Source organism: Triturus cristatus, unplaced genomic scaffold (assembly GCF_964204655.1).
Source record: "Triturus cristatus unplaced genomic scaffold, aTriCri1.1 SCAFFOLD_230, whole genome shotgun sequence".
In the NCBI taxonomy this organism is placed as follows: Eukaryota; Metazoa; Chordata; class Amphibia; order Caudata; family Salamandridae; genus Triturus; species Triturus cristatus.
In genome coordinates this window covers 927660-1071838 of record NW_028187659.1, presented here as the reverse complement: position 1 = coordinate 1071838, position 144179 = coordinate 927660, and the positions used below count along the sequence as shown (strand labels likewise).

At 46.8% G+C, this 144179-nt stretch overlaps 1 protein-coding gene and 1 pseudogene across 2 annotated transcripts; both read left to right on the top strand.

Moving 5' to 3' along the window:
* The first annotated feature begins 63917 nt into the window (after positions 1-63917).
* On the top strand, positions 63918-133752 carry LOC146770977 (uncharacterized). 2 transcript variants are annotated; one of them, XM_085640380.1, is made up of 4 exons: positions 63918-64099; positions 130053-130160; positions 131137-131197; positions 131916-133752. In XM_085640380.1, the coding sequence occupies exons 1-4, from the start codon at positions 64091-64093 to the stop codon at positions 132278-132280; spliced, it is 543 nt and encodes a 180-aa protein (XP_085496506.1). In that variant the 5' UTR covers positions 63918-64090; the 3' UTR covers positions 132281-133752. The 2 variants fall into 2 exon arrangements, with proteins under 2 accessions (XP_085496506.1, XP_085496505.1); XM_085640379.1 differs by having other exon boundaries at positions 63918-64371.
* Positions 66079-68734, top strand: LOC146770978 (uncharacterized; annotated as a pseudogene).
* Positions 133753-144179: the final 10427 nt, after the last annotated feature.

Sequence of the window (144179 nt, the reverse complement as noted above, 5' to 3'; positions counted from 1 at the left end):
GCTTCAGAGTTTCCGACTGGACAGTTGCTTCTTTGGTGCCTGCCAAGCAGTGGAGTCACTCCTTGACCCCAAGGGAGATTTCTTCCATCTTCTAGTTGAAATAGAAAGTCGAAGGTCCAGGACATATGTTGCAGAGTTTCGTCCAGGGTAATCTGAAGTCTCAAGGACTGGGTTCCTATACTTATACTAAGATAGGGGGTTGGACATGCTCTGGGGACCCACCTATGGGAGGGTTTGGAAAGAGGGGTGGTTACACCCATTTCCATTGTCCAGGTTCGCGCCAGAGCAGGGGCAGGCCGTCCCTGCAGCTGGTTTGAACTGGATTATGCACAGGGACACCAAGTGTGCCCCCTGTGCAGGACTTCAAAGCACCAGAGTATGCTCCCGCCCAGCCCCAATACCCATCTGCCTGTCTGGGGAGGTGGTTACACCTCCCTGGGACAGGAAACCTATTGTCCAGGCCTCTCCTGCTGCAGTTTCGGCAGCAGCAGGAGGCCAGACCGGTGTCTGTGGCAGTGGCATCCATTTTGTGATGCCAGGGCTTTAGAAAGTCTTTACCGTGTAGACCAGTGTGAACATGTCTCTCCGTCTAGAAGGGTGGAATGCTACCCCCGCCACCAGAACTGGGGGGGAAGGGGGTAGTATTCCAAAGTGTTTAACAGCAAACACGACATGTTTCCGTGCAGCCAGTCCAAAGTTAGCATTTACCGCGAGGTTATAATGCACTTAAGAGTATATGGTATGGCTATATCACAGAACAGCCATAAGGAAGTATTTCCGAAAGCTACAGAGGGGCTCAGCTCATGCTTGGGCACCCTCTCACATAAAACCAAGCACTCTGCCTTCAGGATTGTTAAGGCCTGTCATAGGAGTGACTTATAGGTTTTATATGTGTGTGCAATGGTAGTGATATAGGTAGCCTATACCACAGTAAGGGGTGCATGCACCACCTTACCCAGGCTGCAGTAGCAGACCTGTGGTGTCATTTTAGAGTGCTTCCCAGGGGTGGCATAACACATGCTGCAGCCCCTGGTAGGCCTCTGAGGTACCTATGCCCTGGGTACATAGTATACCATATCCTAGGGACTTATAAGGCACTACAGAATCCAATTAGAGATGTACCTAATGTACATGGAAACCATTTTAGAGAGGAAGCAGCTAGGCGGGGGTCCTGCTTAGCAGGGCCACAGCCAGACTAAGGTAAAAAAACAGTGAAACACCAGCAAAAAGTGGGGGGTACCCATGTGAAGCAGATCCTACTCTCCTACCTCTCAGACCACACAGCGCTATAGACTCCCGGCATTATTGGCAGTGCTTTGTTTGTACTAACTTTTATTTTATAGCAGATTACAGTATTTTCAGATTTTTTATATCAATCCCACAAGATTTTACATCGGGTTCCCTAAGGGGATTCAATATATAATAGCCCGTACCGGCTATACTATCTGGTATTCCCTGTGTTTCTGCTGTTAGAACTTACCAGTATTCAAATTTACATGGTCTTATGTTGGATGGGTGAACACAGTATTTCTATGCCAAATAGCAACCTTCCTTTTGCTTTCCAACATCGTTTACTATAGGGATACCAAATATTTGCTGTGATATCTCATATCTCCTATGTTTTATGGGTTACACTTTAGCCATTGACCACTTGAAGTTGTCTTTCATTCGATAGCAGATTACGCTATCTTTTCACATTTTTTACATAACATGCCACAAGATTGTACGTCCTGTTCCCTTAGGGGATACCATATATAATGGCCTTTACCGGCTATAATATTTGGTATCTCCTGTGTTTCTTGGGTTAGAACTCAGCAGGATTAAATTTGACATGGTATTATGTTGGATGGGTGAGCACAGTATTTCTATGCTGATTTTAACCCTTCCTTTTGCTTTCAAACATTTGGGGATACCAAATATTATGGCTCACACATTGCTGTAAAATCTCCTATCCCCTATGTTTCATAGGTTACCCTTAAGCCATTCACTATTTGCAGTTACCTTTTATTATATAGCAGGTTACAGTATCTTTTCAGATTTTAAACATCAATCCCACAAGATTTTACAGCTGGTACCCTTAAGGGATACCCCATATAATGGCCTATACAGGCTATAATATCTGGTATCCCCTGTGTTTCTGGGGTTATAATTTACCAGTATTCAATTTCACATAGGCTTATCTTCAATGGATTAGCACGGTATTCCCACGGCAAATAGCACCCTTCCTTTTGGTTTCCAACATCACTTACAATGGAGATACCAAATATTATGGCTCACGCATTGCTGTAATATTTAATGGGTACCCTTTAGCCATTGACCACTTGAGGTTGTGTTTTACTTAATAGCAGACTACAGTAACTTTTCACATTTTTTACACCATTCCTGAAGATTTTATTTCTGGTTCCCTTAGGGGATACCATATATAATGGCCTGTACCAGATATATTATCAGATATCCCCTGTGTTTCGTGGTTAGAAATTACCAGTATTCAATTTGACATGGCCTTATGTTGGATGGATGAACACAGTATTTCTATGCCAAATAACACCCTTCCTTTTTTTTTCTAACATCGTTTAGCATGGGAATACCATATTGTATGACTCATGCATTGCAGTAATATCCCGTATCCCCTATGTTTCATGAGTTACACTTTAGCCATTGACCAATGGGAGTTGTCTTTTATTTGATAGCAGACAACAGTATCTTTTCATATTTTGTACATCATTCAACAAGATTGTGCGTACGGTTCCCTTAGATGATATCATCTCTTGTGGCCTATACCGGCTATTATATTTGGTATCCCCTGTGTTTCTTGGGTTAGAACATACCAGTATTCAATTTGACATGGTCTTATGTTGGATGGGTGAGCACAGTATTTCTATGCCAAAAATGACCCTTCCTTCTGCTTTCCAACATCGTTTAGTATGGGGATACCAAATATTATGGCTCACGCATTGCTGTAATATCTCGTATCCTCATACATTTCATGGGTTACGCTTTAGCCATTGACCACCTGAAGTTGTCTTTTATTTGATAGCAGGCTACAGTATCTTTTCAGATGTTTTACATCATTCCACAAGAATTTATATCTGGTTACCTTAGGGCAGTGCTTTCCAAACGGTGTGTTGAAACACGTTAGTGTGTCGGCTGTTGGTAGCGAGCCACAATTGGAGTCGGAGCATCGCTGCTGCTCGCTGCCACCCTCCAGCAGACCCGTTAAAGCATCCAGCAGTGGCGGTGAGAAGACTCCCGGTGGCTCCGGAAGTACAGTGCTCTCCGCCACCCCCATAGTCCTGTTCAATCTAGGCCAGGGGGAGGCCAGCAGCACCATCGCCAGCAGCCATCCGGCACTCACTGCTGCTGCCCTCGCGCAGACCTGTGGAACCTCTGGCGGTGAGTAAAGACGCGGTGGCTCTCGCTGCTGCCACCCCTGTAGACTCCTGTCCCTGCAGACCCTTCCAAGCATACGCAGGGAGGGACAAAGCAGCATCACCAGTGACGAAGCTTCACATGCTTGGGGATCCTGCAGCGCTCGCTGTTGCCGCCTCCCGCAGACCTATTCAAGCTTACACAGGGGGGAGGTGACAGCAGCAGTGCCAGTGACGTGGCTCCTGCAGCTCCACATTCTCACTATCAACCTCATACTTCTCATTAAAATAGTGAGTGCTGCTGGTTATATTAAAACATTTTTAATTCTTGCACATATTTACATATTGTTACTCCTAAATGCCAGCAGTCTTGGAAATATATATATGTTTTTATTTTACAAATCATATATTTTGCTAGTAAAACTCAATTACCGTGTCGCGAAATGATGCATGTCTAAAAAGTATGTCACCAACATGAAAAGTTTGGAAAGCACTGCCTTAGGGGATACTAAATATTAGGGCTCACACATTGCTGTAATATCTTGTATCCCCTATGTTTCATGGGTTACCCTTTAGCCATTGACCACTTGAAGTCGCCTTTTGCTTGATAGTAGACTACAGTAACTTTTCACATCTTTCACATTGTTCCACAAGATTGTATGTCCGATTCCCTTAGAGGATACCATATATAATGGCCTATACCGGCTCTAATATCTGGTATCCCCTGTGTTTCTGGGGTTAGAACTTACCAGTATTCAAACTGATATGGTCTTATGTTGGGTGGGTGAGCACAGTACTTCTATGCCAAATAGCGGCCTTTCTTTTGCTTTCCAACATCGTTTACTAAGGGGATACCAAATATTATGGCTCATGCATTGCTGTAATAACTCGTATCCCCTACATTTCATGGGAAATCCTTTAGCCATTGGCCACTTGAAGTTGTTTTTTATTTGATAGCAGACTACAGCATCTTTTCACATTTTTTACATCATTTCACAAGATTTTACATCCTGTTCCCTTAAGGGGATACTAAAAATTATGGCTCAAGCATTGCTTTAATATCTTGTATCCCCTACATTTCATGGGTTACCCTTTAGCCAATGACCACTTGAAGTCGCCTTTCACTAGATAGCAGATTACAGTAACTTTTCACATCTTTCACATTTTTCCACACAATTGTATGTTAGGTTCCCTTAGAGGATACCATATATAATTGCCTATACCGGCTATAATATCTGGTATCCCTTGTGTTTCTGGGGTTACATCTTACCAGTACACAAATTGATATGGTCTTATGCTGGGTGGGTGAGCACAGTACTTCTATGCCAAATAGCGGCCTTCATTTTGTTTTCCAAAATCGTTTACTATGGGGATACCAAATATTATGGCTCAAGCATTGTTCTAATACCTCGTACCCCCCACGTTTCATGGTGTGCCCTTTAGCCATTGGCAACTTGAAGTTGTCTTTTATTTGATGGCAGACTACAGTATCTTTTCACATTTTGTACATCATTCCACAAGATTATATGTCCAGTTCCCTTAGGGCATACCATATATAATGGCTTATACCGCCTATTTTATTTGGTATACCCTGTGTCTCTTGGGTTAGAACTTAACAGGACTCAATTTGACATGCCCTTATGTTGGATGGGTGAGCACAGTATTTCTGTGCTGATTATAACTCTTCCTTTTGTTTTCCAACATCGTTTACTATGGGGATACCAAATATTATGGCTCACCCATTGCTGTAATATCTCGTATCCCCTACGTTTCATGGGATACCCTTTAGCCATTGGCCACTTGAAGTTGTTTTTTATTTGATAGCAGACGACAGCATCTTTTCACATTTTTTACATCATTTCACAAGATTTTACATCCGGTTCCCTTAGGGGATATTAAATATTATGGCTCACGCATTGCTGTAATATCTTGTACCCCCTACATTTCATGGGTTACCCTTTAGCCATTGACCACTTGAAGCCGCCTTTCACTAGATAGCAGACTACAGTAACTTTTCACATCTTTCACATTTTTCCACATGATTGTATGTCAGGTTCCCTTAGAGGATACCATATATAATGGCCTATACCGGCTGTAATATCTGGTATCCCTTGTGTTTCTGGGGTTAGAAATTACCAGTATTCAAATTGATATGGTCTTATGTTGGGTGGGTGAGCACAGTACTTCTATGCCAAATAGCTGCCTTCCTTTTGTTTTCCAACATCGTTTACTATGGGGATACTAAATATTATGGCTCAAGCATTGTTCTAATACCTCGTACCCCCCACGTTTCATGGTGTGCCCTTTAGCCATTGGCAACTTGAAGTTGTCTTTTATTTGATGGCAGACTACAGTATCTTTTCAAATTTTTTACATCATTCCACAAGATTGTACGTCCGGTTCCCTTAGGGGATACAATATAAAATGGCCCATACCGCCTATAATATTTGGTATCCCCTGTGTTTCTTGGGTTAGAACTTACCAGTATTCAAATTGACATGGTCTCATGTTGGATGGGTGAGCACAGTACTTCTGTGCCGAACAGCAGCCTTCCTTTTGCTTTCCAACATCGTTTACTATGTGGATACCAAATATTATGGCTCACTCATTGCTGTAATAACTCGTATCCCCTACGGTTCATGGGTTACCCTTTAGCCATTGACCACTTCAAGTCACCTTTCATTTGCTAGCAGACTACAGTAACTTTTCACATCTTTTTCATTCTTCCACAAGATTGTAAGTCCGGTTCCCTTAGAGGATACCATATATAATGGCCTATACCGGCTATAATATCTGGTATCCCCTGTGTTTCTGGGGTTAGAACTTAACAGGACTCAATTTGACATGCCCAAATGTTGGATGGGCGAGCACAGTATTTCTGTGCTGATTATAACTCTTCCTTTTGTTTTCCAACATCGTTTACTATGGGGATACCAAATATTATTGCTCACCCATTGCTGCAATATCTCGTATCCCCTACGTTTCATGGGATACCCTTTAGCCATTGGCCACTTGAAGTTGTTTTTTATTTGATAGCAGACGACAGCATCTTTTCACATTTTTTACATCATTTCACAAGATTTTACATCCGGTTCCCTTAGGGGATATTAAATATTATGGCTCACGCATTGCTGTAATATCTTGTACCCCCTACATTTCATGGGTTACCCTTTAGCCATTGACCACTTGAAGCCGCCTTTCACTAGATAGCAGACTACAGTAACTTTTCACATCTTTCACATTTTTCCACATGATTGTATGTCAGGTTCCCTTAGAGGATACCATATATAATGGCCTATACCGGCTGTAATATCTGGTATCCCTTGTGTTTCTGGGGTCAAATTACCAGTATTCAAATTGATATGGTCTTATGTTGGGTGGGTGAGCACAGTACTTCTTTGCCAAATAGCGGCCTTCCTTTTGTTTTCCAACATCGTTTACTATGGGGATACCAAATATTATGGCTCAAGCATTGCTCTAATACCTCGTACCCCCCACGTGTCATGGTGGGCCCTTTAGCCATCGGCCACTTGAAGTTGTCTCTTATTTGATAGCAGACAACAGTATCTTTTCAATTTGTTTACATCATTCCACAAGATTGTACGTCCGGTTCCCTTAGGGGATACCATATATAATGGCCCATACCGCCTATAATATTTGGTATCCCCTGTGTTTCTTGGGTTAGAACTTACCAGTATTCAAATTGACATGGTCTTATGTTGGATGGGTGAGCACAGTACTTCTGTGCCGAACAGCAGCCTTCCTTTTGCTTTCCAACATCGTTTACTATGTGGATACCAAATATTATGGCTCACCCATTGCTGTAATAACTCGTATCCCCTACGGTTCAAGGGTTACCCTTTAGCCATTGACCACTTCAAGTCACCTTTCATTTGCTAGCAGACTACAGTAACTTTTCACATCTTTTTCATTCTTCCACAAGATTGTATGTCCGGTTCCCTTAGAGGATACCATATATAATGGCCTATACCGGCTATAATATCTGGTATCCCCTGTGTTTCTGGGGTTAGAACTTACCAGTATTCAAACTGATATTGTAAGGAATCTGAGGTCTTTCTGCAGGAGCGTCAGGAATCAGTAGAGTATGCCACAATCTTCCCCTGTGGTTCTCCGACTCTATCAAACACTAGAGTAGCGGATGACTCAACAGGGGAAAACAGGGAAACAAAACAAGGGAAGGAGGGGGGTCCGGTTTATGGATGGGTGAAGAGGTCTTCGAGACTTGGCAACACTCTTGAAGAGGTCTGCGAGACTTGGCAACACTCTGCTGTAACATAAAGAATGGGTTAACAAAAACAACATACAGCCCCCTTATCTTTTCAGGAAATATTGTCTGTATATTTGCCTACCAAGCACAGCTACTTCTGATATGAATCAGGATGGGGCATCACTCTGTAAGGCTTAGGCACAGCGAATGTTGACCAGGATTAAACGATGACTTCACTCTGGAACAGTCTATTGCACACACAGTAGACAGTTAATACTACTTCTACCCCAATGCATGTATGTCCCTCTTCCCAGTTTGATAAACTTACATGTTCTACGTAAAGTGTCTCCTAAGAAGAACGGAGTTGGTGTGTGGTGAATGTTGCAGTAATCCTAAGAAAGAAACATAACAATTCACTTCCCACTCTCTGCAATAACCCACTGAGAGCAAATGAAAGCAGCGCCTCGCGCTGTTACCGTTCTTTGTTCTGAAGGTGTTGACCAGACTGAGGCACGGTGGTTCACGCTAGCTATCCCTTCTTCTCTGGGGGACGACAGAACCAAGCTAGCAGTAGATTGCCAGAAGACAGCGAGGATAAAAAGGGCTGATTCTGCTCTACTTCAACCTCCAACCAACTGGACAATTGAGCGTAGGAACGACTAAAGACAAATTATGTCAAAACCATACTATAGGAGAAATAGGGGTACTGCCTACAATCAGGTAAGCGAAACACAACAAACGGGGAACCAAACAAGGACGGGGGAAATCTGCCTCGGTGTAAAGGCGCAGATACACTCACTCAGATGATGAAGACGTGAGTGGCTTCACGATGCTGCAGGCAATTCGTAACCACGGCGAAACCCAGAGAAGACAGACTGGAGACACCGGTGAAACTCTGCCGCTCAATGCTCAAGAGCAACGACCAGAAACGGCGTCACAAACAACACAATAACGCCGGAGAACTTGTGCTCTCTACTCGTTAGGGAAACAATCCAAGGCAACCACGACTACGGAACGGGAACAGGAACAGGAAGTCACGAGACGGAAGTCAGGCAAACGAAGTCAAGGACGGAAACAGGGCTCGGAGCTAGAACGCTAAGCGCGTTCGTTCTAGTCTCGAGTCCTTATATACTGGCCCTGCGCACCCGTCCGTCCAGCAGGCATGACAGCACACTCCCCCCACAACGGCCTCCCACCCGTTTGGGTTTGTCCGGATGTTGCAAGTGGAAGAGCCGAATCAATTTAGGTGCATGAACAGCACTGGCAGGTTCCCAAGTACGTTCCTCTACCCCATATCCCTTCCAATGCAGTAAATATTGGAGTACGTTCCGCACTACACGAGAGTCCACTATTGCCTCAACTTCATACTCTTCCGTATCCTGTACCTGAATCGGAGCCGGTCGCTTCGGGAGTCGAGTACCAGGTTCTACCGGTTTAACCAGGGAGATATGGAACACTGGGTGAATTTTAAAGGAAGCAGGCAGTTCAAGTCGTAGTGCCACGGGGTTGATCACTTTCAGTACCCTATACGGGCCAATGTATTTGGGATGAAACTTGCGTGAACCACTCAATGCCAGATGTTTAGTTGAAAGCCACACCTTATCCCCCGGTTCATAAATGGGTTCTAGTTGTCGATGGAGATCCGCCCCTTCTTTGTACCGCACCTTAGCTGCATCCAATGCGTCAAGGGTACTCTTGTGTATCTCCAACAACTTTATTACCAGGTCATTAGCTGCAGGGATAGGGCTTTCTTGGGAAACCCCTGCAGGTAACAACTTGGGCTGAACTCCACTAGAACAATAGAATGGTGAATGGCCAGTGGATGTGTGTGGACTGTTGTTATATGCAATCTCCGCTAACCACACCCATTTATCCCAATCCCCTGGAGAGTGTAATATTTGTGTTCGGATGTACTGTTCGAAGCATTGATTGACTCTCTCAGTCTGGCCATCGGATTGAGGGTGATGACTGGAGGATAGTCTAACATCTATCCCAATCAGGGAACATAAGCACCTCCAGAAGCGAGACACGAACTGAGTAGCCCTATCTGAAATTAGGACAGAAGGGAACCCATGGAGACGCACCACCTCCCGTAAGAACACTGAAGCTAGTACTACTGCAGTAGGTAAACCCCTCAAAGGGATGAAGTGGGCGGTTTTTGTGAATAAATCCACCACCACCAGCAAGGTGTCGTTCTCATTCTTAGTGACTGGTAAGTCACAACAAAATCAAGGGACACGGTATGCCAAGGACCAGGTGGCGAGGGAAGAGGCAAAAGTAGGCCTACTGGATTGTGACGAGGGACTTTGGTCTGCGCACAAACGTGACAAGTTTTGACATAGGTTGTGATGTCGCGAATCATATTAGGCCACCAGAACCTGGCTCGTATGGTTTGTATGGTTTTCTTAATCCCAGGGTGCCCCGCTACAGCATGGGAATGGTACCACTCTAATACTCGAGTCTGCAAGTCCTTGTTGGGTACTACCACACCTCCCTGCACACAAACCAACCCTTCCTGTACCGTGGTCACTTGGGAACCCACTACCTGATGCATCTCAACTGAAGCCTGACTCTGTCCGACCTGAGTAAGTAATTCTGCTTCCGTAAGCACCCCACCTATGAAGGCATCTCCCGAAACTATGTTAGGGGATTCCCGGGGACCCTCGGGTGGTTGAAAACCGAAACGAGAGAGAGTATCTGCCTTACCGTTCCTTCTTCCAGGACGGTATTGGATAGTAAAATCATATTCACAGAAGAATTGTGACCATCGCAATTGTCGCATGGATAAAGCTTTGGCAGATTTCAAATATTGCAGGTTACGGTGGTCGGTATAGACCGTTGTTTGATGTCGCGCACCCAATAGATACTGCCGCCATTCCTCAAATGCTTTTTTTATGGCAAGAAGTTCTTTTTCTCCTACAGCGTAATTATATTCCGCTGGAGTGAATTTGTGGGAGAAGTAAGCTACCGGATGACTTAACCCGCTAACAGAATCTGTTTGACTGAGGACACCTCCCACTGCCACTTGAGAGGCATCCACCTCCACGACAAAGGGTAAAGCAGGATCAGGATGGCTAAGGACAGGGGCTCGGGTGAAGGCAAGTCGCAGTTTCTGAAATGCATCTTCTGCCTCTCGAGACCAGATATACATGATTCCCTTCTTCAACAGGGCAGTGAGGGGCGAAACCAAATCTGAAAAATTCATAATAAACCGCCGATAAAAATTGGCGAACCCCAAAAAACTTTGTAATTCCTTAACTGTGCTGGGCGCGGGCCAGGAAAGAACTGCTGCCACCTTACCGGGATCCATCGCCAATCCCCATGGTGACACAACAAAGCCCAGAAAGGGTACTTTCTGTGTGTGGAAGGTGCATTTGTCCAACTTACAGTATAACCTATTAGCGTGAAGGCGTTCTAACACACTGCGTACATGGACGGTATGTTCCGTCATAGAAGGAGAAAATATCAAAAGATCGTCAATATATGCTATGACGTAGTCGTCAAGCATGTCCCTCAGTATCTCGTTAATAAAGAACTGAAATGCTGCAGGAGCATTACAAAGGCCGAAGGGCATTACGAGATATTCATAGAGCCCGTATTTGGTGCAAAAAGCCGTCTTCCACTCGTCTCCCTCCTTGACTCGTACTAAATGGTAGGCGCCCCGAAGGTCTAACTTAGTGAAATACTGCGCTCCACGCACTCTGTCAAGGAGGGAGGCGATGAGAGGTAACGGGTACCTATTCTTGATTGTCACTTGGTTTAGTTTCCTGTAATCAATACAACACCGTAGCCCTCCTTCGCGCTTCGGTATAAAAAATAACGAAGAGGAGGCTGGGGAACGTGAAGGTCTAATAAATCCTTTGTCCAGCATGTCATCAAGATATTCCCTCAGGTAGGTGTTTTCTTTTTCGGTAAGAGAGTATACTCTACTACACGGAATCTTAGCTCCTGCCTCTAGGTCTATACGGCAGTCGTATACTCTATGCGGTGGTAGAGATTCCGCTTCTCTGGGATCAAAAACCGCCTTTAGATCCATGTAACAATCGGGCAGCTCGGGTTCGGTCTTTTGTGAGTTGGATATAGGGCTCTCTTGTAAACTTGCTATCGTGGTTTCTTGTGTCTTTGCCGACCGGAATTCCAAGGTGGACTTCTCCCAGTCAATTAAAGGGTTATGCAGTTTCAACCATGGGATCCCTAACAGGACTGGTATTTGAGGAGAGTGAATTAGATCGAAAGATAATTCTTCCTGATGCTGGGGTTCAATCTTCAAATGGAGTGGCGAGGTGTGATGCGTGACGGGCCCTGAAATAAGAGGACGGCCGTCAATGGTGGTCACCCTATTACTTGACTCCTTTTCTTTCACGGGGATTAGATTGTTTTTGGCCCATTCGGAATCCATAAAATTCCCAGACGCCCCGGAATCAATCATGATGTTAACATGAAGTCCATGGTGAGCTAAAGTAATATAGGCAGGGACATAGAGATGTGAGGTGGGAATAGTTTCTGGTGTCACAGCAGAGACCGTGCATCCTGAACAGCCCGAAAGTCCGGTCTCGGAAGACCTCGAGCTTTCTAGTTTCCCTGCTTAGAGCCTTGAACAGGTTTGACAGGACATGATCTCAGGAAGTGGCCTGCCTTACCACAATACATACATAGTCTCTCTGTCCTTCTTCTCTGTCTTTCTTCCGGGGTTAGTGGGCCTCTCACTACTCCTATTTGCATAGGCTCGCTTTCATCTAATGTCTTTGGAGGTTCACTTTTCTTTTCCTTGGGAAACACATATCTGGGTTCCAATTTTCCTCTTTCATGTTTTCTCTCTCGGATACGGTGTTCAATCTGTACTACCAAATCTATGAGATCAGAGCAGGATGTAGGTAAATCTACAATATGGGAGAGCTCGTCTTTCAAATCGTCCCTCAATCCCCTATAGAAAAGCGTGCTGCGCTTTTCTTCTGGCCAATTGGCTTCTACTACTAACCTCCTAAAAGAGGTAATATACTGTACCAAATCATGGTTGCCTTGTTTTAATGACAATAACTCGGTATCAGCTGCAGTCGTGTAAACATGCCTGTCAAAAAGTTTACGAAATTCTGTTTTAAAGGCCTCATACCTGTATAACAAGGGGTCATCCCTATCCACCAAGGGTATGGCCCAGTCTGCCGCAGAACCACCCAGATAGGAAATAACAAAGGCCACCCGGGACTGCTCAGAAGGGAAACACTGTGCCTTGCACGAAAAATGTAACTGGCATTGACTTAGGAATGCAGCGCATCTAGCTGCGTCACCAGTAAATCGCTCAGGTGGAGCAAGGGGAATGGAAGGAGGTGTCGTGACCTGTATCACTGCTGACTGACTTTCACCACTTCCTCCCATGGCTGACGCCCCCTGTCTAATTTGCAGGGCGTCTACTCGAGCTGCTAAGGCTTGAGTTTCAGCTTGTATGTTGCCTAACATACCAGCGAGATCTGCTAAAGTGACTGTACCTAATTCCATGACGCTCGGGCAGAATACACCACTTGGGCTTAGCGTTCTGTAAGGAATCTGAGGTCTTTCTGCAGGAGCGTCAGGAATCAGTAGAGTATGCCACAATCCTCCCCTGTGGTTCTCCGACTCTATCAAACACTAGAGTAGCGGATGACTCAACAGGGGAAAACAGGGAAACAAAACAAGGGAAGGAGGGGGGTCCGGTTTATGGATGGGTGAAGAGGTCTTCGAGACTTGGCAACACTCTTGAAGAGGTCTGCGAGACTTGGCAACACTCTGCTGTAACATAAAGAATGGGTTAACAAAAACAACATACAGCCCCCTTATCTTTTCAGGAAATATTGTCTGTATATTTGCCTACCAAGCACAGCTACTTCTGATATGAATCAGGATGGGGCATCACTCTGTAAGGCTTAGGCACAGCGAATGTTGACCAGGATTAAACGATGACTTCACTCTGGAACAGTCTATTGCACACACAGTAGACAGTTAATACTACTTCTACCCCAATGCATGTATGTCCCTCTTCCCAGTTTGATAAACTTACATGTTCTACGTAAAGTGTCTCCTAAGAAGAACGGAGTTGGTGTGTGGTGAATGTTGCAGTAATCCTAAGAAAGAAACATAACAATTCACTTCCCACTCTCTGCAATAACCCACTGAGAGCAAATGAAAGCAGCGCCTCACGCTGTTACCGTTCTTTGTTCTGAAGGCGTTGACCAGACTGAGGCACGGTGGTTCACGCTAGCTATCCCTTCTTCTCTGGGGGACGACAGAACCAAGCTAGCAGTAGATTGCCAGAAGACAGCGAGGATAAAAAGGGCTGATTCTGCTCTACTTCAACCTCCAACCAACTGGACAATTGAGCGTAGGAACGACTAAAGACAAATTATGTCAAAACCATACTATAGGAGAAATAGGGGTACTGCCTACAATCAGGTAAGCGAAACACAACAAACGGGGAACCAAACAAGGACGGGGGAAATCTGCCTCGGTGTAAAGGCGCAGATACACTCACTCAGATGATGAAGACGTGAGTGGCTTCACGATGCTGCAGGCAATTCGTAACCACGGCGAAACCCAGAGAAGACAGACTGGAGACACCGGTGAAACTCTGCCGCTCAATGCTCAAGAGCAACGACCAGAAACGGCGTCACAAACAACACAATAACGCCGGAGAACTTGTGCTCTCTACTCGTTAGGGAAACAATCCAAGGCAACCACGACTACGGAACGGGAACAGGAACAGGAAGTCACGAGACGGAAGTCAGGCAAACGAAGTCAAGGACGGAAACAGGGCTCGGAGCTAGAACGCTAAGCGCGTTCGTTCTAGTCTCGAGTCCTTATATACTGGCCCTGCGCACCCGTCCGTCCAGCAGGCATGACAGATATGGTCTTATGTTGGGTGGGTGAGCACAGTACTTCTATGCCAAATAGCGGCCTTCCTTTTGCTTTCCTACATCGTTTACGAAGGGGATACCAAATATTATGGCTCATGCATTGCTGTAATAACTTGTATCCCCTACATTTCATGGGAAATCCTTTAGCCATTGGCCACTTGAAGTTGTTTTTTATTTGATAGCAGACTACAGCATCTTTTCACATTATTTACATCATTTCATAAGATTTTACATCCTGTTCCCTTAGGGGATACTAAATATTATGGCTCACTCATCGCTGTAATATCTTGTATCCCCTACATTTCATGGGTTACCCTTTAGCCATTGACCACTTGAAGTCGCCTTTCACTAGATAGCAGATTACAGTAACTTTTCAAATCTTTCACATTTTTCCACACAATTGTATGTTAGGTTCCCTTAGAGGATACCATATATAATTGCCTATACCGGCTATAATATCTGGTATCCCTTGTGTTTCTGGGGTTACATCTTACCAGTACTCAAATTCATATGGTCTTATGTTGGGTGGGTGAGCACAGTACTTCTATGCCAAATAGCGGCCTTCATTTTGTTTTCCAACATCGTTTACTATGGGGATACCAAATATTATGGCTCAAGCATTGTTCTAATACCTCGTACCCCCCTACGTTTCATGGGATGCCCTTTTGCCATTGGCAACTTGAAGTTGTCTTTTATTTGATGGCAGACTACAGTATCTTTTTACATCATTCCACAAGATTGTATGTCCAGTTCCCTTAGGGCATACCATATATAATGGCTTATACCGCCTATTTTATTTGGTATACCCTCTGTCTCTTGGGTTAGAACTTAACAGGACTCAATTTGACATGCCCTTATGTTGGATGGGTGAGCACAGTATTTCTGTGCTGATTATAACTCTTCCTTTTGTTTTCCAACATCGTTTACTATGGGGATACCAAATATTATGGCTAACCCATTGCTGTAATATCTCGTATCCCCTACGTTTCATGGGATACCCTTTAGCCATTGGCCACTTGAAGTTGTTTTTTATTTGATAGCAGACTACAGCATCTTTTCACATTTTTTACATCATTTCACAAGATTTTACATGCGGTTCACTTAGGGGATATTAAATATTATGGCTCACACATTGCTGTAATATCTTGTACCCCCTACATTTCATGGGTTACCCTTTAGCCATTGACCACTTGAAGTCGCCTTTCACTAGATAGCAGACTACAGTAACTTTTCACATCTTTCACATTTTTCCACATGATTGTATGTCAGGTTCCCTTAGAGGATACCATATATAATGGCCTACACCGGCTGTAATATCTGGTATCCCTTGTGTTTCTGGGGTTAGAAATTACCAGTGTTCAAATTGATATGGTCTCATGTTGGGTGGGTGAGCACAGTATTTCTGTGCTGATTATAACTCTTCCTTTTGTTTTCCAACATCGTTTACTATGGGGATACCAAATATTATGGCTCAAGCATTGCTCTAATACCTCGCACCCCCCACGTGTCATGGTATGCCCTTTAGCCATTGGCAACTTGAAGTTGTCTTTTATTTGATGGCAGACCACAGTATCTTTTCAAATTTTTTACTTCATTCCACAAGATTGTATGTCTAGTTCCCTTAGGGGATACCATATATAATGGCTTATACCGCCTATTTTATTTGGTATCCCCTGTGTATCTTGGGTTAGACCTTAACAGGACTCACTTTGACATGCCCTTATGTTGGATGGGTGAGCACAGTATTTCTGTGCTGATTATAACCCTTCCTTTTGTTTTCCAACATCGCTTACTATGGGGGTACCAAATATTATGGCTCAAGCATTGCTGTACTATCTAGTATCCCCTACGTTTCATGGGTTACCCTTTAGCCATTGGCCACTTGAAGTTGTCTTTTATTTGATAGCAGACTACAGTAACTTTTCACATCTTTCACATTGTTCCACAAGATTGTATGTCCGGTTCCCTTAGAGGATACCACATATAATCGCCTATACCGGCTATAATATCTGGTATCCCCTGTGTTTCTGGGGTTAGAACTTACCAGTATTCAAATTGATATGGTATTATGTTGGGTGGGTGAGCACAGTGCTTTTGTGCCAACTAGCGGCCTTCTTTTTGCTTTCCAACATCGTTTACTAAGGGGATACCAAATATTATGGCTCACGCATTGCTGTAATAACTCGTATCCCCTACGGTTCATGGGTTACCCTTTAGCCATTGACCACTTGAAGTCACCTTTCATTTGCTAGCAGACTACAGTAACTTTTCACATCTTTTTCATTCTTCCACAAGATTGTAAGTCCGGTTCCCTTAGAGGATACCATATATAATGGCCTATACCGGCTATAATATCTGGTATCCCCTGTGTTTCTTGGGTTAGAACTTACCAGTATTCAAATTGACATGGTCTTATGTTGGATGGGTGAGCACAGTACTTCTGTGCCGAACAGCAGCCTTCCTTTTGCTTTCCAACATCGTTTACTGTGTGGATACCAAATATTATGGCTCACCCATTGCTGTAATAACTCGTATCCCCTACGGTTCATGGGTTACCCTTTAGCCATTGACCACTTGAAGTCACCTTTCATTTGCTAGCAGACTACAGTAACTTTTCACATCTTTTTCATTCTTCCACAAGATTGTATGTCCGGTTCCCTTAGAGGATACCATATATAATGGCCTATACCGGCTATAATATCTGGTATCCCCTGTGTTTCTGGGGTTAGAACTTACCAGTATTCAAACTGATATGGTCTTATGTTGGGTGGGTGAGCACAGTACTTCTATGCCAAATAGCGGCCTTTCTTTTGCTTTCCAACATCGTTTACTAAGGGGATACCAAATATTATGGCTCATGCATTGCTGTAATAACTTGTATCCCCTACATTTCATGGGAAATCCTTTAGCCATTGGCCACTTGAAGTTGTTTTTTATTTGATAGCAGACTACAGCATCTTTTCACATTTTTTACATCATTTCACAAGATTTTACATCCTGTTCCCTTAGGGGATACTAAAAATTATGGCTCAAGCATTGCTTTAATATCTTTTATCCCCTACATTTCATGGGTTACCCTTTAGCCATTGACCACTTGAACACTATATATAAATATATTTGTATATAAAAACACACATACATATGTGTGGATGTTAAAGAAATAGACTGGATTACACTAGTGTACAGTGGAATGTGCATAGTCAGCTTCTGCATCTTGGCACTTAGCACAGGCATCAGATCTGATATAGTCAAACTTAGCAATATCGGATGGGGATATATAATATCGATGTAAAAATGTAAAGTGTAACAATTTGCGGCGTTGACAGATAGAAATGCGCTGCATCTGTGTGCAGCAGTATGCCCACATTTTGTCATTGATTTTCATCCAGAGTTCTGTCGCCCAAACCTTACGCACTCTATTGGTAGTGTCGGGTTTTAGTTCAAGACTAGATCTATATAGTCTAATAATCATGCGTCCTCCCTCTGTAGTCAAGATTGTCAGTGGGGCAAAATCGTCGGGAGGGAGTGGATTGGAAGGGTGGAGCGATCGTAACTTGTTGCGCAGTCTCCTGAAAATAAATTGGTCCATGTATGGACTATCCCTATCCCATGGTCCCTCCAAAAGGGGAGTAACATGCCCATCAGGGTACAAGTCCCCCATAGTGGGGAGGTCATACCTATGAAGGGTGCCTTGGACTATTTTCTCCCTAGCGAAAGGGAGCCAAGGGTTGTCATGCAGCGGGATGGCGTTGGAATGGAGGGGGCCACCTTCCAATGTGCCGCTCATACGGCACCATGGCCAACAGGTAAAGGACACCGTTTGTATGTCCATATCGTCGAGTGGGATTCCCTTGGGTAGAATCTGAGTGTGCCTGATTCTTTCAAGAACCACTTTTTCAGGGCGTCAATAGGGTATTCGAGTGTCAGGATGGTTTTAACGGTATGTGTAATGGCACTGAGCTGCTAACATAATATAAATGTAGGTCAGGGGCACATAGGCCCCCGCGCTCATAAGGGAAGTGTAAGTGTATCCCAACAAATACGGGGACAGGTTCCCACTCATATCAATAGCAAAAGGGTTCCTCTTAGTGTGTTGAAAAAGTACTGTATTAAGGGAATAGGGATGTTAGTGAAGAGCTATAGAAAGCAAGGCAGGACGACTATTTTTATAATTGCAACTCGCCCAGCTATTGACAAAGGGAGTTTTATCCAATGCTCCACCTGTGCATTGAGCTCTGACAGAGCTGGCCTGTAATGTCGTTGAAGTACCTGCTCCTTTTCTCTATGGATGTGGATGACCGAGTATTTAGTTCCATCAGGTGCCCATTTAATGGGGAGCTCAGCCTGGGTAGGAGCTGATGCGTCCGTTAACGGGAACAGCTCTGATTTTGCCCAATTTATACGGAGGCCTGAGAAGACACTGAATCTGACTATCTCCTGCTTAAGAAGGGGGAGATTGAGGTGGGGGTTGCAGATGAACAGTAAAATGCCGTCTGCATACAGTGATATTAGTAAAGGCCCGTGGGTGAGTTGGAACCTGCGATGCAAGTGGCGCTCCTGCATCACCTGGACTACAGGATCCATTGCCATTATAAATAAAAGGGGGATAATGAGCACCCTTGCCGAGTACAACGCAGAATCAGGAACGCATCTGATATAGCACGTTCACTCTAATGTGGGCCGTCGGATTGGAATATAGTAGCATAATTAGTGATATGAACTGGGGGTAAAGTTTGCCTTGCACGGCCCAGAGAAAAGGCCACTCGAGGGAGTCGAAGGCCTTCTCTGCATCGAGAAATGCCACTACAGCGGGCATGGCGGGAGAAATTTTATTAAGCATGGCAAAAGCAGTACGGAGATTCAAGGAGGTGGACTGGTGTGGAACAAACCCATACTGTGCCGAGGAGACGAGCTGCTCCATTAGCAAGGCTATTCGGGTTGCTAGCACCCTGGTCAAAATGTTATTATTTCACTTTAACAGAGATAGTGGGCGATGTGACACACAATTACCAGGATCTTTACTGCGTTTCAGCAACAAGGTGAGGACTGCCTCTCGGGGCGTGGGGGGTAAAGTGCCAACCTGCATGGCCTTATTGTATAATGCCAACAATCTTGGTGCAAGTTGTTGCTTATACAATTTATAAAATGTCCGTCGACGCCAGGCGCTTTTGAGCCATCCTCTATGGTGAGTGGCTCAGTGAGGAATTGCCTCTGACCATCCTCAAGCCATACCATGGCAGCATCCGCTAGGTATGCTGATAGTGTCTCAGAGTCCTTAGTTAGTTACCTGAGAAGAATATAATTTTTGGTAGTAAGTACAGAGCGTGGCCATGATACGTTCTCTGCTCATAATGGCCCCTCCATTCTCTGCTCTGAGTTCTGCGACATAATTAACTCATATGTTGGGGCGTAGAATGCGAGCAAGGGTGCGGCCAGGTCGCTTGCCCTCACAATAGTGACGAGCTTGGGAGTGTTTCCTCTGATATGCGGTTTCCCGTTCTGCCCATCGAGTCAGTCCAGGCGCTCGATCAGTCTCCTCGCTATGCTCCAGCTCCTGCAGTTTTGTTTCAATCCTGATTAATTGCGTGCAGATATCTCTAAGAATACCCATCTGCTTGGAGATACACATTCCTCTGCTGAAGGCCTTAAAAGCCTCCCACAAGGTCGCCTGTGAGGGCACAGTTCCTGCATTGTGCTAAAAATATTAAAGAATGGACTTATGAATCTCACTACGGAACACTTGGTCCCAGGGAGAATCGCTGTTGAAACACCAGCTGAACTCAAGGCCACTTCCATATGTAATCTGAAGTTTCAATTATACTGGATTGTCATCTGAGAGTGTTCTAGGGAGCACTGTTACCTCGGATATCCACTAGTGAGATGTGGCCGACAATAGCTAAGGGCCTAATCGAGTCCAGACGGAATGGGGCGCTGAACAGAAGGTGTATCTGGATTGCGTAGGGTGATCAGTACGCTATGCATCATGCAGCATATAAGTCTCGGGCCCTAGGTTTGTCAAACGGGAGCGTGCTAGCGGAATCGGTGTGCAAACAAAGTGGTAAATTAAGATCCCCACCAATAATAAAATGGTACACCACAAATCTGTCCTGTCGGGAAAAGAGATTTAAAAAATCAGGGAATCTGAGTGTGCCTGATTCTTTCAAGAACCACTTTTTCAGGGCGTCAATAGGGTATTCGAGTGTCAGGATGGTTTTAACGGTATGTGTAATGGCACTGAGCTGCTAACATAATATAAATGTAGGTCAGGGGCACATAGGCCCCCGCGCTCATAAGGGAAGTGTAAGTGTATCCCAACAAATACGGGGACAGGTTCCCACTCATATCAATAGCAAAAGGGTTCCTCTTAGTGTGTTGAAAAAGTACTGTATTAAGGGAATAGGGATGTTAGTGAAGAGCTATAGAAAGCAAGGCAGGACGACTATTTTTATAATTGCAACTCGCCCAGCTATTGACAAAGGGAGTTTTATCCAATGCTCCACCTGTGCATTGAGCTCTGACAGAGCTGGCCTGTAATGTCGTTGAAGTACCTGCTCCTTTTCTCTATGGATGTGGATGACCGAGTATTTAGTTCCATCAGGTGCCCATTTAATGGGGAGCTCAGCCTGGGTAGGAGCTGATGCGTCCGTTAACGGGAACAGCTCTGATTTTGCCCAATTTATACGGAGGCCTGAGAAGACACTGAATCTGACTATCTCCTGCTTAAGAAGGGGGAGATTGAGGTGGGGGTTGCAGATGAACAGTAAAATGCCGTCTGCATACAGTGATATTAGTAAAGGCCCGTGGGTGAGTTGGAACCTGCGATGCAAGTGGCGCTCCTGCATCACCTGGACTACAGGATCCATTGCCATTATAAATAAAAGGGGGATAATGAGCACCCTTGCCGAGTACAACGCAGAATCAGGAACGCATCTGATATAGCACGTTCACTCTAATGTGGGCCGTTGGATTGGAATATAGTAGCATAATTAGTGATATGAACTGGGGGTAAAGTTTGCCTTGCACGGCCCAGAGAAAAGGCCACTCGAGGGAGTCGAAGGCCTTCTCTGCATCGAGAAATGCCACTACAGCGGGCATGGCGGGAGAAATTTTATTAAGCATGGCAAAAGCAGTACGGAGATTCAAGGAGGTGGACTGGTGTGGAACAAACCCATACTGTGCCGAGGAGACGAGCTGCTCCATTAGCAAGGCTATTCGGGTTGCTAGCACCCTGGCCAAAATGTTATTATTTCACTTTAACAGAGATAGTGGGCGATGTGACACACAATTACCAGGATCTTTACTGCGTTTCAGCAACAAGGTGAGGACTGCCTCTCGGGGCGTGGGGGGTAAAGTGCCAACCTGCATGGCCTTATTGTATAATGCCAACAATCTTGGTGCAAGTTGTTGCTTATACAATTTATAAAATGTCCGTCGACGCCAGGCGCTTTTGAGCCATCCTCTATGGTGAGTGGCTCAGTGAGGAATTGCCTCTGACCATCCTCAAGCCATACCATGGCAGCATCCGCTAGGTATGCTGATAGTGTCTCAGAGTCCTTAGTTAGTTACCTGAGAAGAATATAATTTTTGGTAGTAAGTACAGAGCGTGGCCATGATACGTTCTCTGCTCATAATGGCCCCTCCATTCTCTGCTCTGAGTTCTGCGACATAATTAACTCATATGTTGGGGCGTAGAATGCGAGCAAGGGTGCGGCCAGGTCGCTTGCCCTCACAATAGTGACGAGCTTGGGAGTGTTTCCTCTGATATGCGGTTTCCCGTTCTGCCCATCGAGTCAGTCCAGGCGCTCGATCAGTCTCCTCGCTATGCTCCAGCTCCTGCAGTTTTGTTTCAATCCTGATTAATTGCGTGCAGATATCTCTAAGAATACCCATCTGCTTGGAGATACACATTCCTCTGCTGAAGGCCTTAAAAGCCTCCCACAAGGTCGCCTGTGAGGGCACAGTTCCTGCATTGTGCTAAAAATATTAAAGAATGGACTTATGAATCTCACTACGGAACACTTGGTCCCAGGGAGAATCGCTGTTGAAACACCAGCTGAACTCAAGGCCACTTCCATATGTAATCTGAAGTTTCAATTATACTGGATTGTCATCTGAGAGTGTTCTAGGGAGCACTGTTACCTCGGATATCCACTAGTGAGATGTGGCCGACAATAGCTAAGGGCCTAATCGAGTCCAGACGGAATGGGGCGCTGAACAGAAGGTGTATCTGGATTGCGTAGGGTGATCAGTACGCTATGCATCATGCAGCATATAAGTCTCGGGCCCTAGGTTTGTCAAACGGGAGCGTGCTAGCGGAATCGGTGTGCAAACAAAGTGGTAAATTAAGATCCCCACCAATAATAAAATGGTACACCACAAATCTGTCCTGTCGGGAAAAGAGATTTAAAAAATCAGGGTCATCAATGTTAGGGGCATATATATGACTAATAATGTACTTTTGTCTCCCAGCGTTCAATGTACTAGCAGAGATCGGCCTGCCATGTCTGTGTAGTGGGAGTGATAAAGAAAAGGTACAGTTTTATGAATTAAGATACAGGTACCCGCGAGTAGGAACTGTAACATGAGAAATATCGATGTGTGCTCCAGTTCCTAGAAAATGTATGGTCAGCACATGGGGAGAAATAGGTCTCCTGAAGAAAAAAATGTTATCGGAATATCTATTAAGATATGTCAGTACCTGTTTCCCTTTGCGGGGATTGTTAATACAGCGTAGATTCCAGGTAACTACACCTAGGTCGAAGGACGTGACCATGTTGTGGAGTTAGTATGAAGTGATCATAAATCAGAACAAGGGCCTTGTGCCATACAACAGTGTAGGTGTTGAATGCTAAGATGTGATGTGCAACATCAAAAACATTTCAACTCTAGTAAGAGTCCCACAGTAGAGTGCCACCCCTCACCCACACTAGATCCAACATTATCCTGTGAATCCCATTTAGTCCCTCAAGAAAGAAAGAAAAACATAAACCACAACAATCTAAAATGGTGTGCACCATGGGGGCATGGGAGCAACTCGGTCTCCGGCGGTCCCTACAAAGTAAAGAGCCAAAGCTGGAATGTGGTGCTTGCCAACATGAATTCGGATACGCAAGCGAGGAGATATTCAATATGAGTCATTTGCTGATGTATATACAAGAAAGGAGGCAAGGGTATCAGACATCAGACCCAGCAGCTAACCACCCCCCCTTTCTCATTTCGAGATGTGGTGGGCGGGCTCCTGTGACCCCGTGTCCCATTAGCATCTGGGGGAGCATGGTCATTCTATGGAGATCCAGCATGGATAGTTTTGTAATAGGCCTTGGCGTCTAAAGGGGTATTTCCGCCGAGCTTCCTGAACTGTTGGGGTGAAATCAGGGAAGATGGGGATATTCGAACCTTGGCATTGAAGGGGAACCTTTTCCTGGGCCAACCGTAGCGCTGTTTCTCTGTCCCTATAATTGAGCAGACAGGCTATAAGAAATTGTGGTGGATCGCCTTCCAGATGTCGGGGGCCAAATGAGCAGTGTGCACGTTGGATTGCAGAAGTATTGGAGAAACTAGGGCAGTCAAAGTGGGCCAGTAGCAATTGTTCAACAAAGTTCTCAGGACGCCCCATGTCGTTATTTCCTACAATTCCCGAGATACGAATGTTATTCCTACGAGATCTGGCATCGAGGTCCTCGTTCTTGATTGCCACTTGTTTTAAAAAGTGCTCCATTTTATCTATGCGCTTCTGCGTTGTCACAGAGTTATCCTCCAGGAGATCCTTTCTTCAGCGCCGCCAATCCGGGCTCACTGTCTGTCCATCCGCTCGCACAGACTGTCCATGTGGCCAGTTAGTCTATCGAAGCATGCCTCCATGGCTCTGAAGCACGCCTTGAGTTTGACCATCATAGCCGAGATGTCGCATAGGGGGGCTGCGGCACCACCTCGTCCCGAGGGCTCTTCTGAATCTGACTGGTAGCCGCGGTGACCAGAGCGGTCCGAACGACTCATGTCATGTCTTCAGTAAGCGAACACCCGGGGTACAGGAAGAGGGCGTGCACTCAGCATCTTCAATCCTCCCCCCAGCTAGGCCTGCCCCACAATTGTTGTACAGGCTTTAGTCAACATCGTGGAGTTTCTTGATGCGCGGGGAGCTACCATCAAGGGTGGATGTGGGGCCCCCAGTGTTGTGTCTATGTACGTAGAGATGTCAGTGGGTCACAACTGCTGTCACGCAGTGTATCAGTAGGCAGGGATTCTATCCCCAGCTCCCCAATTTTGGGTGTAAGTAGGCAGTGTGGCAGATCAGCTCCCAGAATCTGCTCACATAAGACCAGAGGATCAATATGCAAACAGTGGGGAGTCCGGGCCAGTGGGGGGCAATGTACTCAGCATTCCCTGTCTCTTCATAGCCCCATACCGGCCGGTGTCCAGACGATGGTCTATATCTCAAGCACTCCCTGCTATGAAGCAGATGATTTAGGCTACTGTCTCTGGGGGGCTGCCAAGTAGACGAGTGAGCGCAGCACCTCCCTTTTTCACAGCTCCACATGTGCCAGGAGTTTGCCTTCGTTAAACAAGGTCAAAGCTCACAGACTGGACTTACCGTTCTTCACCCGCAGCAGCCTCCCGTGAGCGTTGTATAAGGGCATGTGCAGGGCACCAGCCACGCTGTGCAGGCAGCCGCAAAGGGGAGACGCAGCCTGCGGCACTCAGACAGCCGCCCAGGCCGCACTTCACCCACACTACGGACTTCCAGCAGCTCTCTGCCTCACAGCTCTGGGATCAGGAGCAGGGCCGTGGGCCAAGTCTGAAGGAGCCAACCGCTCCATAGCCCACACATGGAGGAGGAGGAAGGGGGCGGGTTGGCAACCCACAAGATCGAGTGATCTCGGCCTGTTGCAGCAGGGCCTCTGAGGCAATGTCGGTGGCACCGCAACACTCCTGATTCCCCTCAGCTTCAGATAACAGTGGTGCATGAGGGCATCGCCCCTGCATCTCCTCAAACCACAACACTCCCAGTATGCAGTGGGGACACCAGCGTTAGTATAACGCAGTGGCGAGCAGCATATCCGAGACCGCCGGATCCTGAGCTTCACTAAGATGCAGCCATCATGTTGGTGGTCTTTGCCACGCCCCCGGACTCACACATCCATAAGGCCACTCAAATGAACAGCATGATAACTCGGGTTGGTGAATATATGGCTTTAGCAGTTTCAGACTCCATGTATCACTACAGCAGCGATGATGGCTCTCATAGGATGTACCACAAATTCAGCAGCAGCTGGACACGCACCTCAAGAACGCTGCAAGAGTGCTGTATAGCACACTGTTGGCTGTCTTGTAGTTTCTTGATGTGATTTCACACATTAATCGCACAGGGAAACGGTTGACATCACACAACTTCAGAAAGTACAGGCTTGGCTTCCAGTGTCATTCGGCCTCTTTTGGACACTCCACAGCTGGGAACATAGCTGGTCTTCTCCTCCTGGACAGCCTCTCCTCCAGTATGGCTAGGCCTAGGCTCTCTCCTTCCCTCCCTGAGCAGTCATTCAGTCTTCTTGGTGCTAGGCAGAACCACAGCTTCTCCATCTAGTATTAAAGACTTTGGGTGATATACACTCACCTCTGCGAGACTGGCTGACATGCAGATACCAGCCCTGCATCACAGTACCTCTGTGAGTACCCTGCAAAACATTCTCTTTCATGGTCAAGAGGAACTGGAAACTGCATAAATGTTATTTGGACACAACCATTATACTCATTTTCCAGACAGGACGTGGATGTACTACCTAAGGTCCTGGCACTGGTTTGAGGTGTTCCTTTTTTGATGTCTTCTTTGGCTGTAGTGCAGGCAAAACTGCAGATACCACATGGTCAAGCCTTTCTGAAAGGTAATATCTCTCACAACACGTAGTTATGGGCATCCATCATGCACTTTTCTCACATAGCAATAAGGACATACAAAAAGGCAGGCCGAGCCTTGAAACATCCTCACCTTTAACAATAGAATCTCCGGGCAGACTTCTTCCCTACCAACTATCAAATAGTAGTGTCCAGGAAGAGCAACCCCTTGGTAAAAGGTTCTCATAAAATTTCCAAGGGTATCCCAGTCTCCATCCTCCCACGTTCCAATTTGTGGGTCTGTACCCTCCAGCCTCAGGAATGCAGGCAATACACTCAAGCAAGTTACATTTTGCCCCAAACGTTTCTGTAAACTCCCCTTCTGTTACTCTGTGCCCTATAACCTGGAAGTACAACTAACTCGTTGCCATGAATAAGTAGCCAATTAGATACACGTTCTATACAGGTATTGATTACTGGTCTGCAGCTGAAAGATGAGTGCAGATTGAAGAGAGAAGAAGGGATTATTGCCCCAGGTTTCTGGAAAAACACGACCCAAATGACAGGTCAGGAAAACAATGCCTCACCACCTTACTTCATATCCAAAACACCAGTTTCATGTCACCTTCCTCCATACATTCTCAAACATAAAAGCTGTGTCATGCAATAATTTTTATGCTGTAATCTGAAAATATAATTTCCATTTATGTTATGCATTTTGCATGTCATACACTACATTTTTCCTTTATCATTTATAGACATTTTCTTGACAAGACTGATAAATCGACTGCAATACAATTTAAATTGAAATTCTGTGAAATATGCTTCCACCTTATGCACCCACAGTTGCCACGTGTACCTATGTCATTGATTTTACTTAGAAAAACAAATTATTCCTAGGGCCATATTATACAAAGTGCCCTGGGGTAGCAACGTGTGTTTGCGCCAGGGCACTTTTGCATTACAGAAAGGGCAACAGACAAGTGTGCAGCCCCTTATGTACTACAGATAGCGCTGGTGCACATATAGCGCCAGTGCTATCATCAGAGGGTGTTCTCTCATTTGCAATTTCGCAGGCATCCCCGGGAGAGGAAGGGTCCAACCATGTGCTATTTTGTGGAACATGGCTGGCGCAAACAGGGTGCCCATGAAACTATAAGCTCAATACCTTGTGGCAAATGTAAAAAGAACAATTGATGGATGGAATGCAGAACAATGTCATACATTCACCCTAGTACAGAGATCTGGGCCTCAATCCATTGTTTTCTGGCTCCACATGCAATTCCGGTTTGAACTCAGCCATAAGCAAACAAGTCTTCACCCTGCGCCCAATGGGAACAGTCCAACTAAACCTGCCAGGCCAGGTCCTCCCTGGACTGGAACCAAGCATTCTTGGACCAGTTTAGGGGTTTCACCCCTCATCAGCCAGTGTAGCGTGTGTCCAGTGGCATGGAGAGCACGGGACACACATCTGGACATGCCCGTCCCACTCGGGGTGACAAATGCAAAAATAACAATTGATGGACAGAGTGCAGAACAATGTCATACATTCACCCCAGTACAGAGATCTGGGCCTTGTGGAGCACCCATCAAGAGCCCGCGCGGCGACTGCCACCATGAGCTGTTCCCAGACCAGTGGTCGCCAGTCTTAAGAACTAAAGGGATATAAAGGCCAATCCAGGAGCAGTGGGACCACAGAGACAATGCTCTATGACAATGTGTGTATATTCTTATTCCCAAATTACACTCTGGCCAACTAGTGACGTAGGGCCTCCTTCCTGGGAGTAAAGAAAAGCTTGAGGCAGGCAGGACTGACTTACTCGCTACTCTCCCCAGCAAAATTGAAGATAATGGTGAACAACACCAGCTATTTCTTCACTGAGACAGCTGATGCCTGGGACTGGGTGAGCAGATTCTTATATTCCTGACTATCACTAAACTGCAATGGGTCAGTGACCCACCTTGATGGTGAACTGATTTTCGGACTTACTGTATGTGGTGACGGTATGTCAACCGCCCCCCAGACCCTCTCCTTAGGCGTAGTTTTGCATTAAAATATGCCAGTGGGATAATCCCACCCGTGGGTCAGTTTGTTAATTGTTTGGACAGTTGGAGTTTTCTTGACCTCCCTGGGTTGGGAGTAAATGGTTCTAGTTTACTTGTTTGCAAGGTCACATAATATGCATTTGCCCAGCCTGAGTATTGCCTGTCTCACATGCTACCACCCACCAGAATTTTGAGGGGCCCCTCCCTCCACTGGTGGGTGTCTCCCCTCCCTTGCCTACACATTGTATTATGGCCAGGCTGCATATCTTAACGTGGAATGTCCAAGGTATGGGGACAGCAAACAAGCGTCACACAGTCCAAAAATATATTGGAAGGCATGAAGCCCATAATGCAGCAGGAGCACGTGTCCAGGAACGTTGGTGTGGTCAATGTTACAGCACTTGAAATTCAGGCTTTTTATATGGGTTAGGCCTGCGTTTCCCTTTCCCTTTCGATGCATGGCCATGGAAATAGACCCTGAAGTGCGAAATGTTCTGGTGGAGTGACAGTTAGATGGCAGGCCCCCTTTATTAGCCCGTATGTATGCGCCGGATGTAGCACAGCAAGCCTTCTTGGCCCATCTCACTGTCATCCTGACCAGATTTGCACATATACCTTTGATTATTAAAGGGGATTTTAACTGTGTCTTAAATCTGCAATTAGATCACTCCAAACAAGACAAAAGTGTAATTCTTTAGTTATAACTGCATACCAAATGTTGGGCTGGAAAATTGGAAGTTGATGCACAACCACTGGGGTGGCATTCCGTAGCTCCTCATAGCTTCTGAGACTCCTTTGCCTAGCGTGTTAAGTTTCATACCCTATGTACATGAAAGGTCAGAATCACGTCCAGTTTTAAACACAAGGGACATGAGGGATTAAAAGCTTTTGGGTAAAAATAATGCCTATGTGAATATCTAAATGGTTCACGCAATGGGCATTAGGTCTCATGAAATTATGAGCAAGTGCAGTAGGCAGATGCCACCAGACATGTCAGCATGAATTAGGAGTTGCCATTTCTTCATACCACAAGATTGATAAGTGATTAATTTGCATTTATAGTATTTATTGTGAGATGTCACTCAAAATGGTACGGCATTTATTTTCTAATCGAAACTCAATGGGTAGCTTGCTTTCTTTTCATTGTGTTATGGCTTTGATCACTCTTATGTGGAAATGGTGCCCATGCTTGCAGACCCTCTCTAATGTATTATGAGCACTGTGTCCTCTCTCTCTGTGAATTGCAAATCAGTGAAAGGTATAAGTGGCAAGAATGGTGTCTGCTTCCTGACCTGTGAGCAAGGAGACTGATGTCTCAGAAACATGTTGGGATATTCGTGTATATCCTGAATAAACTATTGAACAGCAGAGGAGACTTGTGGATTATTGTTGAGTGATGCAGCATTAAGGACTGGTTTAATATATGTATAAACATATGTATATATATATATATATATATATATATATATATATATATATATATATATATATATATATATATATATATATATATATATAAATTGTGGTATAAAGGTAGTGATTATACATATTTATTTTATTGAAGTTATTTATTGAGTTATATTTTCTTGGGTTTATTTATATTTATTTGGTAATGTAATGTAAATATTCTATCGTTAAAATATGTGTATATGTTGTTTATTGTTTGGTTTAATTTTTTCTTTAATGTATAATGTCATTATTTTTATGATGAGTCATTAAAAATTACTTATTTTAGCAATATTGCTGTTGTCATTGTGTGATGCGATATTTTCGACAATTTATATGTTTGTTTATAGGGAACAATATTTTTGCAATTTATATTTTTGTATTCAATATTAGTAAAAAACTATTGTTAACAGCAATATTTTTGTTCTTCATAATTGTTGTTTTGTTAGATAAGTATAGAAAGGCCATATTTTTGTTCACAAGATTCATTTTTGAATATATTTGTGTATCGGTATTTTGTGCCTCGATATTCCATCATTGAACCCTCTAACCCTGGAGCAGTCTGTGTCTCATTCATTAAAAATGTCTTCACTGAATTTAGCACACACCTTACAGCTTCATGCAAAGAGGCCTTCAGACTAACTTGTGCTGCGCCCATAATGCTGCAGAGGAAAAGGACTTGCTACATCTTACTTGATCCTGCCCTCCCATAATGAATATTGGGAAAAGGTTACCACTGCTATTGTTAATATGACTGAGAAAAAAGTAGCACCTGGGTCCAAACCAATGCTTAATTTGTGTCAGTGGTTTCCAGTGCTCAGCATCAGCACTTATTTCACAGGGCCATGTCTACTGAATTCTCCGTCCCTGGGCATTGGGCCCAGTAATTGTTAAAAATGAATGCATCTGTTCTCCTTTTGATGTCTGCCTGGTATGGCTGACCCACCCAGACCCAGAAATGATGACTGCATCTCAATATTAATGTCAGCAGTGCACACCTGCCTTTCACCAAGGCACATCATCATTTTCTAATTCCATTGGTATATTGTTATGGAGGGCAGCTGATGGCTGTGCTGGGAGGGAGCAGGCTGGCAAAGTTATGTACAAACTTTAGAATGTCGTGGCGCAATTTAAAAGTGCTTAGCATACTGTTTGTATCAGTTTGCACTGAACTGAAACCAGTTGAAGCGGTGTATAATACTCTCTTTACATGCTTGTGGCCTGGGCCCACCAAAACCTGCAGTCACTGTCAGAACTCAGTGCGCATGTGCTGCTCTGCACTGACACTGTATAAAAACTGATCCCACTCTAATTGCTCACCGGCATGAGCATGGCAGTGGCAGCATTGCAGAGAGCAAGCACGGTAGGCCAAGCAGAACTGAAGGCACTGGCACCTGCCTGCCTGGCCTCCACTGATTAGAGCATGACGGTGACCTGCTGTGAGCAGCCATCACCACATCATCCCTCCTCACCGAGCCGGTAAGTGGTGGTGGATAGGTCATGGGGGAAGTGTGTGTGTGTGTGTGTGTGTGTGTGCGTGCGTGTGCGTGTGTGTGTATGTATGTGTGTGTGTGTGTGTGTGTGTGTGTGTGTGTGTGGGTGTGCGTGTGTGTGTGTGCGTGTTTAAATCGCCGATTCTGTGGGGCGGTGCAAGTATGTGTGTATCCTCACCCTAGCCTGACATTAGCAAAGTGCATTAACCCTTGGAAGTGTCTGCCAGGTACTTTTTTTCTGTTATGTTTGTATTTATTGCAAAAACAACAATTGATGGACAGAATGCAGAACAATGTCATACATTCAGCCCAGTACAGAGATCTGGGCCTAAATCCATCGTTTTTTTGCTCACCATGCCGTTCCAGTTTGAACCCAGCCATATGCAAATCAGTCTTGGCCCTGTGCCTCACTTTGGATTCAAGCAAGCCTGGCTGAAGACGGCTGAAATGCCAGAAGCCGGTCCTAGGAAGCTTGTTTCCGGTCCAGGGAAGACATGGCTTGGCAGTTCGGGCTGGACTGTTCCCATGAGGCACAGGGTCACACTGATTTGCGTATGGCCATGTCTGAACTGGGGTGGCAGAGTGGGCTAAAGAACGGTGATGGATTAAACCCAGATCAGTTGACTGGGGGTGAGTGCTTGCAATGTTCAACACTCCGTCCATCATTTCCTTTGGTTTTGCTATGTTTGTATTTATTAACTTTTAAACCCCTTTTTGTAATGCATTTTTGCAATGTTACTACCCATTTATAACTTTATATCAAAGTTGGCCCATTTTTGTAGCTTATAGAGCCACAAAAAAGAAAAAGAATATGTGAGTGCTTTGAAGCCTGCCAGGCATGTGCTAGAGTACGTACTAAAGCAACTGGCTCTCGTCCAGCACGGGCACCGAAAAGAGCCTTTACAGCATGGCCATTAAGGCAACATTTTGTCATGCAACAGGCAAGCCCACGGCGCTGCCAACCACTCTCAGTAGATCACGCCTGCAAAGGATGTGTCTTCAAGTCATGAGGAACTGTAATAAGCTCATCCAGGTGTCCCTTTTCATGCTGCACAGTAATTCTCCCAAGCAACCTCCCCCTGCCGGCCAAATCATGGAAAAATCTATGATGGCTCATTTCAAAAACCACTTTGAAAAATACAACCTGCACAACACCCTCCAATCAGGGTTCAGGAAAGGCTGCAGCACAGAGACTGCAATACTGAACATTGTAGATGACCTACACAGATCTCTGGACGAAGGCCAGGCCTGCCTCCTAGTCCAAGTCCTCCTGGACCTCTCAGCGGCCTTTGACACTGTCAACCATGACATCTTCCTTAACATCCTCGCACTACGTGCAGGTATCAATGACGCTGTCCTTCAGTGGTTTGCTTCCTTCCTGAATGAATGCTCAAAGTTAATCAAATTAAACCACTCCATCTCAAAAGTACCACCAGAATTACAAGGAGGTCCGCAAGGGTCTCCTGCCCTATTCAACCACTAAATGAAACCCCTTGCAATGATCCTGAAACAAGCCAGAATTGCCTATCATATGACACTCAAATCTACATAAAAATTTAATCTGCTAAAAAAAATTAAACAGCACTCCCTCCATGGTTCAATCCTGGCTGTCCAACAACCATCGTAAGCTTAATCCTTGCAAAACCGAACTCCTATGCATCCACCCAAAAAAAAGTCCGTCCCTGTTGCTTGACGGCCTCACTGCATTAAACTGCAAATTATCCATCTCTAACTCTGTAAAATCTCTGAGGATTACACTTGTCAAAAACCTGACTATGAAAGAGTATATTAATGCCTCAGCTAAACATGCCTTCTACAAGTTAAAACACCTTAAAAAAATAAAAAAACATTCAGCCCCATCGAAGACCTAAAGACAGTGGTACAAGTCTTCGTCCTCTCCAAACTGGACCATGGTCATGCAATGATCCCGGGCGCCTCAAATACACACTTAGCCCCTTTGAAATCTACCCTCCTGCTGGGAAAGAGCCGCTTCGACCACATCACTCCCACTCTCAGCACCTCAACAGGCCACCAATCTAGTCAAGATGTACATTCAAAAGTGCTTGAATAACACTCAAAGCGCTCTACATGAAAAAAACAGTTTACCTTGCAAACAATCTATCAAAAGCCAGCCCAAAGAGACCTCTTTGAAGCTCCAAGAGTCTACTCCTGATTCCGCCATAATTCAAGAAAGAAAAATGGTACACCCGCTCCTTCGCTGGGAACGCTCTCAGAATCTGGAACTCGTTGCCTCAGCATTTACGTGACAATCACTCATTCCCTCACTCCAAGAAGAAACTTAAACTTCTTCTTATTAATAAATACCTAAACCCTCCCCACTAAATGACCAGATTGGCCTAATCCTCCTACCCCACAACCTCCATTGAAATGTCAGTACCATTGCCCTTGACAATAACTGTTTCTCTATTCTCACCATCTTCACAACACCCAACCGTAACTACCTCAGAACTATATAACTTGCATATGCTACTGTCTAGTATATACTTCTTCTTTATACAGTTACTAGGTACTTCTACTTACTCTTTTTATGTACTTTGTGTAATTGCTGCTATATCATTCACATATCCTGCTGTCTATCGTATGCTACTTTTTATACGGTTACTATGTACTTTCATTTGCCCTTTATGTAACTTGTGTAATTGCTGCTGTGCTAACTCCGTGAAGTGTTCTGATGCCTTCAGGTCTAATTCGTGCTATACAAAACTCAATAGATAAATAATAAATTCTAAAGTTGGATCAGTGTATTTAGCATCCATTTTAGCGCTATACCATCAAAGTCCCTGCTGTGAATGAAGTGCCATGAAGCCACCTGAGCAAGAATTGTTTAGAGCAGCTGGTTCTGGTCAGGGTTAAGGACGAGCTCTAGGGAGTTGAGTGAGGCTGTGCTGTGTGTTCGACAATAAATGAGTGTGTGCACAGTATCAAACTGTTTAGTAAAGTGAAAAGTCAAACGCAGATCTAGCTCAGCCAGGGCATATAAATGTTGTTCCATTGGGATATTTTCTACAAACGTTTAGCCCCAAAACCCAGGAGACTCAATGAAATACAACCACACAGCCACTACCAACACACAGCTCAGCTGCCACATGGGAAAAGGTTTCAGGTTCTATCTAGCCTGGAAGATAACAATTGACAACTGATGGGGAAGTGTGACCTGGCTGCAGTTCAGATTAGTGGGGGTTTTGTACGACAATCTTGGACTCCCCTAGATTCCCCCCTGTCTCAAGTCCCCCAGCAAGTATTAATAATATAGAGCTACCCCAAGAAGTGCTGAATCTTTCACCTACAGTCGACCTGTTCAGAGGCTCTCAAGCGTCATGATACACTTTTGGGCCCCTGTTCACCCATGTTTAGTTTGGATACTCAGTTTGATGGTTTTTCACGCCCAGATACCATCTATACTAACTGGGTCAGCTTGAATACTCATGACTTATCTACTCACTCCCAAATTTACAATGTTGGCATACCTTGGTTATTATGTACTGGTAATGATTCTCTAGTTCTTGAAATCTCAAATAGCACACTAACTGAATCCAAAGGCACTTTGTCCCCTCCCCAAGTGATCCATTAAAAATCATGATTTACCATTGATCTTTGTGGTTTCTTGTAATGTGGCTGGCCTCAAAGCCAGGATGATGCAGCCACCATGGGGTGAATTTGTCGACAAGCATGACATATGCCACTTCCAGAAACTTGGTCAATAGAATCTCTACATAAAGTGGGGTACTTGTGAAGGAAGGTAGGATCCTTCTGCATGTGTACCCCCACTTTGTGCCTGGTGCTAAGCTGGTTTTCGACTAGTCTGAGCTGGGATCCTGCTAATCAGGACCCCAGTCTATCTGCTTTCTCCCTAAACTGTTATGTTATGTACTTCGGTACACTCCAGATTGGATACTGGTGTACACTTGTCAGTCCCTAGTATATGGTACCCATGTAATCCAGAGGCCTCCCATTAAGCATGTTTAATGCCCCCCATGAGAGGCCATGCAAAATGGAACTACAGGTCTCCCTAAAATTGACATACATGTACTTTGGTGCACTCCAGATTGGATACTGAGGTACCCTTGTCAGTCCCTAGTATATGGTACACATGTACCCAGGGCATAGGTACCTCAGAGGCTTCCCATGGGCTGAAGCATGTATGATGCCACCCATGAGAGGCCATGCAAAATGGAACCTCAGGTCTACTACTGTAGCCTGTGTAAGCTGGTGCATGCACCACTTACTTCAGACATAGGTTTACTATATCTAAGGGTCACTGCACTTAAAACATATCAGTCACCCCTATAGCAGGCCTTTACAATCCTGAAGGCAGGGTGCTTGGTTCTAAGTGAGAGGGTGCCCCTGCATGAGCAGGACACCCATGCAGCCTACGGAGTCCATTCTCCCAGGTTGTCAGTGAAGCAGCCATATACGATATATAGAGGGGCATTACGCGACCGCGTGATGACCAACTCTAAAATGGCTGAAACTAACCCTATTGTGTTTGGTATCAAACATGTTGGAATCATACCCCCACACAGGTAACTGGTATGGGAGGTATGATTCCACCCCTCAGAAGCGAGCTTTGTGGGGTCCCTGGTGTTCCCAGTACCCGCCTTTTAGTCATGGACAGCACAAAATGGTTGCTGTCGACCAGAGACACATTTCTGCCCTCCTGCTGCTGAGCCAAGCTCGAGCAGAGGAAGGAAGAACAATAGGCATCCTGTCACAGGGAGGTGTGACCACCTCCCAGACAAAATTTAGTGTATTAGGGCTGGGTGGGTGCGCTTGCCAGTCTGCACGCGGGGCACATTTGGTGTCCCTGTGCATAGATCTGTTCAAACCAGTCCTGGGAGCTGTTGGCTCCCACTCTGGCACAAAACTGGACAAAGGACATGGGAGTAACCTCCCCACTGTCCAGACCATCCCCTGGGAGGGTCCACTGAATCTTGCCAACCCTCTTCCATGGGTACATAAGGGCTTACCTGGCTGTAGGACCTTTGATTCGATGTGGACAAGATTCTGAACCAAAAGCCACTGAACTTTGACCATCTGGACACTCTGCACTTCGCTGGACTTCGTTTGGGATGACTTTGTCTCCTACTCAGTCTGCTGCATCGTCTGTGCCCGTGCACCATACAGGATACATGCGGGACCTGTGGAGCATCAAGGACAGCCAAAAACATCTACCTTGGAGTGAAGGAGTCACTCCCCGGCATTCACAGGTACCTCATCACTGCTGACCAGTCTGCTGATCCCAAGCACCTATGTACTCTGAAGGGTCCAGCAACACAGGAGGTGGGTTTCTATGTCGCTCGAGGCCCAAGCAGCCCTCTTACCAATTTTGAGGCTAGTATCTCTCATGGGGGCTGCAATACCCGAACCCATGTGCACTGTGTTCATTTGCAAGTGAATGCACTTGTTGGCATTCCTTTAACAAGTACATTGGGCTCCGAGTAGCCCCAACCTCTAGCACTATTTCCTGCCAAGAGCTTTGACCTCCTCACACCAAAAGCTCTGTGGGCTGTTGTTTGGTGAAACGCTCGAGGTCCTCTTGCGACTCCTGCCCCTCTGGCCTTTGGGTCCACTTGTGGGTCAACTTTTCTTGGGGTCCCCTGGTTGCCCCAGGCCTGCCAGGACTCCTCTTGCTGTGGTGAGTCTTCTGGATCTTGCTGGTCTGAGCCGTACCCATCCTTGACCTTCTGCGTGGGTTGCCGTTGCCAAGGCTTGTTGGTGCTCCTACCAGACACCGACCCCTCATCACTCTACATCCTTCATGGGACAGCTCGTATCCAGCTCCTGGTTGTCCTTGACATCTCCTGGTCCCCGTAGCTACAGAGTCAAGGACTCCATCCACTCACCTGAAGCACCAGACATCGGTGAGCATTCGTCTACCAAGCCCCTGGTCACTTGTGAGTGACCCAGACTCTGTCCCCTCTGCTTTCAGGTACTTCTCGACAAGCGTCCACCTTTGGATTCCAACTGACACTTTTCTTATTTCCAGCAGCAGCTCTTCTTCCAAGTCCTCCATTGGGTTTGACTGCTGTTTCCGACACCACTTCAGACCTATGCACCCGGCTTCCCTGGGATAGGTAACTTGGGTATCTCGGTATCCACGGGTGGGGTGGCTCTCCAACCTTCTGTCTTCCACTGGGTTTCTTTGAAGTCCACTGGGAAGGGTCCTTAAACTCTAAAACTTCAATTGCGACTTTCCTGTAGAATTGTGCAGAGTTCCCACATTGCACCCGTCCTCAGTGGCTTCCCTATCTACTCACCTTGGGTGGTTCCTTGGGGCCCCAGCGATTCTACGTCCTCTTGACACTGTCTTGACTCGAGTTGTGGTTCTTATACCACTCACTTGGTATATGGTTTGGTCCCCCACTGGGGCCCACTGTGTATTAGTGCTATTTACTGTCATTTCTGTGCTTAAGTAGTGTGTGCTTTGTGATTATCTCCATGTAGGAGATACTGTGTCATATTAGATAGTGTTATATTAATAAATTCATATTTGTATAACTACTGTGTGGTTCTCCTTTCCTTTAACCAATACTATAAGGTTGCATTCTGGTAAAATAAGCTGCTTAACATTCCTTCAAGACAAAGCCTGAAGGCTGCTCTCCACAGCTACTACTTGGAAAGCTTTCTAAGGTCATCTTTGACCTCTTAAATCACCATAAAGGTTGTTTGGACTGGTGCAAGTTGCCCACTTTAATTAGTGGACAGCATATACCAGGCCAACTTCTCACAACTTGTCTTTTCAATTTTTCAGCTAAACCTAATACGTTTGTAAGACCTATGGGTGGTCTAACAATATTGGTGAATTCCTTACCAAATTGTAAGATTTTCCGATTAACAATTGACTGTACTGACATACTAGGCATTGAAGTAAGTAGGACGAGGGACCATAATGTGATGATCTTCAACATATGTGCACATGTGGTTAAGGGTAGACACACTTCAGTGACAATTCAAGCCCTAGAGGCTCATCTGGCTAAGTCTTGTTCAAGTTTATATATGATCATTGCAGGGGACTTAATTCTTAATTTGAGCCCCTAGTCATGGATGATATTGAAATCACTGCTGAGGAGGAAGAATCTTGGGCTATCCCCCAGCTGGAGCCTCACTCAATCAAAAGATGGACCCAAGCCATCCTTCAGTTGATAGAGCTCTCCATTGAATTGGGGGTCGGGCTACTAATGGTCGTACTAATTCCGATACCAAGGGGGCATACACTTTTAACAACCATTTGTCCAAAATCTGAATTGATTACATCCTCATCGACTTAAGATTGTGGTCCAGAGTGGGTGACATGGTAGTACAGGTAGTAGGAAAGAGTGGAGAGAGACTATGACCCTCTATGTCTTAGGCTGCTAGCTTTGTTTGATAAGTATACAATAGTTATACATATATCTGAGAGATGTCACCTCAAATGGCATCCGGTTATGGAAAGCCAGAAATCTTGTCAAACATCGACAAAGATGTTCAGGCAATGCGGAGTACCATTGCAAAAAGTATGGAAAAGGAATGAGACCAGCTAGACTTTAGTGTGTTGCAAAAATACTTTTTGTGAGGATTGCAGCTTATTTTAGGATTTAAGAAGAAGCCCCCCGAATAAAAGACACTGGATGGTCTAACAGGGAGTGTGGGCACCTGAGGTGCACTCTAGCTAGGGCGATCAAGTTGAAAAGGCCATCCATGATTGCAACCATCAGAAAGTAATACAAACTTAGCATATTGAATGCAAAGTGACAATAATGGATAGCAGGAGTTAGCGGAAGCATGTTAATCCAGAGGCTGTTCGCACTTCACTTGGTTTCCAGTGGTACAAATACCTGGGGGGAAAAGAACCTCAAAACCATGTTCCACCCTCAGAATAGGTTAATCATTTTGCTGCCCTGTACTATGAGAAGGTAGTTCCTGTCACCAAAGTTACTCTGTTGTATAGTAGCCTCCAGAATGTTACCTCTTCCCCCATTCACTAGAGAGGAAGTTCTGGACTCACTGTCTACATTTGCGAAGAGAAGGGCTCCAGGCTCAGTTGGCTTTCCTCTTTATTTGTTTGCTCACAATGCTGATGCCTGGGTTGACTATATAGTAGCTCTATCAAATGTGATTGCTCTGGGAAACAACTATTCCAGAATCTTGGCTGGGTGCCTTAAGTTATACCAGTATATATGAACATCTATTCCAGAATCTTGGCAGGGCGCCGAAGTTATACCAGTATATATGAATTATAGGTTTATTAGTCTTATTGTTGTGTTCAAAAAGTCTATTCTCGTTTGGTTCTGGTATGAAATCAAACGTGGATATCAAATTGGGATATTATAAGCCAACTTCAAGTGGGATTCAGAGCTAAAACCTCTACGATTCAGCAGGAATTTAGGTTTATCCTAATTGTTTTGGAAGATTGATCTGATCAGCAAGGGCAACTTATTTGTTGCTTCTGTCAATCTCAAATCTGTCTTTGACCTGGTTCCATGCTTGAGGCTGTGGCAGGTTTTGAAGGTGATGGGTATGCCTCACAATATTCCGTCAATACTGATTAAGCTACATGAGAATAACTTTGCCTGTGTCAGATGGGGGTAACCGGGCCAACTGATCGACAAGATCCCAGTGCTGAAAGGTATTCTGCTAGGGTGTGTACTAGTTCCCACTCTCTTGACTTTGTATCTAAATGAATTGGGCGACTATCTTTCTGACTGCCCAGTGGATGTCCCTGTTATAGCTAACACCAAGATCCCTATATTTGATACTCTTTTAATATCGAAAACTCTGAGTGGCCTGAACATTCTTCTTAACAAATTTGCTGCCTTTTGTCAAGTTTGTGGCTTAGAAATCAACGCAGACAAAACAAAAGTTATGCTGTTTATCAACCACAAAAAAGTTACGGAAAAGCTGATGCCAGGATATAAGGCCCTAGAGAGGGTTGATGTGTTTAATTACCTAGGGATCAAATTGTCAGCCAATCTGTCATGGTGTCCACATATCAATAGTGCTTGCTTGAAGCACAGACAGACTATCGGTGCCGGCCTGAAAGAACACCAGGCTTCTTTCACTGAGCCAATAGTGCCAGCTCCACAGGTGTATGAGCCCAAGTCCCTTGGCTCAGCACTATATGGTGCTGAGCTGTGGGGCTTTGGTGACGTCTCGGTTTTGGAGCAATTGGAGAAAATTTTTTAAGATCACTGACCTCCCTTCCATGAAGTACACCATTGCTCCTTCTATTTTTGGAAATGAGAGATAAAAAGGTAGCCCTTAATGTCCCCCTATGGTCCAAGCTATTCTGACGAAGATGATGGGCTACCCCAGAGCTCGCTCAATATGCTGCTGCCTTACAAGTCATCATTAAGTTCGATAGAATTCAAAACATTCTCTGGTTGACCGCAACCCAAAAAACCCCAATTTTTTTAAGCTTTAGGGATATTTGGCACCACCCTACTGAACCCCAAATACCCTCCTAGGAGACACTAAAAAAAAAGTATTGGTCATTTATGCTGCAGAGGGAAGAGCAAAATGTTGCAGGCACTTCACTGACGGGGGAATTTTTTATGTTTAAATCGGTGTATGGCCTAGAGAAGTACTACAACTTAATTATGGGGCCTTTAGACGCAGTCAATGTAAAGCAGGGACGCTCCATCTGAAATCATTCACTGCAAAATGGTTGGAATCTGTCTCTCGGAATTACCCTTTCTGCCTTGATCAAAAAGAGTCTTTGCCACATGTGCTGTTTGCATGCACGGCTTATTTCCAGTCACACTCTGCACAGCTGTCTCCCATTTCCAGACAATTGGACACATCTAGCCACTGCATTGCTTTGAGGCTATTGAGATCGGACCCTTCCATACTGTATACCTGTGCAGTAGCAACAATTTTAGGGCAGATGTGGGCGAAGAGAAGAACTGTCATAAAATGATTATGTCTTTTATATTGATTTTAGGATAGTGATGCACTGGTATTGGTGTTATCAATTGTTGAATGTTATGTTATTTTTAACAGTTTGTGTGTTCCAATGTTGATTGATACTTGGCATTGTGACAACCATCACATTAACAATGTAATAATGTGTTGCACTTTTCTTTTACCTATATATTTATTGTATTTTATCAAACTTTTATGGCTTTGCTGAAATAGAGTTATATTTGACATGAAAATTCAGGATTAAATCTGAGGTGATCTCTCACAAAGAAGGTACTGTTAACCTTATTACTGACAGAAATTATGTCATACCGTGGATTATTTGAAATTTTGTATTTCCTGTTTGATGAAAAAATCAGAGCAAAGGGAGAGGATCTGTCATTACATCATAGCTCTGACTTTGCAACTGGGAATCAGCTGTGAATCTCGGCGTCCGGGCTCACCATCCTGTGATTCTCGGCAAATCTCTTAATCTCCCTGTGCAACCCCTCCCCCCCCAAAAAATATTAATTGCGTAAAACAGCTAGTGCTCATATGAAAGACTTGTGTGCCTTCGGGTGGAGTTTACGCTACATAAATATACCAGAATAAAAATGTTAAAAACACGACGTTGGAAGCTGTTTACAACTGTGCAATATCAGTAATTAATGACTGGCTGTAACATTAGAGCAAATAAAATACATTGGAATACCCTTAGGTACCAGATGTTTCTCATGTCTGAGCATCATCTCAAGTCTCTTGTTTTATGCGTTTTGTCTTTGGCATTCTGAAGTTTTCAGGATAATGATTTGCATAGAAACGTACATAATTTTTTCTACAGAGGTAGGTTTGTTTTTGCTCAAATATAAAGGTTCTAAACTACAATATGGGCAGTTTTACCAACAGCACTTCTTGGTTGATGGGAGATGGACCATGCAGCACCTGGATATCTTTAGTGAGTCTACTGCTCGCAGAAGGTGACTAGTTATAATACTAAGGAAAGAACTGCTCGAGGACTTGGTGAATCTATTTTCTCAAATGCCTGGTGAGCACAAATGAAAGTTGCAATAATGTATATTGTAGGTGGTACCAATTGCACATTGCAACTCAGAAAAGAAAAGGCAATTAAACATAGTGAAAGCTGTTTAATATTTAACAGTTTTAAGACTCTCTCTTTTGATACCTCAGGATGAAAAAGCAAAGGGCAGGGAAAGCGCGGTGCATGCCCCTGTGTGAGAGTCAGGCCCTGACTGAGCTCCAGTCTGTCCCAAGCAATGCCTGCTTTCTCAGTCTTCCACTCCCTAGGGGCATATTTATAAGCAGGCGATAAAAAATTATCGCCGCTTTTGCGGCCGTTTTCGGCCGAAAAGCGGCGATAATTTTATCGCCAAATTAGCAAGGCCACGCTAACGCGTGAAACCTTGCATTAGCGTCAGGATTCCTAACGCCCAGCTTTGCATCTCTAATGAGATGCAGAGTGGGCGTTCCTGACCTAACATGACAGGAGAAATGTCGCTAAGCGACATTTCTCCTATCATCAAGCCCCAAGCTATGTAATGTAATGTAATGTAATGTAAAGGAGTTTTGTAAAGCGCAGACAGTTACCCTAAGGCATCCAGGCGCTGGTAGATAGAAAACTTCTGCTGTGGTGGATCGCTGGTGGATGGTTCTATTTAGATATTTTTTGATTAAAGAGAAAAGTTTTTAGTTGTTTAAGAAAGGTGAACAAATTCGGGTTGGACCTTAGGTGGAAAGGGAGAGAGTTCCACATCTTAGATGCATTGTAGGAAAAGCTGCGACCACCTGCTCTAGCTCTTCGTATCTGTGGAACAGCAGTTAAAAAGGCTTTCAATGAGCGGAGTTCCTTCTTGGGATGGTAGGGAGTAATCAGGGAATGATTAATCAGCGGCCCCGATCTCCAAAAGGATTGGTGGGTAATGCACATGGTCTTAAATTTGATCCTCTCTCTGACAGGGAGCCAGTGCAGGGATTTCAGGCCAGACCCTATAGAGTTCTTGCGCGAAATTCCGAGGATGGTGCGTGCAGCGCAGTTCTGGACCCGCTGAAGTTTGTTTAAACAATATTCTGGAGATCCCAGATATAAAGCGTTGCTGTAGTCTATACGAGACTGAATTAGGCCCTGGATAACTACCTGGTTTGCCTCAAAAGGGAGTAGTGGTAGAATTTTTTTGAGTTGCCTAATTAGGCCGAAGCAGGTTGCTGACACTTTGGTGGCTTGTGTGTTAAAAGTCAAAGCTTTGTCTAACCATACTCCGAGGCTGGAGCTATGAAGCATAGCATCAGGTAAAGTAGTGATAACCCCAGTTATCGCTACTTTCCTTACGCCTGCTTCAGGACTGACTTAGCCATGATATCCTATGGAGGGTGGATATCATGGCTAAGTTTGTGAGTCCCTATCAGCAAGCTAACGCCACATTGCGTGAGATTATCGCTGGGTTTTCCAGCGATAATCTCACGTTAGGCAGTTAGCGTGAGGATTTTTATTGCTGAGGGGATAAGCGTTGCTAATAGCACGCTATCTCAGCGATAAAAATCCACGTTACCCGGCGATAATTATCGTCACGCTAAGAGCGCTGAGCGATAATTATCGCCGGGTGTTGCTGATATGCCCCCTAGTTCCTCGCTCCCCAGCAGTGGTTGCTCTCACTCTTTATATTCCCTCCGGCCTGGACATTCTTTCCTCAGCAGTCCTTGCTCTCCCTCCTCCCCCAAAAATTCTCGCCTATAAATCTCCTGCTCTAATGCGTTTCCGCCCTTGGCCCCCTCTCCGCGCAGCAGCGCATGCTCTCTCACTGTCCCTCCCCCTGTCTGCTCTGTTCTCAGTATTGCCTTCTCTTATTCCCTCCCTCTCTTGGCCACTCTCCTCTCAGCTGTGCCTTCTTTCTATCCTGTCCCTTCTCCTGGGCACTACTTTCTCTGAAGTTTTGCTCTGCGTTGTAAAAGAGGGTGCTCCACTTTTCCTGGTGAGACTGACCACAGCCACATCCCAGATCTTGGTGTCACGTATCTACAAAATGAAAGTTATAAGGCTGATGTGGGAAATTGGGTTGTTGGTTAAGGGGAAGGGAGTTGAGCCCTTCTGAAGCAACAGTCACAATACCTGTCAGAGAAAACATTAAAAGTTACTAAATTAATCTGCTTTAACCTTCTGGTAGCTTGGCACAAAAGCAGTCAGGCTTAACTTAGAGGCAAAGTGTAAAGTATTTATGCAGCATATAAACAGTAATAAAGTGAAACAAGAAAAATCCCAATCCAATGTAGAAAAATTAGATTCATTTTAATAAATGTAATTACACCAAAACAAATCCAATCAGTACAACTGAAGTTATTATTTTGAAACGTTTTCAGTAAAATCTAGAGCCTAAAAGATCAAAGTGCCAACCACGGGTATTTGGTTGCGCAAGACCGGTATAAAGTCAAAAGTTAGGGTTTACTGCAATGGAGCCACAGGGCAGGGGTAAAACAAGGCCTACAGACGAAGAGGAATGCAGATTGTGCAGCGGACTGTGGCGTCTGAGGGGAGCGGTGGAACGGCTGAGGCCTTGTTCGGTGAATTCCGAGAGAAGCAGGCGACACAAGGCCAAGGAGGTGAGGGGCTGTGCTGGGCTGAAATAAGGAGCAGAGAGATGGCAGCGGCCTGAAAAACTTTGCAGCGCAACGGCGTTGCCCCCCTCCAACCCAACTCAAAGTGAAGTCCTTCCATGGACAAGTTACACTCAAGAGCACCTTGCGGGGCTGGGATCCCCCACCATAACTACGGGGGCCGTGACATCTTCAGGTGTGCGCAACGAATGGGGAGTGCCATAGCGGAGAGCAGAGGCAGCAGATGGAGGACAGACCCAGGCCTGGACCCCACCGCACGTTCTAGAGGACCGCCTCATCCCCCCTGAGGGCCCCCTTGATTACTGGCGATTCCACACTGAGCCGAAGCCCTGGGAAGGACATTGCTGCTCCCCTAACTCAAGCTCCTCGACCCCCAGGGCAATCAATCTAACATGCAGAGTGCTATAAGCTACCAAGGGGCCTGTGGTTCGGCCAATCTTCTAACTACACGCATACCAAGATGAGGTGGACTACAGCCTGCAAGACGGGGTGTGAACCTGTACATGGCCTCCGGTAGAGTAAAGAAGGATAGATCAGTAAAGGACATGCTTCTCAAGACGACCCAATCGCAATCTGAGAATCTCCCTCCCCTGTAACCCGCAACAGAAGTGGAGAGAGCTGAGGACGTGGAGACCCGGTCAGCTGCCCTTTTCTGGAATCCCTTTTTGCTTCCCTTCAAGAAGACCTCACCTCTATGAAGCTTGATTTGTCAGCAGACCTCAGGGAGGGGCGCCGGGACTTAGATTCACTAGGGGAGAGAGTCAACTCCCTGTAAGATAATGAATCCAGCAGGGTTAATGAGTTAGAGGGCCTGCAACAAGAGGTTTTTCACTTGTGAGAACCAAACCTTGACCACCAGGCGCACACAGAGGACCTCGAAAATAGGTCCCGGTGCAACAACATACATAGCAAAGGTATTGCGTCCGGGACGGAAGATGCAACCATCGAGCCCATGGTGACAGACCTTTTCCACACGCTTCTCAGGGAGTCGAAGGACTTCCACATTAAACTCGATCGTACACATAGAGTGGGTCCTCAGAGGCACGCCCAGCCCCTCCTGGCCTATATCCTAACTTGTGTACATGATTTGCAGCAATAAAGAGCAGATCTTACGTGCTGCTAGAGACGATCCCACATTTAAATACAAGGGCCAGAAACCTGCTCTATACCAAGACCTGGCTGCCTCAACCCTGCTGAAACGCAAAGCTTTCAGGCCTGTTACCATGCATCTCAGATCAGCTGGCATCTCTTATTCCTGGGGCCATCCATTTAGATTAGACTCCTGTGTATCGAGGTCCAGTGGGAGGAAGAACCGCAACAAAGTAAGACAAACAGAAACCAACGTAGCAGCCAGAGATGGCCTACAATTAAAGCCCCAGCAAGCAAACTGCCCCCTGACCCAGACACCATGGCCAAGGAATGGCAAGCAGTACTGGCAACACTCGCAGGGGACCCCTCTAGTGAATGAAGGCTGGCGTAAGCGGGAGGAAATAGTGGATATTCCACAGATACCTCCTCCTGATCCTTTTTTTTATGGCTGTTGGGGTTGGTTTCGGGCGGGGCAGGGTGAAACTGGTCACAAGTACCCATTCATTGTTTCTTCTTTGGAGCACACTGCTCCAGACTGAGGTTCACTCCATGATGCTGGACTTTTGCCTCATGGGCTCAATTGTTGGGGTTCATTATGCTTCTTCTTATTTTACTTTGTTTGTCCCACGAATTTCTGCCTTACCTATAGGCACTGCTTCCCACAGGGTGAGACTCCTAGATCTCAAGGGAAGGCTCACGGGGGGGGGGCTGGGAGGACACTGGCGTCCCCCATGGCTTTCAATTGATATAATAGTTACATGCTGGAGAACATTAAAATCCTCACGCTAAATGTAAAAGGGCTGAATAACCTGATAAAGCAGAAATCTATTCTAACTTACTTACAACATTCAGGCCCACACATATGCTTATTACAGGAAACTCACCTCCTGGCCAGGGACACGTACAGACTTAGATTGAGGTATTTCTCAAAACAATATTTCTCTTCACACTCAGCTAAACCAGCCGGAGTTGCTATCCTCCTCTCATGCACGTTTAGGGGCAAAATAGGCACGAAACAGGCTGAAATTAAGGGGAGGCTCCTGGCCCTCTTGGTTACCATTAATGGGCATACTTATACCCTAGGCACTAATAACGCCCCTACGAGTGGCAGGAGGCATTCCTAAGACAGGCAGTGATGGAACTATCAGCTTCGCCAGACCAGCCATTTATACTAAGAAGAGATATTAGCTCCATTTTCGACAATCAGTTAGACCGTTCAGCACAACAACATGGGCAGGCCAGGGCTCTCTCACAGACGGGGCAGGAGTGGCTGCGGGATCTAGGACTAGTGGACATCTGGCACACTATACATCCCCAGGCGACAGATTACACTTTCTACTCGCATGCACATAAAACCTATGCCAGACTTGATTATTTTATCAGGTCCAGTTCGCTACTTCAGCACACGCTGATCTCAGATATTGAACCTCGTTCCCACTCTGACCAAGCCGCATTGACACTTACACTTTCGATTCCCTCCCCAGACAGACCATCATACACATGGCAGCTGCCTGACACACTTTTACATGTCCAGGGGTGATCACACACCTCGATAAGGCACTGAAGGAATTCCTGATTTTTAACGATATCCCCGGCACCTCCATCACTATGCCTTTGGAAACACTCAAAGTATTCGCTAGAGGGGAACTCATCGCTATATCCACAGTGGACAATCAAGTTAGACGGGACAAAAGAGAGGGCCTCAACAGGCAAGTGCAGGAGCTAGAACACATTCATAAATGAACCGGGGCCCCCCGGGTATTGCGACAATTAGAGGCAGTGCGCCTGCAACTCACTCGCCTAGATTTGGATATGGCGGAGTTTGCAGCCCTTAGGCTGCGACATTCTTTCTACATGGGGGAGATAGATGTGGACGCCTTTTGGCTAATGAGCTCCGTGCCCAACACCAAGCCGCCTCCATGCATACAGTATGCAACGAGTCTGGCAATGAGTTCTCAGATGATACAGTCATAACGTGAGCATTCCGTGATTTTAATGCAAAACTATACACAGCCCAACACCTTTCAGAACAAGATTATTTCACCTACACACAGGGGGTAATTCTCCTCAGATTAACACCAGATCAGGCAGCCAGCATGGAGAACCCTATTTACATAGAGGAGGTGATAACAGCTATAGCCTCTTAAGTCCCCGGGCCTTGATGGGTTCCCCGTCATCTTCTACAAGACCTTTTGCACAACATTGGCGCCAATTCTCACCAAGCTTTTCAATGAGGTAGGCGATACCTCGGACATTCCCCCCACGATGCTTATGGCCTCGGTTGTAGTTATTCCAAAACCTGGCAAGGATGTTCGACTCTGTGCCTCTTTTAGACCGATATCTATTTTAAACACTGATTTAAAGCTCTTTACAGGGATATTGGTTGTCAGGCTAGGTCCAATAATGCCGGGGTTGCTGGATCCCGACCAGTCTGGCTTTGTAGCCACCAGACAGTGCAATGACAACACACGGAGGCTACTTCACCTTCTCGACAAGGCTGAACACCAGAAAGAGGAATGTGTGGTGCTATCGGTCGATACTGAAAAAGCATTCGACCGAGTACATTGGAAGTGTCTGGAGACCACCCTTGCGCGGTTCGGGATGGGCGACCGCTTTCGTAAATGGATATTCAGCGACAGTAGCCACCCCACGGCCACGGTGCAGGTGAATGGCCGCTCCTCCGACTCTTTCCCAATCGCACGAGGCAGGAGTGTCCAATCTGTCCCCTGCTCGTCGCTCTTGACATGGAGCCCGTGGCCCAGAGGGTGCAGGTGAACCTGTTGTTCTCTGAGGTTAGAATCAGGGGGGACCTTCACACTATCAGTCTTTAAGCAGACGACGCGGAAGCTACACTGGAGAAACCCCAGACTTCCATCCCTGTGTTTTTAGCTTAACTCAAGAGCTTTGCTGAGGGCTCTGGGTTCCAGATCAACGTTACGTAATCACGAGTCCTAGGGATTTCCCTACAGCCTTCCACCCGGGAGACCCTTGCGTGTTCTGTTGCATTTCAGTGGGAGATGGAATCGATTCCATATCTAGGGATCATGCCGACGGTGTCCACGTGTGCTACGGCTACCCTGAACTATAAGCATCTTCTCTCCCAGGTTCGTAAAGATCTACGCCTCTGGAAGCCATTTAGCCTTCCCTTGCTCAGCCGAGTGGCAGCAGTCATCATGAACGTGTTACCAAAGATATTATACATCTTTCAAATGCTCCCAGTGAAGCCTCCCCCTGGTATTATTAAATCGCTTCAGCTGGAATTCTGTTTGTTCGTGTGGGCTGACAAAAAAGCCTAAAATGAGCAAGGAATTGAGCAATAGGCCCTCCTGAAAGGGAGGACTGGGAGTCTCCAATATAGCTCGTTACTATCAAGCTACCCAATTGCGAGTTTTGCTAGAATGGTCCCGTAGTGAGTCAGAGAAACATTGGCTGTTTATGGAAAGAGCGATCTAAGTCAGGCGCTGTGCGGGATCACTTTCCTTCACAAGACTCAATGCTTGAGTTGCGTCCTGAAGGAGAGGTGGTCTTGCGTCAGACGAAGGTGGATGGGGAGGGAGTTCCACGTCTTGGCTGCCAGGTAGGAGAAGGATCTTCCTCCCATGGTGGCTTTTCGGATGCGTGGAACGGCGTCGAGGGCGTGGCTGGTCGATCGTAGCTGACGGGTGGGAGTGTAGAAGGTCAGGCGGTTGTTGAGGTACCTGGGGCCCAGGTCATGGAGGGCCTTGTGTGCGTGGGTGAGGAGTCGGAACGTGATTCTCTTGCTGACGGGGAGCCAGTGGAGGTCTCTCAGGTGTCCGGAGATGTGGCTGTGTTGGGTGATGTCCAGGATGAGTCGTGCGGAGGCGTTCTGGATTCGTTGGAGTCTTTTCTGAAGTTTGGTTGTGGTTCCGGTGTAGAGGGTGTTCCCGTAGTCCAGTCGGCTGGTGACGAGGGCCTGGGTGACCGTCTTCCTGGTCTCGGTGGGGATCCAACGGAAGATCTTTCGGAGCATGCGTAGGATGTTGAAACATGATGATGAGACGGCGTTGACTTGTCTGGTCATCGAGAGTGAGGAGTCCAGGATGAATCCCAGGTTGCGTGCGTGGTCCGTTGGTTTGGGTGCGCTGCCAAGGGCCGGGGGCCACCATGAGTCATCCCATGCAAAGGGTGAGGATCCGAGGATGAGGACTTCCGTCTTGTCTGAGTTCAGTTTCAGGCGGCTGTTCATCATCCATTCGGCTACGTCTTTCATCCCTTCATGTAGGTTGGTTCTGGTGATGGCTGGGTTGTTGGTGAGGGAGAGGATCAGCTGGGTGTCGTCGGCGTAGGAGATGATGTTGAGGTTGTGTTGGCGTGCGATGGCCGCGAGGGGGCTCATGTAGACGTTGAAGAGGGTGGGGCTGAGTGATGATCCTTGTGGTACGCTGCAGATGACTTTGGTGGCCTCGGATCTGAACGGGGGGAGGCGGACTCTCTGGGTTCTTCCTGCGAGGAACGAGATGATCCATTCTAGAGCCTTCTCTTGGATTCCGATGTTGCTGAGGCGCTGCACTAGGGTGCGGTGGCAGACAGTGTTGAACGCTGCGGAGAGGTCCAGGAGGATGAGGGCCACTGTTTCCCCGTTGTCGAGCAGGGCTCGGATGTCGTCAGTGGCTGCGATGAGGGCGGTCTCGGTGCTGTGGTTGGCTCGGAAGCCGGACTGCGAGTGGTCAAGGGATGCGTTCGTCTCGAGGAAGGCGGCGAGCTGTCTGTTGACGGTCTTCTCGATGACTTTGGCAGGAAACGGGAGGAGCGAGATGGGGCGGTAGTTCTTGAGGTCGGTGGGGTCTGCTGATGGCTTCTTCAGGAGGGCGCTGAGTTCGGCATGCTTCCAGCTCTCCGGGAAGGTGGCGGTGTTGAAGGAGCCGTTGATGATGTCCCGGAGTTGGGGTGCGATGACAGAGTCTGCCTTGTTGAAGACGTGGTGGGGGCATGGGTCGGTTGGTGATCCGGAGTGGATGGTGTTCATCGTGTGGATGGTGTCTTCGGTGCTGACTGGGGTCCAGGCACGGAGGGTGGTGGTTGGGGGCGTTGGTTCGGTGGTTGGGTGCGTGGTCTGTGCGCCGAAGCTGTTGTGTATGTCGGCGATCTTGCTGTGGAAGAACGAGGCGAGCGAGTCGCAGAGTTCTTGCGAGGGGGTGATGTCGTTGGTTCCGGCGCTGGGATTGGAGAGCTCTTTGACGATGCTGAAGATTTCGTTGCTGTTGTGTGCGTTGTTGTCTAGTCGTTCTTTGAATGCTGTCTTCTTGGTGGTGTGGATCAGCTGGGTGGCGTGCTTGAGGGCAGTCATGTTGTCTGTAGTCGGGTCTTTGCGCCAGGCTTTCTCGAGGGTACGGCAGTTCTTCTTGGAGTTCTTGAGATCGTCATTGAACCAGGAGACTTTCTTGCTGCCGGGTCTGCTGGGATGGTTTTTCAGGGGTGCCAGGTCGTTGGCGCAGTTGGTGATCCACTGTGTGAGGTTGTTGGCTGCCTGGTTGGGGTTTGTTGAGCTGGCGGGAGGATTCTGGTTCAGGGATGTGGTGAGCTGGTCGGTGGTGATCTTGTTCCAGCTCCTGCGGGGAACCTGTTGCGGGTGGTGGTGAGTCGTGGTCCTTCTGAAGCTGAAGTGGACGCAGCTGTGGTCTGTCCAGTGGAGTCCGGTGGAGTAGCCAAAGGAGACGTACTTGCTGGAGGAGAAGACTGGGTCAAGCGTGTGGCCGGCGTAGTGGGTGGGGGTGTTCACCAGTTGCTTGAGTCCGAGGTTGGCGAGGTTGTCCAGCAGGGTGGTGGTGTTGTTGTCGTTGTTGTTCTCCAGGTGGAAGTTGAGGTCCCCAAGGAGGATGTAGTCAGCGGAGGAGAGGGCGTGTGGGCTAATGAAGTCTGCGATGTCTTCGCTGAATTGCGTGCGAGGTCCTGGGGGTCTGTAGATGAGGGTGCCTCTGAGGGTGGTCTTGGGGTCGGTGTGGATCTGGAAGTGAAGATGTTCGGCGGCTGTGAGGGTGTCCTCGGAGCTGGTCGTGATGCGGATGGTGTTCTTGTGGACGATGGCGATGCCTCCTCCTGTCTGGTTGACGCGGTCCCTCCAGGTGATCTTCTATCCGTCCGGGATGGCGATGGCGATGTCGGGCGCTGAGGAGGCGTTCATCCAGGTTTCCGTGAGGAAGGCGACGTCTGGAGATGTGGTGTCGAGGAGGTTCCATAGTTCCACGGCGTGCCTGTGGACGGAGCGGGTGTTGAGCAGGATGCAGTTCAGGTGGTTGCTGCTGGTGCTCGGCTTGACGGGTGTGGGTGCGGTGCGGGTCCGGATGCAGGAGAACTTGCAGGATTGGCAGGTGAAGGGTCCGTAGGTGCGTCTCGGGGTGGCTCGGTAGCAGCCGGGGGTCCGTCCGGTGTTGAGTGCGTGGAGGGTGGCGTCGTCGTAAGTCCGGTGGGTGGGGTGGCTTCTGCGGGGGCCAGGGGTTCTGGCGCTGGGCGCGGTCCAGGCGTGGACGGGCTTGCCTTTGGCGCGCCTTCGGTGCACAATCGGCGCGCCCGCTGCGCGCGTCCGCTGCGCGGTCGCTCCGGGGGCGTCATAAGAGGGGAGGAGGGGAGGAGGGGTCAGCTGGGAGGCGGGAGGGAAGAATCCAATGGGTGTGGGGGGGCGGGGCCACACGGGAGGCAGCGGCGGGAAAAACGGGGCTGAGGAGCCCGGCGGACGAACCGCTCACTCGGGGGTACAGGAGAGAGAATGGGGCGGGCAGGCACACGGGCACTCAGGTAGTCCAGGCGGGGGTACAGAAAAAAGAAAATGGGGCAGGCAGGCACACGGGGGCACTCAGTCCAGGCGCAGGCAGTCCAGGCGGCGCTCGAGCAGGGTAGGAGAGCGCCGATCTGGAGGGAGGAGCAGGAGGCAAGAAGACTGGCAGGCGGAGCAGCAGCGGTGGGGAAGTGACCATCCATCATTTAGTGTGATGTTTGATATTTCCAAACTAAGACATATGTAAGATTTATTAGAATGTCAGATGCATCTTTCTGAGTCATTATTAGGATGTATTTACTAATACAAGGATCACCACACAAAAAAGTAATAACCCACTGACATGTCCACTTAAAACACAGAGCTATCACACAAGAATACATACTTGCATGTTACACATTCGAGATCTACGTTTATTTTCTCTTTTGTTTTACACGTAGTGCAGTTTAGTTCAAACAGTCAGAGGTCAAGGCAAGATAAACAAACAGTTAAGCACTTTAATGGGACCCTTTCTTAGTGTCCCCGTAAACAGAGCGACTGGGGCAACAGCTTTGCTTGGAGCGCTGCTGCTTCTGCCTGCTAAAGCCGAGGTTCGCCTCTCCTGAGGTGGGCGGGGCTGCTGTGGGCCAGACCGAGATGTCCAATATGCAGGACCTCGAAGACTCCCGAAGAACAGGGGATACACGATCCCAAGAGGATGCCAAATATTACACAGCACCTGTTCGTTTCTGCTGGTGCACCGGTATCTCTGAGTCAGAGACGTGTTTGCTGTCAGTACATTGAGGTTCCAGTGTCATGTAGCAGGGTGACTGTGATCCTGCAGCAGTTCAATCACCAAAAGATGCCTGGGCCATTGAACCCCTCACCCGTTCCCAAAAGAGATGCCATTGAGTTTTTTCCGGACCACAGTAGCCAGTGTGCACGCCTCAAGCACAGATTGCGGCTAATGTGATCCCAGAGTCACCAGATACACTTGCAACACATGCAGCGTACTAGGAATCCTCAGGGTGCTTACAACTGGCAGACTATCTGCAGGAGAGGTGACGGGCCTAGTCAGCATGCTTTCCTTCCGAGCAGGATATAGTACGTACCAGAGTGCTGGCACGAGGGGGCCTAATTGGCATCTTATCCTTCTTAGCTGAATGTAGTATGCATCAGAGTGCTGGCACGATGGGTCTAGTCAGCATCTTATCCTTCCGACCTTGATATAGTACGCATGAGAGTGATGGCTGGAGGGACCTAATCAGCATCTTACCCTCCCGAGCGTGATAGAGTGTACACCAGAGTGCTGGCACAAGGGGCCTAATCAGCATCTTATCCTTCCAAGCTCGATATAGCAAGCAACAGATTGCTGGCACGAGGGAAATAGTCAGCATCTTATCCTTCTGAGCTTGCTATAGTATGCATCAGAGTGCTGGCACAGGGGGCCTAATCAGAATCTTATCATTCTGAGCTGGATATACTATGCATCAGTGTACTGACACAATGGCCTAATCAGCATCTTAACCTTCCGAACTGGATATAGTACGCATCAGAGTGCTGGCATGAGGGGCCTAATCAGCAAATTATCCCCCCGAGCTGGATCTAGTACGGATCAGAGTGCTGGCACGAGGGGCCTACTTGGCATCTTATACTTCTGAGCTGTTTATAGTATGCATCAGAATGTTGGCACAAGGGCCTAATCAGCATCTTATCCTTCTGTGCTGGATATAGTATGCATCAGAGTGCTGACACGAAGGGCCCAGTCAGCTCTCCGTCATTCCAGTGTGCTTCAGAATGCTGAGACAAGGGTCATAGTCAGCATCTTATCCTTCAGAGCTGAATGTAGTACGCATCAGGGTGCTGGCACAAGGGGCCTAGTCAGCATCTTATCCTTCCGAGTTGAATGTTGTACACATCAGAGTGCTGGCACGAGGGGCCAAGTCAGCATCTTATCCTTCCCAGCTGGATATAGTATGCATCGAAGAGCTGGCACGAGGGGTATTTCAGAATCTTATCTTTCTGAGCTCAATAGAGTGTGCATCGGGGTGCTGGCATGAGGGGCCTAGTCAAAATCTTAACCTTCCAAGCTGGATTATGTATGCATCAGAGTGCTGGCACAAGGTGCCTAATCAGCATCTTATCCTTCTGAGCTGGATATAGTACGCATCAGAGTGCTGGCATGAAGGGCTTAATTAGCATTTTATCCTTCTGAGCTGTATTTAGCATGCATCAGAGTGCTGGCACAAAGGGCCTAGTCAGCCCTCCGTCCTTCCAAAGTTGATACAGTGTGTTTCAGAGTACTAGGATGAGGGGCCTAGTCAGCATCTTATCCTTCTGAGCTGAATGTAGAACACATCAGAGTGCTAGGATGGGCCTAGTCAGCATCTTATCCTTCTGAGCTCGATAGAGTGTGCACCAAAGTGCTGGTACAACGGGCCTAGTCAGCCCTCTGTCCTTCCAAGGTCGATAGTGTGCTTCAGATTGCTGGGACGAGGGTCCTAGTCAGCATATTATCCTTCTGAGCTTAATGTAGTATGCATCAGAGTGCTGGCAAGAGGGGTCTAGTCATCATCTTGTCCTTCCGAGCTGGATATAGAACACATCACAGTGCTGGCACGAGGGGCCTAGTCAGAATCTTATCCTTCGAAGCTGGATATAGTATACAGCGGAGTGCTGGTACGATGGGCACAGAAAGCTCTCCATTCTTCCAAGGTCGATGTACTTCAGATTGCTGGGACAAGGGGCCTAGTCAGCATTTTATCCTTCCAAGCTCAATAGAGTGTGCATCAGACTGCTGGCAAGAGGGGCTTGATCAGCATCGTATCCTTCTGAGCTGGATACAGTACACATCAGAGTGCTGACATGAGGGGCCTAGTCAGCATCTTATCCTTCCGAGCTGGATAGAATATGGATCAGAGTGCTGGCATGAGGGGCCTAATCAGCACATTATCCTTTCGAGCTGGATATAGTACGCATCAGAGTGCCCACAAGAGGGGCCTGATCAGCATCTTATCCTTCCAAGCTGGATATAGTATGCATCAGAGTGCTGGCACGAGGGGCCTTGTTAGCATCTTATCCTTCTGAGCTGGATATAGTACGCATCAGAGTGCCCACAAGAGGGGCCTAGTCAGCATCTTATCCTTCTGAGCTGGATATAGTACGCATCAGAGTGCTGGCACGAAGGGCCTAGTCAGCAACTTATCCTTCTGAGTTGGATATAGTACGCATCAGAGTGCTGTCACGATGGGCCTATTCAGCCATTCGTCCTTCCAAGGTTGATACAGTTGGCATCAGAGTGCTGGCACAAAGGGCCTAGTCAGCATCTTATCTTCCCAAGGTGGATATAGCACGCATCAGAGTGCTGGCACGAAGGGCCTAGTCAGCATCTTATCCTTACAAGCTGGATATAGTATGCGTCAGAGTACTGGCATAAGGTGCGTAATCAGCATCTTACCCTTCCAAGCTGGATAGTGTTTGCATCAGAGTGCTAGTATGAGGTGCGTAATAAGCATCTTACCCTTCCAAGCTGGATAGTGTATGCATCAGAGTGCTGTCAAGAGGGACCTACTCAGCAACGTATCCTTTTGAGCTCAATAGAGTGTGCATCAGAGTGCTGGCACGATGGGCCTAGTCAGCATCTTATACTTCTGAGCTCGATAGAGTGTGCATCAGGGTGGTGGTACAAGGGGCCTAGTCAGCATCTTAACATTCCGAGCTCGATAGAATGTGCATCAGTGTGCTGGCACAAGGGCTAGTCAGACCACCTTCATTCTGAGGTACAGTGTGCACGGGTGTTCTGGAAATCTTCTGCATGCTTACAACAGCCAGATTGTCTGCAGAAAGGATGACAGGACTAGCTAGCCTCCCACCCTTCCGAGCTTGATACATTGTGCCTCAAAGTACCGGCACGATGGGCCTGGTGAGCCTCCCATCCTTCCGAGCTCGATACAGTGGTCTGTGCCGTGATGACTAGATAGATAGATAAGAAAAATAACAAATGGGGAGGGAGTAAAGAGGTAACGAGATAGAATCAACCTCCTGTTTAACCTTTTTATAAACAATAAGATTCTACCCTTCAATACGAAGAATTATTTTTCATTTTTTTGTGATAAGGGAAAGGTGTATTAGTGATCCATGAGATGTCATGGAAAGGCACTAAGTGTTTTTAAAATACCCCTCACACACTAAGAGTTCCTTAGTGTCATGCTTCATCATAGGGGTCTTCCCGTCCCTCTAAGGGGCGGGGCGTGCTTCAACCTACGAGTACGTGGGAGCACTTTTTTGTGAAAATAGGTTATGTGTGGTGTTGGAGTGAGAGTGGTAGGGTCTGTGAAGAATATGAAGTGAGTTATAAAAATTCCCTGGCTAGTGGAAAAAAACTAATTTTATTCACTTCCCTAGTTGGAAATATTTTAAATGGGGATGTGTAGGGGGTATACTTTAATGTGATGCCCCCTACTGGGTCAACATGTTTCGTAAGCCGTCCCCACGGCTTGCTCGTCAGGACTTCATATGATCCCTACTGCACTCAAAATATATCTATTGTTTTTTATAAATATTGTATGCCTATTTTTCAAAACAAAACATGCAACATTGGCATGTCAGAAAAAGAGGGGGAAATCGCCCTAGTAGCCTCGAAACCAAATTGGTATCTATAAGGATAGAAGAACATTGAATCAACAACGTCGATTGTATTGTTAAACACATCACCATAACGTGGAACCACATATGTGTGTTTCATTTAATAGCCTTGAGTTATCACCATTTGGGCAATATAACACCCGCTTTTAAAGAATAAGTAGGGTGCACCTGAACTTAGAGAAAATATATCTATAGATAGACAGACAGACAGACAGACAGACAGACAGACAGACAGCTAGACAGACAGACAGACAGACAGACAGCTAGACAGACAGACAGACAGAAAGACAGACAGACAGACAGACAGACAGACAGACAGACAGACAGACAGACAGACAGACAGACAGACAGACAGACAGACAGACAGACAGACAGACAGACAGACAGACAGACAGACAGACAGATAGATAGATAGATAGATAGATAGATAGATAGATAGATAGATAGATAGATAGATAGATAGATAGATAGATAGATAGATAGATAGATAGATAGATAGATAGACAGACAGATAGATAGATAGATACACACTGCGCACCTTAGACACACCACCCCAGTTTTTTAAAATCTTCATAACTTTTTAAAGGAAAAATGGTTCTAAAGTACTGGCAGTTGCTGTCTTCAAATAAACATCAGGGACTTGGTTCTTCATGGTTTTGGAATGTTCTCTTTCTTGAGAATCCCTTACTGCCTACCTGCGTCTCATGAAAGTGCTCGGCATTAGGACCGCTTATTTTGTACATGCCAAGCGTGCAGCGCCCTTAGGGCTGAAAGGGCTTCACCCCTCCCGTCGTGTGTCCCAGCCCATGCTGCTGCAGCTCGGGCTGCTGTGGGCTAGGCTGGGTAGTGTCTGGAGTGTCCGGCACGCCAGAGCTTTTCACAGGTCTTTAAAGACCATTTGCATATTTACATACCTTTGTAAACTGGTCACCGAGGCTTAGTTTTTTTTCTGGTTCCAGTACCCCCTGGGCCCCCTTACATTTGTATTTTACATTTACTGTCGTAGTGTAAGAATGCATTTCATGAAAAGGAATGCAATGTAAGGTTGCCGAAAGAAAAATGCCAGCCATGTGTTGTTTAAAGAGCCTGCAAAGACCTTGTCTTGACCCTAAATAGGGTTATAAATAGAAAAGTATGTGTTCATTTGTAATGTGACTTCTCTGTCTTTGTTCCCTTTAATTATCAGTCATGGATCATTCAGGCAGCCCTAGAACACAATTAAAAGTGCTTTATATAAATATTTGCTGTTTGAAGTATGCACAGATAAATGCTGAAAATACGGCTTTATGTGACAGTTCATTTATGTACCGTCTGGGACATCAAACTAATGAGCTGACGACCCTAATCATAAGACTGGAAGTTTGTTGCAGGATCAGCACATTATTTATTTCCTCTTCCCTTGATCCCTGATTAATGCCATAATAGCAGGACTTTAAGTGGGCCGGGTCCTGCCGGTGCTCAGCACTGCAGTTCTTAAAAGCAGGTGCCGAGACGGGTGTCTATAGGGTTCTACATTTTCACCTTCATACTGGAATGGAAACAAATCTTAACTCTGCAGCAGTTCACTGTTTTGATGTAACTTTAATTTTTTTGCTGTTCTGTATTGCCAAACTCAAAGTGCTTTACATCAACACCAACAAGGACATCTTCATTTATTTTTTGGTAGGCACGGACGATTACATGATTTGTCCTTATAACACAGGATGTTGAGCTGACGCTGAGACTCAAACCTGCTTACTCAGCACCAAAGTTGGCAGCTCTATCCATTACGCCATAAATGCTTGTGCAAGAACTAAAGCATTTTCTATTATAATATACCACAAAGCCATAGTTGTATGTATGCATGTAGCATGTTTATCTTATGCAACTAACAACCTTTGACAAAGCCAATAGTCCTGGCTTGTTGTAGGCCCTTTTCACCAGCCGACTGGACTACAGCAACGCCGGAACCACCGCCAAGCTCCAGAAGAGACTCCAGCGGATACAGAACGCCTCAGCCAGACTCATCCTCGACGTCCCCCGAAGCAGCCACATCTCCGGACATCTGAGAGACCTGCACTGGCTCCCCGTCAACAAGAGAATCACCTTCCGTCTCCTCACCCACGCACACAAAGCCCTACACGACCAAGGCCCGAGCTACCTCAACAACCGCCTCAACTTCTACGCTCCCAAACGCCATCTCCGATCAGCCAGCCACGTCCTCGCCGCCGTCCCCCGCATCCGAAGAGCGACAACAGGAGGAAGGTCCTTCTCCTACCTGGCCGCCAAGTCCTGGAACTCCCTCCCGACCGACCTGCGCCTGACCCAAGACCACCTCTCCTTCAGGAAGAAGCTCAAGACCTGGCTGTTCGAGCAGTAGCGGCACCGAAGCCCCCCCCCCCCCCAGCGCCTTGAGACCCTCCGGGTGAGTAGAGCGCTTTAAAAATGGCTTGATTGATTGATTGACTCAACGTACTCTCACACTGCCCCATCGCTCACAGTGCACTCACATGGGCACTCCTGCCACCCACACAGTGCAGAAGGTTAATGTGCCTGCTACCAAGAAAATGTACCATGCAGATCACAGAACTGAGTGTAAGTAAACTATAAGTAGCGCTATAAAAAATGACATTTTTGTCAGAAAGGTCCTACAGCGAGATGAGGTGCATTGTTGGTGACTGGTAGTGAGGGAATTCATGAAGAAGGAGGAAATGGGGCAGGGGGCCCCAAAAAAGACTGTTACATTGTGAGCAACCAGTGCTAGGGCAAGCCCTGGCTGGGAGTCTTAGCCAACCCCCTCCCCCGCCCCCCGAAGTTCGGGTCTTGTGCTCAGGCGCGCAACGCCCATAGGGCTTCAGCACATCGTGTGTGTCAGCGGGGGTTGAGAAAGCTTCCCGGGCACACACAGAACAGCACCCAAGTACCTCAAGGGTCTTTAAAAGACCTTTTGCTTGTTAATGAGGCTTTGATGTTTTTCACCCTTTCTTAGAGCCCCTGCAGCTCGCCTCTGCATTTTGCTTGAAGAATCAGCCCCCCCCCACCCCCCCCGCCGACATGTGGCTCTAGTTGCACCTCTGGTTGTGCCCTTGGTACATGTCCACACCCGAAGTGCTCTGGGGAAGGGATTTTGTGTCTTGTAGCGCTTTACAAAAAAAGCCCCCATTATTAAAATAAACTTAAAAATTATCATAATACATATGACAATATACAACATAGCGCTGTGCTTACACAGATGTAAACCCCTCAATTAATTAAAAAACGAATGTCTGGCAGAGAGTTTTAAAATTGGAGAAAAGTACACGCATTTCACAGTACTAATGTAGCATTTCCTCTGTTGCTTTTTAGGTCTCGGGACCATCCGGTCGGCAGACCGGAAGTCCGGAGATTTAATGACTTGGGAGAAGAGGGGCTTGAACCCGCCCCTCTTCTGCCCTGTTCTCCATTGGCTGGCCTCGTAAATGCTGGCCAGCCATTGGAGAAGAGGTCCCGTCACTCCACTCATGCCCCGTCCTTTTCGGATCGGGGGGCATGTTTTTTGCGAAAAGTCTCAGGGAGGAGACAACAGCAAAACACGCCCCCGAATCCGAAAAGGAGGCTGCCTTTCTCCGAGGCATTTCTGCCTCGGAGAAAGGCGGTCGTGTGCTCGTCCGCTCCCCCTTCGTCCGGTTGCTGCTCTGGTCGGCTCCGCAGGGACTTATTGTGTCTGACATTTGTCTAACGTATCCATGCTTGTGAGTACTGATATGCTTCAAATCCAATTAGAAGACCGTCTCAGGAGTTAATGTGATAACAGCACACTTGCCAGGCCTCCTCTAATGGTGTTAGTAGAAATGGTACAAGGTGATCAGACAAATACTTTGAAGACAGTTATGACTTCCGTTTTTTTTAGTAGCGCGGAAATGTCACCTGTATGTTGTGCTCTTAAGCACGTTTCTTTTTACAATGTACCGTTAGTGGTAATAATCCGTTACTGTGTCTCTGTGGGAAAGATTGCATGTAATAATAACATGCGTCAGGGAATTCCTAAGATGAGGAATGCACGACAGTGCAAGGCGTGTGTCCGTTCTATCTGGTCTTGGTTGGTTTTAAATTCTCTTCCATTCCAGAGGCTCTACCGGCCCCATTGTAACTCTCATCTTGCAATTAGTCACGAACAAAAGTAAACAAGCAAGCATTGGGGAGGGATTTAAAACCCTCCGTTTGGCCTAGCCGTGCGTAGCGCTGGGCGGGATTCCACGATGGGCTATACCCTCCCTCCCAGTCCCACCCCGTTTACAGGATACAAGAGGGTGGTTTGCGAAGCCTCGCATGCAAGAGCTTCCTAGCCTACGCTACAGTGAATCCGTTTCTAGACAATTGCAGTGTTGTTTGTAGACTGAAGCAGTTTACAAACATCTTAAGTCTACAAAAGCATGCAATGTACAATCTGTATGCACTATGCAGATGTTGTCTATCGCCAATGTTTTTTCCATTACCATTTTTATTTAACATTACTTTGCGTTGTGTGTAGGGATTTCCAAAGGAGTGTCCCGACGCTTCTCTTGCATTTAATACATGTCCCGGTTTTTGGGACAAAGGTCAATTCATCCTGCAGAGCATAATTGAAATGAAACTCTCTCTGCTCTTTTTTCCACAATCGCTTTGGAAGTCTGAAACAATTTAAGCATTTTAGTTGTTTCTTTCAGGCACGCATAAGGAGATGGGTGAATGCTCCCAGCAGAGACCAGACAGAGTGGGGAGAAGGGCAGGGGGGTTCAGGGTAGAGGTCCTGCCGTAGCTAATGCCATGGAATCATGTAAACGTAGCCTTGTGAATATAAATGTGTGTACGTGTACATGCGTGTATGTATATCCAGTGGTCGAAGTGGGGGGAAAAAAGTAGGGGAACTGTGGGCGGAGAATCAGAGGGGGGAATAACCTGAGGACTGGATCAGTGGGCGATGTCAGAGGTGTGGCCAGAACGGGCAAAACATCCCAATTTTGTGTATTTGTTTGACACTGACCAGTTACAGCTTATTATGTTATTTAATTCACCCAAATGGATACACATGATTATTTAAAGCTTAATGAGTTATTGACATTAAAATACATTCACAAAGTGGGATATGTTTTCAATCACAGAATGTCCCACATACGCTTAAAAGTGAAAGCACAAGCTATTTGTCTCCAAGCCATGGCGTTTGTCATCAGCACTTCTCCTCCCTTTTTTTCCCATGAGCAGTTCAAACATAAATAGCAAAATATACTAGTTTGCAAATGTTTTCTATATAATTGCTCTGCCATATATGACACATAATACATCATCTGCTGCATAATCTGACAATTTTAACTAATAATTGGTTTGTGGCTGAAACGGATCAAAAGTTAAAAAAAAGTGACATGTTGCTGCAAAGAGGACGGCCCTTTGCAAAGGTTGACTGATCACCTCTCTAACTGCTGCATTTGTTTTTTACAATGGTACTAATGAGGCAACATTTTCTCAGAGACTGTTAGCATATGTAAAATGTCAAAATAATAAAGTATCAGTGTAAATATTGCATTACGCTGCAGCCTTTTTTTTCCTGCATAATTTAGTCAATGCTGTGGCATAATTTTGTCCTCTATTGCAGCATAATTCCAATGGCCCCAAAGCAGGCAGCACGTTACAAGTGCTTGCGCATGAAGCAGAGAGACTGTTAAGTTTGCAAACTTAGGGGATCTGTACAAGTGAAGTGGCGCAGTGGGGGGGGTAGCTTTCATGGCTTAACGCCTCACTCCGCCACTTCAAAAACGCAAGGCTGCACCATATTTACAACGATATGGTGCAGCCATGTTTCCCCTTGCGCTGGCGCTACACTTAGCAGTGTAGCGCCAACGCAAGCACCCTTGCAGTGTGCAGGGGAGGATTGTTTATGTGTAGGAAGGCCTTCAGCCCCCCCCCCCCCCATGTGTGTCAGCCCGGCTGGCGTCCCTCTAATTGCAGCCGGACCAGAGTACTTCACAGGTCTTTAAAAGACCGTTTGCTCGTTAATGAGGCTTTTGTTGTGTTTCCACCCCTTTTTACAGCCACTCTGCCTATGGCTGGAAGACGTAGCCCCCCCCCCCGAAATCTTTTTCACCCCCCCACAAAATTTGGCTCTAGTTGCCCGCTTTTAAAGATCTTATGTTGGCTCCACTTTCCATCCGTCGGTGTTTGCTGTCAGGGATTAATAACAAGCATTTACAATGCAATGGTCTCGGCATTGGTAAAGTTAGAGCTATTGACAATGCCGTTTCTTTAAATGTTTTAAAAACAAAAACATAAACAAAAAAAAATGTCATGAGCAATGCCAATAGCTCTAACTTTACCAATGCCGAGACCATTGCATTGTAAATGCTTGTTAAATGAGTGAAAGCGTGTCCTAAATACAAGTTAGAGGGAAAACAACTCGTACAACAAGGGCTCATAGTAAAATAATACGAACATAGAAGACATGCCACCAAGCCTTTCAGGTCATGTGCAGTTTTAAGCATCCTGCTTGGCTCGGAGCGCTGCTGCTTCTGCCTGCTAAAGCCGAGGCTTGCCTCTCCAGCGGTGGGCGGGGCTTCCGTGGGCTCGTCCTGAGGTGTCCAATAGATAGGACCTCCGGATTCTGCCGAAGGCCAGGGGATACAAGATCCCACGGGGATACCAGATATTACACAACACCGGTCCCTGAGCTTCTCCACGCTTTCCAGGGCCTTGATGGCGGGGGCCTGGGGGCTGTTGGCGGAGACTAGATTCGGAGAAGCGTCTTGGTGGCCAAAGGGGTGGGGCATGTGATCACGAAACGTGAGAGGCCCGCTGCGAGGGGTCGACTGACTCAGACCTACCCGCCGACACCCGAGGGAAGAATGGGGCGGGTAAGGAGGAGACGTAAGCTTTACAAGCCGTGTTTTTCCGGGGATGAGAGAGAAGCAAGGCTGCCCCCAGATTTCCCTAACAATGGTGTTGTCGTTCCTGAGAATTGTTCTCAGCTGTGAAACTGTTCTAGACTGATAATTGACTTTATTGGGGAGAGTGCGGCCTGTATTGTTTTTGGGAGGAATGGGAAACTATATTTGCTACCCCCTTCATCATTGGAAAGAAGCTACGATGCTGGAGCGATCGTTGCATGTCGGCCATGCTAATTTTGGTAATATAGTTGGAGGAAGAGTATATTTGTGTTGTTTATTTATTCGGGGTTTGTAGAGGTCGACTTAAAACAGAAGTCAGTGCGGGTTTGGTGGGTTGGGGGTGTAGGGTTAGTTACAGCCTCACATGACCAGTTTAGATAAAGGACAAAACAATGTTATTGTACCGCATGTCCCTTCTGAAAACGAGAGTATCCCTTAAGAATTGAGAATCCTCTTAATGATTTCGTGTATCACAGCCGAAAGGTGGTTGCTGGAGTCAGTTTAAGTGCACTGTAGCGCCCCTTACCTAATAAATTGTGGCTTTAAAAACTTTGATCGGCTTTAACTGGGTCTGCAGTACATGTGAGCTTCAGTCATGCCTGACGGCTGGAGACTGCCCAGTCTTAGGGCTAACACTGTCTGCGCTGTGCATTGATTACTGAAGGGAGTATATACGCTCCTATCTTTGAACTGACCACCTGTGACTTTTGAGAAAGGGTGTTTGTGTGGGGGGAGGTGGTGGAGGTGTATTGCTCAAATACATTAAATTAACCCATGCTGTTGCTGCTTAATATATATTAGTACGTCCTCCCTGGTATCTCTCAAAGGTGCACGCTTTCTCTTGGGGGTATTGGTGCTGTTGTTTGTGGCAGGTAAACTGCTCGGGGAAGGGGGAGAGTTGCAAATCTGGTTGATGTACAGAAAGCAGACATACAAAACTTTTTAACCAGACTGTACTTCTTTTCCACCGGGCAGCAGCACAGCGCATTTTGGAGAGCTAAAGACACCTCCTCCCCCTCAACATAAACCTTTCGACCAGTGTTTAAATTGTACTTCAGGCGCGATTCGGTGCAGCCGGCTGAATTACTCCAGGTGCCCTCGGGGTACGTGCCTACACTTGTGGTCGTGCAGCAGCAGATCCTTCCGATTTCTGTCAAGCGTGTGGGAATAGTATTGGTGACAGAGGCCAGGTTGGACATGTTCTTAAACTTTCATTTACCAAAAGCTACATTGTTTTTGAAAAATGCAAGTTATGTAAGTGGTTGTGGTTGCTTTGTTTTTTGCCTCATCCGAGTTTGGTTACCTCGGAGCGCTGAGTCAGTTTACACTCTGGTGACCTTACATCACAGCAATGCCACGTCCGGGGTAATAGTGGGAATCTAAATAATGGACGTGTGGCCAGTAAGACGCCTGCTCCCGAGCAAACAAAACAAAGGTCATTATCACAGCATGCCGACAGGCGCCCCACGCTGCGGACCTATAATTAACTCAGCAGGTCTTCCGGAGAGGAGCACTCAACGCACAAATGCTGTTCATGTGAAGCGCGTTTACAGACAGCAATCACAAATCACAACACTGCGCGTGCCCCAGTCTGTCTCCCTTGAGAGGCATCTCGGCGACAATAGGTCTCGAGAGCGAGACCTAAAAAACGGTATCCTTTGGGCAGTATTGTGTCATATAGACAACTTCTAATCTATTACTCTCTCATACAACACACAATCCTCTCATACCATTCCACACGGTACTTACACAAGAGGTTTTGACCATATATTGCCCAGAGATAATCTCAACACCTATGGTTCTAGAAAGATATGAATCAAGGAAGTAAGTGAGTAAGTAAGTAAGTGGTTCATTGAATTTTAAGGAAGCACTGTCAGGAACCAAAACAGCAAACCACTAAGAAGGGACCCACTCTTAAAACCACGATTAGAGAGCAGCAGTGTGGAATGGCGGCAAGAGCTTTCTCTGTGGCTGTGATTTAAAAATTTGTCACTTGCTGCTGGACCATCGTGTCAGGCACGGCCACTGCCAAATGTGATATCTACGAGTGGGAACTGCTTTGGATTTCCCTTGGAGGGGTTCAGGGTCTTCAGCAAATGCAGCAAAGTGAGGAACATGGAGGTGGATCTATGAGAGGTTCCAATGGACATGGACACCCTCTGCCTGGTGTTACACGTGCCAACCGTCCCTACAGGCTCGTTCTCTGGGTACGGGAACTTGACCCGACTATCTGTATGGATCATTTCATGTTTCTGCAAGAGCCTTCAATGGTGTTGCCAACTTGAGACACCTGGGAATCAATGGAGAATATATTTGGCATGTTCTAACCGTAGACATGGATGATCAGGTGTTCGGCGTATTGGAGAACCTAACTCGATTGGACCTCAGAAATGTCATTTTTGAAGATTTGCAACAATATCTTTTTAAACCCTTACAGAGAATACAAGTGATAGCCTTTTCTGAGAAAGAGGTTCGTAGACTATCCAGCCTGACTACTATGCTTCAGTCCCTGGCTTCTCTGAGGACCCTAGAAATCAAGAGGAATGGTATTGTTGCAGCTCGGGAGGTGGACTGCATTAGCACAAGCAACCTCATGAAGAGCTCAGTTTTCTCGCCAAGGATTTCCACCCTCGATTTGACAAGCAATGAGCTAAAAAGTGTGGACGAAAATGCATTTTGCAACTTCCCTTATTTTACTGTCCTCAAGGTAGACACCACTGGTCTCAAGGTCATCGGGCTTCTACGGTCTGTAATAAAGAGCATTGAAATGCTGTCCCTAAATGCTATGAAAAATCAGGACTAAAGAAGATTAAAGATGTCTGCACTGTGGTGTCTCGGCTGGGGGTCAGGAACTTGAAGAGTCGCTCAAAACTTTATTTCAAGACTTCCCGCTGAGACATTTGAAGGATGCTCCATACTGGTGTCTCTCAACATGTCTGGCAACCTCCTTAAAGCTTTCACGAATGATATGGCAAAGAAATTGCTGAACCTGAGGTCCCTCGTTCTCTCTCTAAACAAGATAAAAAGCCTAGACCTGTGTGCACCTGGGACCCCCAATATTCCTTCCAACCTCACACACCTGGATCTGTCTTTCAACCGCATCACCAATAACGGCTCCGGGCGGCTCTTCTGCCTGGCCAATCTGGAAACACTGGATCTCAGTAGCAATTACCTTGTGTCCCTGGAAAAGGACACCTTTGTTGGTCTCAACAGACTGCAATCTCTGCAGCTGGCCTACAATAAACTCTTTCTGCTTGAGAACTTCTATTTTGATCACTGGGCCTCAGGGGAAATTTACTGAAGAATGACAATAGCTTCCTGATCGCACTGAACCAGCTTCGGGAGCTATCCATCACATTTGAGACTCATGGAAAATTTGAAATCAAACAGAAGGAACTCACTACTCTCACCTTGGAAGCAAAGTCTGCAATAACTCTGAAATGCACTAATAACTGCAGTTTACTTGTTTTCCTTAACATTAGTGCTCCAGAGATTTATATTGACTCGTGCAAGCACCCGCCCTTCAAATTCGTGAAAGAACTTCACCTCCATGAAAAGATTTTACGTCATCTCCACCTAAGAAATCTAAAGTTAGACCTAGAAAATGGGTTCCTGAATCCAGAGCAGCTGTTCTGGAACCTGACCCACCTCAGATCCCTGATTCTGGAGGATTCGGGGATAGAGAACTTTACAGCCACCATGTTTAGAGACCTTATCTCTTTGGAGCTCTTAATCTTCAAGTCCCAGCCTGTGAAAACCCTGCAGGAAGGTCTGCTCGACCACATGGAAAGTCTGCATTACATCTCTCTAAAGGATGTACAGCTGGATTGTTTGTGTGATCAAGCCTGGATCAGAAGATGGGTGACCACCCACCCTCAAGTGAGAGTGCCGAAGCTGGAAATTCAGACATGCTCTCTTGGGCTGCAGAAGCTGAATTTCCTGAATTTCTTGGAGAAAGACTGCAGCTTGCTGATAGGTTACCCACTCTTCCTTGGGACTTTCTCCTTCGACATGTTGTTCCTGATCACGGCCCTGCTGTATCACAGGGTGCGCTGGTACCTCCTGTATCTCTACTACATGCTCAGGACCTGGTGGAACTATCATGGGAGACACGACAGAAAGAGGCAATATGACTTTGATGCCTTTGTCTCTTATAGCAGCGGCGATGAGGCTTGGGTTATCCGCGACTTTCCGCCCAACTTGGAAGAGAGGGGACCTCGGTTCTTTAAAGTGTGTCTGCATGGCAGGGACTTCAAGGTGGGCAACGACATCTTGGATAACATCATGGACAGCATTTATAGGAGCCGCTGGGTGGTGTGTCTGATCAGCCGCCATTACCTGTGCAGCCACTGGTGCTCCTTGGAGGTGTGGATGGCCACATACCGCCTTCTGGCAGAGAGGAAGGATTCCTTGGTGATGGTGTTCCTGGAGAAAGTCTCCACGAGGAGCCTCTCCCGCTACCACCAACTGGCCAAGCTGGTGAAGAAGAAAACCTACCTGGAGTGGGAGGAGGACTTGGGCCAGCGGCCTCTGTTCTGGGCCAGACTACACAAAGCCATTGGAGGGGATGGAGCTAAGCAACAGGACATCATTGTCAAATGAGACAAACTGTTCATAGGACGCATGGGCAAGAGCAATGCCTTAAAAGAAGAGAGACACCACCTCACTTGAGAAGATATGTATGGGAGAGAGGAGGATGAGCTCACTAGAAAAGAACATCTATGTAGCAAATCATGAAGAGCACAATTTTGATAATTCTTTTTGTGTAAAATTGTAAATTGATACTTGTATAGCGCACTACTCACCTGCAAGGGTCTCAAGGCGCTTGTACGAATACCGCTGTGGAACCCATCCTGGCTTTCCCTGTGAGGAATCCACTCCTGGGCACCCCCAAGTTGGAGGCCAGGCATCCTTAGCGTTGTGGGGGCCGTTGTGGAGATTAAGCAAGCTATTGCCCAGAGTTGGACTCCATGATTGGAATGGCAACGAGGCGAGAATTATAAGGTCCGTGGAATTTTTGAGCCCAAGACCCGCCGAGGCGGGGAATTGAACCCTGGTCCCGGGCTAGACCTCTGCATCAGTGTCTGCCGCTCCAACCATTGAGCCACACTTCTCCACTACTTCTGACTACTTCGTTTCTCTAACCCAGCAATTAAAACCATGCACTAAGAAAAAGTTTGGCAGTTGTATATATTTATTCGTGTGCATTTTGAGTATATTGAATTTAAAAGGCATACTCACTGTACTCACTGTTGTGGACCGCTGAGGATCAAGTAATGCACCGCCTCAGATCTGGCTAAAGAAGATCTGATTCTGTAGATAAAAGGTGTCCTGGTACTTAGTTACTCAGTGTTCCTGGTTAACTCCTCCTTAGCCCTGTCCGTGCTGTGTCCAAGCAGAGGTGGATGTAAAATGGATCTGAGAATAACAAAAACAACTTAAGCCAAGGAGAGTGGTGGTGGTGCTGCTGACCTCTGACTATCCCTCCTTTCCTCCCCTCGCATGTTTTCCTCTTTCCCCTGCGGTGCGATGGCGCTGGAGAAGATGACGTGTCTGGTGAGTAGCAGAGGGTGGAGAATGCTGGAGTTGGAGTGGTTGGAATGGATCTAGTCTGTTCTCTTCATAGGTTGAGGGCACGCCTTGTAGCATCTATCAATGTCCGGATGCACATTATTGATCCTGTGATTAGTGACTGAGTATCAGGAGTGGAGAATGCACACTTTTCACACTCATACACACAGTGCGACAAGCTATTACGTTAGGGCTTCCGCTCACGCCATCTTGAAACCAGGCACCAATTGTGGATTCTCCTGCTGTTTTACCTAGTAGACATAGAAACCCTACTGTGCCAGATCCCAAATGAAAGGCAAGGATACAAGAGTAAACTGGTGAACTAGTGCAGATTGTTGAAGGAGTCAGAAACAGGGCAGTGAGAGAACGTTGAGGAAAGAGTGGAGATAAGGACAGCAGGAATGTAGAGTAAGTGTGATAACAGAGAGATATGTAAAGAAGTGGAGATAGGGGGAAAGGACTGTAGAGGTAAAGAGTAAGGGAGATGGTAGAGACGTATACAAGGATCATTGAAGAGAACCATGTAAGGTAGTGGAGACAGGAAATAAGGACAGTGGAGGTAGAGAGTAAGGGTGATAGTAGGGAGGTATGTAATGTAGTGGAGATAGTAATTAGGGGCATCAGAGATAGAGAGTAAGGATGATAGATAGTAGAAAGGTGCATAACATAGTGGACATAGGGGAAAAGGACAATGGAGGTAGAGAGCAAGGATGATACTAGAAATGTGCAAAACATAGTGGAGATGGGATATAAGTACAGCAGAGGTAGAGAGTAAGGGAGATAGTACAGAGACACGTAATGTAATGGAGTTAGGAGATAAGGACAGTGGAGATAGAGGGTAAGGGTGGTAGTAGAGAGGTACATAATGTAGTGGAGATGGGAGATAAGGACAGTGTGGGTGGAGAGAAAGGGTGATAGTAGAGAGCTGCATAATATAGAGGAGATGGGAGATGAGGACAGTGGAGGTAGAGAGTAAGGGTGATAGTAGAGAGGTATGTAATGTAGTGGAGATAGTAATTAGGGGCATCAAGGATAGAGAGTAAGGGTGATAGTAGAAAGGTGCATAACGGAGTGGACATAGGGGAAAAGGACAGTGGAGGTAGAGAGTAAGGGTGATGGTAGAGAGGTACGTAATATAGTGGAGATGGGAGATTAGGACAGTGGAGGTAGAGAGTAAGGGTGATAGTAGGGAGGTACATAACTACGTAATGTAATAGAGATAGGAGATAAGGACAGAGAAAGTAGAGAGTAAGTGTGATAGTGACAAGATAAGTAATGTAGTGTAGATAGGGGATAACAACACTCATGTACACTGAAGAGATTCTCAGGTGGCAAGTACACCTACATATTCAGGCACCAAAAGGGAACAGAGTAGTAAAAGGTCCTTTATACATTTGCAGGTCATTAACAATACTGGATACGGCTTCAGGCTGCCTTGCTATGTTGGCCTTTAGGCTGGTTACTTTGCATTTGTTCAGTGTTCAGCATGTGTTGGACGTAGTAATCATGATCTGTTCCTTTTTTTTTCATTACATCTTCAAAACCTCCAGTATAGCTAACATGTTTCACCAGGCATCACCGCCTAGACTTACTCAGGTCTTAGTAATAATAATTCTAATGATAATTCTCACAAATGTCTTTGATCTCACCACAGTAACCACACTACAAAAAGTAAACAAAAAAACCACAGTCCCACAAGTGAGGTGTCATGTTCAATCAAACTGGTATATAATCTGCCGTAGTGTGAGTCGCAATTCAAGGTACCTTCAAATAGAATCACAATGTTAGTAACCGCAAACCAACATAATGTGTCTAACTTGACATATATACCCATGTGACTGAACATGACAACTCTTACTCTGAAAACTTTAATCCTTGTGATTACTATGTGCAAGAATTATTAGTACTCATGCCTTGAGGAAGTCTAGGCTATGCTGCAAGTCAAAACACGTGTTGGCTAGAGGTTTTGTAGGAGTAAGTAAAATGAAGGAACAGATTGTGAATACTATGACAAAACTCTGCGTGCACTCCTTGGTTGTGCTAACAGAGACTAAGCAGTATCTTTTGGGGTTGTCTTGTACCTAAAAGGCATTTTGGGTTTCTCCTCATCCTACTCGGAGCACATCAGGGGCATTTTCTACCTACAGGGCAAGAACTTTTGGGATCTGTTGCACCGACATTGACTCTGGCAATCAACAATTTATTTATAATTTCTTATCTTGGATTGTACAATGGTTGGTGTCGGTTGGGGGTATGAATGTGGTGTCTTGGGGTGTTGTGCTGTGGCTTTTTATTTCTGAGGGGCTGATGTGACATCTTCAAATGTGGGCATGTACTATGTAATTTATTTATGGGGGTGAGTTTTGTGTTGGTTCACGGTCTGTGGCAACATCTCCTAGGGGTTTGGAAGAGATATTTTTGATATAGGTGTGGTGTTGTGAGGCAGTGTGGAAAAGTTAGCCTTTTCTAATTTGGCCTTTTGACATATAGCCCTTTCTTCTCTTTTAGTCAGCATTTACTCTTTATTCAATATCGCCGAGAGGCTTTCTACCAAGGTGTACGATTGTGATTTAAAAACGTATGATAGATGAGTAGGAAACATTTGCAGATGTGGAAGTTGAGCGGCCATTTTGATTTCTATGTTGACTGTTGGATCCATAGTAAATAATAACACAACCAACCAGTGTGGGTAATGATCATATTCTTAGGATTTAGAAAGTGGGCATTTTAAGGTGTCGTCATTAGGTGAGGGTTAAAATTGAGATGTGAGTGTTATGGTATAGGTGTGGTGTCTTGAAATGACGTCATGGTGTTTGGCATTATCTTCTGTGGTTAAGAAGTGCTGTGGGATGGAGTGTTGTATTATGGTAATATTTGCTTTGGCTATAGCTATTGTGTATTGCGATGTTGGCAGGGTGTGGAGGAATTATCTCCTTGGTATTTCAATGTGGTGACTTTGAATGTCATCATGGTGTTTTGCATTATCTTCTGTGTAGGAGAGTAGGATCTGCTTCACATGGGTACCACCACTTTTTGCTGGTGCTTCACTGTTTTTCGACCTTATTCTGGCTATGGCCCTGCTAATCAGGACCCCAGCCTAGCTGCTTACTCTCTAAAATGGTTTCCATGTACATTAGGTACATTTCTAATTGGATTCTGGAGTGCCTTATAAGCCCCTAGTATATGGTATACTATGTACCTAGGGCATAGGTACCTCAGAGGCCTACCAGGGGCTGAAGCATGTATTATGCCACCCCTGGGAAGCACTCCAAACTGACACCACAGGTCTGCTACTGCAGCCTGGGTAAGGTGGTGCTTGCACACCTTACTGTGGTATAGGTTACCTATATCACTACCATTGCACACACATATAAAACCTATAAGTCACTCCTGTGGCAGGCCTTAACAATCCTGAAGGCAGAGTGCTTAGTTTTTATGTTAGAGGGTGCCCCTGCATGAGCAGAGCCCCTCTGCAGCGTTCAGAGTACCTCCTCTGATGCTGTTTGTGGTGCAGCCTGACCATATACTCTTAAGTGCATTATAACCTCGCGGTAAATGCTAACTTTGGGATGGCTGCACGGAAACATGTCATGTTTGGTGTCAAACGCTTTGGAATACTACTGGAGTTCTGGCGGCGGGGGTAGCATTCCACCCTTCTAGAGGGTCTGGTCTACCCGGTAAAGACTTTCTAAAGTCCTGGCATCACAAAATGGATGTCACTGCCACAGACATCACCTCCCCAGACAGGCTGGGGCTGGGCGGGAGCACTCTCTGGTGCTTTTTTAAAAAAAAAATTTGTTTATTGGTTTTAATCAAAGCCATACATACCTGATTGGATGACATACTTGAGACGGTAAACAGATCAAGGAACAGCCATTAGTACTTGATGTATACTATGCCCTCCCCTCGCGGCTCACTTGCTTATTCATCTCCATTTCAGCAGTAGGCGATACACAGAGATTCCCTCGATATACATTCCAATGCGACCACTTTTTATCCCATTTCTTGGGGCATACCCGAGCCCCAAAGACTGCGGTCTCTGCTAGCATGCATCTATCCATCTCGTTAGCCCACAAGGTGACACGTGGTGGGTGTACTGCCCCCCCCCCCCAGCCTCGGGCCAGTTCTTGCTTCACCAACGTATCTCCCAGTGTAGCGAAGTGCTGTTCAGTTTCCGTGAGGTCAGTTGCCTCCCATATGTTCAGCAGTCCCAGTTGTGGTGTCAATACTATGTCTTTCCCCAGGGAGGTTTGCATGTGCTCCGAGGCCCCCTCCCAAAGTGCACGTATCTCTGGGCAACTCCACAACATATGATAAAATGTGGCCTGTTGTCCACACCCCTTTGTACATAAGTCGCCAGGTCTAGCTCCTATTTTCGACAGAACTTTCCCTGTGATGTGTGATCGGTGCAATATGCGAAGCTGGATCAGCCTGAATCTTTGTGTAATGGCGGCCTCTCGAGGGGATATGAGAGCCAATTGCCAATCTTCATCATCTATTGGGCCCCAAATCATCCTGCCACCGCTCTCTAAGCTTTGAAAATGTATCTGGCAAGTTATTGCTCAACTTTTTATAAGTTAGGGATATTGCCTTCGAGTTAAGAGGTCCATCTAATAGACGGTCTTCCAATGGCGACGCTTCTGGTATGTCTTTAAAAGACGGGCACGCCGCCGTCAGTGCATGTCTTATCTGCAAGTATCTATATACTTCTCCTTGCGCCATATGGTAGCGCCTCCGGAGGTCATCAAAAGTAAGTAATGCTCCCTTCTGTACCAGGTCTTTCACTGCCGAAATCCCAATAAGGTCCCATTTGTCAAACCCGGGCTGATAGCACAGCATGCCTAGCTTCTGGGAGAACCACAACGGCGTGGCCCGCGAGAGGATCTCAGCCCACCCAAGCCGAGAATTAACTAGGTGACAGATCTCTAGTGTATGTTGAGTAGGACCGAAGAATCTCCCCCTCCCTTTCCTATCGGCAGTGTACAGAGCCCCCAGATATCCGGACCGGTCTGTTTGATATCGGTCAAGCACGTACGCTGGGTCACCAGGAGGGTGATACATCCAGTGGTTGACAGCGACCAGTTGCGCAGCCCAGTAGTAGCGCTGTAGGTCAGGGAGTGCAATGCCTCCATCGTACCAACCTTTCGTCAGTGTTTTCAGTGCAATCCTGGAGGTCTTTCCATCCCACAGCAGTGTGCAAATCTCACCTTCGACTGCTCTAAAGTACAAGTCCGGGACTCTGTGAGGGCAGTTATGTAGTATATAGAGGAACCGAGGAAGGGCCAGCATCTTGAAAAGTGCAGCCCTCCCCAGCAGCGTTAAGGGCAGCGACCTCCAATGCTTCACGTCGGCTCGCAGTCTAGCCAGAGCGGGAGCCAGGTTGGACCTATAGAAACATCTGGGTCTGGTGTTACGAAAATTCCCAGATATCGAAACCCCTCCATTGCCACGGTTATATTGCAGTTCGACGGGAGTTGGGGGGCCGGGCCTCTCAACATATATAATGTGGATTTATGCCAGTTAATAGCATATCCCGAATATTTACCGAAACTTGTGAATATGTCAAGTACTGCTATGATCGATTTGTGCGGGGATGCTAGATACAACAGTGCACCATCTGCATATAAGGATATGCGGTTCTCCAAGCCTTCCGCCCACCGCAGCCCTCGCACCATCACGTCCCTTCGCAGCCAAGCCGCAAGAGGCTCCAGTATAAGAGAGAATATTAGCGGAGGTACCCCGTCGCAGCTCGAACGTCCGGGAGGCATAGTTATTGACTCGCACCTGTCCCAACACTCCAGTATAGAGAAGCCGTACCCAGGCTACGAATTTAGGGCCCAGTCCCACCTTTTTAAGTACTACGGCCATTCGATAGAGTCAAATGCCATTGAGGCATCAAGAGATAGCACTGCCACATCCTCCTCAATATAGTCCCTACGAGCCATCACATTGTGTAGGCGCCGAATATTGAGGGCAGTATTTCTGCCTGGCATAAAGCCAGATTGATCCGGGTGGACCAGTGATGTGATAACTGTCACCAGTCTATTCACCAAGACTTTGTCTAGCACCTCTGTCTCTACATTGATCAGCGAGATTGGTCTATAAGAGCCACATTGGTCTGCCGGTTTACCTTGCTTGTGGATGACCACTATGGTGGCTAATCGCTGGTCCGCTGGTAAACTACCTACTTCCAGGCTCTCTTCATACATGGCTTTCAGGTGCGGTACAGTCAGGGAGGCAGTTGCTTTCAGAAACTCTACTGGAATGCCGTTTGGACCCATGGCCTTTCCAGACTTGATCTGCCCCAGGGCTTTACGTATTTCCTCGTTCGAGAGATCCGCCTCCAAGGTCTCCCTATCCCCCTCCGAGAGACTCGGCACATCACTGTCCCAAAGGAGCAGATGAGAGTCTGCGGCCGTATAATGCGTAGAGGGGGTGTATACTCTTTCAAAATGGTCAGCGAATTGCTCCGCTATTTCTCGCGGATGCAGCACCGTGTCGCCTCCCGGTGTCGTCAGCTTGTGCACCCATCTAGCTCCCTGCTCCCTCCGTTCCAACCATGCCAGTGTCTTGCCAGCCCTCTCACCGAGTTCGTAAAGTCTGTGTTGGGTGGCATGATCTTTAGTCACCATATGTTCCCAAGTTTTCATCCTATATTCCTCCTGTTTCATTAGAAGCCTGTGGCTCGCGTCTGGGGAGGGATTTTGTAAGTCTTCTAGCTCCAGTGCCAGGAGGTCAGACTCCGCCTGGACCATTAGTTCTCGCTTTTTGGTGACACAGCCAGTCCTCAGGGACAACGCTTGCCCCTTAAGAACTACCTTGTACGCTTCCCAGAGTGTTTGTGCAGAGTCTACCGAACCCACGTTTTCAGTAAAGCAGTTCTCGGTTTGTCTGCGGAGTTCATCCCTTATATCCGGTACGTGCAGAAGCCATGGGTTAAGAACTATGGTAGTGCGTGGTTGTCGTTTCCAGTGTGTGTATTCCAGCCAGACTGGAGAGTGGTCTGATATGCCTCTTGGTAACACTTTATACTGGGCGAAATCACCTATTGAGGACAGACGGTGAGAAAATAGTCTATACGTGATAAGCTACTATGGACATTCGAGAAGTATGTAAATAATTTACCAAGTGGGTGAAGCGCACGACCCACATCTGTCAGCCCCATTGCCATCACGAAATCAGCCATTAGAGTGTTGGCTTTCTCTTTGGATTTCGGTGGTTGGCGATCAATCGTGTCATCTAATATAATGTTGTAGTCTCCCCCCATAATCAGTGTGCCTTCTCTGAGTCCTACCAGCTTATCTCCGAGGTCCCCTAGCGCTGCCCTGCCCAGCGCGGGCGGTGGATACACTGAGAGGATGTTGATGTGTCTCCCATCCCATTGGGCCTCCGCCCCTGCGAACCGGCCACCCGCATCCGCCCATGTCTTGTGAACAATAAGTGGGGTGCTTTTTTTAACCAATATGGCTGTTCCCCTTGAGCCCGTGGTGTAGTCCGAATGTACAAGAATTTTGTACCCCCACCTAGTGAGGGCCTTGGACTTGTGGCCTACCAGATGCGTTTCTTGCAGCAGGACTACATCCGGCGAGTGTCTTTTTAGATACTACTGCACAATCCCTCTTTTAATCTTATCGCCAACCCCATTTACATTCCAGGTCATTATTGAGAGCGTTCGGTCCCTACCCCCCCCCATAGCTTTGCATCACACAGTTTCCCAACATCCGGATTATCACAAACAGAGAAAAAGCTTTAAGCAACCCACCAAGCATTTGTCGCCCCATGTGCAGCGTGGATACTTTACCCTTCCAACTCACAGTATAGCAGTGTTTACCAATAAAACCAACAAATAAACAACAAACCCAATGTCCAGAACTGCGGTTATCCTCCCCCTCCCCATGGTCTCGCCCGTAAAACAATTTAGTTTCAAACATCCCCCTTCCCCCAAACCCTCTCCCTCCTCCCTGCCCCCCTGCCCGTGGATTTAGAACTACCCACCCCCAAACATGGCAGAGTGCCTCTCTCCCTCCCCGAAATGCTAGATGTGCACGGGGTGATCAGCTCCCCTCCCCGCCTGTTCATATCACAATTAACTAGTACTTTTGCCATCAACAATTCGTGTTGCATGGTTGCGATCAGCTCACAGTACTTAAAACCCATTAGGTCTATTATCGCTCACTAGGACCTCCTTGGTAAGTCTCACTTTACTGGATTTAGCAACTTCTTCCCTGAACGCCCCCCTACTTGCACTTTCCAGTCTAAACACCGGCTCCCCACCAGTGAGGCCAGGGGTCATCACTCCTACTCTTTCGACTGTCCGCTCTCCTCTGGGCCCTTCTTTGCGCCCTCTACTCGGATGTTCCTGTGTTGGTGAGGCCCACCAGAACGTGCTCTGCCTTGGCCCCCTACCGTACTCCAGCCTTCCATCCAGTCCCAAGCTGCCTCGGGCGAGTCCCGATTTGCCATCCGACTCCACCCTCAGCCTAGCAGGAAAAAGCATTGCGTACTTCACCTCCCAGTCTCTCAGTTCTCTCTTTACCGCCTGAAAGCTGCGACGCTGGGCCTGGACCTTGGCCGTGAAATCAGGGAAAAATGCCACCTCGAAGTTATCTAACTTCAGCGGGGGGTTAGCTCTCGCGGTCTGCAGGATAATGTCTCTGACACGAAAGTTGAACACTCGCACGATAAGGGGTCGTGGGGGTGCTCCCGGTTTCGGTCTACCTCCCGGCACTCTGTGGGCCCTCTCAATGGAAAAGTAGCTGGACAGAGTCTTAGGCCGCAGATTCTTCGTGATGAGGTCTTCCACATATAGGTCCGCCGCCGGCCCCACCGTTTTTTCGGGAACACCTAAGATGCGGATGTTGTTTCGGCGAGCCCGACCTTCGTAATCATCGAGCTGTTGCGCCATCCTTTCCTGCTTCTTCTGCATGTCGAGCATCTGTTGTTGGAGTTCCGACGTGTCCAACTGCAAGGCGCCAGTGACCATCTTGAGTTCTTTGACTTTCTACTGAAGCGCGCACTCCGCTGATAGCTGCCATGACGTCGAGTAGGGTGGGCTCCGGTCCCTGCGTGGAGGCGGTTGCCCCCCCCTCTTTTTCCCCCTTCGGCGGACCATTTGCCTCCTCCGCCTTGGACCACGCGAATTTGGCCAGCTGCTTCTGGGCATTTGCCCTTGATCCTTTACCTCCCGTTGCCATGGAGGTGCGCTTGGCGAATGTCTCCTCGATAGAGAAAGGGGCAGCACCGGAAAGACAGTGCTCGTACTGGGTCCGCAAGCTTCTCCTCCTGACTCACCCTTCAGTCCTCACGGCCCCAACACACGGAACATCCAGGCTGAACTGTCGGACTCGGCGTAACTACCACCAGGGTGGTGTAGTGGCTTGCGTAAAGTTCTACCCCGGAGGCACCTTCAACCCTCAACAAAGACCATCTGTTGTAATGTTTTCGGGGGGACAACGGCTCCCAGTTACGTGTCCCGGGGCCTGAATGTCTCTTGAGCCCACACTACTGCCCCCGCCGCTGCAGCATGTCCGTGACTCAATCTGGCAGTGCCCTGGCCCCCGCTGGAGACAACAGCCGCCCCTCGTGACCAACCAAGTTCCTTCGAAGGGCCAGCAGCCTCTGACCTCAGGCGTCTGCTTTTATCTGCCACTACCTTTTATGCCTGCCCCGTGGATGGCCATGCTTTATGTACTGCTAACAGGGTTGGAGGCCCGCAGGCCCACTGATCCCGGCCCCTCCGAGCCGCGTGGGCCCGGGTATCCGCCACTGACTCCAAATAGGTCTGATGGGCCTAGTCCGCAGTTACTATGCCCCGGGGGGCGGCCGGCACCCAACCCCGGAGCGCCCCGCTCCTTCCGGCGGGCTAGATATCCCCGCCGCCGCTCCTCCACTCCGGCACCAGCACAGATAGCGGCGCAGGCCGCAGACCGGGGCCTTAAATTTGGGCAGTGCCCACTAGGTCTCGGATGTCTCTGCTTCGCCGGGCCCCCAACTGCTCACTCCTATGCCGGGCTTCTCACCAGCAGCTGCACACGCTCCACGTCTCAGCTGGAGCCAGAACAGCGCCTCTGCCGCTGGGCCGCAGCAATCTCCAGGGCCCCGAAGCCGGGTCGCCGCTGGCGACAAAACTCACCCGGGCTCACCGCCGCCGGCCCTGATGCAAATCAGCGCCCTCCGCAGGCAGCCCGAACGGCACCTCCGATCCTCCACCGGCGTAGGGGGCTTCTGCCGATACTCCGCACAGCCCGATAGGGCCGACAGATTCCCCGTTCCGGAGGCCGCTTCGCAGTTCATACTGCCCCCGGGATCCGGAGCCGCCGCTCAGAGCGCAGCGCCGCAGAAGGCGGCAGGAGCCCCTCCACACTTCTTCTTGCACCAAAGTCCTCCGGGGGGGGGGTCAGACAAAGGCAGGGTCTACTTCATAAGGATTTTGGTTGAGGATGGCACAGGATAGGGCAGCACAGGCGCCGGGGAAGCAGGAGCTGACTCAGGCGGCGGCCATTCACGACGGCTGCTAGCCACGCCCCCCACTCTCTGGTGCTTTGAAGTCCTGTATTGGGGGCACACTTGGTGTCCCTGTGCATAGTCCAGTTCAAACCGGTTGCAGGGGCTACCTGCCCCTATTCTGGCACGAAACTGGACAAAGGAAATGGGTGTAACCACCCCTCTTTCCAAACCCTCCCATAGGTGGGTCCCTAGAGTATGTCCAACCCCCTAACTTTGTATAAGTATGGGAACCCAGTCCTTGCGACTTTAGATTACCCTGGACGAAGCTCTGCAACATATATCCTGGACCTTCGACGTTCTACTTTAACTAGTCAAGGAGTGATTCCCCTGCTTGCCAGGCACCAAAGAAGCAACTGTCCGGTCTGCAATTCTGAAGCACCCACCGGATGCCGAAGTCTCTGCATCCCCAGAGGTGGATTTCCAGACTTCCCCGAGGCTACCCTGAGTCCACAGCAAAGCTGAGGCCCTTGGCTATCGTGGGTGATGTGGAACGTGACCCCTGGACACCGTGACCTTTTGCTGATCCATCATCTTCCTGGTCTTCCTCAAAGTTGTGCTTTGGGCTCCAAGTAGCCCCAGCCTTGAGCACCTCCTGCACCGAAGATTTTTGGCCTCCACTCCACGAGTGACCCATGGGCCAGTTTCCAGTGCAACCACTTGAGGCTCCTTCGCCATGAAAAGAAAAGGAAAAGCTACCTAAAGAACGTTGACCTCAGGTATCCCCTGGCAATCCATGCCAAGGACTGTCCGAGCCAGAAAGGTAGCTTTTCCTTTTCTTTTTCTTGTCATGGCATTGAAAATATATTGTCTGACAACCGTGGGGGCAACAGAGAACTTAGAGTCCGCCAATGTGAGGCAAAATGGATTTTAAAATTGCGGGCTGTGGAACTGGGGCTCAACGTTGACTCAGAGCTGCAATATTTCCTGGGCTGTTAGGCTTTTTGAATGTATTACCAAAATTGTTCTACTATTGAATTGGACTTCTTGAGTCATAAGCTTAACTCCTTGTTATGATTGTTACGGGGTTTTATGGCTAACAATTTTCATAACGAATTGGGTCATATGTTGTTCATCTAACTGCATTTATAACAAACATAGGTGTTACCCATTACAGAATGTCAAATGCTACTGTTACCCTTTGTTGGGTCTGTGCCTATTCCTAAATATACATTGTGTTTCTTTTGGCACTTCTGAGCTAGTTAGCGTAGCGTCTCTCTGTTTCTTTTGTCCTCTCGTATTCCTCTTTAATGTTCTCGTAATATTAAATGACACTCTATTATGCATTATCCTGCACCCGGGTTCAATCCAAACCAGCAATTCCAGGCTTATACATAAGTAACTGATTAGAATATTAAGATCATTTGAGTAAGGAATTAGTAAGTTAAATGGCCGCTGTTGAGTCTCTTTTGGATTAAGGGCCTTATGAATTAAATAGAAAATTTTATTCGGTGTGATTGATAACTACTGATATTTGTGGTTTTACTCTGTAAGTTAATGTTTTTACTGAAGGCTAATGAGTGTGGGTGATTTTTTTTTTGTTAAATACTTACTTGCTTCATGATGGGTTAGAAATTAAACTACAATTCGGACATAGTAACATCTTTTCCGTAACCCACTCCAAAATGGCGCTGGCTAAGTCTATGGTTAGAGGTATGAGTATTCCCGTTAGTCCCTTTTCGGTTTTGAAGAGCACTCGCCTTCAATAAATATATAGAAAAAACATGGGGCTGTCGCTAGACGCCAGTACAGTGTGGCAGGATACGCCTCTACCTCGAATTTGGAGGTAAGAATCTGACATTCAGACTTCGATTACCCCTATGTGCCTTCCTTTGTTTTTTATAGATTAAATAAATATTGGTATGGGATGTTCTGAGTGCTAAACGACTTGAAGTTGATTTTTGGTTAGATTGATAAGGACCACTCTCGACATCATATTTCCTTAAATAATGTTGATGTTGCCGTTTGGTTCATGGTTAGGACTATACTGGTTTTATGAATGTACTTAGAATTACCTTTAAGTATATATATATGTTTTTTAGGTAAAGGAGCACTTTGCAAACGAAGAATTCTGTTGGGCGGGCTGTTATATAATTTGCCAACCCTTTTCACTATTTCCTATTAAAGAAAATCGCTATTTGGAACTTTGGTGAGTGACCCATGATTTTATGAAACTGGCGTTTGTGACATATATATATATATATATATATATGTTGTCACTCATATTGTACTTAAGAATCGTTTGGGATTAGCGTTTGGTTTATTTTCTATTTCTATTTTGATTTCAATCTTATAAGACACTTTAATTGGGTGTTCTTACACGTTACGGAGTATTTAGCCTAAGGCATCTTGCTGTTTGGTATTCCTTTGATGGTTTCTTGTTTATACAGCTGGCATCAAATTTGGTGCTTTTTTTATTTTTATTTATTCTACTTTGGTGGTTTGGGTGACCCTTACACTTTACGGTATAACTTGGTTTCTTCTCGAATTTCTTTGGTCTTTATGACTTTTCTATAAACACTGGTTTTCCTTTGTTTGGTGGAGGATTATAACTCGTTTAGTTTGAGATAGGTAATAATTGGTAATTGTGTTGTATATCTGTTTATTACAGCCCTGATGAAGTCTTTTGGAAAATTAACCATAGACGAAACACGTGTTGGCTGTTTATTTCTAAGATCTAAAGAATTAAGAATAGAACCTTTTGCTCAATATAAGTGATTCGAAGAAAATCTCCTTTACGAATGGACTTGGATTATTTCTCGTCCTGATAATTAAGCTTTTGCTTAAACAAGTCTTCTAAGGACAATGACAGAAGTTGTAAATAAAGATTGTGAACGAAGATGAAGATCGGACAATATTTCCATCTATTACACAGAAACTCTTGATTCTGAGAAACTTCTATGAACTGTAATTGAAGTTTTATATGTGCGAAGATTGCTCAGGGAATTATTATTTCTTTGAATATTTACAATTGCTATCAATTGTAGTTAACAGCGTTGGGTGGTGGCTGTTTTTTTCCCTTTGATGCATAATTGTGATAACTTTGTTCTCTTACTGTTTAAACCACTATATGCTTGCGCAGGATATACCTCACTACCTGTCATTGAGCTGTACCTCTGTGTCACTACCTTGGGTGGTTCCTTGTAGTCCAAGCACTTCTACAGGCTCTAGGCCTTGTGTCTAGTTCAGTCATGGTTCTTATACCACTTTATTGGTATATGGTTTAGTACGCCCCTAGGCCCAAACGTGTATTTGTGCTAATACTGTTGATTACTGACTTGTAACTTAAGTACTTCAAACTCTAGCCTCATAAAGAGACTAGAGGCGTGTGTTTTATCTTAAATACATATATTTCAAATATATACCTGGTGTGGTTGTCCTTTCATTTGGTCATTCAAGAGATTATAGACTGGTAAAACAAGCTGCTTCACATTCCTTCAAGACTTAGCCTGAAGGCTGCTCACCATAGCTTCCACTAGGATAGCTTTCAATAAAAGTTGTCTTTAACCTATCACCATTAGGGGTTGTTTGGACGGATACAAGGTGCCCACTATAACTAGTGGACAGCATATAATATGGTCAACTTCTCACATTCTGTGAATAAGGAGGAGGTGTCATGGGTAGGAGCATTGAGTTATAGTATTATCTGCTTATGGTATCGATGTAGTGTTTTGGTATGCTGGCAGGGTGTGGTAGCATGATCGTCTTGAGATATGGATGTAGTGTCTTGGAATGTTATGGTGGTTTTTGAATTATCTTCTGAGGTTAAGGATGTGATGACATAGAATGGAGTATTGTATTATGGTATTTTCTGCTTTGGTTAAAGAAGTAGTGGTTTGGGATGTTAGCAGGATGTAGTGGGGGAAACATCCTTAACCACGCAGTCAATACCACGATTTGCCTTTACAATGCAGTCACTACTACAACTGCTACATTACCCCATGTTCCTTTCCAGCACAAATCATTGCAGTCTTGGAATGTTATGAGCATGTTTTGCATTATCATCTATGGTTAAGGGAGTGTTGTATTATGGCATTATATGCTTTGTTTATTGATATTGTCATCATGGCATTTCACATTATCTTCTGTGGTTAAGGGTGTGGTGAAATGGGATGGAGTAATGTATTATGGTATTATTGGCTAGCAATGTGATGTTTTCAGACGCTAACAGGGTGTGGTGGCACTATCTCTTTGAGATATGAATGCGGTGACTTAGATTGTCGTCATTATGTTTCACATTATCTTCTGTGGTTAAATTTGTTGTATGATGGGATTGAGTACTGTATTGGAGAGGGTTTGCTTTGGATATAGATTTTGTGTTTTAGGATGTTGGCAGGATGTGGAAAGCAAAAAGAACAATTGATGGACAGAATGCAGAACAATGTCATACTTCTCACTTTTAACTTTATTTCGATTGAATTTACAATCATAAAAAGTACATTTAAAACATTACAAAATTATAAAAATTCAGTTTTCTCATTGACTGCTAAGGAAGGCAGGCATTTTACATGTAAACACTAACACTCTAAATACAAGAATAATAACACAGTAGTCAGTAAAAATTCGGTTTGCTCATTGGCTGCTAAGGAAGGCAGGCATTTTACAAGTAAACACTAACACTCTATATACAAGAATAATAGCACAGTAGTCAGTAAAATCTTAGGAAACAGTTGCCAATAGTTGGGAATGAGTTTTCAAGCAGGCTTTGAGAAAGCAGGCTACGGTTTTGGCAACGTACGGGGTGTCTAGGTATTGAAGTGCCAAAAGGGCCGGTCTGCATCTTCTCAGTCCTAAGTGTCTGAGCAATAGAACCAGCCATCGTTTCCGCGGGGATTTATAGAAACCGCAGAAAAAGGTTACATGCAGAGTTGACTGGTGAGTAAGACCGTCACAGGGACAGTTTGTTAGTTCCCGTGACCAGTCTAAGGGCACAGGCAGTGAGACAAGGCGATAAAATACATCAAACCGAAATCTGGTTAAAACATACCTCTCATAATTTGACAGAAAAAATGACAAATAAGGTTGAATGCCATAAGAAGATTGGACCATCGTTAAATGAACATTTGGCTTTTTGACAAGTTCAGAACACAAACGATGATCGCTTAAGTGGTCAGCACATAGCTTTTTCAAAGATTTTCTGGATATGTCCAATAGAGATTCAGGGTCAGTGAAATATGCAGGGTGGTTCAAATCTGTCAAAAATTTTGAAACATATAACAGCCAAGGAATACGCAGGTCACTTCTTGCCCTGCGGATGGCTGTGGGAGAATTTGGCAATATGTAGCTACTGGGTAAGTACCAAGCACAAAACGTGTGAAATGTTTAAATGTAATGTATAAATGCTTTCTCACAGAAGCAACAATTTTACAACAAAATTTATCATGTCACATACACAGCCTCAACAGACACTGTATGTACCAAAGTATAGATCATGTACTGTACAGAGGCAAGATGGACATGTAATCAAGTTCCCTAATACAGATGTGCAGCCACTGTATCTCAGCGTAGGTACAATAGGGCACACATACAAACTTAAGCCATTATAGAGCGCACTTTTGGTCTCCTGTAGTTGAGATTCAGATATCATGACCATGACCATGAACGGGGAGCGGAGGGTGTGCTGCTACTCCCCTGATGTTGTGTGCGAGATCATAGTAGCCTGTTGTGTTTTACACAACATAGCTTTAAGTCATGGCTTACACATACCTCTGGACTCTCAGCTACGTCTGAATCAGGGCAACCAGGCCATTGCACAGAACAGAGGGCAGGATATGCGAGTCCATGATCAGCTGGTTAGCACTTTTTTCACTTGAGCAATCTGTTGTGTTACAGGCCACATGAGGTTTGCAGTCTGTTGGCAATGATGATAGACATTTTACACTCTGACCCTAAATTCCATCCTGAGACTACTTTGCAAGCCACACTCAATGTATGTAATCAACAGCTCTTGATAGGAGTCAAAAGATTGTCCATGCAATATGTCATGTGCAAGATGTCAGCAAATAGTGTTGACAAAGTCCCTTAGGAATCCATTGCCTCAGAGGATTAACTATCCGTGCATGTGTGAGACCTCCCAGTACCTTTTGACAATGGGAGCCTGATTCACAAAGGGACTTAAGTATCGCATTGTGGAGGATTTTCCCCCAACTTCAATGACTCCCCCCACAGTTGAGGGGCCTCCACCATGAGTGATGAGGCACTTTGAGAATCAGGCCTCATGTGTCTGGGGATACACAATACTGCTTTCCCTGACTTTGGTGTAACACTATAGTGTACACTGAGGGGAGCGCAAATTGTGCACTTAATGTACCATGATGCAAAGGAAAAAACTTTTCTGGGATGTGATGTTGTGTCTGGCCACACCCTTTTCCCTGTCCAAACTGTTTTTATGCCCTGCTCTACCATTTGTCTCACATTCCTAATGTTCCTTTTTGTAAAAATTGCATTGCTGCCCATTTTCAGGATTTCCGCTCCATATGTGGAGTCTACGCTCCCTATGTAGAGAGTATGCCCTCAGGCAGGAGAATCTAAAAACGGGCCGGAACCCAAGATTTTCATACAGGAAATGTTAGGCAGGAAACGCATCACAGGAAGTTGCTGGCAGACATTTTCTGTTTATTCTGAGTCATCCTTTGCACCAGATCAATTCCTCTGCCATCCTACTACTCTGTACAAGCAAACTGCCCCCAACATGGCTGAGGGACTTGAGGAGAAAGCACCCCCTTTCACCGAAATGGAATTGGACCAGTTAGCAGAGGGGGTGCTAGAAAAGTACCCTCAGCTGTATGGGGGCCCAAGGACCAGCTGAGTAATGTAGCTAGTGCCAGAATCTGGACCACCTTTGCGGAGCAATGCAGTGCAGTGGGCGTGTATGACTAGCGGGGCAGGGCATGCCGTAAGAGCTGGAAGGACCTAAAACACTAGTCCAGGTTGAAGGCCCAGGAAATATTGGGCCTGTCCTCCCAACACCATGTGCACTGGCCCTGCTTCTCGCCGGTGGGTCCTGAGGGCAGGCTGATCGACCCTCCATGCTCAGCTAGAGGAGCTTGAGCAGCAGAGAGCTGGTAAGTGCATTAACTGAAAGATTGATGTGAGAGAGGACAGAGCTGTACCATCAGGTGTCCTATATCTCCATTTACCTAATCTGTGCAAATGCAGCAGTCAGTATAAGGCCAAAGGCTCACTGTAGCACATAGAAAGCACTGAGCGGAGTGCTTTCTGGAATCTGACGTTTTTGAAGCCACCGGGGGAAAAGAGCCTCACTTGTGCATTTGTATGTAAAATTGCACTGGCAGCACCATTACTGCATTTGTATGTACATTTGCACTAGCATCACCATTACTGGTGATCCAAAGGCCTTATAATTGCTGTGTACGTTGGGTGAGGGATGGCACAAACACTGTCCAACGTGTGGATGAGAGGTCGTTGGGTGTTGGATGCAGTAAGTTGTATGCCTTTTGTGAGTTTGGGTTCAGATTAAGACAGATAATCATGTGCCATGGAGTAAAGACAGACTTTGAGATCCTTGTCTCACTCTAAAATGATACTAACTTCTCCAAGGGGGTCCTCATATACACATCCTCCTTTCAGTGGCTTGTTTGTCATTTGTCTAGTTAAGGTAGCTGTAATAACTATCCACAACTGTTCACCAGGGTACAGCACCAACTAAGCAGCCTTTGAAGGGAAAATGTGGCACTAGACTGTGTGCTGTTGCGAGGGAATATCAAATTATTAGACTCGCGTCCTAATAAAGCTAATATCCAAGCCCTTATTTGGAGATATAATCCCAAATCTGCATTTGTGTTGTGTCATACAATACTACACAGCAGTTGCCGTTTGTTAGTAAGTGTAACGATAAGAGTGCTGGGACTACATATCCCAGGATCATCCCAGAACCATCCGAACTGTCTCCCATCTCCTTTTGTTGCCTGGCATTGGCAGATGACTTTGTAGCAATGACAGGAAACACAGATTACAAGAATGCTGAAGGTGAGGGCTGGTCAGTACAGAAGTGTATACCTTCTAAATTCAAGTAAGATATCAATGTGTGAGTCATATCAGAATTTCACGGTGAACGTGCACATACTTTAGGCTCCAAGGCACTTCTATTTGGATAGTGAAATCAATGGAGAACAAAGTTCTCATGTGGGGGTGTGTGGTTGTGACGTGCACAACCAATACATAATAATTTGTCTCCCATTTCAGTGGGCCCAGCTAGCCAGGATCAACAGGACCAGGACAAGGGGTAGAGCAGGACATCCTTGGGCCATGGGTGGCCACGACATCTCTTCACAACTGAAGAGGAGGAGGGACCATCAACATCTGAATGCAGGGGAAATTCTCCCAGCTGGACAGAGCCAGAACACACCTTGAGTACAGCACACAGGGTGGAGGCTAAAGACATTGGGGGGGGGGGGGGGGGGGATGAAGAACTGCGCACCTCTGGCCGGGGGGGGAGGATCGACTCTCCCCCTGATAATCAATACCTTTTGTTTGCTGAGGTGTATCCGAGGCAGGTCACACCACAACCTTGGCCTGCAAGCAGCCACTCCCTGACTCTAGAGACCCACGTTCCATCGGGGTCTCCAGCTGTCTCCCCCGCCACTAGTTCTCCTCCAAGTGGCTGCCAGGAAGACCCAAGCGAAGGCTCTAACCCCAAGACACCACATCCCGCATGCCAGACCCAAACCCCTCCTGTATTGTGATTCCTGTGGCTGCATCCCAGGAAGTGATGGGGGCACGTGAGGGGCAGCCAGACTTGTCATCTCGGATCTTACTGCAGCTCTGTGGTGAGCTGCGTATGCTCCGAGGGGAAAGTGAAAGATCCGTGGCCACCCTCACCGCGTCTTCCTTTTTTACAGAAAAAAAATGAAAAAGCATATGAAAACAAAATTTAAAAATTAAACATCAGCTCCTATTTTCTCACAGATCTGCATGGAACAAAATAAAAACAATAATAATATTAGTGTTTCTCTCGTACAGGTTTTGATACAAAAGTTTAAAAAAACTCTTCTTACAAAGAAAACAGCTGGAAAATGTTTAAAGGCATTCATGTTGTCCTCATAATCAACTACTCAAATAAGAATAATGTGTTCATTTTTTGGAAAAAATAATTTTAAACATTTTTAAAAAAATAAAGAAATGTTTAATACTTCGCACTTCTCTCTATGTCCTTTTTACACATTCTTATATGTAACTGAATGTGAATAAAAAAAAATAACTCCCACCCCATCTCTACATATTAATATCCATCATGCCATAAATATATGAATTCCTTTTTTATTTATTCTAAACCCATCAACTATTCATTATCTCGAACTATTTAAAACAAGCATTGGTAATGCATCGGTTTTGCCTATGCAATCAATAAAGAGCTGTTTTCATCAAACATCGTCCGGAAAAAAGAAAGAGCAACCTGACGGATCACAAAAGAAAGAAAAGAGGATTGGCGCAGTGGCCAGAGCGGCTGACTTGAGAGCTGGAGATCCCTGTTCGAGTCTCGGCCTCGCTGTTTAATTCCTGTGATTATATGCATATCAGCTAATCTCTCCAGGTGAGAAATTGTTATGTAAATATGCTGCAAGAGTAAAAGGAAAAACGGTATGGAAATGTAGTTCCACCAAAGCGGATGTTAAAAGTATTTTGCAGGGGGAAAACTGATAATAGAAGCAGACGAGGAACAAGCATTGGTAAACGCAGGAAAATATACTACAGCCAATAGAAATGAAGGAAAGGTAAGTGGCACGCTCAGGAACCAATGAGAAGCCAGGAAAGAGAGGAGGTGGGATGTAAGTCCCTTTTTATGTTTATATTGAAAACAATAGATTTTTCAAACAAAGCGCAAGCACTGTGCAGGCGAAACCTAAAAATATATACAAATTCCACTTACCTTACCTGCATAGTAAATCCCCCATGCTCTGCAAATGCAATACACTATTGTTAACTTGGTTTTAGACGTTGATCTCTTGTTAAACTGGGTTGTGAATCCATGGGAATGGATCCACAAGGTAATTGGACACCATCAATTGTACATTTATATACACAGCAAAAGCACGTTCATCATCTACACCGTCCCTGCTCCTGTGCACTGCAGAAGTATGAACTCCATGGAGTTGCAACCACATAACTCTGCACTGCAGAAGCATGGCCAGGCTTCACTCCCTGCCACAGTGCCTATGCACTGCAGAACTATGAACTGCCTGAAGTTGTGTCAACATACCTCTGCACTGCAGGAGCAAGCCCAGGCTTCACTCCCTGCCAAAGTGCCTGTGCACTGCAGAAGTATGAACTGCCTGGAGTTGCGTCAACATACCTCTGCACTGCAGGAGCACGCCCAGGCTTCATTCCCTGCCACAGTGCCTATGAACTGCAGAACAATGAACTGCCTGGAGTTGCATCAACATACCTCTGCACTGCAGAAGCATGGCCAGGCTTCACTCCCTGCCACAGTGCCTATGCACTGCAGAACTATGAACTGCCTGAAGTTGTGTCAACATACCTCTGCACTGCAGGAGCACGCCCAGGCTTCACTCCCTGCCAAAGTGCCTGTGCACTGCAGAAGTATGAACTGCCTGGAGTTGCGTCAACATACCTCTACCCTGCAGGAGTACGCCCAGGCTTCATTCCCTGCCACAGTGCCTGTGCACTGCAGAACTACGAACTGCCTGGAGTTGCATCAACATACCTCTGCGCTGCAGGTGCATGCCCAGGCTTTACTCCCTGATACAGTGCCTGTGCACCACAGACTTATGAACTGCCTGGAGTTGCGTCAACATACCTCAACCTGTAAGAGCATGTCCAGGCTTCACTCCCTGCCAGAGTGCCTGTGCACTGCAGAACTATGAACTGCCTGGAATTGCGTCAACATACTTCTGCGCTGCAGGAGCATGCCCAGGCTTCACTCCCTGCCACAGTGCCTGTGCACTGCAGAAGTATGAACTGCCTGGAGTTGCATCCACATACCTCTGCACTGCAGGAGCACACGCATGCTTCACTCCCAGCCCCAGTGCCTGTGCACTGCAGAACTATGAACTGCCTGAAGTTGCATCAACATACCTCTGCGCTGCAGGAGCATGCCCAGGTTTCACTCCCTGCCACAGTGCCTGTGCACCACAGAAGTATGAACTGCCGGAGTAGCGTCATCATACCTCTGCGCTGCAGTTGCACACCCAGGCTTCACTTCCTGCCACAGTGCCTGTGCACTGCAGAACTATGAACTGCCTGGAGTTGCATCCACATACCCCTGCACTGCAGGAGCACGCCCAGGCTTAACTCCCTGCCATAGTGCCTGTGCACCACAGAAGTATGAACTGCCTGCAGAAGTATGCATCAAAACACCTCTGCACTGCAGGAGCATGCCCAGGCTTCACCTCCTGCCAGAGTGCCTGTGAACTGCAGAACTATGAACTGCCTGGATGTGCATCCACATACCCCTGCACTGCAGGAGCATGCCCAGGCTTCACTCCCTGCCATAGTGCCTGTGCACCGCAGAAGTATGCATCAAAACATCTCTGCACTGCAGGAACATGGTCACGCTTCACTCCCTGCCACAGTGCCTGTACACTGAAGAATTATGCATCAAAACACCTCTGCACTGCAGAGCATGCCCAATCTTCACTCCCTGCCACAGTGCCTGAGCACTGAGGAAGTATGCATCAAAACATCTCTGCACTGCAGGAGCATGGTCACGCTTCACTCCCTGCCACAGTGCCTGTGCACTGTAGAAGTAGGCATCAAAACACCTCTGCACTGCAGAGCATGGTCACGCTTCACTCCCTGCCACAGTGCCTGTGCACTGCAGAACTATGAACTGCCTGGATGTGCATCCACATACCCCTGCACTGCAGGAGCATGCCCAGGCTTCACTCCCTGCCATAGTGCCTGTGCACCGCAGAAGTATGAAATGCCTGGAGTTGAGTCAACACACCTCTGCACTGCAGGAGCACACGCATGCTTCACTCCCTGCCACAGTGCCTGTGCACTGCAGAACTATGAACTGCCTTAAGTTGCATCAACATACCTTTGCGCTGCAAGAGCATGCCCAGGCTTCACTTCCTGCCACAGTGCCTGTGCACTGCAGAACTATGAACTGCCTGGAATTGCGTCAACATAGCTCTGCGCTGCAGGAGCATGCCCAGGCTTCACTCCCTGCCACAGTGCCTGTGCACCACAGAAGTATGAACTGCCGGAGTTGCGTCAACATACCTCTGTGCTGCAGTTGCACACCCAGGCTTCACTTCCTGCCACAGTGCCTTTGCACTGCAGAACTATGAACTGCCTGGAGTTGCATCCACATACCCCTGCACTGCAGGAGCACGCCCAGGCTTAACTCCCTGCCATAGTGCCTGTGCACCACAGAAGTATGAACTGCCTGCAGAAGTATGCATCAAAACACCTCTGCACTGCAGGAGCATGCCCAGGCTTCACCTCCTGCCAGAGTGCCTGTTAACTGCAGAACTATGAACTGCCTGGATGTGCATCCACATACCCCTGCACTGCAGGAGCATGCCCAGGCTTCACTCCCTGCCATAGTGCCTGTGCACCGCAGAAGCATGAAATGCCTGGAGTTGCGTCAACATACCTCTGCACTACAGGAGCATGCCCAGGCTTCACCCCCTGCCAGAGTGCCTGTGCACTGCAGAACTATGAACTGCCTGGATGTGCATCCACATACCCCTGCACTGCAGGAGCATGCCCAGGCTTCACTCCCTGCCATAGTGCCTGTGCACCGCAGAAGTATGAAATGCCTGGAGTTGAGTCAACACACCTCTGCACTGCAGGAGCACACGCATGCTTCACTCCCTGCCACAGTGCCTGTGCACTGCAGAACTATGAACTGCCTTAAGTTGCATCAACATACCTTTGCGCTGCAAGAGCATGCCCAGGCTTCACTTCCTGCCACAGTGCCTGTGCACTGCAGAACTATGAACTGCCTGGAATTGCGTCAACATAGCTCTGCGCTGCAGGAGCATGCCCAGGCTTCACTCCCTGCCACAGTGCCTGTGCACCACAGAAGTATGAACTGCCTGCAGTTGCATCAACATACCTCTGTGCTGCAGGAGCATGTCCAGGCAGCACTCCCTGCCACAGTGCCTGTGCACCACATAGGTATGAACTGCCTGGAGTTGCGTCAACATACCTCTGCGCTGCTGGACCACACCCAGGCTTCACTTCCTGCCACAGTGCCAGTGCACTGCAGAACTATGAACTGCCTGGAGTTGCATCCACATACCTCTGCACTGCAGGAGCACGCCCAGGCTTCGACCCCTGCCAGAGTGCCTGTGCACTGCAGAACTATGAACTGTCTGGAGTTGCATCCACATACCCCTGCACTGCAGGAGCACGCCCAGGCTTAACTCCCTGCCATAGTGCCTGTGCACCGCAGAAGTATGAAATGGCTGGAGTTGCGTCAACATACCTCTGCACTACAGGAACATGCCCAGGCTTCACCCCCTGCCAGAGTGCCTGTGCACTGCAGAACTATGAACTGCCTGGATGTGCATCCACATACCCCTGCACTGCAGGAGCATGCCCAGGCTTCACTCCCTGCCATAGTGCCTGTGCACCGCAGAAGTATGAAATGCCTGGAGTTGCGTCAACATACCTTTGCACTGCAGGAGCACACGCATGCTTCACTCCCTGCCACAGTGCCTGTGCACTGCAGAACTATGAACTGCCTGGATGTGCATCCACATACCCCTGCACTGCAGGAGCATGCCCAGGCTTCACTTCCTGCCACAGTGCGTGTGCACTGCAGAACTATGAACTGCCTGGAATTGCGTCAACATAGCTCTGCGCTGGAGGAGCATGCCCAGGCTTCACTCCCTGCCACAGTGCCTGTGCACCACAGAAGTATGAACTGCCTGCAGTTGCATCAACATACCTCTGTGCTGCAGGAGCATGTCCAGGCAGCACTCCCTGCCACAGTGCCTGTGCACTGTAGAAGTATGCATCAAAACACCTCTGCACTGCAGAGCATGCCCAATCTTCACTCCCTGCCACAGTGTCTGTACCCTGTAGAAGTATACATCAAAACACCTCTGCACTGCAGAGCATGCCCGATCTTCACTCCATGCCACAGTGCCTATGCACTGCAGAAGTATGCACCAAAACACATCTGAACTGCAGAGCATGCCCAATCTTCACTCCCTGCCACAGTGCCTATGCACTGCAGAAGTATGCATCAAAACCCCTCTGCACTGCAGAACATGCCCAATCTTAACTCCCTGCCACAGTGCCTGTACACTGCAGAAATATGCATCAAAGCACCTCTGCACTGCAGAGCATGCCCGATCATCACTCCCCGCCACAGTGGATGTGCACTGTAGAAGTATGCATCAAAACACCTCTGCACTGCAGACGCATGCCCAGGCTTCACTCCGTGCCAGAGTGCCTGTGCACTGCAGAAGTATGCATCAAAACACATCTGAACTGCAGAGCATGCCCGATCTTCACTCCCTACCACAGTGCCTGTACACTGCAGAAGTATGCATCAAAACACCTCTGCACTGCAGGAGCATGCCTGACCTTCACTCCCTGCCACAGTGTTGGTGCACTGCAGAAGCATGCATCAAAACACCTCTGCACTGCAGGACCGTGTCCGAGTTTCACTCCCTGCCACAGTGCCTGTGCACTGTAGAAGTATGCATCAAAATACCTCTGCACTGCAGAGCATGCCCGATCTTCACTCTCTGCCACAGTGCCTGTGCACTGCAGAGTATGCATCAAAACACCTCCGCACTGCAGGAGCGTGTCCGACTTTCACTCCCTGCCACAGTGCCTGTCCACTGTAGAAGTATGCTTCAAAAAACCTCTGCACTGCAGAGCATGCCCAATCTTCACTCTCTGCCACAGTGCCTGTGCAGTGCAGAAGTAGGCATCAAAACACCTCTGCACTGCAGGAGCGTGGTCACGCTTCACTCCCTGCCACAGTGCCTGTGCACTGTAGAAGTAGGCATGAAAACACCACTGCAATGCAGAGCATGCCCAATCTTCACTCCCTGCCACAGTGCTTGTACACTGCAGAAGTATGCATCAAAACATCTCTGCACTGCAGGAGCGTGCCCAACTTTCACTCCCTGCCACAGTGCCTGTGCACTGTAGAAGTATGCATCAAAACACCTCTGCACTGCAGAGCATGCCTAATCTTCACTCCGTGCCACAGTGCCTGTACACTGCAGAAATATGCATCAAAACATCTCTGCACTGCAGGAGCATGGTCACGCTTCACTCCCTGCCACAGTGCCTGTACACTGCGGAAGTATGCATCAAAACACCTCTGCACTGCAGAGCATGCCCAATCTTCATTCCCTGCCACAGTGCCTGTACACTGTAGAACAGAGGCGCAACTAGAGCCAAGTTTCGGGGGGGTGGGCTGAGCAAATATTTCGGGGGGGGGGGGGTTGAACTTTAAGCCATAGGCAGAGTGGAGCTGCAGGGGCTCTTAAAAGGGGTGAAACAACAGCGAGGCCTCATTAACATGCAAATGGTCTTTTAAAGACCTGTGAAGTGCTCGGGTGCGGCTGCTTTTTTGCCCGGGAAGGTGTCTCATCCTGGGCTGCCACACACGACGGGGGAGGGGGCGGGGGCTGAAGCCCTTTGAGTCCAATGGGTGTTGCGCGCCTGCTGTAGAAGTATGCACCAAAACACTTCTGCACTGCAGGAGCATGCCTGACCTTCACTCCCTGCCACAGTGCCTGTGCACTGTAGTAGTATGCACCAAAACACCTCTGCACTGCAGGAGCATGCCGGATCTTCACTCCCTGCCAGAGTGCCTATGCACTGCAGAAGTATGCATGAAAACACCACTGCACTGCAGGAGCATGGTCACGCTTCACTCCCTGCCACAGTGCCTATACACTGCAGAAGTATGCATCAAAACACATCTGAACTGCAGAGCATGCCCGACCTTCACTCTTTGCCAGAGTGCCTGTACACTGTAGAAGTATGCATTAAAGCACCTCTACACTGCAGAGCATGCCCGATCTTCACTCCCTGCCACATACTAAGGGCTCAGGGCCGATATGGAGACACATTCACAGTTCCCTGCATGCGCGCGGCTGACTGCTCAGCCAATCCCCTGCGCTTTTGCTGGCAATACGCGCACGTAGGTGGTTAAAACAACTAGACCACCCCTGATGTGTATCGGGCGGGGGTGGGGCTACATTACAATGATTTACATACCGGAAACTGTACACCGAATAAAAAAAACGAGCAGAAGGATATAACGGGAAACACATTTTCTGAATAGCTCACCCCAGGGGTAGCCAGAGGGTCCTGCCTCAACAGGTCAGATGCACCAAGAACTAGTGAAGAAACCTCCGACAGTCTCTAACCCTGTATTCAGAGCCCGGACCGAGCATCTGAACTTTGCAACTCAAGGCGTCTGAAGGGGAAAGTCTCGGTCCCCCAAACTACCCTGCGCTGGCTGATACCTGATTGGGCAGTCTGCGTCAATGGCTAAACAAACTATGGGGCATATTTACATGGGCTTTATCTCCGCTTTTTTGGCTTAAAAAGCCAAAAAAGCGGAGATGAAACTATCACCCTATTTACAAGAGGGTGCAAACATGCATAATCGCATGTTAGCACCCTTTTTCCCAACGCCTCCATTTTTATCTCTAATGAGATGCAAAGTGGGCGTCACTGGGCGTACCCCGGATGGACAACCTTGTAAATATCGCTGATGTTCACATGGCGATATTTACAAGGTTGCCCCAGCATTTTAGCACACGTTAGTTTTTGGAGAAAACAGCTGTTTTCTCCAAAAACTAACGTCTGCTAAAATGCAGACTTACCTATCCCTAACATTGGGTGGATTATGCTGATACGACCCTGTGGGTCGTATCAGCAAGGTTATCGCCGTTCTGCAGGGAACATCGCTGGAAAACCAGCGATGTTCCCTGCAAAAGGGCGATAACCTCACTATCTCTGGAATTTTTATCGCCCTGGAGAAACGCGTTGTTAATAACGCGCTACCAGGGCGATACATTCCAGAGATAGCTTGCGATAATAAAATTATCGCTAAGCACGGCCAGCAATAATTATCGCTGGGCGTTGAAAATATCTCCCAAAGAGACTGAAGGAGATTGTCGCAAGTTTACCAACACAGAAAGAAACGCGTAGGGACCGACTACTGCAGAAGAGATAATGACCAAAATATGACTTCTCTTACGGATCGACTACATTATCTACTACAACTTTTACTTTATAAATAAATGTAGAGGAACATCAGAGGGTCCTTGCTCAATGCAAGATGCAAGTCATAGTGGGCGGTTGATAAGAGCTCTTTCTCTAGGAACGAAATTGTGTCGGTCGTACCGGGCCAACCGGACCCCGATAGTGAGAAGAAAGGGAGGTGTCAATAACAAGGGCAGGAACCAGGCAGACTCACCTTTGGGTCATCAATTACCATCCAAACACCAACTACCAACCACAGCAAAGAACTGGGAGATCAGTCAGAGGCGGAAGCCCCAGCACTCACGACAGACTGCCCGCTAATGAAGAGCCCTTTCAAACTTCTATACGTGGAAACTTCACAAATTAAATACAGATCTGGTGAATCGAAAAAAAAGTACTCCAGCAGCTAGGGGTTAATGACCCAAAAACTGGCTGTTTTGAGAAACTCCAGTGTAGGAAAAACTATCATGGTACTAGCTGAAATAAATGGCAATATGGCATTAAAAGATAACACCTCAATAGCCCACCGCGAAATCAATCTTGGAGCTAATAACAACCCCCTTCCCCCCCTCCTAGTTAATACAGACACCTGACTTCGATAGATGAGCAATTATCTCCATTAATCAAGCGGCCCCCTATCTATACAATTCTTGACAGACTGTAAGACCCAAATAGAACGCAGAGGAACACTAGGTCTACTCCACATCATTATGAAACAATTATTGAAAAAGAGGATACATTCGCAGATTGGCGGATAAAGTGAAGAACTGTGGAGCCAAAGAACATCCCTACTTCCTGAAGAAAGAAGTAGGTGGTTATAAGCATCCAGCAGCTACTGTCTTTGACACATAGGGTAACATTTAAAGGCTCGGCAAGCATTATCATGATGAACACAAGTAATCTGACAATATCGACAGGAAAAGATCCATTCAGATTTCACCATGCACAGACATGGAACAATATGTGTATGATCCGAAGGGGCAGAGATCCCGATACAGGGAAAGAAGATCTAAGACAGTTTAGAAGCATGCTGCAGATGTGTTCATGGAATATTGCAGGCTGGGATGGACAGGCAAAAAATCATCACAAGAATTTATTCTATTTTTTGAACTTACATAATATTATTTGTTTGCAGGAAACATGGAAGACAACTGAGCTGTTCCTTCAAAATTACATACAAGTGGACACATTAGCAGCAAAAAGCTCTTTGGGGAGACCCAGTGGTGGGTTATCTATACTGATGCGCTGTATCTCAGGAATATCTAAATACAGAATTTCACATTAGACTAAAATATTCTGGCGGTGTGCGTAAAGTATGATACAAATATACAACTCCATCTAATTAATGGTTATTTTCCTATGCAGAAGCCGGGAACAGGAAGAGAATAATGTTGGAGGGGATTGAAATTTTGATAATTTAATCCCTAGCACAAAGGTTGTCTTGGGTGGGGATTTAATTAATAATTTGTTCCAAAAGAGCAGAAAAGTTCCTTTGGGGGACTCATGGGATTAACAGTTGCTAGGAAGTCTCCACCCCTATTTTTAATGATAGGAAATGTATAAACATATTAATACTAATAATAATAATAGTACAAATATTAATAATAAGGTAAAGAAAAAACACAAAAGTCTAAGTTTCGACCTGAAGTCTAAGTTTCAAACTAAATTCTAACTTTACACCTGAAGTCTAATTTTACACCCGAAGTGTAAGTTTAGACTTGAAGTCTAACTTTACACCTGAAGTCTAAGTTTAGACGTAAAGTGTAAGTTTAGACCTAAAGTCTAACTTTGCACCCAAAGTTTAACTTTACACCTAAAGTGTAAGTTTAGACTTGAAGTCTAACCTTACACCTGAAGTCTAACTTTACACCAGAAATCTAGGTTTAGACCTAAAGTGTAAGTTTAGACCTAAAGTCTAACTTTGCACCAGAAGTTTAACTTTACACCTAAAGTGTAAGTTTAGACTTGAAGTTTAACTTTACACCTGAAGTCTGAGCTAGACCAAAAGTCTAGCTTTACTACTTTTTGGTATTCACAAAGGTAAGTTACTGCTAGTAATTTTACTATTAGTAACTTTACTACTAGTAACTATACTATTAGTAAGTTGACTAGTAGTAAACTTTCTCATAGTAACTTACCTCTGTGAATACCAAAAAGTAGTAAAGTTAGACTTTTGGTCTAAGTCAAACTTTAGGTCTAAAGTTAGACGTCAGGTCTAAACTTACACTTCAGGTGTAAAGTTAGACTTCAGGAATAAAATTAGACTTTAGATCTAAACTTAGATTTTAGATCTAAATGCCGACTTTTGGACTAACTTTTCCTTTGTGAATCAGCTCCTCTGTCGTTCATTAGACCTTTATTCATGCAATAGATTTGAATAATTTACAGGATTTTGAAATAGTAACTAGACCTAAGAGTGATCATATTCCACAGCATATTAGTTTAGGTGTTCGAATAGGGGAATATAGACATATCTGTGCAAGCAAGACCTCATGGTAAGGAAAGGGTAAGTCATAACCTGGAACTGTATTTTTAGTCAGCATAAAATATCTGGATTCAATCTTTTTTTAGGTCTCGCCTGAGACAGTGCATGCTGTCTCTTCGAGACATTTTGTAAGTGGCTTTTAAAAGTGCCACCAGAGGCTTTTGGTGGCCTAAAGTTTGAGTGCACGTGAGCGTGCATGTCCGCAGCCGCCATCTGCCTTTCTGTCATGGCTCATTAAGCCTCCTCCACCCCCTTGCTGTCTGCTGTCACTACCCCCCTCCCTTCTCCCCCTGACAGTAAGCGCTCTCTCGCCTCTGTTAACCTTGTGCTTCTCCATTTATTTTTCGGTTCACAAGCGGTCGGCTTTTTTTTTATGGATTGTAGTTGTTGCACTTTTAGATCTTTTCTTCTCAATTCAATAAAATATGTTTGAAATTAAAAGAGCTCTTCTTAGAATAACAAATTCCCCCTGTCAAACTATACTAACCAGTAAACTCACTGAAGTGTATTTTGGGGCGAATAGAATATGATGTGACTTAGACACAAGTTAGGGAAGCACAAATGTGCCCAGGCTTATGTCTTTCAAGCTCGGTCAAGAGTGCACGCGTCAGCGTTCTTCTTACCTGGTGGAATGCAGGTCTTCCTGAGAGACTTTGCTGCCCCATCACCTGAGCTGTGATGGATGCGTGGGCACGTGCTATAGATGCTAAAGAAAGCCCACAGGTGAAAGTGCGGTGAGAACAGCTAGGACAAACTAGGCACTCACCTGGAATGGCATCATTTTGCTTGCTAGAAGACCCTGCATCAGGTTCCAGTACAGGAGAGTAAGGGGTTGTGATTTTGCATCAAGTCTAGACTAAATGCATCATTTTCTGACCTGCTGTTTGGACAATGCTCTGTACGTGCCAAGTATTTAACTGTTGTTTCCACATTCGTAAGTATTTGCCAGTATTAGCCAGTGCTATGTTTCTCTTTATACGGGAGGGCTTTCTTCAGCGGTGAGCGGTCTTGTGTTTGGGGTGCTGTTTAGTTTCACAGATAATGTACCTCTCCACGCGCAGGTGCATTCCAATGGCGTCTCAGGCTGGACGAATTGGCTTTTCCAGAGCCTGTAGAAAACGGTATCATGTGCAGTCAGGCGCGCAACGCCCATTGGGCTCAAAGGGCTTCAGCCCCCCGCCTCTCCCCCCCCTCCTCGTGTGTGGCAGCCCGGGCTGAGACAGCTTCCCGCCCCGGGTACACACACAGCCGCACCCAAGTACTTCACAGGTCTTCAAAAGACCATTTCCTTGTTAATGGGGCTTTGTTGTTTTGTCACCCCTTCTCAGAGCTCCTGCATCTCCACTCTTCCTACTGCTGGAAGAATTACCCCCCCCCCCCTCCCCCCCCCCCCCCCCCCTCCCCCCCCCCTGAAATTTGGCTCTAAGGTAGCAGGGCTCCCAAAGGCGAGACCTATTCACTATGCCAATGCTTGTTCTTAATTGTGTGCAGTGATAAATCTATACGCAGACGTAGCCAGGTTAGACTCAGATATCTTTATTGCCCTTCTAGCTCAAATATTCGACTTTAAACTACTAGAAAATAGATAAACCCCTGAAAAGAAAAATGTAGCTCCCCAATGGAGCTCAAAATAAAGCTACAAAGAACAAGATTATGGAAGGAACTAAGGCACCTTATGAAGGTAGAAGAGCGTAGGGGGAAGTATTGGCTATGAAAAAGCTGAAAGCATATTTAGAAGGGGTGATCAGGAACACTATAACAAGAGAACAAGACTGTTAATGGGTGAAGTTGCACCATGCGCCACTCACAAGTAATATATCTAACAACAATGTCTCAATGTGGGATTCATTGGAAAGACAAGTTATGTCAAAACAAGCCATACAGTAGAATACTTATTAGAGAAATGAATCCAATAGGGAAGACACAGGGAGACCGAGGGTGTAGGGAAATATATATTTGAAGAATGTTCAGCACATGATGGACATATTAAGTCATATGTACATATCATACAGGTGAAGAGCACTGCGTGACAAATAGTGGCAATGTAACCGACAGAATACTGTGCACAAGTGCTCGTGGAATTTGTGACGGCGCAAGTGACACATAAAGTGGTATATACAGCGGTGAAGGAGGCGCAGCATAAAAAACAATGGTACATAAATCTGGCGGAGTTAGGGCATTCACACAGTTGATGTGAGAATTTTCAAGGAACAGTGGAGCAAATGCCCATGGACAGAGGGGCGCCAAAATTAACGCTGTTGAAGTCGACGGCGTTTCGGCCTGTAACAATCTAGATTCACTCGCCATGGACACCATTCCAATTGACTGAGCCCCCCGCCCTCTACGAATATCTCGCGCAGGCCGTGTCCCGCTGGTGTAATCTTTCTCCCGGTTTTCTACAACACTGCCCCAAGTATGTGTAACCAGTCCTGATGATGGCCTAGATTGTTACAGGCCGAAACGCCGTCGACTTCAACAGCGTTAATTTTGGCGTCCCTCTGTCCATGGGCATTTGCTCCACTGTTCCTTGAAAATTCTCACATCAACTGTGTGAATGCCCTAACTCCGCCAGATTTATGTACCATTGTTTTTTATGCTGCGCCTCCTTCACCGCTGTATATACCACTTTATGTGTCACTTGCGCCGTCACAAATTCCACGAGCACTTGTGCACAGTATTCTGTCGGTTACATTGCCACTAATTGTCACGCAGTGCTCTTCACCTGTATGATATGTACATATGACTTAATATGTCCATCATGTGCTGAACATTCTTCAAATATATATTTCCCTACACCCTCGGTCTCCCTGTGTCTTCCCTATTGGATTCATTTCTCTAATAAGTATTCTACTGTATGGCTTGTTTTGACATAACTTGTCTTTCCAATGAATCCCACATTGAGACATTGTTGTTAGATATAATGTACCGCCCCAGTCTCACTGTGGTTTATGGGCTACCTCCTGTGGTCTGTTACTGTCTACTCACAAGTAATAGCCAGGTGTTTAGGTGCATTGTCGCGAATGGTACTAAGTGAAGTTGACTACTAAATTCCATGTGAACAATGAGATCACTATTTAAGCTCTTTATTCAGAGCAGTGGATATGGTTGGGCCACCTCTGATGGAGATGCAGGATAGGTGTTATCTTAGGATCAACCAGACAGAGGTAAAGAGATTAATCCATTACTGCAATAATGCACTGGCACTCGGCCTGAATGGCCTCCCTGCGGCTGTGGTAAAACTCAGTCCAAATAATTGGAGGCTTATTTTAACCCCCATGCTTAATATGTTCATATTCACGGGACTGATACTACACCCATGGAATGGGTCGATCCTATCTATAAGAAAGGCCCTAAAGATTGGCCCAGTAGTTATCGCCTTATAGCGCTACTGTATGCAGATGGAAAATGATTTGCAATGCACTTACTAACCCATCTGCAAGAGTGGGGTGAACAATCAGATAGACTACCTGTAGGAGGCTGGCTTAGTATTTGGTGCACACCTTTTTAAGTGAAGCACCTTGCACTAATACAGACAACCCTTATGGTGATTTTAGTGGTCTTAAACAACCTTAGAAAGCTCTCTAAGTGGTATCTGTGGAGAGCAGCCTTCAGTCCAGAAGGAGTGTAAAGAAGCTTATTTTACCAGATTTTATCATATAGTGTAGGTTAAACAAAGAAGAACCACATAGTGCATAGGTGCGCAGTGACGTCGGAAACAGCCGTAGACCACAGTGGAGGGCTTCAGGAAAGATGCCTCAGGTGAAGAAGGTGAAAGAGCCTACTGGAATCCAAGGGTGGATTCTTGATGAGAAGAACCTGCAAGCAGAGGAGGCAGAGTCTATGCTACTCAAAGGTGACCAGGAGGCTCGGAAGAGCAATGACCATAGATGATGGAAGATGCAGGAGTGTTGACAGTGACTTTGCCACTGCAGCTGTGAGGACCAGGCGATGATGTGGAAGACTAGGAGCTTGTTCACGAGCTGTCACATGTTGGAACTCAAGAACCAGGAGGTTGGTGTACAGTGTGAGCAACAATAAGCCTTGGCAGCAGCAACAGATGTGGTAAATGAAAAAGGTACAACATTGGGACCTGCAAGGTCCAGGGGACTCACTAAGTACAAGAGAGTCAGAGCCGGCCCAAGCAAGCAAGGGAGCCCAATAAAGCTAAAGAAGGACCCATAGGCAGAAGGCAAAGGAGTCGCAAGAGGAACTCAATCAGCTCACCAAAGATGCAAGTGCACGGTGCAGAGGATGTAGTGAGAATGAAGATCTTAGCAGAAGAGATGCTGGAGCTATTTGTAGCCCGAAGGTCTCTGGAGAACAGACCCTACAAGCCTTGGCAACGGCAAGTAGACACAGTGCAGAGGGGTTCTGCATCCAGCGTTTGAGATGAGGGATACTGGCCTCAATCTTGCTGAGAGGACAGGCCGCAAGAGAGTTGCAGAACCACCACCTGTGTTGCTGAGCCTTTTGGAGTCCATTAGACGTCAGGAGCAGCAGACCGGTCAGCTGCGTTGTGGTGCCTGCTGATGCAGGGGAGTGACTCCTTCACTCCAAGGGAGATTCCTTCGGGCATCTTTGATGCCACAGGCCTGGAGAGAAACCTGGATGAAGCACAGGCACAGACGATAAAGAAGCCTTGCAGAACAGCGAGACCAGGAGCAACAAGTATCTGCTTTGGTGCAGACTCTGTTCCAGACAAAGTCCAGTGAAGCCCAAGGTGCCCAGACAGTCAAAGTTGAAACGCTTTCAGTGTTAGAATCTTATACCACAACAAATCCAGATCCAACCACAGGTAAGCCCTTAAGTACCCTAGGGAAAGGGTTGGAATGATTCAGGGTTCCCTCACAGAGGAGGGGCTGGACAGAGGGGAGAATACTCCTAAGTGCGAGCCAAGGGCTCCCTGAACTGGCTCAAACTGGAGTATGCAAGGAGGGCACTTCAAAGCAGTCTGGTGGTGCTGGCAAGCTCCCCCACCCCAGCCCAATACAGTAAGTCCTGTCTGGGAGGTGGCTCACCTCCCTACAGCAGGAACCTTATTGTTCTACCTTCCCCTGCTCGAGCTCAGCTTAGCAGCAGGTGGGCAGAATCGTATCTGGGGTCAACGGCAGCACTATCTTGCTGTAAGACCCTGGAAGGCTGTTACCGGGAGCATTGGGGGTTTCCTGGAGGAGCCCCCTGGCGCATGGAATCATACCTCCAATACCAATAACGGTGGTGTGGTATGATTTCAGCAAGTTTGATGCCACACATGCCCAGGTTCGGCACAGCCAATGTATCGTTAGCCATTGCGTAATGACGCATGGCCACTATATGTATCAAAATGACTGACCGCACTTACAAAGCCCGGAGAATCGACTGGGTGGGGGTTGTAGTGGTTGTCCTGCTTGTGCGGGGCACGCTCACACTGATAACATAGAACCCTGCTTTCAGGATTGAAAGGCCTACCTTAGGGGTGCCTTATAGGTTTTAGATGCAGTGACCTGTTGTAAGTGGTGCTAGCACCAGCTTACACAGGCTGCCAAGGCAGGCCTGTAGTCACAGTTTGAGTGGTCTCTCATGCGTGGCACAATACATGCTGCAGCCCATGGGACACCCCTGGTGTACCTATGTCCTGGGTACCTTAGTAAAATATACTAGGGACTTAGAAGGGTACACCAGTAGCCAATAGGGAAGGTACCGAAGTACTTAATAATAATAATACTGCCATTTATTAAGCGCGAACAGCTACCTCCTAGGAGGTGTCCGGGCGCTATAGCGACAGGTGATCAGTGAGTGATTCAATGAAGCCAGGTTGAAAAGCCTGGTTGTGACTGCCTTCCTAAATAGTATTTCTGAAGAAATCTGACGTAGGGAGTTGGGGAGGGAATTCCACGATTTAGATGCCCCAAACATAAATGATCTGCCGCCCAGCCGGATTTTCTTCACTCGGGGGGTGCAGAGTAAATTCTGGGAGCAGGATCTCAAAACACGAGACTGCGTGTAAACACCACACCTCTGTTTCAGATATGCAGGGCATGATCCGTGAAATGCCTGGAATGCTAGGGCCAAGGCCTTGAATTTAATTCTCTTGGCTACTGGTAGCCAGTGAAGTTCTCTAATATGCGGAGAGATGTGTTGCCGAAACGGAACATGTTTGATTAATCTCGCAGCCGCAATTTGGACCATCTGGAGTTTTTTTAAGAGGTAGGCCGGTAAACCAGTGTAAAGGGCATTAGCGTAGTCCAGGCGGGCTGTAACTGTAGCGTGGATTACGGTCCTGCGGCAGCTCTCTGGCAGCAGATGTATAAATTTCCGCACGTTTCTCAGGCAGCGGAAACAGGTGGCTGTGACCTGCTGAATTTGGGCCGAGAAGGATAGATCAACCTGCCACTTTACGCCCAGATTTTTTGCCTGGCCCGCTGGTACAGGTGGCGGACCCATTTCCTCAGGCCACCAAAGGGCAGCCGCCGGAGGCTGTGATTTGCCAAAAAACATCACCTCAGTTTTTTCGGCATTCAATTTAAGTTTGTTGTTGTTCATCCAGCCTGCAAAGTCTTTTAAGCAGCCTTTGAAGCACTTAAAAGAGTCTTTGGTCTGATCCTTGAATGGGAAGACCAGCTGGGTGTCGTCGGCATAGGAGATCGCCTTCACTCCCCAGTTGGCTATCAGAGTAAATAAAGGGGCCAAATATATATTAAATGGGAGCGGGCCCAGGGCCGACCCTTGTGGCACCCCGCACCACAGAGGCTTGCGTGAGGATTGGTGCGGTTGTAAGGCCACCCTTTGAGAGCACAGGTAGAGGAAGGACTTCAGCCAGGCCAGAGTGGTACCATTAACCCTGCTGTCCAGAAGGCATTGAGTCAGTATAGCGTGGTCCACAGTATCGAATGCTGCAGAGAGATCCAGGAGCACAAGCATAGCTGATGTTCCTGAGTCCAATGCCATGGGTGTATGCCTAACTTTCACGTTGGATTTAGACGTAGTAGTGGTGCCTAAAAAAGAGTTGTAGATGCTGGTGATTTTATCATTAAAGAAGATTGAGATTCTCTCGCACAGTGCCATTGATGACTGGGCATCAATGACCAGCTCGCGGGGTTTGAGGAAGGAGTTGACCACCTTAAAGATAGCCTTTCCCGGTTTATCGGAAAAGTCAATACACTTGACATTGTGATCTCTTCTTGCCTCCTTCATGAGTTTATGCATAACCTTCAAGGATTTCTTGTATATTATTTTGGCAGAGGTGTCATAATCCGCACTCCAGAGTCATTCCAAGCGCTTGCACTTACTTTTCATAGTCCTAAGAGGCTCCGAGAACCATGGGTCTGAGGGGGATTTTCCTCATAGATGTTGTAGCCCTAGCTGGTGCCGAAGTCTCTACAGCAGTGGCAATCCAGTTATGCAGGGCCAGAGTGTCTACATTAGGGTCAAGAGATAGGGGTGGTTGGTTAGCTTATAAAATTGGGCTTAAGCATGCAGCTGTCAACTTCTTCCAATTCCTCTTTAAGAAGTATTGTGTACTCTCATATATGTCGGGTTTGGCCAGATTAAAAGACAAGCATTTGCAATGCAATAGGTCTCGCAGTTGCCAGAGTTTGAGCTATTGGCATTGTAAAGGGCAATGCATTTTATTTGTGTTTTGAAAACCTGTAAGCGGTGCGTAAACACGCACTTTGTACATATAGCCATTGCTTACGAGAAGTAAGGCTGGCAGCAAAAGAGGTGCAGTTACTGCCAGGCAATGACTATGCGCCGCTTGCAGGTTTTTCAAAACACATACATAAAAGGCATTGTCATTTACAAAGCCAAAAACGTCTCGCAAATACGAGACCTATTGCATTGCAAATACTCCAAGGTCCTTGTGCTGACTTCCAAATATACACAAAATCCCATAAAATGGCCCTACAATGTAAAAAAAAAAACGTAATTCCTGTTGTGAACTGCAAATGCAAACGACCCCTGGCATCCTGCAGGTGATGAAGGTTCTTTACTACGTTAACTGCTTCTTCTTACAGCAGCATAGTTTGCTATCACTGAAGTCTAAATTTTGTGTGCATAATTTCTGAGCAAGTGTCTTCCTTATCAGCAGGAATAGGGCCAAATTAGGCAAAACAAATGTATCATCCTAGTTTATTCGTGGTCTCAAGAAAAGAGCAGGACAGACTGATTCGTGCTTGCAGTGGTAAGCACCCAGCACCCCAATACATATGTTTGATGTCCCAAGTAGAACATTTTCGTTCAACAAATCTGACCCATTTGCTTGTTGCCCTTATCTGCAGCGAAATATATTTTTTTAAAGTGCAGCAATATATTGTGCGTTAAATAAAAACGAAAACCCAGTTTACTCTGGACCATTAATAATTCATTAGTGCGCCAAAAGGTAAAAGGAGCTCAGTTTTATGAATGATAATGCCATACATTCACTCACACCAGTGTAACTCTTGCTCATTTACTTTCCTAAACCACAGACCAATATATGTATAGAAAGCTGCAACTACGATGAAGTGTAGAAAAGAAAATTTCACCATGGGTTACTCCTTGATGAGTGCATAGGAGGTGGGCGAGTAGTTCCGTGGGTGTTGCGCTATAGGATGCAAGGTTAGAGGGTAAAAAGAGGCTGGAAAACACAGTGGTGTGGAGTAAAAGTGGAAGGGCTGGGTAGGTGCGAAGAGGGGTTGTGGCTTGAGGAAGATGCGTTGTTTAAGTATGCGCACAAGTTGTTTGAGTATGCGCAGTGTGCAGAAGGAGGCTGGCATAATGTGTGAGAGAAGGGCTGTCAGTGCCAGTTATGTTCACGGAGGTGGGTGGGCAATGGCTTGTGATGCATTTGCGGAGGGTGGAGCTCGCAGTGTGGGTGTGATAGTAGAGGAGGCGCCGGCGGGCTATGCTGTGGCTAGGGGGCAGGTGTTGTTAGCAATATGTGAAGCGCTGTGGTTAGTAGGGGCGGTTTGTAGATGTGTGAGCGATAAGTGTTTTGTGTAAGGAGGTGAAAAAAGGAAGATAGCTTGCAGTTTCCGTGTGAGAATGCCTGTCACGCCATGGAAAGACACCCTAGAGGAGTCCTCTGGGAAGCTGTGAGTTTTGAGAAGGTAAACAGCCACTCCCCCTACAGTCCCCATCGAAGTGTGCAGCCAGTACCTGCTGGTGTTTTAAATTTCCACTATCCATCCTACGAAGCACCCTCTCAGCAGCACCTTTACAGCGCCCCCTGGATCGCCAAGCATATTACCAGCATGGCTGCAGCCATTCTCCCTTAGCCAACGTACACATTATGCCTGATTCATGTATCGAGAGGGGTGGCCCCCTGGCCTCCCGTGGAGTGCTTTGCTGGAACGGAAGTAATGTTTTGGGCACACATGCGGATGTATACCTGCATTAACCACTCAGCAGCGCTTGTTCAAAAGTCCGCTTTTAAGACCCAAGCATGGCGCTTCCAGGCAGGAATACTATTTGTTATGGGTAGAAGGAAAAAAGGTGGTGACTGTTCTAATATGTTATTACTTTTTTAACAGCGTGGAGGATTGTTCATCCATTACCTTTTCGACCATTAAAGACCCAAAGTGTCACGGATGTTCTCAAAAAGCTAGGATACATCGAAGTACGCTCCTGCTGTTATCTCGCACAGGCACGCCCCTCTTCAGCGTTATTCCCCTCCGCATGGTTTTATCTTTTGGGGAGGGGCATGAACCACTGCCCCTCCCAAAAAACACAGTCCACCATGGCACCCTGCATACTTTCAAAGTGCACGAATGGGCGACCACTAGTCTGAATGCCGCAGTCATTAATGACGTCCCCCCCAGCAAACCTTGAAAAAGTTGTTTACCTTCCCTGTCCCATCCCGCTGCAGCTGCCCCGGCCAACATACGCCATCCCTTAGCGCCCTGAAGCCCTTTCTGTGGCGCTTCACAACATTACAGAACAGATCGCTAGTTCAGTCAGACAGAAGAACAAGCCGGAAGTCAGGCGCCCTTGCCCGGGACGTGGGCGGGGCCTGCTCCGGCAGGAAGAGAAACGGCGTGCCATGCTAACGCGGGGCTCCCATGCTGAAGGGAGTCCCCCGCGGTGGCGACCGGAGTGGTGCGAAGCCCCGGGTCCCAGGAGGGGGCCCGGGTGAAGACTGCGGCGGCCGAGGCTGCCCACGGCAGCGCGGGGCTCCCGGGAGTGCAGGGAAGCCCCGCAAGAAAAGTGCTGCAGCCGCGAGGAGGAGCCCCCCCCAGAAGAGCAGCCCGGTGAGTGAAGAAGGGCTGGGGGGCTCCGTGTGGGCTATTGTTGGTGCCTGATCGAGGCACAGCATCCTTTTGGCATTATGAGCGGCCCCGTCTTGCAGCGGGCCGCTCCAACAGGGCTGACGTGGTCGGAAGGGGGACAGGAGATGTGCACGCCGCGTGGCCGTAAGCGCGTACACCAATTCAAATCCGCCAAGAGCCTGCGCGTGCACATCTCCTGTCCCGCTTCCGAGGCAAGTCAGCAACAATAGATCTCGCTGGCGACAGCAGCGCTTCGCGCTGCGTTCGCCAGGCAAGACCTAAAAAAGGGATGAGAAAATGGTCTTACCAAACCACCTGGTTTGGCTCTTCAGTTTTCATGGACGAGATATTGGAGAATATCAGGTCACGGGCATGCCCTGCTTTACCACTGCCCAATTTAGGAAGAAAGCACTGTGACTGGTGTCCGGATTAGCAGGATCCCAGTCAGACTAGTCATAAAACAGAGTAACACCAGCAAAATGTGGGTGAAACCATGATAGCAGATCCTACTTTCCTACTCTATCCTTCCGCCAGACATGGGTTTCGGCCCAAATGTAGCACAATGGACGACATTGTGGCCTTATCATTGATGGAACAGAGAGTCTGTGCACATAAAAATTATTTGTATCCATGCGTCATTGATTTCTCCACAGCGTTTGATGAGGTGGATTGAAGTAGGCTGTAGTAGATTCTGTGTGAGTGGGGTATCCCCCCTCTCCTCTTAGAGTTTATCATAGAATTGTATAGTAACACCTGGGTGTGAGTGAAGCTGTGTAAAGACAATGGCTTATCCTCGAACATTTCCACGCACAATTGACTGAAGCAAGGATGTATTCTGGCCCTGCTTTTGTGTAGTTTCTACATGTCGGATCTTGTTGAGATTTTGGTACGAATATGCCTGAGGTATTGTTATCTGAAAGTTCAATTATTAGGCAGCTTTCTAAATATAATTTCCCTGCATTGGGGGCCCTAATAAACAAGCCAAGATTGGCTCGAAAGGTAGATATAAAAAAGTCATTAAAGAAGACTGTTTGCTTAATAATATGAAGCCCGCAGCAAGATATAAGCACAACATGTATACTATAGAAACTATACCGTTTTAAGTCAAGAATATGTCAATTATAATATGCAGGCCTAGGAGGGACTTTGATGGCTCTTGGACTTCAAAGGGGCAAATTTACAGTATGTGCATGTTATTCCATTGAACATGTTATAAGTTTATGTCCATCATTGCTAGATGCTCGGAAAAAATACCTCAAACCTGTTTGTAAGGCTGAAGGTATTAGAACTATTTCCAACACATTATTGAACAAGTTGCTTATCTTCAGTAACGATGTAGCTGGTAGAGACATAGTCTAGCAGCAGATTCCTTAACTTGTGTATGCTCCCCAGGCGTCAGAATGGATCTGACAAATGTTTCTCAGTAGTACCTCTGCCCACCAGGAGGGTGGTGTCGCATGGCTCTGTATGATGTCAGCTACAGTATGACGTCAATGGAGCCATAAAAGTCCCCTCTGGTGCGCTGATGTCAGCTTCTTCTGTGAAACTTTCCGCATGGAATCCAGAGACACATAGAAACTGGCTTTAGAAACAGTGTGCTAAAAAAAAGGACAAATATTTACCACAACAACAAAAAAGGGGGAAAAAAGGGTATGATAATACCAAAGAAGACACTTAAGGAAAAATCCAAAAAGTAAAAGAAGCACAGGTCATGTGGAACACTGCCCAGAGGCGCATGACACAGTACACAAGAGAAATACCTCCTACACCCTAAACCATATACCAAGAGGAAAAGGGTGGAACTCCGTCCACTTTATACCAAGAGAAAAAAGGGGGTGGGGATAAGAGCTTCATATAAGTTCAGGAGACCAGACCGGTGGAACTGGAGGACCTCATCACTGCAGGAGCAGAAAGGAAGAAGGGGGAAACACTCCCACACCAAAGGTCATAGAATAAGGAAGTGAGTGAACTAAAAACACCAAGAGCAGACCTCAAGGTCATTCACAGAGCTAGAAGGATGGGCGGGGCATTAAGGAATCTGTGGCTAGACTATGCTTCTACCAAATACATCGTTCCCGAAGGTAAGTAACTTGTTCATCTGATAGAGACATCTAGCCGCAGATTCCTTGACTTGTGAATTAGATACCATAGCCATAATCTCGAGGAGGACGGCCTGTAAACCAATCCCAAAATAGGTTCAGGAGGACCGGCTGACCGAGATTAAGATCGGCCACACTTCAGTAGGAAAGGACAAGGAAAAGAGAGAGAGCTCTCTTCTAAAGGTGGTAATGACCACAACGAAAACGCAAGCAAGGAATATGCAGCAAGAGTAAGGATCATGTTTCCTAAGGCATTGTGGTACCGGAGTACAGACGCCTGTTGTAACCCAACTCCAGGAAAGATAGGCATGTATCCAATTAAACTAAAGGCTAATTAGCCCCATTCGAACGTGCCCACATGACCAGTAGAAGGGGCAGGGAAGTCTGCAATGTGTACAATAGAGGACTGAGCCATCAGACCAACTAAACCAGAGGATGGCATCTACCTTAGGTGAAAGAATGTGGCCGCTGGAGGAGCCAAAGCAAACCTCTAACTGGAAAGAAGAAACTAAGATATGAAGAAAAGTGCGAATGGAATCCGTCCAAGCACAACAAAATGAATTAAGTCTGTACCGCCAGGTGGGTAAGCGAAACATCAATAGCACAGGACACTGCCTATGAGCTACAACGCCTGGCCCAAAGAAGAGGATTAGGTAATCCCGACAAGGAAAGACTGAGTCTGGGAAAAAAATGGGAGAAATCCTACACAAAACCACCGGACAGTCAGGATGCCGTATGTGAACCCCAAATACAGTAACAATGGATACGAAAGAACACATGAGGCTCCAACCTGAAAAGAGCAACAGAAGAAGAGCCACCAGACACAAACCCCCTCAACTCAAGCAGGGTAAGGTCCTAGAAAAATGAGGAGGTCATCAAAGGAAGAAGGAGATCTACCATGGAGAACACTGCATTCTGTGTCCTTCTCCCTCTTTTCTCATTTTCCCCTCACAGTTTTTTACATGTGAAAAACTGAACACTGTCTTAGCAGTACACCTAGACAGGTAATAGATGCCACAGTCCAAAAATATACAGCAACGTTAAAGCACACCAACAACGCCCGAGTACCAACCATAGAAAGTGGAAAAAGGGGTGCAAAAAACCCCTCCAAGAACAATGTGGGGCCAGAGCACGAGACAACATTGCCTGCTAGAAAAATCTCAACAGACACATACTTCCCAAGGGGGGAACATGGAAGAGTGCGCTTGTCCAAAAGCGCGTACCAATAGTTAGACCGATACAACAAGAAGGTATGCCTGAGTATTCCAGAATCACCTAACGGAATATCCAGAAGAAAAACTCCCACAAAACAGATGAGGGAACCAATCCCCATTGGACGGGCAACCATGGAATATAATATACATGTAGAACATAGGTTCATACAAGGACCGCTCAACAGCCATGAGGCAATGAGACCGCATCACACAACGGCCGAGAGGCAAGGACAATAGGTCACGCAACATCCGTGAGGGGAGAATAGCAGATCACGCAATAGTCGTGGGGTGGGGCAGAAGAAAAACAGGAAAACCTATGTCATTCTACAATCAAATGCCAACCAGACCAACCCTGCCGAGCGTCCTCAGTGCTGAGGATGGAAATACCTCGAGTATGGCGTATATTCCCCAACATCAGAGGAATTTAAGCCCCTGGCTTGGGGAGACCTGTACCACCAGATTCTCAAGGCGGCACTCTCGTATCCCAAGCTTAGGACAACAAGTCTCCATGAAACTCGCCAATCTTACCTCTAGCCAGGAGAGGTGTGTGAGAAGGTGGCCTGATATATGCTGTCCACTAGTTCTTGTGGGCACCTTGTATCAGTCCAAACAACCCCTTATGGTGATAGGTTAAAGACAACCTTTATTGAAAGCTATCCGTTATCTTCTATGGGCAATGTCGCGGTTGGAAATTTAAAGATTAGGGACACTTCTAATTGAGTCTGGACCAAACCCTTTTGGACTTAAGAAGTAATAGGGCTAGCACCCACGAGAGCACCAGAGTACTCGAGTTACCCCACCCAGGGAAGCCGGGTGCATAGGTGTCTTTTGGTGTCGGGTCGCTTCGTCGATTTCAATGGGAGCCTGCAAAGAACTGCTGCTGCCGTGAAGAGGAGAAGTGTCCGCAGAGATCCAATGCCGGATCTAGGATGGAAGGAACATGAAAGCAGAGGGGACAGAGTCTGGGTCACTTGCCAGTGACCTAGGGCAGGATGGACCAATGCCCACAGATGTCGGGTGCTTCAGGTGAGTTGATGGGTGTCTTGACTCTTCAGCCACGAGGTCCAGGAGGCGTCGACGAAGTCCACGAGCCGGATTCGAGCTGTCCCACAAAGTCTGTCGAGTGCTGCTATGTCGGCGACCAGAGTGGACCCAACAAGCCTTGGCAACGGCAAGTCACTGGAATTTAGAGAAAGGACTGTGGTGCAGACCAGCAAGTCAGGGCACATTTGGAGCAACCAGGAAAGCCCAAGCAGAAAAGGAATTGCCTTCGTGGGGTCCTGCTAGCCAACGGGCAAGTGATCGCGAAGGAGCCTCGAGCGGTCGCACTTGAAGCTGGCCCACGGGTCACTCGTGGAGTGGAGGCCAACAATCTTTGGTGCAGGAGGTGCTCAAGGCTCGGGCTACTCGGAGCGCAAAGCACAACTTCAAGGAGGACCAGTAAGATAGTGTTGCTGCAAAAGTTCACGGTGTCCAGGGGTCACGGTTCCACATCACCCACGATAGCCACGGGCCTCAGCTTTGCTGTGGACTGAGGGTAGCCTTGGGGAAGTCTGGAAATCCACCTCTGGTGATGCAAGGACTTCGGCGTCCGGCGAGAGCTTCAGCGATGCAGACTGGTCAGTTGCTTCTTTGGTGCCTGCCAAGCAGGGGAGTCACTCCTTGACCCCAAGGGAGATTTCTTCCATCTTCTAGTCGTGATAGAAAGTCGAAGGTCCAGGATATATGATGCAGAGTTTCGTCCAGGGTAATCTAAAGTCCTAGGGACTGGATTCCTATACTTATAGTAAGTTTAGGGTATGGACTAACTCTAAGGCCCCACCTATGGGTGGGCCTGGAAAGAGGGGTGGTTACACCCATTTCCTTTGTCCAGTTTCGCACCAGAGCAGGGGCAGGTAGCCCCTGCCACCGGTTTGAACTGGGCTACGCACAGGGACAGCAAACAAGCCCACAGTGCAGGACTTCAAAGCACCAGAGAGTGCTACCGTCTAGGCCCAATACACATCTGCCTGTCTGGGGAGGCGGTCACACCTCTCTTCGACAGGAAACCTATTGTCCAGGCCTCCCCTGCCGGAGTTTCGGTCAGCAACAGGAGGCCAAACCCGTGTCTGTGGCAGAGGCATCCATTTTGTGATGCCAGGGCTCAGGAAAGTCCTACTGGGTTTAGCCAGTGTGAACATGTCCGTCACTCTAGAAGGGTGGAATGCTACCCCCGCCGCCAGAACTGGTGGGGGGGGTGTAGTATTCCAAAGCGTTTGACACCAAACACGACATGTTTTGATGGAGCCATCCCAAAGTTAGCATTTACTGCGAGGTTATAATGCACTTAAGAGTATATGGTATGGCTCTATCACAGAACAGCCATAAGGAAGTATTTCCGAAAGCTGCAGAGGGGCTCAGCTCATGCTTGGGCACCCTCTCACATACAACCAAGCACTCTGCCTTCAGGATTGTCAAGGCCTGCCATAGGAGTGGCTTATAGGTTTACATGTGTCTGTATAATGGTAGTGATATAGGTAGCCTATAACACAGTAAGGGGTGCAAGCACACCCTTACCCAGGCTGCAGTAGCAGACCTGTGGTGCCATTTTGGAGTGCTTCCCAGGGGTGGCATGATATATGCTGCAGCCCCTGGTAGGCCTCTGAGGTACCTATGCCCTAGGTACATAGGATACCATATACTAGGTGCTTATAAGGCACTCCAGAATCCAATTAGATATGTACCTAATATACATGGAAACCATTTTAGAGAGGAAGCAGCTAGGCTGTGGTCCTGATTAGCAGGGCCACAGCCAGACTAAGGTAAAAAAACAGTGAAACACCAGCAAAAAGTGGGGGTACTCATGTGAAGCAGATCCTACTCTCCTACAAGGTGGCATAGCGCAACACTGGCATGTGCGACCAAAGCCACAAGGTGGAAACAGTCAACAGGGGAAAACAATCAATCAGAGGTAATACGTAAAACACCTCAGCAAGAAAACATGTCGCCATTGTAACAAACAAAGGATAGAAGGAGACAAATTCAAGGGAGTGTAGAGCAAAAACTGCGTACCATTGATATGTGAAGGAACCCCCAAGGGGATTTAAAAGGCTGCCAAAGGAACGGAACCAGGAAACAAGGTTTCAAAGACAGGACAGGATAACCAGTTTTAACCCAGGAACAGAAGAAAGGGCAATAAGCCCAAGTGGCAATATCACAAATATCACCTAATGCTAAAGGGAATCACGTGATAAGGGGTTTACATAACAGTCACATTCAAAGAACCACACCGGCCAGTAGGATAAGACCCTCTGCAGGGTCTCAAGACAGGAGGCTAGCCAGCAGCACCAGAGACCAGGGTAAAGATACTGATCTGGTGACTGATGCCACAAAAGGCACATACAGCGTTGCAATAACAAGAGAAAAAAGGGGAGGGGGCAAGCTAAGGGTCAGTCCCTCCCCTACTAGCCTGAAACCTACATAAGGTTGCATCTGCTTGAGCTCCAAAAAGATGAACCCCATTAAATGGCACGTTAAACAACCCGGCATGAACAGCTTCTGAAAATCCAGATGCCCGAAGCCAGGCATGCCGGTGCAATGCCTCAGTGACGCCAAGGCTCGACCAATTGAATCGGTGGATTCCATTCCACACCTGATGAGCAGTTTGACCGCCTGGCAACCATCGAAAATCAACTGGGTCAACTCATCCTTGTTAGCCTCTGGGATCAAAGATAAAAGCTGTGCAATGGAGTCCCACAAGGCGTGGAGAAAGCTTCCAAGGACACCAATCATGGTGGAGCTTAATGCTGCACTAGAGGAGGAAAAAATGTGTTTCCTGCAAGAATCCTGCTTCCTGGACTCTTTGAACAGTGAAGGCTCTCCATCTCAGCAGACGCTGTAATGGCCTGGACCACCAAGCTGCAGTGGGTTGGCTGGCAAGCCGGGTCCCCTGGGGCAGGGCAGTATTTGTGGGCAAATGCACAGTCCACTGGTACACCTGGTTTTGCCCATGCCCCCAATAAAATACCAGACAGTGCCTCACAAAAGGGGAGTACTGGTTCAACCCGCGACTGGCCGGGATGAAAGACCTCAATAAAAGCGCCCGTAGCCTTCTCCACTGTAGGTAGAGTGAGATGCAAGACATCAGCCACTCTTTTAAAAACATCTGCAAAAGAAGAACTGGCTTCCGAGGCAAGGCTAGGAGGTGATAAAAGAGAGGAAGCAGGGGATGAATCTAGACCTCTCGCTTCCCCCAGCTCAGCAATGCAGCTGTCCAACATAGAAAGAGCCACAAGCATTGGCTGCTCCAAGGGGGCGATCCCCTCATGTTCTTCCCCAACTGGTACTGTGAAACTTCCACATAAACCATTGGTGCTGAAATCGGCTCCATAACCTGCATCGGACAGTGCAGACCCAGCGTCGTACCGATCTCCACCTGGGAAGGGGGAAAGGCGTCGGGTGACGTCGAAACAGATGCAAGGAGCCGAGGTGAAGCAGATCCCACGAAGCACATATCGGTTTTGTGCACTGACTCTGACTCGGAGTCTTCTGGTGCCGTGTAAATGGGCCCTGACTGTGCACCCAACGTCGCGTTAGAGTCTACTGATGACGCTAGTGGAGGTCCCGAAGGACCGAGTCTACGACGCCTCTGAAACTGGAACAGCCACCAAGGGCGAAACCCTTGGCGATGACACAGTTACTGCACCTACGACCTTCTTGGGGCCTGCAGGTGCTCCAGAGGGAGCCAAGGGCCCAAAGACAAGAAGGAGAGCCTTATAGTATCCTGCATCTGGTTCCAGGTTGCCCAGGCTCCAGGAAAAGTTGGGAGGCGCAGGAGCGACGCCGGAGCCGAAGTAGAAGAGTCTTCGCGATACACCTTGCGAGTTGAATGAGCCAAAGAGGCCCAGTACTTTGATCTTTTAAGACGCCTCTTACCATGAAAGGTAGCCGGAGACTGGGACTGCTGCTGTTGATCACGGGGAGAAGAGTAGCGTTCACGGGCACGACCTGTGGATCAGGAGGATGACCGATGCCGCAAGGAGCTGGAGGTCTGCGACAACCACGTCATCAGAAGCCTCATGCTCTGCTCCTGCAGTGCCTTCAGCTTCAACCGCTAGCAGGCGTCACACTCATCGGCGTTGTTGTGCTCACCCAACCACCACATACAGGTAGAATGTGGGTCCATTCCCGACATTTGATGAGCACAAAACCCACAGGACTTAAACCTGGAGGACATAAGAATTTGGCACACTGTTTCAGATCAGAAAAGCTCATCACAGTAGGCCGCAAACACCTAGAGATATGCTACTTCGTATCCGCGTGTAGATGGGAAGAAAAAGAAACTGATGTCAGTGCGTCGGAGGGGACTTATATGGCTCGATTGACGTCATATCCGGAGCTGATGTTGTCCAGAACCATGCTGTGCTGCTCCTCCCCCCCCCTCGGCGCGCAGAGTTAATGCTGAGAAAATTCTTCAGATCTAGTTTGATGCCTGGGGAGAATTTACAAGTTGCTGAATCTGCGGCAAGATGTCTCTATAAGATATTTTGTTTTGAAGGCAATACACCAAAATTGGTGGCACATATGTTAAAATGTATCAGGTTGTAGGAAAAAAAGTTCTTAAAATACTTTTTACTTTGGCATTTGCTATATCTGTTTTACCATAATCATCATGAAATAACTTTTAGTATGTGTTGATTTTATCTGTGTAACATTTTGTAAACAGTTTTACCAAAAATTAATAAATTCTTAATTCATACTTGCTTGTGTCTCATTTCTTCTGCAATGCACCGATGTTGCATGGCAAGTACCTCTAAACCAGGAAACTATTATAAAATGGTGTTGTCCATAGGGTGTAATTATTTTACCATTCCAACAATGGCCAACAAGTGGTTGGTCATTGGCCAAGAAGCTGTTCTAAATGACTGAACTTTAAAGCAACAATATACTATATACTCTACCATTGCAAGTTGGCCACCTGCTGCTATATTTAATTGTAGTTAAATAGTTATTGAAAGCATAGGCCCATGTTTTTTCTACTTTTATTCTTGATGAGTTTGTGTGTATTTTTTATTGTGGTGGTGTAAGTGGATGGATGCAAGAATCAATCAATCAGGACATTTGTAAAGCGCACTACTTACCTGTGACGGTCTCAAGGCGCTGGGGGGCGGTGCTGCTAATGCTCGAATAGTCAGGTCTTGAGGAGTCTTCTGATTGTTAGCAGGTCCTGGGTCTGCCGTAGGAGGATGGGGACGGTGTTCCAGGTCTTGGCGGTGAGGTGGGAGAACGATCTGCTGCCGGAGGTTGCTCTTTGGATGCGGGGGACTGTGGCGAGGGCGAGGTCGGCGGAGCAGAGCTGGCGGTTGGGGGTGTAGAAGCTGAGTCGTCTGTTGAGGTATGCTGATCCGGAGTTGTGGAGTGCCTTGTGTGCGTGGGTGAGGAGCTTGAAGTTGATCCTCTTGTTGACGGAGAGCCAGTGCAGGTCTCTCAGGTGGGGTGTGATGTGGCTGCGGCGAGGGATGTTGAGGATCAGGCGAGCAGAGGCGTTTTGAATGCGCTGGAGTCGTTTCAGGAGTTTGGCCGAGGCTCCTGCGTAGAGGGCGTTTCCATAGTCCAACCTGCTGCTGACGAGGGCCTGGATGACCATTCTTCTTGTTTCGGTGGGGATCCACCTGTAGATCTTGCAGAGCATGAGGAGGGTGTTGAAGCAGGAGGACGAGACGGCGTTGACCTGCTTTGTCATGGAGAATAGAGTCAAGGATGAACCCTAGGTTGCATGCGTGGTCGGTGGGTGTTGGAGCTGTTCCCAGTGCGGTCAGCCACCAGGAATTGTCCCAGGCCGAGGGGGTGGAGCCGAGGATGAGGACTTTCGTCTTGTCCGAGTTTAGCTTCAGTCGGCTGTTCTTCATCCACTCAGCGACGGCTTTCATTCCTTCGTGGAGGTTGGTTTTGGCGGTGAGGTGGTCCTTGGTGAGGGAGAGGATCAGCTGGGTGTCGTCAGCGTAGGAGATGATTTTGAGGTCATGCAGTCGGGCGACGTGGGCGAGAGGTGCCATGTAGATGTTGAACAATGTTGGGCTGAGGGATGAGCCCTGAGGTATGCTGCAGATGATCTCGGTGGCTTCAGAGCGGAAAGGGGGGAGGCGGACGCTCTGGGTTCTGCCGGAGAGGAAGGAGGTGGTCCAGTCCAGAGCCTTTTCTTGGATCCCAGCGTTGTGGAGGCGTGTGCGTAGGGTGTGGTGGCAGACAGTGTCGAAGGCGGCTGACAGGTCCAGGAGGATGAGGGCCGCGGTTTCTCCGTTGTCCAGTAGGGCCCTGATGTCATCGGTGGCGGCGATGAGGGCAGTTTCGGTGCTGTGGTTGCTGCGGAACCCGGACTGGGATGGGTCCAGGATGCTGTACTCGAGGTAGCGGGTCAGTTCTCTGTTGACGGTCTTCTCGATGTCCTTCGCCGGAAATGGGAGCAGGGAGATGCGCCGGAAGTTCTTGGGTTTCTTGAGTACGGCGTTGATCTCTGCGTGGTTCCAGCTCTCTGGGAAGGTCACTGTCTCGGAGGAGATGTTGATGGCTTTCCGGAGATGGGGTGCGATGGTAGTGCTGGCTTTGTTGAAGATGTGGTGTGGGCATGGGTCTGACGGAGATCCAGAGTGGATGGTGTTCATGATTTCGATGGTGTCATCGTTGTTTATGTTGGTCCAGGCGAGCAGGGGATCGGTGCGGATGGTGGCCGTGGGGTTGGAGGTCTCGGTGGTTGTCAGGGCGGTCGTGACGTTGAGGCTGTCGTGGATGTCAGCGATCTTGCGATGGAAGAAGGTGGCTAGGGAGTCGCACCGGTCTTGCGAAGGTGGGATGTCATTGGTGTTGGAGCTGGGGTTGGAGAGTTCCTTCACGATGTTGAAGAGCTCTTTGCTGTTGTGTGCATTGTTGTCTATGTGGTCTTTGAAGGAGGCCCTTTTTTGCGGATCTGATGAGGTGGTGGTGTCTGCAGGTGGCGTTCTTGTGGGCTGCGTAGCTGTTCGGTGTCTGTTCACGGTGCAGTTTCTTCTGTAGCTTTCTGCAGGTTTGCTTGGGGGCCTGGAGGTCTTCAGTGAACCAGCTGGCTTTCTTGCTGGTGTGTCTGTTGGAGGGTTTCTTGAACGGGGTGAGGGTATTGGTGCAGTTGTCGATCCATTGTCTGAGGTTGCGGGTGGCGGTGTTGGGGTCGGTGGGGTCGGTGGCAGGGCTCCGGGCGAGGGTGGTGGTTAGCTGGTCATCGGTGACTTTGCTCCAGCAGTGGCGGGGGATCTGTTGGATGCGGTTGTGCGTGGTAGGTTTCCGAAAGGTGAAGTGAATGCAGCGATGATCGGTCCAATGGAGTTCGGTGGTGTGGTTGAAGGAGACGTGAGAGCTTGCGGAGAAGATGGGGTCAAGCGTGTGACCGGCGGTGTGGGTGGGCGTTGTGACGCATTGTCTGAGTCCGAGGTTGGCGAGGTTGTCTTTTAGGGTGGCGGAGTTGCGGTCGTTGCTGTTCTCGAGGTGGAAGTTCAGGTCCCCGAGAAGGATGTAGTCTGTAGAGGCGAGGGCTTGTGTACTGACGAAGTCGGCGATGGAGTCGCCGAACTGTGGTCGCGGTCCGGGGGGTCGGTAGACGAGGGTTCTCTGAGGGTGGTATTGGGATCGGTGTGGATCTGGAAGTGCAGGTGTTCGGTGGTGCTGAGGGTGTCGTCGGTGTTGGTCGAGACTCTGAGAGTGTTCCTGTGGACGATGGCGATTCCTCCTCCTACTCTGTTGGTGCAGTCCCTGCGGGTGATCTTGTAGCCGTCCGGGATGGCTATGGTGATGTTGGGTGCCGAGGAGGGGTTCAGCCAGGTCTCCGTCAGGAAGGCGACGTCTAGGGAGGTTGAGTCGAGTAGGTCCCAGAGTTCAACGGCGTGTTTGCGGGCAGAGCGGGTGTTGGGAAGGATGCATCTGAGGTGGTTGGGTTCTTTCCTGGTGGGTGGATTTGCGGTTCGGATGCCGGTGAAGCTGCAGTTCCTTCAGGTGAAAGGTCCTTGCGTGCGTTTCGGGGTGGCCAGGAAGCAGGTGTGTGATCATCCGATGTTGAGTGCATGGAGGGTGCTGGCATCGTAGCGATGTCGTGCGTCATGGCATTTGTGGGGGCCAGGGGTTCTGGCGCTTGGCGTGGTCCGGAAAAGTGAGATGGACTCACCTCGTTACTCAATACCCAGGAAGCTGTGGAGACGGTTGCACCCGCCCGTCTTTCAGCACGCCCGATCTATGGGGAAGGAACCTATCCGTCCTCCCCTTGATTCACTCTGTCACATCTCGCCACGACTGGCCTCCCGATTATCTCAGACCCGCTCGGACCGGGTTAGAATTATCACCGGTCCTACGATCCCGTATATTTTGATGTCTATTCAGCCCTGAAGAGTCACCGGCAATTACCCGAGTGACGAAACACGTGTCGGCTGGTTTTCCTTTGATGTTGCTCTTTAAAGAAAATCCACAATATATTTTTAAAAAAATAACCTTCATTGGTGTCGACCCTGTTATCATTCTTGTTTGAATATACGAATATTATTGAAAGACAGTTTAAATTTTACAGGGTGGACCCGTGCCCACATGTTGCAGGGGTTGTTTGGGTTTCCCCTGACCTGGTAGCACTGTGTTTACTCTCTACATACTATTTACCTCACTGCTATCTGTTAAGAGCGCCATCTTTCCTGTCTACTTAAAACCCCACGCAGAACCTTTATTGTGCCCATATTTATGTTTGAAACATTCTTAATATAAATTACGTTTAGCCCACAAAAAGCTGTTCGTGTTATGATCATGCTTTTTGACTTTGCCTCAATTGGTCCATCTTAATCTTGAACGGATCCCTACAAGTTTCAACAGAGTGTACTTCAATCCCTATATTTTTGATAGTCTATCAGCACTCTGACACTTTGAGTGTTTTACATATCATACGACAAATTATGCTGCTATAGCACACCAAGTATGGCTCTTCCATAATTGTTTGAAAAATGTGTTCGTACATTTTCGCAAACATTCAAAAAATATTTCTGCAGGTTTATACCATGTCCTTGATGGAACAGAATACCATAAAAACAGGCTTCACGCCACCTAAAATGCCTCGTTAACCGCTTCTCAAAAATAAATGTTCACGGAGATTGGACCATTAGTCTCTTCCGCCTTTCTAACTAGAGATGCGAGTCAGCGCTCTAGTTTATCACATGATAGTGACCCGCATAATGCATCACATGTTGCGTAACCACGTCATCACACGCTGGAACACGCAAGCCACTGCTGGAAAGCGTTTAAGCATGGGAGCCGCTGCCTTCAGTCACCATCAGGATCCTGTCAGGACCGGAATAGGTGACGTAGGCGGGCGGATAGCCTTGACGAAGTAAGTCTTTTATTTGCACTCGGACGGGGTCCAGTTCCACGCGCCCCCTTTGTCTTTCGGACACTGTGTCCACACTTAATGTCTCATGTGCCACATATGTCTCAACAGTGTGTGACTACAGGAGTCCGCCCCCTCCAGGATCCATGACAGCTACCTAATTTACTTAGCTGGTGAAAGACATTGCTTTACCTCTTGCCATTTTTTCTGCTTGTGATATAGAGTGTGCATTTATTAAGCATGGAGTGATTATGCATGCACATGCACTAAGGTTATCCTCTTTCACGACCAGCAATCCTAGGTCTATTTTACCATTCGGAGGCACGCTAGTAATACACAGCAAATTATGGCTAGAGCTCCAACCACAGTTTTGGTTCGAAGCCAGCACATGTTTACCGTTCACTATGATACATGCATGTCTGCTCTAATCACTGTGCACAAATGTGCATACACTACATGTATGTCGCATGTCCATGTGTGAATGACTGTTCTTTATGAATCCTGAGATCGACTCACAGATTGCACTTGAATATAGTTGCAAGCACATCATCTTAATCCTGACAAGGTAATTACTAAGCAACAGTCACAAAGATGTTGCTTTATGTTGTGTATGTCCTTTATGTTGTGCTTTGTCTTCCAGATTTTAACCAGACAGTGGCGCCCATCAGTACGGCAACAGCACTGCATGCAGTCAACACACCCTAGCGGGTGTGCAGAAAAAATTCACGTGGCCACATTTTCACATCTCTATGGTCCTGAAGAAAGCCTCAATATTGAATACGAGACTGAAACATGTCGACCAGCTAATGGGGATAATGAAGAACAATTTTCATCTTCACAATATCCCCTATCTGTTTTTAACTGTGCCCTAGGACCCCAGGAATAAACACTATCAATGGGGGATCCCAGAGACTTTTTTAACATCACCACTTAGAGCATCCTTCACACCCAAAACCCACTCCGCTGAAATTCAGGCGTTGAAGCACAGCTGGGTTGCACTCGGCAGCCCAGCTGGGAACCCAATGATGAAGCATGCCACCAACCAGGTTGGTGGGTGAGGGTTCTTCTTACAAACCTATTGTTTTTTTTATATTCCAGTGTATAGCACGGAGTCATCCTAGTAAGGCACCGACCAAGCCATCCGGTTTGAGGTAGCTGCTGACCTCTGGGTCCACCGATGCAAGAGCAGCCCAGGAGCAGGTCAGCATACTTAAGGAGGTCAGATCCATCTCCCTACAAAGTTTGGAGACACCAGGATCCCTACGAGCCTCCCTGCACCAATACCTGATCACTTGCCGCGACCAAAGCTTGTTTAGAGTCCATTCCGGACTCCACCAACTCCAAGACCGACTAGCCAATGAGGGACATCAGCACCACAGATGCCAGCAGCAAGAGTGGCTCCCCATCCTGTTTTGTCCCCCTTTCCAGGACCAAACAGCGAACCATGAGCGTCCTGATGCACGAGAGCCAGCCAGCCAAAAACACTGTGCACATGAGCTGCCTGGACCGGATCCATGAGCACCGACTGCTCCCCCTTTCTCCCAGGACCCTCATGATCTGAACCCCCATTGGGAGCTTCTTGACTAGTCCCAAAGTCCTCCTTTTCAGCCTATTTCTAAGTGGCTCCATCTTTACATATGGTGTAGTGCGCAAGGCCACCAACCTGTCCAGCACCTCTGCACGTGGACTCACTAGGGCAGGTAAAACCGGACTGCTGCTGAAACTTGGACCTTGAACCCCTAACTCCACAAGACCAAAAGTGTAGCCTCAAATTCCTATTGCAACTATCTGTGTGCAGTTTATGTTCTTCTCTCCATAGGAAAGCCTTACTTTGTAAAAACGGACTGTTGATAACATTGCTAAAAACTGTAAAAAGTATATCTCGAAAAAGTACTTACCCAATTACGAAGTTCTTGGTGTTAAAATATATGTAAACATATGTGTTATTTTTGTAAATTGGTGTGGATTTCCTTTTTGAGTGTGTGCATCATTTATTGATTCTGAGTATGCAACAAATGTCTAGCACTCTGCTCTGGTAAGTCTAACGGTGCTCGACCAAACTACCACAAAGAGAGGACCTTGGAATTCTTAAAGCAAGCCACTGTCCAATTATTAGGCATACCTGGTCTCCTTACTCAGCATACCTCTTTTTGGTATACTATATAACAAGCCAGCTTCCTACAATGACTAAAGACAGTCTCTCGTCTAAAGAAAGTAAAACGATTTCTTCCAGAAGGTGACTTCAGAATTGCTGTTCAAGCCCTCGTACTCTTGCATCTGGATGGTGGATGTGCTCTGCTGGATGGACTTAGAATCAACAGTGGCACCCCTTAGGGGCATCCTAAACACACAAGACCAATCCCTGTCGGCTGAAGCCCGCGGAGGAATCGGGTTTTTGCATGCAGGAATTGGGAGGCGAGATACTAGCCTGAAACTGGCCATCTACAGTCTGAATCGGGAGGGTTGGCATGCATGCTTCAAGCCCATCTAGGGTGCTGGTTTGCCTCCTGTAGCTTATGTCTGCGGTGACTCTACACAATTGTGCACCCTCCTTTTCAGAGCATGAATAATTTTTGTTCCATCTTCAGCATCTTGTGGGTACCCTGAGACCACATTTAGTTGTCAATGATCTGTTCTCACAGTTGACTGCAGGTCCTAGATGGTTTTTCATGATTTATTTACCCAAAACCCCGTCAGAGTGGGTTGCCACTTCCCGTGCTGAGATGTCAAGCTCAGGCATTTGTAGACAAGCTGTCTGCTGGTAGCCATCACAGTGCAGGTGGGAGGGGTTGTGTCAGGGGCACTGAATTCACAGACTGTCAGTGTATCCTGACTGATGGTCTCCATGCCATGTACAGCCTCCCAGACTGCAGATGATGCTTGCGCCTCTAACCAGGTGCCAGGATTGCAGATATTGCATCCAACTGATTTGCCACCAGTTATACTGTTCCCCTTTTCTTTTGTTCACATGGGCTCAAAACGCTGATGTCAGCATCATTTGAGGATGCCTGTTCAATACCAGGCGCAGTAAAAACAGGCTTCAGTTTTGGTGTGTGGACCCCGGATGGAAGACTTCAACATGATCCATCTTCAAATAACCCACAGCACTCATGCACATGCGTGCCTCTCATCCGAGTGTTGTAGGAGGCGGGTTGTCTATATAGTGCACTATGTTATCAAGTTTCACAGCAAAACAGGTAATGTGCAGTGGTGCGCTGTAACGCACAATGATTTCCTATGGAAGGTAAAAGCAAGTCGTAATAAAATACAGAGCACTTGGATGCATGGGGTTTGGTAATCAGAATAGTAGGGAGCCAAGGTTCAAAGTTCCACCAGCAGTTTCTCTGGAACGTCCCGTATTTAACCGGGAGCACGGTGCTAAGGAAGCAAGTAGCTAGCACACTACAAAGAAGGGGAGCCACCTAATGACAGGCTGCACAGAGGAACTTGCAAGCAAGTCCGAGGGCTCCCAAAAGGAAACTAGGGATGCAAAGGACTTGGGATAACTGGAGCATAGTCGGTAGGCCGGTACACAGGCTGGGCGGGGTGGGTGCAGAGTGTTCTGGTCGGTTGGGCTCCGATGTGCATAGTACACCTCGGGGTTAGGGGCTGACACCTTGGGAAGACAATTTTCATGCAGCTGGGCCACTCTTGATGTGGCTCTCAGGGGTAATGATGTCCCTCAACGGGTGCTTGCTTCCTGGGCAGTTGGAGTCCAGTCTGGGCTCTTCCTGGTTGATCTTGGATGCAGGGCGTCCATTACTCCAGGGTTAGTGCTGTATGGCTCTGGTTGATCCTGGTGCCTCCAAATTCGGTGAGGAAACAGATTTGACCTTTCAGAGTACAAGCACTTTCTCCTGGGCTGTTGCGGCATCGGTGGGACTGAAGAGGTGCAAGCCAAAGATTTGGACTCTGCAGTTCGGTGGCTGCGGTTGTAGAAGAGTAGCTCCTTTACTCCAAGGGAGTTCTTAGGCAATTTGATGTAGTGCTGTAGGTCCCCTGGGGTTTGTAGAGGATCAGGATGAGACAGTATTCCAAAACTGTTGAGTCTTTGGGTCACAGCCGAAATTCCAGTCCAAGCACTCCGTTCTCAGGTTCAGCAGCTTTTCTTTGTTCTGTGTCTATTTCAGTCCCCCGGTATTGAAGTTCAGGATTCAGGGGTGCTGCATAAATGCTAAATTTAGTAGCATTAAAGGGAGTGCCAGGTAGTAGCCAATGGGCTACCTACCCTTAGGGTGACTACACCCTCTATGTGCCCACTTCTGTTGGGGACTGTGTATAATGCTGACCCTGATAGGCTACTTTCTCTCATCTTCAAGAGCGAAGAAAGCGAAAAGGGGGATCCATATCACCTGCCTCACCATATGTTTAAGATTTATGTTTAAGATTTGTAAAGTGCATGGCTACCCGAGGGCTTCCCAGCACTGATGAGAGTACTGAACAGGGTGACTATGCCACATAAGAAGTTACTGGGAAATAACCATGTTTTTTTCTGAAGGTGATTTTCTCTTCCAGTTGTCTCATTCCGAGGGGCATATCTTTCCATAATTTTGGAAGCAGATGTGCAAATGATCTTCCACCCCATCTTCCTCTTTTAATTCTAGAAGTTCTAAGGAGGTGTTCTTGGGACAATCTTGAACATCTGGCAGGGACATAGGAGAGAACCAATCATGTAAGTTTGGTAGGGCCTATGTTCTTTATTGCCTTATATGCAATGCAAAGTAATTTAAATGTAAACCTTGCATCAACAGGTAGCCAGTGAAGCTGCTTCAAAGACTCTCTTACTGGTTTATGATTTGGGATTTTGAGTAAGCCTGGGTGGAGTTTGCTTAGCGGCACTACACGGAACTCCGCAAAGCTGCAAAAAACCTCTGCAGCGGAATTCCACAAGCGGGCGGAGTTGCTTATCCCACCGGTTTGCATGACATTTCCCTCCGTACGTCAACGCGGATTGCGTGTTCGGGGTCAAAATATTGCGCAAACTTCACCACGTGGTCACGCACGTGCAAGGCCATCATGTTTTTCTTCTCTGTTATGTTGCTAGGGCCTACTTTTCAATCTTGCCTAAATCTTTCCAATCCTGTTCACCAAACTTTTTTTCGGATCTTTTTATCGATTCCTCTTTCTTCTTAAGTGTATATTTTGTGTGTTTTTTTGTGAGTTTTGCTCTGTATACTATTTTTCTCTATACTCCTACTTCCTTCCTTCTTCTCCCTATCATTATTTATACTTTCCGCCTCATCGCCCCCCAGCATCATGGCATAGAAAGAAAGCAGGGCCAAGGTGGCAGAGAGGAGCCACCTTTCTTCCGGAAGGCGGAGCCCAGAAAGGGTGTTTTCTGAGGTGGAGGTGGCAGCTCTGTTTAGTTTTTTATTCAGCGCCACCTCCCCTCAATCCTGGCAGCAGGTGGCAGGCCTCGGCCCGGGCTCCGGGAGCACCATCAGAGGTGGGAGAGAGTACGCCGGGCAGTGTATCGCTGCTCTGGAGACAGCACTCCCACAACTAGCTGACGCACCGGTGGTCCGACATCCTGGACCGAGAGCAGTACCTGCTAGGTGTTGAGGTCGCGGGACTTGGTGACTAGCCAATTATAATTATTATTGTGTGTTCTCTGTTATTGCGCATAATATTTTTTTCCCAAGTAGCAAGAATGCTGCTGCTCACATGCAGGTAACTTACGTTTAAAAATCTTATATTATGTCACATAATCATTATTCTAGACAGGTGCTCATGCTCAGGTTCCCTAATCATACTTTTATTTGGAACTTTGCACTCGCTTGGGCAGATTATAAAATAATTTAAGTTAGGTAATGCAAACAAGGGAGACTCCTTTCCTTTGTCTTGTCACTAAGATAGTGGTAGCTAGTTAGTTACTTAGTAGTATTAGTAATAATTTAGCAGACCGTAACCTTTTTGTTTTGTAGTTCGTATAGTGACTAGCAAGTAGCAGCAACCAACCAATTTGGTGTATGCAATATGCATGCGACCAGCTATGCATAAGACTAAATGCAGACTTATTGGCCCGTCGAAGGCGGTTGAGATGATTGCGATTTGCGAATGAGATCAGAACTTAAAAGCAAATATCATTTTTTTGCAATTCATTCCAAAGTCTTTGGAATACGCGGGTTAGGTAGGTGTAGGAGTCAGGAATCGGTTTGTTTGTATGAAAGGTCAATGTTATTGCAATTGCCGTTTCCTTCCAAATAATCTTTTTGGAGCGGTTTAATATTTAACACCAATAATTTTTTTGTCTCTTTCATTATGTCTTACATGATCACCAGCATCCAGGGGCAAGAGTGAGATGCAGACGAGATCGTCCAAGGTGGGTGTGGGAGCTGGAGGTGCCTCTCAGCAGGAACGCTCCTCGTCTGATGGCTCTGCTGGCCCCAGTAAGTCCTCCTGTTGATTATATCATATATATATTTCCTTAACCTTTACTGCTCCTTATTCTGAACTATTATTTCCGTTTCCTAATTCTCCTCTTTCCAAAATCCTCTTCGATCGATCTACTGTTTCTAAATTCTTGTTATCCCTGCATTATCCTATTCACTAATGTAGTTATTTTATATTTCTAGTGTCTGTATTTTGATTTTTACCACTAACTGCCTCTGTCTGTTTTAGTCTGTGTGTAACTTGCTTTCTTCTGGTTTTCTATTCGGCTTTCCCTCTCCTCTTGTATATTTTGTGTACTGCCTGGTGGTGGTACCATAAGACTCTGAGAACCCATTGCTCCTACTACTACTAGTACTACTACTCTGCCGTGCAGATTGCATGCCCAAGTTAGGTATTATTCTACACATTTTTGTCGAGATGGGATTGAGAATTGGAAGGCTTTCTTTTACTTTCTCATGCACAATCAGTAAAATGAGTCCAACAAGAGTGGCCATAATCACGTTGGACACTCCAAAGTTGTGTCTTCTTCTAATCTAGGCCTAGTATTATATATATTAGCAGCAGTTGATGGTGAACTGATTACTATGCAACATGACCGGAAGGGAGTAATGAGGATTGAGGATGGCACCTTTACATTTTCTAACCAAGAAGACCCCAGGTCTGATTGTCCACCCAGTTGCCCACTCTTATTTCTTTTCAAAAACTCAGATTCACCAATAGCTCTAGCCACTCAGCCCAGTCCTTTACAGGTTGACTTCTTGAGAAGCATTTTAAAAATTGCCAGCACCAAAATGCCAAACCGGATATTATTATTTTTGATAGGACATACTGTGCTCTGTAGTCTATACCAGAATTGTAGTGATGTGTGTGGTCCATGTATTTTCAATCGTGCTACAGAAATAAAATTAACAGAAGGAGGCTTATATATGCCATGCCATTTAAAAATGTGTAATGTTTTTTCCTGGCGTACAGACCACCGGTGCCTGGGCCAGCGGCACCAGCCTTCAGGGAACTGATGCGGCAGCTGCAGAGGGTGAGCCAGCAGCAGTGACGGAATGCCTTATCAAGGTTTTTGATTCAAAGGTTTGAGGTTGTATTTAGGATTACTCAGTTGACTCACAGTAGTTTCCAAGCACAACATGATATTATGTACCCTACCCATCCATCATCAATTGCCTCCCTCCGAGGCCCACTCCCTGCCCATGGCATTTTTCAACAGTGTCAGCCATGGGTGGCCTATCAACTGCATGGTTACAAAGTAGTACCTCACGTGACATTGTGCCATTTATCATCATTGAAAGTAACTATTCATCTGCCTCGTTGAGACTAGTCAAGATGAAAGTAAAATTGAGCATTTGCCATTTGACAGCCATAATAGAAATAGAGATAATTGTGTAGAAGAGCTGCCCCACCTTCAGACAGTAGTAAAGTAATGCAAGTCTGCGACCCACACACGAGTATGTCTGTCTAAGGTGCAAATTGCGCAAGCTGAGCTGGCATGCCTACAAGATTAATTTAGCTAAACAAGAGAGAGAGAAGAAGAATACTTGTCTACTCCATAGCCATACTTTAGTGCCTATTGCCTGAAACTCTAATCGCATCCAAATCTTAGGGGCCGAGGAATCGAGGTGGATACCACAAATGGTATGTTAGGTACTGCTAGTGTTACTGTGCCATTATATAATCATTTGATGTGTTACTGTTTTGCTAAGAGTACTGGTTACAATTTGTCTTTTTTTTTCTTGATATAGCTACTCCTGCCAATCCACAATCTGAAAGGTGGGAGAGAGCAGCCAGGACCCGGCAAAGGAAGCTGGACACCATAATGGATAAATATCAGCGGCTGGTGGTCCTGGAGGAGGAGGAGGAGGTGGCAGCAGATGCAGCCTCCAATACCCTGGGCCCAAGCCTGGCCACAGTAGTGCCTCCGGTGGTACGGCATCGTGGTCTGGCAGGTGCCCGCCACCACTATTCATCTACTGCTACTACCCCCTTGGCGGTGACCGTTAAAACATTTCACCACTGCATGCTCCTTAGGATGGCGCGCCTTGAAAGCTGGAAGGAGGAGCGTTTTGAAAGCCTACAGAGGATGATCATACTCCTAGCCCGCCGCTAGGCCTTTCAGTCTCTTGCCCCATTTTTAATCTTTTGTTTGGTTGGTGAGAGTGGGACCTGTTGGGGAAAGGGTGGGATGTGGGAGTTGGGGAAATTGGATTGGGGTTTTATTTATGGACAATTGGATTTTGGACTTTCGTTGGACATTGGTTGGGGTTAGAGAGGGGGTAGGCCAGGTGTTGTGGACATTTATAGCTTTATGTGTTAGGGGAATACATGTATAGTTTTACAATATGATGTAAATCTTTTTACGGGGGTTTACTCTTACTATACATGGTTAAATTTTTTAAATGTGCTGATATAGTGTAACACACCAACAGATAGATGCGGTACCCTCACTTATCCTACTACTCTTTTCTTCTAGTCTATGCAATCTGCAACTATAGCCCCTATGGACTCGGAAAGGGTGTGGGTGTGTGAATTAATTAATTTCCATAGTATGTAGATTTATTGCTTAGCCCACACTTCTTCTCTTATCTGTGATTGATGATTAGGCGAAGCGATGGCTGCATCTTGATGTTTTAGTTTCCCAAGGTGCCATGGTGGTGGTATTAGTAGACAGTAGCAGTTACACACAAAAAAAGAGACAGTCAGCTGAGGGAGACTAGAGAACGACTAGTAGAAGTACAGTTCACAAAAAGAAGACTGCCAAACGAGAAACCATGACAAGCAATGCTAAAGTAAAATAAAATAGAATGGTGGACTAGCCTAGTACAAGTTATAAACTGAAGTTGACTCGAGCTATGAAGTGGACAAGCGTAACCTTTAGTGCTGGAAGGATAATGATGCTGGCAATAAGTTATGACGGATTATGTTCCTCTAGAAAAAAATTGAATATTGAATTCTGTGCATGGGTGGGCAATTTAATTCATATATTGCCAGTGTGGGCTATATACTTAGAGCAGAAGAAGATCCTCGCCCTGCCTTGAGTTGGTGTTGCTTTCACCACATCCTCCCCAGCAAGAATGTGATCAATGAATGGTGTAAATTTAATTTAGTCACACCTCAATAAATCACACAGCCCAGGGGAAGAGGGTTAGAGGATCAATGAATGGATAGGTTTGACAAAGACAAACACTACACATGGACAACACATTCATCTTGGCAGCCGACTATCATAAATCTGTTATGGGAGGAAAAGGAAATGCATGCACGATGTTGAGTAGCACTAGACTACTACAGGGCAGTATATTAGTTATGCAATTGTCTATCTACCTCCAGAGAGACCCAAGTTACATACATTATGTTCTGTTGTACCGCGCTTTGAAAAATAGCAAATACAATTAAAATATATGTAGGAGTCAAAAAAGCAAACATAAGCAACACAGAATTATACTCTATTGCCAAATTGGGAGTTGCATCTCAGCATTACTCTTGGACTGTCCGTCCGTCAATCTTGGGTGCCTGGCATATGCAGTTTGGTAAGGTAAGTGTGAGTTGTTTTTCCAGTATGGTGCAGGGTAAATGGCCTGTAGATCGAAAAACAAAAAGGATATTGAAAAATCAAGGAGAAAAGTTAATCTTCATAAGGAGGAAGATTCTTAGAGGCAGCATGGATAAATCATGTCTGTTTCCAGCAGTTACCTCCAACAGCAGCCCTCCCCACCAAACCTCCACTTAGCTTCGAATTTGAGCCAGAGAGCACTGAGCACACACACACAGCAACATAGCATTTTCCAAATGCAGTAAAAAGTCAATGCACCGCTATCAGTCACACCACACTCACCACCACCACTACACAGACATGTAGATCTGGTGTTGTTGTTTACCTTTAGGCCACTTTAAAGTCATCATCATCCAACTCAGTTGGTTTCAGTGAATTTGAAAACTTCCATCTTCTTTTGGTGGCATTTCTCGAAGTAGTCAAACTCACGCCCAGACCCTGAGTTATTCCATAAATCATCTCTAATCATCCTGACTCTGACTGCGAGAATGGTGTCCAACTCCATACCAACTTTGTCCCGAGTGAGTCCAGTCTCATCCCAACTCAAAATGCAATGGATCGGCCTGTCGTAGTACAATTTTGTTATTGAACAACAAGAAGGGAAATATTGACTGGAGTCACTTTTTGTGTGTGGAATAGTAGATGTCATTCACAACAAACAACAATCACTCAGCGTGCAATGCATGTCATAATTTACCTGTTCTTCCAGGTCAGGTCAGTCCCTCTAGGCTTGGAAAGGATAGATAGCTAGTCAGGGCCCAGGGTGGGAGGCAGGCACACATTGGTTTGTATTCTCCATCCAATGTCTGGCTTGAGGGAAATGGCTTTAGGGCGAGTCAGGAGTGGACTTACTTCTTCACTGACTGCACACAGTTGCAACTCCAATCGGTCAATGAAAGACTAAGACGGTGGGGATGAATTTATGAACCAGAAAGATAGTGGCACACACAAATAGTAAACTTGATCATTTTCCTGAGCTATGTCTTTTTTAGCTTTTTTTGGGGGGCGTCAAAGAAAGAAAGAAAGTAACTCGAAGCCTAGTTGTCAGGGAAGTAGAGCTCGTCCTCAAACTCAGGTGGTTCGCCCAGATGTAGGTCACCTAACACACTACTCCATTACCTCAGTCGCTGTCATCATCTTCCTGCTGTGCTACTTCAGGTATAGTATAATCCAGTAGTACAAAGTGCTGATTCATTTTGATCATGGTTAACCTTTCCATGTTTTGTGACAAGAGACTGGTCCTTCTCACTGTCAGAACGGCACCAGCAGCACTGAAAACACTCTCTGCAGAGACACTTGCTATGGGGAAAAAGCCAGATAGTTTATCAACAACCTGCTGAGCACAAGCCATTAGGGCCTTTTCCCATACCAATACAGCAATAGGTTTTGATCAAAGTAGACCTCTGCTGGGTCATCCATATAGGTCTGGACCATACGCTCAATGGTCATGGGTGCTCTGCTTTGCTCTGTCTCTTTGGCTTTGCCTCAGCACTGGACTTAAGCCCTGCCAGTAGAAATCATTCCTTTGCCGGTTTTGGGGCTGCTGCTCCTGTTCTTGCTGTTGTTGATGTTGTTTTTGCTGTTGGTGGTTTTGGCTACTGCGAGCCAACTGCACTGCCCTCAGGCTCTAAAGTTGAACTTGAAGGCTGCTCTGCAGTACTTGTTGTGCCTTTAATTCCCGGCCGTTCTTTTTCTAGCTGACTGGCTTGCACAGCTATCCATGTTTTGTAGTTGGTAACATCCCCATCTGAAAAAGAAATGAAAGTGTGCAGTAATGGTTTGTACCGTGGATCAAGAATTGTGGCACAAATGTAATGCTTGGATGACACAATGGGGCTCATTTGGATAGCAGGCGGATCACCACGGCCGTATGGCGGTGGCGATCCACCCACTAAAAACCACCGCCCGCTTCAAAATTCCCCCGCCACATTACCATGGCGGGGGGGACCCCGGCGGAGGGTCTTCCGATTGCCTACCAGGCGGAAAAGCAGTTTATATGGTGGCGGTGTCTGGTAGACACCGCCATCCATATTACTATGGAGGTGGGGACCTGCCTTTCCGTGGCGGCGTTAAAGGCAGGTGTTTTTTGTCATTGGGGGCCCGTAGTGGGCCCCCAGGGATTCTGGGGGGTGAACATGGGGGGTACCTATGGTACCCCCTGCAGTTCCATGCACAACATGGCAGGCGGCACGCGGGGCCTGCCACGTTGTGCATGGAGGTGCACGACATGCCTTCTTGGCAAAGCGGCGGGCGGTGCTCGCTGCAATGTCAGGAATGCAGGATGCGCCCGCCAGTGTGGTAGGCGCATCCTAATTTCACCAACGGGACTCCCGCACCAATGGCGGGCGGTCCCATTCCACGACAGGATGTTCGTCCGCCCGCCATCCTAATGACCCTCATTGTCTCTTTGCACCCTTCTATTTTCAGATAAACGAAGGATTAAGCTCTCCACCAACTCATATGCTTCTTTTTTTCATCCACACCTGCGTACATTGCAAACACCCCCTTCGGCTGTTCCTGTAGCACGTGCAACAATGGGATAGCTTGGCCCATAGTACAGTCCTCCTAGATGACTTCACGTGTGAAGACCTCGAAAGGAAGCAGCATCTCTATCAGGTATTTAATTAGGCCCTATTGGTCCATTTCAAAGATCATTCCTTTCACAGTAGCATCCCCTCTTTGCATGACATATTCATTGATTGATCTGTACTGCTCAAACAGACCTTCAAGCATTTAATAAGTTGAGTTCCAACGTGTTGGCACCTCCTGGACGAGTGCTATAAATGGCATTCTATTATCACTTTGAATGAGCCTCAGCTGCTTCCGGGCTTTAAAAGAATGCCTGAAATGTGTGCAGATTCTTCTCAGTGGTCAGTAAGTTGCTGACTCTGTCCTCTTTTTTGAGAAAGTCTTGAACAATGCTGTTAATACAGTGCGCCAAACATAGGACCCTGAAATAGCCACAATCAGCCGTGGCTTTAACTATATTACTGCCATTGTCCCTGGCAACAATGCCAATGTTAAGCCCTCTTGGTCACAGCCATTCAAAGACCTTAGTGTTAAAGTCTTCCAAAATGTTTGCAGCAGTAAAGGATTTTTCAATGGCGAACATGGCTACTGTAGCATGCTTCTGAGCGCCATTAAAAAGGTCAGGAGTGTCAACACCTGCAGATATCTTTTCTCCAACCCCCACAAAAGATATCCAGTAATCTGTGGCTTGGCGTCTGGTCCACATGTCTGTTGTCAGGTGGATAGCGTGAATAGCACTCTGCGGCGGTTCACTGATAGAATATCGTAGCCCAAAATATCCCATACACAAATATAGAGACATAAATATCGATTTCACAAATATCGACATCCTATATTTATAATAGTAAGTATAAACATATCGAGAGGTTTTTTTTTATATGTAAAAAATTATGTTAAATATATTAAATATTAAAATTAACTGGTCCACATGTCTGTTGTCAGGTGGATAGCGTGAATAGCACTCTGCGGCGGTTCACTGATAGAATATCGTAGCCCAAAATATCCCATACACAAATATAGAGACATAAATATCGATTTCACAAATATCGACATCCTATATTTATAATAGTAAGTATAAACATATCGAGAGTTTTTTTTTATATGTAAAAAATTATGTTAAATATATTAAATATTAAAATTAACTTTAACAAATGATTTGGATTTAATATACATTTTAACAAATATAAGTATAGGTATGTTTAATTTAAAAAAAGTTAAACATACCTATATAAAATGTCATATATATTTATTTACTTTAAAACAATCAATAAACTAATAATTGTAATTTATTTTTACATTTTATAAATATATAAAAATGTACAAATAAATATATATATATATATATATATATATATCACAAGAGGAGTTCCCAAACTCCAGTAGATAGCTGGAACAGGTACAGACCACAACACATATATATATTCACAAAGACCGCTCCTTCCAATTGTCTGGGACCCAAGAGAGGTGGCGCATGTGCCGGCGGAGCCAGCCGGCTAAAATTTCCAAATATAAAACGCCAGTCAATGCGCTCTCAGTAATGCATTACTGAGAGCGCATTGACTGGCGTTTTATATTTGGATATATATATATATTGCAGTAAACCTTTCTTTTATGCGATCCTCTGCAATCCGGATCAAGAAGGGAACGGACTCCACTTTGTTGTACCAAGTATGATTTATTTTTTTGTATTCGTGCGCTCTGCCGCCATGACGCGTTTCGGGCTTTGCAGCCCTTGATCACCTGACGTGCCCCCTGCATTTGTCCCATTTTTAAAGTGCCAGTGCATAGATAATTGCCCATAGGCATAGACAAAATACTACCTTGCCACAACATTTGAATCTCATTGCTATTCGTTGGTACATCATGTGACTGTAAAATACATTTCACAAAAGATTATCTCATATCTCATGATTCATAATACATAATATTAGAGCTGTAAGCTCACTTATCATAATGTGCAATTGTTTACGTATAAATACAAAATAAATAACCAGCACTTATAAAATCAGAGAAATACAAATGTTAAAACCATGTTTAAAATGTGATATCTAAACATTATTAACATTGGCATTAGAGTATTGATCGGGTTTAGCAGCATGGTTTTCTGTCTGTGCAAAATTGGCAAGTAAAGTGCAAAATTGTGACATAGTATCACCTGTGTAAAATTCAGTCTAGAACAAGTGTTTGTCCTCCATATCAATCTATAAATTTAATATTTATAAAGTTGGGAAAAAAGATTTAGGGGAAAAGAGAGAAGAGAAAAGGGAAGGATATTAAAAAATATAAGTATTTGTGTGAGTATCGGAGTTCATATTGTGAGGGCTTTTATTAGACAGGTCTGTATCGCTAATATTGATTGAGGAGTACTGGTTTCTCAGTTATTCATAAACTCCCTATAGCCACGTATACAGATCTTCTGTCGTGTTCAGCCCATGTGGGCTTTTGCTGTCCAATTCAAGGATATATTTGGTCTCTAATTTCCTGAGGAGAGACTCCCGATCCCCACCCCTTCTGAGAGCAGGGATGCAATCAATGACAAAATATTTAAGGAATTCTGTGTTGCTTTCATTAAAATTCCCTAAAATGCCGGGCCACCGGATATGATGTGTCCATATTGGTGATGGCCCGTAAGTGCTGGACAATACTCTTGTGGACCTGCAGTTTTGTGCTTCCCACATACTGCAGTCCACAAGGGCACTCCAGCACGTAAATCGCAAATTCTGTTTTGCATGTCATGTTCTTAGTGATGGTATTTGGTTTCTCCTCAAAAGGTGTTGTAAAAGATGTTTTATTTATGGCGTGTCGGCATGCCTTGCATGTAGAACATTTAGAAAAGCCCTTACGTTTTGTCAGCCAATTGGTTCCTGATCTTATTTCCGGGCTGCTACTAACTAGGAAATCACTAGTTGATGGTGCTCTTCTGAATGTAATAGTAGGATTTGCTGGGATAATCTCATTGAGTTGTGTATCAAGGTGTAATAAGTACCAGTTGTCTTTTATGATTTTGCTAAGACTGTCCCTTTGTTTGTTGTATGTCAAGATCAGTCTTATCTCCTCAATCTTACTTGGGCACTCACCACTATTGCTTGGTTTGACTTTACTATTAGGTGGTTTAAACAGTAAGGTGCCGATTACGATCCGGTAAAAACCGGGTACGAACCGTCGGTCGGAGAGTTTTCTCCGTCCGACTCGTACCCGGTCGGAAAACTTTACAAACATGGAATTACGATTCGCACGGAAACACCATTTCCGTACGAATCGTAAAAAAAAACGACCGACGAAAATATACGTACGAATGTGATCCGGGAATGCTGCGACGTGACGTCGGGACGCTGTCAGGCAGCGTTTCACGACCCAGGAAGTACGATTCGGACCGACAGCAGTCCGGACGGCGATAATTTCACGGCACCCAAAAAGTGCCGGAAAAGCGAAGTACGGCGTGAAACGACCAGAGTAGGTGGCCCGGTACGCACCTTACCCCCCCCGCCCCCGTATGTACGCGCTGTACCCCCCCCCCACCCCCGTATGTACGCGCCGACCCCCCCAGCCCCCGTATGTACGCGCCGACCCCCCCAGCCCCCGTATGTACGCGCCGACCCCCCCCCAGCCCCCGTATGTATGCGCCGACCCCCCCAGCCCCCGTACGTACGCACCGACCCCCCCCTAGCCCCGTACGTTCGAGTCGTACCCCCCCAGCCCCCGTACGTTCGAGTTGTACCCCCCGTGTATGTACACCCGTACGTACGTGTCGTACCCCCGTGTATGTACACCCATACGTACGTGTCGTCCGTGTATGTACACCCGTACGTACGTGTCGTACCCCCAGTGTATGTACACCCATACGTACGTGTCGTACCCCCGTGTATGTACACCCGTGTACGTGTCGTACCCCCGTGTATGTACACCCATGTACGTGTCGTACCCCCCGTGTATGTACACCCGTGTACGTTCGAGTCGTACCCCCACCCGTGTATGTACGGTGCGTAACCCCAGCGCGTAGCGCTGGGGGTACGCACCATACATACACGGGTGGGGGTACAAATCGAACGTACACGGGTGTACATACACGGGGGTACGACACGTACATACGGGTGTACATACACGGACGACACGTACGTACGGGTGTACATACACGGGGGGGTACGCACCGTCCATACACGGGTGGGGGTACGACTCGAACGTAACGACACGTACATGGGTGTACATACACGGGGGGGTACGACACGTACACGGGTGTACATACACGGGTGGGGGTACGACTCGAACGTACACGGGTGTACATACACGGGGGGTACGCACCGTACATACACGGGTGGCGGTACGACTCGAACGTACGGGGGCTGGGGGGGTACGGCGCGTATGCGGGCACATGTCTCCATGGTTGCTATGGGAGTTCGGTGCGGACGGTGTTTTTTCCATACGGTTGTAACATCGGACGCACGGGATGATCGTAATTCCGCGGTCAGACTTCACTTTTCACATTTGTACGGTGAATCGTCCGAGGACGTGTCGGACACATTTTCCGACCCGAGGACGTGTGGGGAATGATTCCCAATGCGATTCGTATGGACTTTTTCCCATGCGAATCGTACTTGGCAGTTTGTACGGCACTTGTACGATTCGTACGGTAAAAAGACCGGATACGAGTCGTACGGAGAATTTTTTTACCGGATCGTAATCGGCACCTCAGTCTTCTCGTCTCATGGACTTGGTTTTCTGTATGGCCACATTGATGACTTTATTGCTGTAACCCCTCTCTAGGAATCTGATTCTGCTTTCTTGTTGAGCAACCGCTAAGTCAGTGTCAGTGCTACATATTCTTCGGATCCGCAGCATCTCCCCATATGGGATGCTGTGGATCGTATGTTTCGGATGAAAGCTTGAGGAGTGCAAAGTGGTGTTACCTGATGTCGGTTTGCGATAGAGTTTGGTGTGCAACTGGTTGTTATCAACATATACCTGAACATCAAGAAAACAAATTTCTTTTTTATCAATGGTACTTGTAAACTGTAAGTTGAGATTGTTAACATTAATGCAATCAATAAAATTCTGCGCCTCCAACTCACTACCCTGCCAAATTACAAAAAGATCGTCTATATAACGCATCCATTTCATCACATGTTTGTCCATTGCTGTAGCATAGTTTACTTTCAGAATTGTCTCTTCCCAAAAGCCCATGTGGAGGCAGGCATAGCTTGGTGAAAAGCTAGCCCCCATAGCTACCCCCCTTTAATTGCTGGTAGGTTTGTTGATTAAACAAGAAACAATTATTGTTTAAACAAAAATGGATTAGACTGATCAACATTTTGTTGTGTTGGTAAAATTGGACCAGTCCCGTAGCCCAAAAATATTCTACAGCTCTGAGTCCATCTCTGTGCTTGATTGAAGTGTACAGGTTAGATACGTCCAATGTTATTAAAAGATAATCTTCTTTCCACCAATAATTATATATCTGTCTTAGAAAGTCTGATGTATCCTGGACGTATGATGGTAATCCTTTCACGAGGTCTTGAAGAAAAGAGTCTATGTAAACCGAAATATTTTCAAGTAAGCTTTGTTTGGCTGATATTATTGGCCGTCCTGGTGGATTTTGGATATCTTTATGGATCTTCGGTATAAAATATATTACCGGCGTGATAGGATGATCTTTTTTCATAAATTTGTATTCATCTTGATTTATGAGGCCAATGCTTTTCCAAGCCAGAAGTTTGGTAAATAGTTCGTTTTGTGCCTGTGTTGTTGCCTGTTTGTTGCTCAATTTGTAACATGATCGATCATTGAGTTGAGACAATTCTTCTTCGATATATTGTTGCAGGGGCCATAATACAACGTTTCCGCCCTTATCTGAATTGCGGATAACCACTTTATCTTGTTCTTTTAGTCTTTTCATTAATTGGTAATATTTTTGTTGTTGGTGGCTATATGTCTTTTTTGTTCCTGCTAATTTGCAATTCAGTTTCTTAATTTCTGCAACCACAATCTCATTGAACACATCGATATTGTCTCTAGGCAAAATTGGAACAAACTTGGACTTGGGTTTGAATTTAGTAGTTGGCCTCTGACTTGAGTTGAGTTGTTGTTGTGCTAGAATTGATTGAGAGGAAGGTGGTGATGCACTGGGTGGCATATTTTGTTCTAGATCTTGTAGTACTCCTAATAGGTTGACATCTGGTATTGCCAGATGGGTAGCTTTTTCCGTTGAGCTCTCCCTTATAGAAGTATCAGGTTCTTTGTTATGTAGTTGTGAATGAAATTTTCTTAATTTTAGTTTCCGTATGAAGTGATACACATCCGCTCTTGTTTGTACATAGTCAAAATTTGTTTCAGGACAATATGAAAGTCCTAACGCTAGGAGTTGTTGTTCTGCCTTGTCTAAGTTGACATTAGCCAAATTAATGATGGTATTGGAGGACTGGGATTCAAAGTTTTTTATCGGTGGCAGTTCTTTTTCTGTGTTTTGTTGAACCTCCCTTTGTTTTTTCCTTCGTTGTTTCCTTCTTTCATTTCTTTTGATGTTTCGTTTTTGGCTCCTGTCGATTGTGGGTTTCTGGGGCGCAAGGTTTGGCGCCGCTCGTCCCTTAAAAAATGCAATTCGTCAACTAGAGTATGTTTGGTATTAGCGTTGATGATCCCACCTGTTGCCCCTCTGTTGGATTCTACATCAGACTCGCTATCCATAGCTGAACTGAGATCGGACACTGTGGAAAATTCTTGCTGTGTATGGCTAGGTCCCGCTGTAGCAGAGGAAGTAAAGGGCTTGCTGGTTTTTGGAAGAGGCTTTTATTGCATCATATTTGCGGGCGAAGGTGAAAATCTGCCCGCAGTCATAATCTTGTTTGTCCCTTTGGAATTTGAAGCTTTTTCTTTTTATGATGATATCTTCCTCTTTTTTCAGTATTACCATCATTTCATCTCGCCATCTGTTTGCTCCTTCCCCACTTTCTACAGCTGCAATCTGTGCGTTTAATTGTTCAATTTCTTTTACTAGCTCCAATCTGTCAATGTGGGCGTATTTGATTAATACTTTCATTAGTTCACTTGATGCTGTTAAGTTGCATTCAGCCCACTCTTTTAGCATGTCTGGGTTCGGTTTTTCATAACTGGGTGCCAAGAAGATTCGAAGCCCTCGTGGGACTCTGTTGACCTCCAAATAACTAGTGAGGGATTTGTGCTCCCACCACTTGGCTTGCTCCGCCTTCATCTTTTTTTCCAACACCTTATAAAGATCCTTGAGACTGTTCCTACCTTTGTTAGTCCCTTCATTGTTGGTCGGTTTTCTAACTTGGGTGGACGTACTTCCTATGAAAATGCCCTCCGCGATCTCCTCTCTCCCTCTTAATACGTCGGCAGACATTATTAGCGCTTGATCTTGTGTGCGTGTATTTAATAGCAGATAATCCACATACACGTCAGGTATACCTCCCACCAGTCAATTGTGGCCGCTCGTACCTTGTAGATTGCTGCAGTCGCTCACCTCGTCCTCGGACTCGGAAGCTTTCCGCTGCTATCCACGTCTGGCTTCAGCTTCGATGCCTGTTGTGACCGGGGGTAACTCCGACTCTCTCCTCCTGGAGATACGATTCACTTCCGGGCCGAGACCCAGAAACTCAGCTTCTTGTCGATGTACCGCACTTGGGAGGGGGTCCATCACGAAAACCAAGGAAGCTGTTCCTGGTAAATTTCTTTTATGCGATCCTCTGCAATCCGGATCAAGAAGGGAACGAACTCCACTTTGTTGTACCAAGTATGATTTATTTTTTTGTATTCGTGCGCTCTGCCGCCATGACGCGTTTCGGGCTTTGCATCCCTTGGTCACATGACGTGCCCCCTGCGTTTGTCCCATTTTTAAAGTGCCAGTGCATAGATAATTGCCCATAGGCATAGAGAAAATACTACCTTGCCACAACATTTGAATCTCATTGCTATT

Bases quoted from the DNA above. Each gene is read 5' to 3' on its own strand.
- LOC146770977 (XM_085640379.1), top strand. From the start codon at position 64,351: ATGTCGGCCATGCTAATTTTG. The intron at 64,372-130,052 runs GTAATATAGTTG...CATGATCACCAG, and splicing joins TGTCGGCCATGCTAATTTTG to CATCCAGGGGCAAGAGTGAG. The intron at 130,161-131,136 runs GTAAGTCCTCCT...CCTGGCGTACAG, and splicing joins TGATGGCTCTGCTGGCCCCA to ACCACCGGTGCCTGGGCCAG.